This window comes from Sorghum bicolor, chromosome 8 (genome assembly GCF_000003195.3).
Source record: "Sorghum bicolor cultivar BTx623 chromosome 8, Sorghum_bicolor_NCBIv3, whole genome shotgun sequence".
Lineage (NCBI taxonomy): Eukaryota > Viridiplantae > Streptophyta > Magnoliopsida > Poales > Poaceae > Sorghum > Sorghum bicolor.
Window position 1 is genome coordinate 61627681 of NC_012877.2, and position 143386 is coordinate 61771066.

The following is a 143386-nucleotide window of genomic DNA, read 5'->3' on the forward strand; positions in this document are numbered from 1 at the left end:
TTTGGCATTAATCACTTCGCGCCAATTTCCCAATCCCAAGTGTGAACAGGTTTGGCATATATGCCAATCCTTTCTCTCTTTTTGCTAAGTTAACAAAATTGTAAAGTCTAAATGCCAAACCATTGGACAAGTGTTTTTAAGACTTTTTTGCAAATACATGAATGCAAAGCTTATTTGCAAAACGGTTGGGGATGCTCTTAGGCCTTGTTTAGTTCACCCCAAAAACCAAAAAGTTTTCAAGATTTTCTGTCACATCGAATCTTTCGGCACATACATGAAACATTATAAAAACTAATTGCACAGTTTAACTGTAAATCGCGAGATGAATCTTTTGATCCTAGTTAGTCCATAATTGGACAATATTTGCCACAAACAAATGAAAGTGCTACGGTAGCGAAATCCAAAAATTTTCGCATCTAAACAAGGTCTTATCTTGTCCCAGTTGTTTTAGAATGAGTTTGTCCTTGTCCTCGAAAACCAAAAACTTTTCAAGATTCTCCGTCATCGAATCTTGCGGCACATGCATGAAGCAATAAATATAGATGAAAATAAAAAACTAATTGCACAGTTTACCTATAAATCGCGAGATGAATCTTTTAAGTCTAGTTACTCCATAATTGGACAATGTTTGTGAAATAAAAACAAAAATGCTACAGTCCTGCAAACCAAAAAGTTTTCGGAACTAAGACCTAAGATAGAAAGTTAAGAGTTTAATTAGATAAAAAGGAGAATCTATATTCAATAATGATCTCTTGATTTGCTTGCAAGTTAAGTCCTATAAAAACTATAAATACTTAGGAATATATAATCGCATGCATTAATAAAATATTATAGACGAGCGAAAACTCTTTCCCTATCTCTTCCTCTGCTTTCTCCACATGCGTCGCCCCGTCTCTGCTCTAGCAGAACACTGCCCCCGCCCTTGCTCCCCACGTTGCCACCCCTCTGCCCACGCCGCCGGTGACCGGTTGTCTCAAATAAATATGCACTAGTCGAGTGCCCGTTGCTGCGGTATGCATAGAATCTCATAACCTATATCCACATAGGACTGACAATTTATTTTCTCACCAACCAAGCGTCAGCTTATGGGCACTGAAACTTAGGGTAATAAAATCACCAACCAAGCGTCAGCTTGTGTTACACCAAAGGTTATAGATAACGTCTAGGATAAGGTTGCCATGAATTGGATGTCTAAACCTATTTTCTTTGACTCAATGAGGAGGAGCTAATAGTGGTACTTGGTACAGAAATCTGTTGCATTGATTGTGCCATGTTCTGTTTGTTACAAGTTGTCAGGTTGTTCAAGCATCTAGATGTGCCCAAAATTTAATCCACATTGACCAAGACAACACATTAGTCATACAAGATATTGCTTGTTCAATGGGATATACATATAACATATAGTCTGATGGCCTTTCTTGAAAACATGCATGTGTAGGTTCATCAAAAAAAAAAAAAACTACGAGTACCATGGGCACAAAACATATGGAGAAGATGAGTAATTTTCTCAGAAAATTTGCAAAGGTTACAAGAAATTTAATATATGTAGTCAGCAGGTTGATGATGATTGTGTAATATAAAATGTGTGGCTCCAGGACAAGTCCAGGAATCGACGGTCCACCCTATATGCAGACCTAAATCAGCTGGTCACCACACACATGTATGCATCGAAGATAGTATTTTCCGGTTGTCTTTATTTATGTTGAAGGGGCCCCAGGTCCTGATGTGGCCTTTTTTTTTTGTTTTACCAAAAGTTGTTTACTGAAAGATGATGTTATTGCCCTTTTTGAGGATTTTCATAAAGGAGAACTTGATTTATGTCGCCGGAACTTTGTCTTGGTTGCTCTCATCCCAAAAGTTGGGAAGGCAACTAACATGAAGCAGTTCAGACCTATTCCCATTTCTGATAAATAAATATTCTCACCACTAAATTATTAATGTAATTTTGATTAGGAATAAAACTTATTATTTTTGGAATCTAGATCAATGGATAGTCTAATCAAACCCTGAATTAAAATCTTGAGTAGTTTATCAAATTAATCAAAACAAATGTATCTTCAAGTTTGTACGCATGCACAATTTAATCGATAAAGGTTTTGACAACAACTAACTCCTTGCGACTCTAATGAAATATTAGGAATACATATTTTTTTATAGATGCCACGTAGAAGTCAAAGGTCTTCAACAACAACTAGCTCATTGCATATTTTAATCATATATTAAAATTACATATTTTTATGGATCCTAAAGCCAAATAACTTGATATCTAACTCTACTAATATATACATAATATGAAAAATAAAGTTATAAAATATTGACATGTAAAGATTTTTGTGGCTTATAATAGAGGAAAATGATATCAAGGTTGTAGTTTAATTCAATGGAGCAAGGAAACCCACGTTAATGAGATCGCATAAAGGAGCGCTTGTGGCCTCCATACACAAAGCTAAATCTATTTTGGTGGCCGCAGCGAGACGACCAAAAGTTGGTCCACTTGTAGGCCTTTGACTCCGGCTGCGATCATAGAGCACTTTGCACGGAGCAATATCAAACGGGGCTCTCATATTATGGATGCCATAGTGATTATACAATAGATTATAGCTATTAAGTTTCCTACTAAGGATAATAAATAGATATCAAGTATCAAATTCTTTTTTTTATTAAAGTTTGAGAGCTTTTTCCTCTTGTTGCAACGCATGTGCATATTTGCTAGTTAATTTTATTAAAATCATAACAGCAATTCTAAATTTGAACCATTGTTCGCCTAGACGAGCATCTACCTGAAACCATATATTCCAGTGTATATCTTGGCAACAATTGGCCAAGATTATATAGGCCTATTAGTTACAAATTTTTTTACAAAATAGACATTCTAGAATTTTCGTTTGTATTTAACGGATATTGTCCAATCGTAGATTGACTAGGTTTAAAAGATTTGTCTCGCAAATTACAGACAAATTTTGAAATTAGTTATTTTTAATCTATATTTAATGCTCCAACATGTTCGCTCGAGCCATTCAGCAGTGTTTTTCTGTCATAATAAATCAGCCAACAGTACTTTCTGTCATAGTTTATCAACCAACAGTATTTTTATCTATTTTGTTTGAACTGATGAGGAGCTAAGAGTGTACTTGGTAGAGAAATCTGTTGCTTTGATTGCCGTGTTGCGTCTGTTAGAAGTTGTGACACAGATAGTTCATTCATGAATCTAGATGTGCTGAAAATAGTCCAAGTTGACAAGGACAACACACTAGTCAAATACAAGATATTAATTGCTTGTTCAATGGATTTTTTTTTTTTGGCTACGATCTAGAAATCGTAAAGGTTTTATCGTAAATACACGTACATGCAGCATGCATGTCGAATTGTCGATGATTGTGCCATGTTTGTCTACATATTCATACGTCCAAAATAGCCTTGAATTTCCGCACAAAAATGTAAAATTGTGTCCTTGCGGTATAGTGACTGCCGCCAGATTAATTGTGTCCTTGTCCTTGTGCATCCTGAATTATTCCAGAATCTAGATCATGGCGAAATCTTTGGCTCGCAGCCAAGTCGGTCCACGAGTAAGCGATCCACCCTATGCAGACCGAAAGATGGTGCTGGTCACCGCAGATGCATGGATGCATAAAAAAAATGTTTTTCCTCTCTTTTTCCACGACTATAAATATTAATGTTCCAAAGGATATCGATATATAGGAGAGCATGTGTACCTACACATATATCCATCAATCCATCTCAAATGAAAATCTTGACCGTAACAAAAAAACTTGACCGTACCAAAGAGGAAATTTAGATATTTTACGACTCAAATGTTGTTGTAGAAAAAAGAATGATATTTTAGCAATTTTTCCTATACTTCAAGTGTCTGAGTTTTAAGATGATTTTAGGAAACACTCTTTATACTATAATTAGTACAAGTAAATTGTTACTTTCGTAGTTTGTAGTTTGTTGTGTCCTATATGAGTTTGAGAATTGCATGGCGGCGCATGCATGACTTCATGTACCTCTTTTAATTAACGTTTATTTCTTAATTGTATATCGCGTTGATCGTCTTCAACAAATAACGTTCATAAAAATGATTATTTTTTTAACAGTGAACGTATTCTAAAAATATAAAAATATTAAGCACTTAATGGTGGAGAGACAAGCTTTAACAATTTTTTGGTGAATATGGAACTATCGGATGCTGGGTACAGTACTAGTGAAAAAAGCCCCAAATCCACTTATACGGTCGTTCAGCAGATTCATTCAGAGCGAATGATCTAACAACAAACGATAGGGCATAACCCCCTCTCGTGCGTTGACGTCATTGATGATGTCGGGTTGTAAAAAGCAAAACATTTATTTCAAAATGTTATAACTTCTGAATAGTATATCTATTTTTATTTTCGTCTTCATCACTGTGTTCGATGCGACGAGACGAACAAAACTAGACCCCACTTACATATGTTTCGAAGAATTTTATTTTATTAGTAATTTATCTATATCATAGAATAATATATAATTTATAGGCTATAACTTATAAGAATAACTTATAACATATAACTTAGCATATTTCTACTAATTTGTATATTTAAGTTTTGAATATAACTTATACACCTAACTTTACATCTAAGCCATTCATTAAGTTATATAACTTATAAGTTTTAAATATAACTTATATGTCTAACTTTACATAAGTTGTGTTTTATAATTTTTGTGTTTCTAAAATTTGGTTCATTCATTTGTCTGTTAATGACTTTTATGTTTGTAGTTTTGGCACAAGTTAGTTAATTCGTTCCTTTGTGTTTAATAACTTTTATACATAAAAGGTGTTTTATAGCTCTTAAGATTTTAAGTTTTTCGCATAAGTTATATTTTATAACTTTCATGGCATAAGTTATATGATGTAAGTTAATATACATAAATTGGTAGCAGGAAAAATAAATCTTTGAAACATGTGCAAGTGGGATCTAGTTTTGTTCGTCTCGTCGCGTAGAACACATCAGTGTAGACGAAATTCAAAAAAGATACACCGTTCAAAAGTTATAGTATTTTGAAATAAATATTTCTCTTTTTTAATGACGTCAGTCATCCTTAAAAAGCGCGCATGAATATAGAGACACTGTACGGAAGAAGCGTTGTGCATGCACAGTGAGCGGTTACCAAAAAGAGAAAGGAGTGGGATTTTTTTTCCAAATAAGGTATGTCTGAAATTGACCGTTTGCTTTGTTATGGGTGAACGTTCGTAATTTAGTGAGGCCCATTAATTTTGTGCCCGATCACAACAAATTACCACGCAATTCCTTATTTGGATGTTTTACTAGTTAATGTTACAGGAGAAAAAACTATGAAACGCTAAAGTGAAAGGACAATGTGTGGTACATATCCATTTATGTTTTATCCTTTTTATAAAATTCAAAACTATGACCAGAATACAAGTTAATGTTGGAAATAATATGAGAATGCGATATTAAGACCGTATCTGAGTTAAAATACAACATTGGTAGATTTTATTCTCTCATTGCAAAGCACAAAAGTATTTAGATCGACGAATATATTATATCTTTAATATTCATCATGGTTAAATATCAAGCTCCATGTCTTTCTTTGAGGACTCGAATAATACGCAAATCTAATGTCTCATTAAAGTTGCCGAGGAGTTTGATTGTCGACATGTTAAGGATTGGTCGTCTCCACTGATTGATTACGATGGAATTAAATCTCTCGAGATTTGTCACATACTCCCTCCATCCCAGAATAAGTGTCGTTTGCGCTTTCCAAAAAATAACTTTAACTAAATATATAGTAAAAAATATTAATATTTATAGTACATAATTAGTATCATTGAAAAGATCTTTAAGTCTAATTTTTTAACAAATTTATTTAGAGACACAAATATGACACATATTTTCTACAAATCGAGTCAAACTTGTGGCACAAAAACCTAAAATGACACTCTTTTTGGGACGGAGGGAGTATAGTAGAAACTGTCATTAAGAATTGTATGGATATATTAATTATTTGGAATCAGAACAAACTGTTTAAGATTTCAGTTCATAGTTTTATTAGCTAGATCATCGGCTGTCTACATTTACTAAGTATAAATTTTGTTTCTATCCAAAACCACATAAATAATTTGATAGTGTAATCTTTTGTTTTTAGATCCAGGTCAATTATTTATAGATGCCTATAATGCCGTATCTATTATTTGTTTTTTTTTCAATTTATAAGAAAAGAACACTAGTAAAAAAAGCACTACGCTGGCGGTGGAACATAATTTTATAGGCGCTTTCAATTAAAGTTCGCCCGTGGAAAGAAATCGGCTTGTCCGACTAAAAACCCACTTGTGAAAGTATTTCTACAGGCAGTTCTCCTAAGAAACCACCAGTGAAAATAATATTTCTACAGGCGGTTTCTTAAGAAAACAGCCTGTAGAAATAATTTAAAATTGATTTTTTTGAGCTTTTCAAATGACCTTGTTTGAAAAAACCATCAAAATAAAAGTTGTAGATATCGAAAAGTTATGAAACTTTATAGTTGATAATTTTTTCATTTGAAATCATTTTGTCATCGAAAACTATGTTTAAATTTCTCAAAATTGAAATTCAAATTTTGTAAAAGACCTTGGATGGAGATACTACCAATATAAATGTTGTAGATATTGAAAAGTTGTGAAACTTTATAACTGACAACTTTTCCATTGGAATTCATTTAGGACCTCAAATAATTAATGTATGCTCGGTTTAGTATATTATGTGGGGAACTAAACTCTAATATAGACACAACCGAGTGGTAGAGGAGGCTATGCGCGAGGACGAGGTCTCAGGTTTGAATCCAACCAGCCGCGTAGCGTGCGATTTTACGCGAAAAATTCACGACTTGCGACGGAGACAGGCAGGTGATCAGCCAGTGGGTCTTCTCTGGGATTAAAATCTTTTTTTTCATATTTTTAAAAGCCGATTTCGTATTTTTTTAGAAAAATATTTCCACTAGCGGTTAGCATAACTGAACCGCTTGTAAAAATGCATTTCCACAAGCGGTTCTCAGTTACCCGCCTGTGGAAAAATTTATTTCCACAAACCACCAGCGTAAGTGGTTCGCCAAACCGCCTGTAGAAAAAGGTTACCAACCGTCTAAATAGTACCTCTGTGTACTAGTGGAGAACACCATATAGGAATCGAGAAATTGGCAGAACAAAATCATGCTCTTAGAGTCCTTGTGGTATACATATGCCAACAGAATCGGTCTATGTTCATTACTTTCGGGCCGGTTGGCAGCTAATTTTGTCCACATCCATATATATATACTTTGCTAGAGCCTAATATCAGCGACGGAGCCAACGGGGCTGGTGGGGCTCCAGCCCCCTATGGCCTTAGCATGAACCCTTAGTTCTTCCTACAATTAGGCCTTGTTTAGTTCCTGCAGGAAAAATTTTATGACACTGTAGTACTTTTGTTTGTTAGTGGTAATTATTATCCAACTGTGGACTAACTAGCTTAAAAGATTCGTCTCGTAAATTTCAACAAAACTGTGCAATTAGTTTTTATTTTCGTTTATATTTAATACCCCATACATGCGTCTAAATATTTGATGTGACGTGAAATCTTAAAAAATTTTGAATTTTAGGGTGGAAGTAAACAAGGCCTTATTTTGTCATTGATGTACTTTTTTTTAAAAAAAGGTAACACCTCTGTTTTTTAGAAAGCAATGTAACATTAGAGCATCACGACTGGGGTTACCAGTTCAAAACATAGCAGTACAGCGAAAACCAAATACAACTACACGACTAGATTTCCACTACATTAGAAGGATTAACCGAGCTAGTCTTGAAGTCTTTGAGCCAACTTGTGACGGCAGCCCCTTCATCTTGATGATCTACTTCTGATCTTTCTCTTTAAGGTTGGCGCTCCACTTAAGAAGGGGTTAAAATTATCTTAAAGTAGTAAAGTAGTAGAATCTTCTCTAAATATTTTTTTAATTCGTCCTGCCTAATATAACTTTTGTTTGACTCGATCAAACACACGTGTGTCTAGTGGCTGAATCTGTCACCATCGACCCAAAAGGTCGCTTTCTAGTGTAGCCGTATAATATACCTTCACTTTTTTTAATCCCTGCTTTCTAGCATGACATGACAGTGTCTTACTATTATTATATTTTATCATATTATTATACTGCTGGAGTATACTGTAAGTACACACAGTTCCAGGTACATATGCCCGCGTGCACATGCATGCATGCACGCTTGGACATGTACGCTACCACGACACGTCTTATTCACTCTCCTATCCGACATCCCCTGCTAGGTGCCGTATACGTAAATACATGCATGCGATACAGAAGCCATGCATATATATACTTGCTGCCTCATCATCACGGGCAGAAGGTGACCTGGTAGTTGCTGTTGCCGCCGCAGGCATGGGTCTTCCTGTCGGGAGGATTGTGGTATGCGTCAGGGCAGCTCGAGTCCCTGCACACCAGCCCGACGCCGGTGCTGCAGGAGAAGGCCATGCCGATGTTGAAGCCGTCGATGACCGAGATGTCGTAGAAGTCCTGGCTGCCGCCGATCGTGAACTCGGCCAGCGTCAGCGGAGGCTTGCCGGAGAGGGTGCAGGCGAGCGCGCCGCCGCAGTCGCCCGTCTGGCAGCTCCCGCTGTTGCCGTTGAAGGAGCAGCCCGTGCGGCCCCAGACGCGGCCGGAGCTGGTGCCGGCCGGCACGTTGATCGTCCACGTCCCGCCTGAGTTCAGCTGCGTGCCCCCGCCGACTGGGGTCGCCGCCGGCCACACCGTGAACCCGCAGTTGTTCTTGATGGTGAAGGTCGCCGCGTGAGTGCCGCTGGCCATCAAGGTGGCGGCGAGGAAAAGCAGGAGGATCGAGGACGATGAGGCGGCCATATATTGATGCTAATACTATGCGAGCTTCTTTCTTGTGGAAATAGGCGAGCTGCTTGGGAAGTTGGAGGGAAAGTGCGTGTATATTTATAGGTGGAATTACAAATTAATGTCCAGTGGTTAGGAATTATAGAAGCATACTGTCCAGTGGAATTACTACAAAATTGTCCTTCATTGTTGACCGAGAAGGATAGACTGAGATGCTGCCAAATTGCTAACTGGAAGAAAGTGTCTTGGATGCGTGCATGATGTGGATTTTTTTTTGGATAACTCTTTCGATGAGCCACTTCACAACTTGTACGAGTATGAACGCGCATGCAACCCAAAATCCACATCTACCATGACAAGGACACTGGAAATAATGTATAGATCACATGAATGGAGAAATTAGGCTTTGTTTAGTTCCCTTGCGACTTTTCAGGCTACTGTAGCACTTTCGTTTGTTTATGATAATTTTTATCCAATTATAGACTAACTAGGTTCAAAAAATCCATCTTGTAAATTACAGGCAAGCTGTGTAATTTGTTATTTTTATCTATATTAATGCTCTATGCATGTTCCGCAAGATTCGATGTGACGAAGAATCTTAAAAAGTGTTTGGCTTTTTGGAGGAACTAATTAAACAAGGCCTAAGGAGTACTAATTTTATTAAAATCATAATAATTTTTTCCGAACTTGAACTTGTTTTTTGTGTCTAAATCAACACCATCTTAATTAAGTTTCTCACCCAAGTTTGTATCTTGTATATGAAGCCAGCAACACCCCATCAACCACTGTTCACCTAAATGTGCGTGTGTGTCTAGATCGTCTACATGGCCGTGTCTAGAGGAAACCATAAAATCTAGTAGTCTAGTGTTTATCTTGGCAACACAATTGGCGAAAAGCTTATAGTTACAAGTAAGATAGGATGGCTGTCTGTCTAGCACTTGTGCGTCTAGGATAATTAAGGTTGTCATCAATTGTGGAGCCTATTTTCTTTGACTTAAGGGGAGCTAGCTAATAATTGTAGTACGTGGTACAGAAATCTTTTGCATCTATTGCCGTGTTATTACGTCTTGTAGAATTTGTGTTTGATATATATTTCGTGCATCTAGATGTGCTGAAAAAAATAATCCACTTTGACTAAGACAACGTACACGTTGGTCGTACAAGATATTATTGCTTGTTCACGGATATACTTCGTCTTCAAGGACTTCTTTGAAAACGTGTGTAGAAGTAGCACCGTTGGCACAAGCATGCGCATATGCCATTGCCAACCGAACATAAGAGAAGATTGAATTTTTCTGTGAAAATATTCGAAAGGTTATTGCAAATTAAATATATACGTGCATACAACATTCTGAGGATTGTGCTATGCTTGTCAAGATCTATATACATACGACCAAAATAGCCTTCCATTTCCGCACTGCATGCCGCCAAATTGTGTCCTCGTGCATCCTGAATTATTATTCTTAGTCCTGATCATGACGAATCTTTGGCTTGCGGACAAGTCCACGAGTCAACAGTCAACTGTATGCAGACCTAGAGGATGGTGCTGGTCACCTCACATGTGTGCATCAGAAAAGGTTATTCCCATCTTTTTCCACGTACGTATATATGTGTAGAGAGAAAATTGACCCACAAGAAGACACATTGTTAAAACAGATTTACTCGTCTGCGGCTACCAGGAATTATGCATTCCCGTTGGTCGACATGCATGCTCGGGCATCCAATCAAAGATTGATGATCCAGATTTGTTCATCTTCCTCCTACGTTTAGCGACACTGTTCATCTTTGTCCTTAGTTTAGGGTTTAGGGATTTAAATGACGGCGGTGGTGGCTAGGGTTCCTATGCCCCGCGCTGCACTCTTTCTCAACTCTGGCGGGCTTAGAAGAGGGTCAGGAGAGGCTGGCTTATTGTCCTGGTGGCGGTGGAGGTCACCAGACCAGGTCAGGACGGTAGGACACATGGGGCCATGGTCAAAGCTCGCCAAGGAAGGAGGAGAGGATAGGGAAGTAGGCAGTCGTCGCGGGCGCACCAGGGTTCCACTGGACACTGCGGGCATCGCCACAGCTCCGTAGCTCCGGTAAAACATTAATTTTTGCTATGTTCACGCTTGAGGACAAGTCTACGAGTCAGCAGTCCACCCTATGTGACTTGAAGATGGTGCCGACATGTCTGCATAAAAAAACGGTTTTTCCTTTCTTTTTCCATGTATGTATGTACATATCTGTAAAAAATAATTTTTATAGGATATATAGGAGAGCTTGTACATATCCATATATTCATCAACTCAGCTCAACCGAAAAACTTGACCTTAACAAAAATAAAAAAACTTGAGCACACCATAGAGAAAACTTAGAAATTTTACTACTCAAATGATGTTGTAGAAAACTTGATATTCTATCTCTTCAATGCTAGGTTGGCCCTATATGAGTTTGACATGCCACATGAATGACTTATGTATCTCTTTTAATAAGCGGTTCATTTCTTAATTGTATCCCGTTGATCATATTCAACATATAAGATTCACACAGATGATTAATATTTTCAGTGAACATATTCTAAAAATCCTAAAATATTAAGTACCTAATGGTGGAGAGACAAGCTCTAACCATTTTTTGGTTTATATAAAAGTATCAAATGTTCGGTATGGTGAAAAAAGGCAATGGACAACTTTAGTTTTAAAATTTGTGCCCGATCAAAATCAATTACCACTCAATTCTTTATTTATATCTTTTACTAGCAAACTTGCCCATGCGTTACTGTAGGAGAAAAAACTATCAAATCTTCATGTGAAACGACAACATAAATGATACATATCTATTTATGCATATCCAACCCTTAAAGAATTTGTAGCTGATTATGCTTTTCGATCATCTAGCATAGTTGATTAGAGGGCTGTATCTATTAAGCTCTGAGTTGATTTCGCTAAATCACCAAGACAAGCAACATGGTCACAACCATACGATGGATGATATTTGTTCTCCAAGAGTTTCCTAAACTTTTATCTAAAAACTCTATGTTTCCCAAGTCCTAAATGGTTATTGGAAGAAAAAGAGAAGGCCGTCTCCAATAATACTACCTAATATATTCACTTCTAAAAATCAAAATCAGGTCCCAATTGGGTTTTTTCGGAACATTTTTTTTATCTTTGTGATCAATGCTATTTTTGGTGGTCATCTAGCAGTAGCAGTAGCAGTAGCATCTAGCCATCAGCAGCCCGCCATCTAGTAGTAGTAGTAGTGGCATCAGATCAGTGCTTTTGTTATGCACTTGTAGTAGTTCAGTAGAACGCATGCATACAGTACCATGCAGTATACTCTCTCGAATACGTAGGAGAGATATGTATCATTATATTAAGAAGAAAGAATTTATAGTACAACCAACGTGCAACAAGCGCGCTAGGTGGTCAATAGCTAGATCGACCTAGAAAAAGGTTCCGTCGGTCGGTACATAAATGGGTCAACCAAAATGTGCTCAATGTCGCGTCCTATGAGTCCTCCCGGAAGAGCTCGCACGCAACGCTTGTTGAACGCTGGGAATAGCACGTCTAGACCCTCCACCTCGCTCGACGAAAGAGTCCCGGAACACAGAGTGTCGAGAATCCTCCTCGGCGCGGGTGAAACCGCAGCGGTGAGCGATCCCTAGTCGTTTGTTTAGGAGAACTTCGCCCCGCTTGGAGGCTGGAATGTGTGCCAACGTCTTGGCTGGTCGAGCATCTCCCAAGAAGCTTCGCGGGGATCTTTCACAACTGCTGGCGCTGCAACTGGCCAGTGCGAGACATGGTCGATGTGGCAGCTGGCCCCATCTACTGTTGATGTAGTAACTCCCGCCACCCGTCGGCGTCTGAGGCAGAGATCGTCCACAGTGGCGCTGGCGAGCAGTGGTGCCACCCTTCATAGTCCGCACACCAGCTGCGGACGGGTCCGACCACACATCTCCAACAATGACCTCGTTGCTGCCTTTTGGGGTCCGCTCCAGCTCGGCCTAAGCTCGAGGCGGGGCGGGCCGAGGCTACCTTCTCCGTGCAGCGCACGACGTCGAGTTAGCTGAGGTGGTGGCCGTTGACGGAAGGTCCACTGATGTCATCCTCCCACTTGTGACGCATCTGTTGCAGTTTCTGGGGAGGAGGGAACCACGGTGGCGGCGCTGGTGTAGCCTACTAGAGCCGACCGACCACGTTGTGGGTAGCGGGGCCCTAGGGCCACGGTTGTTAGAGCCGGTGGGCATCCTGAGGTGATGAGTGGTGCTACCTCGGGCTAGGCTGTGGTGGTGACGCCACCACCGCCAAAGAGGCCTGTACTGAGAGGGAGGCGGAGCATGGTGGTGCGGGCAAAGAGAAGGCCAACGTAGGCGGAGCTGGCATGGCGACGGCCGAAGCGGGCAGCTCCATGCTAGCGCACGCACGTGCATGGGGAGGAGAGGAGGAGGCAGATCCAGGAGGGGGCGCAGCGGAACCGGCGACTGGCTCCGTTGCTGCTGGTAGCGGGCAGGGGTTAGGGTTGGGGTGGGGGAGGTGGGCAGGTGAGGTAGGTGGAGGAAGGGAGGGAGGCGGAGGTCGAGGCGGCGGCGTGGGATCAGGCAGGGTTGGGTTAGGGTCCTCTTCGCGGCTTTCCTGAAGGTTAGTTTTTCGTACCATGCAGTATACAATTGTAGCAATTCACCAGAAGCAGGCCAAGCAACAAGAAAGCACAGTTAGACGCAATAGGCAGCAGCAGGTAGCCATAAACTAGACATGCCATCAGCATGCAGCAGGCACTAGTCTAGCAAGTAATCCGTCGCGACATGAGTGACGTGCGCGTACCGGTGCTGCTGTGCTAGCCATGCCCATAGCAACGCCCACCAACACCCATGAAACCTGCGGTAATCAACATTAGCATTGCATCCAAGTACTCCCGTGTTGTGGCTAGTACCGTGCTATGCTCACCACCTCTGTTAACACCCATGAAACCCTAACCACCGTGGCAAGCAAAAAGAAAAAGGCAACGCAATGGTTAGATTGATGGGCTACCTCCTGCACACGTCGGTGCCGACGATCAACTCCGCTCCAGTACACGGCGGCAGCGTCCTTCAGTTCGGCGCGATAGGATGTCCGCGCCAAAACACCACACCAAGCCGGGAAATAGTGCAGGATGCTATGATATACGCGAGGTCTACAGCGCATGAAGTTACACGGAATGAGGGAGTTTTCTCTAAGACATAAAAGATTAGGAGCTAGGATGAATTAAGAGTTGTTAGAGAGAGATTTTTTTCTCATCTTAAAAAAATCTAAGGATTAGGAGGAGATTTATTAAGGAACTCTTGGAGATGCTCAGTTTAGATTTTTGATGAGGGGTCAATGGCCTTGACTGTGTGAGTTGGTTTAGGTTAGTTAATTGTCTTTAAAAGTCCAGCATGATTTTGCTAAGGGATGAAATATTTTTTTATTCAGAATACTTGTTTGCTGTGGTTTATTTCGCTATTTGAAAAAACAATGAAAAATAATGATGTACTGGTGTGTGTAGTTTATTGGACAAAAAAAATTCATAATATTATTTACAATGAAAATAATTTTGTTTAAAGAAAATCCATTACGGTTTTGTATTTGTCTTGCCGAAGAGGACCTTCTTACATGCATGTCGTCCAATAGCTACTCGACCCGTCTTGTTTCCGGACAACAGCGTCGATCGTGTTACGTGAAGGAAGACTCCAACTCTCTCCCGGATCATCTCAACATCTCCGGAACGGAAACTATTAATTCCAGATCATTGATCGACTACAAAAATTGACCACGTACTTAAGCCACTATAAATTTCAAAACCATAATTTTGAACCTAAACAAAAACAATTGGATTGATTGATCCAACAAACAACCAAACACATGACAATGGCATGCGCATACGACGACGCAGTTGGGCAGAGTATCTGCCGAGGAGACACTGTCACGCTCCCGAACCCAGCGGCGGAGGCCGCCGACGGCAACCACTGCGGGGTGGTGCTCGGGCAGGGCGGACCAGGGCCTAGCAAGATCCGCGTGCGGCGCCTCGACGGCAGCAAGATAACTGTGAATGCCAGCGACGTACATGTTGTCGACCGGAGCTTCATGGAGCCCGGCATGGTCGTGGCGTCGTCGGCAGACATTGGCGGCCAGCTGGGGATCGTGATGTGCACCGCCACGGAGCTCGACCTGGCACGCTTGCCATCACCGGCAGATGGCAACGGAAACGACGACGAGAACGCGACGGCGCCGGTTGTCGTCGCTAGGGCCGTGTCCCCGGCAGAGGTGCGACGCGTCGGCGGCGAGTTCTGTGTGGGTGACTACGTCGTGTCAACGACCGCCGCCGGGGAAGATGAGGAGGCCGGCGTGTGGCTGGGCTGCGTCGTGGAGGTGTGCCTCGACGTGGACGTGGTGTTCGACGACGGCGCCAAGTGCAGGGTCACGTGGGGGCACACCGGCGAGCTGTGGACAACGGCGAGGACCGTGAACAAGGACGGCTCGAGGAACAAAGATTTGTACCCGGGACAGCGCGTCGGTGGCCCGCCGGGCGTCCTCAGGGCGTCCCGGTGGCTCAAGGGCTACTGGAAACCCAACCATGGCGGCGAGGGCACCGTGTCCAGGGTGGAGACCACCGGCGTGCTCGTCTACTGGCTCGCATCGTCGTCGGAGCTGGACACCGCCACACCACCGAACCTGCAGAGTCCTTGCGACCTCACCTTGTTTCGCGGCAACGTCTCGCGAGAGTACAGATACTGGGGCGTGGGTGACCGGTGCTTCTTTCGCGGCGGCGCGACGGCTGCTAATTTCCCCGGCGTTTCAGACGATCACGATCCGGAGCTATCGTCTGGAGCCGCAGCCTGTGGAGTGACGACGACGACGACAAGAAGGGCTGCGTACCGGGAGTGGCGGCAGCGGCTATGGAGGCAGCGGTCATTAGACGACGACATGGGGCGGCGGCGGCGGCCGTTGGTGGTGGCCAGCACTCGCACGACGGTGGACGTGGAGTGGCAGGACGGCACGCGGCAGCGGGGCCTGCCGTCGACGTCGGTGGTGGACTGTCAGGGTGAGACCGACCACGAGCTTTTCCCGGGGCAGCACGTCGTCAGGAGAACGCCGGCGACGACTACGGAGGCGCCACCGGAGGAGGAGGAGGAGGAGGAGAATGTCGGCGTCGTCAGAGGCTACAGCTACAAGGACAAGACTGTGCGCGTGACGTGGGGTCTGCTGGAGTCCGAAAAGGAGGAGGAGACGTTGAGCGCCTACGATGTTAGCAGCAGGGTCGACGACGACTCTAATATGATTCTCTATGGAGACATCGTCGTCCGGCGGCACCGGCAGCTTCCCTCGCCGTCGTCTACTAGTACTAGTGATGCAAGTGCTGATGACCTTTCATGGGTGGGGCAATACATCTCTAGTGACGAAGCACAGTGCATCAACGTCAAATGGGGTGACGGCAACACGTCCAAGGTAATTTCTCTGTTTTTTAAGGTGTGTTATATTTTGGGTAGGGTTATTCTCCGAGTTGAACTTGTGGAGCTCATCATTTGAAGAAAACAATTTCAGGTGCTGCTTCGTGAGGTAACCATCATCAAGGAGCCATGTATTGATGATCTCCTTGATGAATTAGGTGAGTGGGTAGACGAAGACAGAGATATGAGCAACGCCATTATTGACGACGCACAAGAGAATGTCGTCGCTGATGTATGTGTATTATCTTGATCCACCAATTTCTATATATTTCTGATGCAAATCATTACCCACGCGTTGATCATCATGAAATAATATGAGATAATTGTTTTGATTTCAGGACAACAACACAGGCAGAGATGGAAGTGGTGACGATTCTGGAAGCGAGAGTGATGATAGCCAAGACAATGGTAGTACATCGATGACGAGGATGAATCGGATCCAAGTTATCATCAAGGCAGTGTTCCAGCTAGCTGGTAAAGTGTTTGCACAAGGCAGAATGTATCTGAAAATTGGTTTCAAGGAAGGAGAAGCGTCAAGAACAGAACTTACAGCCACAAAGAGCATCAATAATATGTCCACACACGTGGTCGGCGATGCTGGTGATGTGAAGGAGACCACCACTGCGGAGGCAGGCATCAATGGAGGTGTTGGGGAGCTCGAGGGTGGCGTTGGCTCTACCATGGATGACAAGATGGAGGCAGATGCCACTGTTGGTGATGATAAGCCATTTCGCTTCCCGCAGTTTGAGATTATGCAGCAAAGCCCTTCAGATCACCATTACCTCGACAACACAAAGCAGGTTCTTAATTTATTTTTCTCTTATTCACTTTTAACACAACGCATAACAAATGCTGTTGCATTAGTACAAAGGTCGATCGGTCTATTACTAAAAAAAAAACTTATCCATTGAAACTTTTACCCACAAAAAATAGGTAACTACTAGCTACTTTTACCACTCTATTTGCTATTCATAAATTATATATACTCCGTATCTATATAAGTTTAGGGACAGTTGTCACAGTTTCAAATAATTTATAATATTGCTCGTATCGTCGCTTCCATGCATTGGTTCAATTTTTCAGTGATACATACGTGCTATTATGTTATAGGATTCACTGCTAACTTGTTTTTTGCAAACTGATCGATGTGTTACTACAGGTAACCGGTGGACAAAGGAAGTGGACGAAGAGGGTGCAGAAAGAATGGAAAATTCTTGAGAACAACAACTTGCCAGGTACATACTCCCTCCATATATACCTATAAATAAAGAAAGTTGTTTTGGATAAGTTTTTAGTCAAATATTGAGAATATAAATCATGAATAACTTTTAGATTGTTGAGTTTGAAAATATGAAAACCATATAAATAGATTTGTCTTGAAAATATTTTCATAAAAATATACATATACCACTTTTTGATAAATATTTTTTATAAAAACAAGGAGTCAAATTTGGGCTTTAGAGCCCATGTCATTGTCCTAATAAACGACTCAGAGAGAGTAATAGCAGTAATTAATTATGCAGTGAACTCAGTAATTAACGGATCGATTTGAATTCATGGAAATCATCAAACTGATCACAAATTAACGACTATATATTAATTTGAGCATTATTTACGTTTGTTATCTATATATATCTAATGGTTTAATTGCTCGTCGTACATGCATGCAGACACAATCTACGTTCGGGTGTTCGAGGACCGCATGGATCTTCTTCGAGTGGTAATGGTAGGAGCGAGCGGGACGCCATACCACGACGGGCTATTCTTCTTCGACGTCCAGCTACCGCCGTCATACCCCGCGGAGCCGCCGCTGGTGAGCTACCGGTCTTTCGGCCTGCACGTGAACCCTAACCTCTACCCTTCCGGCACAGTGTGCCTGAGCCTGCTCAACACCTTCGGCGGGCAAGACGTAGCGGAGCTGTGGTCGCCGGAGGCATCCACCGTCCTCCAGGTCGTCGTCTCCATCCAGGGCCTCGTGCTCACTGCCCTGCCCTACTACAACGAGCCTGCCTGGTCTGAGGCCGGCACGACGATGGGCCAACGCAACGAGCTGCCCTACAGTGAGAGCACCTTCCTGCAGAGCCTCCAGACCATGCTCCACCTCCTGCGCCGGCCGCCGGCGGGATTCGAGGAGTTCGTCAGAGACCACTTTCGCCGCCGTGGGCAGTATGTGATCCGGGCGTGCGAGGCGTACCGGCGGGATGGTTGCCTCGTCGGCATGCTCGACGAGGAGGGGAATCCCACGGAGGAGGCCGGTAGTAGTAGCGAGCCACGACCGTGCTGCTGCTCAGCCGGATTCCGCCTTGCGCTGCTCAATGTCTTGCCACGGCTCGTGGACGCGTTTGCAAGTATCGACGCCTAGCTAATAAGGGTGTGCTAGCAGCTCCGGCCTCCGGGTGCCACCTCGTCAAGCTACCTTGGACCACTGGCCTTACATTGGAGACGCGTTTGTAGTGAACGCGCGTCTATAGTGTAATTCTTACTATAGACTTTTGTTCCTGAAGAAGCGTCTGTGGTAGTTAGTATTTTGTACGGACGCGCTTTAATTCAAGCGTCTGTACTGGATCTTAATACTGACACATGTTCGCGGTAGGCATCGTTGTAAAAGATTTAGTACAGACGCATATTACAGACGCATGTTACAAGCGCGTCAGTATTAGGCGTGTCTGTAATAAGTCCTTGCCACAAACTCTGTATTATTGACGCACTCACGCACGCATGTGATGTCAATTAAGGCGCCTCTGTAATGCCCTTTTTTCATATGGTGGAAGGGGGTTGAGTACATAATGCACATTCCAAGGTTGTGGTTCTATAATGACCTTTTTTCACAGTTGTAAAAGTCTAATCATAGTATTCCATCCTAGCATCTGCCCATTCAAAGATTGTGGCTATTCGAATATATTCAATAAACTCTGTAGAGGTGTACAAATTTTCCTACTTGATAGGCACAATTCCTAACCATGCACGGTGGCGAGAACAGGTCTAACGAGACCCCATACCCGAAAGAGCGTTACCTTAGATTTTGATATAACTCTACCACGGCTTCTGAGGGATTGGAAAACAAAATGTAGAAGATCACATAGCATCCACACTAATCAAATCACGGAAGATCATATCGCATCCGTATAAATAAACATAATATGGGTTCAAACGTGGCCAAAACTCTAAATCTTAACGTGGAAGATCACATAGCATCCATGCCAACCGGCAGAAGATCACATAGCATCTGTGCCTGCTCCTGATATTCTGCTGTCAACACTGGCCTCCTAGTATAAATTATACTTTTATCTAATGGGGAGTGAGATCCAGTCTACCCATATAGACATGTGGTTGTACATAATATCTCACTAAGCGAGCCCTTGCTAGACGTTATTGCCAAGGCAATCTATCCCCATATAAATTAACCCCACTCGCCCCCTGTCAGGGTTTAGTCTAGTTTTACCAGTTTTAAGCAGTTACAGAGTTATTATCCTAAGTTCATATAGCTCATATCGTATCAAGGTAACCATTTACCAAATCATCATTAATAACATTATCATATTAGAACTCATGATAAATTATAGTTCCAATTCAAAAGGAGGATTCAAGTATTATAAGTTAGGTTTATCAATCGGCGGAGAGGGAGTATGGTGGAGGCTAGAAAAATGTGGTGGTGGTGGAAAGGAGGTGGTTTAGAGATGGTAATGTATAGCACATTTACTTAGTGTAAAACAAAATTTTGGATTTTTCTTTCGGCCACCATCGAAATTACCAAAATTCGCAACCCTCGCTGTCGCAACATCCTTGGACGCTCCCTTATATATAGTTGATGTTCTCCATGCCTCTCCGCATCTCCCGTGCGGCTACTAGCCCCACATTGCAACGTGAGTCAATCATCACAACCATCTGAGTCCTGGCCTGCCCGCCTCTTTCTTTTCCACCAGCAGCTGCATCGACACCAACCTCTCCGAGCAAGTTGCTCTTCAGGCCGGCACAAACTGAATCAGGAAAGATTATATTAATTGCTACCACAATACAAGCTCGAAGATGGGTGGCTCATGCTAGTTCACACGCCAAACCAACATCGATTATGGGGAAACATTCAGCTCGGTCATCATGACATTGATAATTTGCACCATCTTTAAATTTGCCGTGCTAGTACATCAAATTGGCCAATTTTTTTTTTGAAGAATCTCAAATTGGCCAATTGATCGACTGGATGTCAATCGCTTTCTCTATGGCGAGCTTCTTGAGACATCTTTTCTCAATGATGTTCAGGTTTTGTCCACCAATCATTTCGTTCACACGTTCTTTTTCTTCCCCTTTTTCTATAACTGAGGTGAATCAACCAAAATAATCAATGATTAGCAAATTTGTACTGAGCCTTTTATACAGGCGGTTTTCAATTCTGGCCGTACAAATTTACAACACAGACGCATTATAATTAAAACCGCCTGTGCAAATGTTTTACCCTCGCCGGCTTAGAACCTCTGTGTACTAGTGAAAAGCAGAGGGGTCAAGGATGCCCCTGCCTGAAATGTTGATTCTTCTAAAAATGTTTGTCATTTTTTAAATTGATGCACTGCTTAACAAGTGGGCTTACCGCATGCATGATTAAAGATAATTTAATTAGCTACATTTTAGTTAGCGTAGTTTTCTAGTTTGTCGAAATTGGCCAACTAATCTGCCTTTGGAAATCATTTTCTGAGGCGGTTTCCTTGCCTACTTTTGAAGATCGCCCGTTTTCTTGAGACAATGAGTTAGACGTGGGCTAATTAAAGAAACGACTCTAAAATCCATATCACCCGCCCACCTCTATACGTTATTGTTGTACTGGCATGGCGACAATTATATGTAGAATTAATATTAGCAAAAATGCTAAAAGACCTTGGATGATGTTCTTGCATTGCTCCGATCCATACCCAGTAAGAATCTGCATTGAAGACGTCCAGCAAATAATCCAAATCAATAATCATGGATCGTCTGTCTTTGTCTCTTATAGTATATCTTATACTCTCCTCTGGTCCTCTTTCACCCCACCTCGTCCTCCTCAACCTTTATAGTGGAAAAAAGCAAATGATGTAATGTATATATTAATTGAAAGCATAATCGATCCTTAGATGACTGGCAAGGAATAAAGGGACTGCCTGGCGACACGCAAAGTTTATTCCAGGAACAATTGTAAATAATGCGTCCAAAGTGTGTGTGTGTATTTGTACTCTCAAAAAGCATTTGTTTGTTTCTTTAAAAAAAAAGCATTTGTTTCCTACAAAAGCAGAAACCCATGTCTTCTGCTAATATTGCAGCCTTCAGAAGATAGGATTAGAGCTCTGGTGGCAAGGATCGAGAAGAGGGAACAGAGCTCTGGAGGAACGCCAAGGAAGCTCAAACAACAGAGCCTGGAAAACAGAAGCAACTGAAAATATGGTAAGGATGTGTCACGGACACTAATTTGTCTTTTGAAGTGATTTAACATCATATATATTACTATTTTTATAAGCCACAGGGTCGTTAACTCGATCTGCCATACAATACTTTGTTTGTTCTTGCATCGAAAGTGTAATAAGGGCACTCACAATGCATGACTCTATCGTAGAGTCCATAGCTCATAGACTCCATCTTAAGAAACCATGCTCCCAATGCAAAGTTTGTAATAGTAGTTTCTACCGATAAAAACATTTATTATGCAGCACAAAACAAAGTGATCTGCTGTGTGGCATATCACTGTGTGATCCACCATACACTTAACAATTTCATACGAGAAACACATTCAGCAAGTAACTGGCACTGCAAACATTTGCTTCTAGTATATACTCATATATATCACCAAAACCACATTCGCATATTATCACTGAATCGACAAACATACTATAGAAAACATCGATGAAAGTTTTGATAATAGCCTTAATCATCCATTACAATATATAAAGCAATAGAAACTTAGATACGAATTTAGAAGTAAATTGATAATAATAATATTTAGATAATATTAAGCTATCTATCTATCATCATCCAGTAGAAAGCCACCCTCCAGATAGAGCCATTGACACTTCCATCTTCTGATCATCACCTGTACGGAGATCGGGTTCCACGGCCACCACTGCCTCGCCGAGAACTAGACTTCTTTAATCTGTTCATCCTGATTCGAGATTTGGGTATGGATTTGGGTTAAAGACTGTCGCTGGGAGGAGAGGGATGCTAAGGTCATGGGTGATTGGGGGCGTACCTCAATTCGGACCTGGAATCCTTTTGTACAGCAGGCTGACGAACCTGGCACAGAGATGACTGGGCGTCCTCTTCTCTGTTCCTAGTCCTTCCCTACTGGTGTGGTGTGGAGTCTGGGGGCGGTCGATTTGTATTCCCGTTTGTGATATGGAGAGCAGCGACGGCGATTTGGTGGGGAAGTTGGCTTCCGTGGGAGCTTGCGCGCTTGGCGATTTGGCGGGGAAGCGTCGCGCGGGAGATGGCTCACGCGGGAGTGGTCTGGCGTGCGGGAGGAATTGTAGCGGCGGTGGCGAGCGCATATGGGATCTGAAGACTCGATCTGCCTCCCCATAGCGAGCTCGGAGTGGAGTCGAGTACCTCGAAGCAAACGTCGACTCGGAGTGCTATCTAGACGTCGAGTCTTGATTTTTTACTCTCTTTCCTCATTAAATTGCATGCCATGTCAACAAAGTGTCTACGTGGCACCGTAATTAATAAGGATAGACTCCATGGTGGAGTCTGCACTGTGAGTGCCCTAACTGGACTTGTTTTGGTAGCTTTGGAAAGTGGTATGGGATTATATACATCTCATAGTCATACATAGGATTAAGGAACTACTCCTTTCAAGTTATGTCCGCATAACCCTTAATATAGATTTGGTTCAATTTATTCCCCAAACAAGCAACTTTGGTCGGTCCAATTTGCTACTTCACAAGATTTGGTTTCTTAGATATGCAAGAGGACCAGATATATATTTTGGTGCCTAATGCTTCTCTAGAGTAACGGTCGATTAGTTACTTCTAGATTGGTTTATATATTGCCCCCCCCCCCCCCCCCCCCGTTTCATGAATCTGCTTGTGGTTAAATCGCCATTCAAGTTTTATGACACATGTTATTCTTCCAAAGGAGGTTTATCGCCGAATTGGAAATACAGGTCAACAACACTTGGTAAATAATGCCACATCAACAAGCTTTCTGCATCAGCTTAGAGATCTATGGGAGAGTCCTAGGGGGACAGTGCTCCGAATCGAGGCATTAGCACTAGTGGCCATCCTTCTCTCCTTTTTCCTTGCTGCCTTTGGGACCTGCCGCCGCTGGTCCAATAGTTGGATCATCCAAAAGGGCTTCCTGGCTGCCAATGCATTATTTCTGTCCTTGGGGACATACAGCATTGGCCTAATGCAGTCTTCACAGGTGAAAAGCGAGATGTATCCCATATGGGCAGTATCCTTACTGGCCCTCCTTTGCTGCATCGACTCGGCCCGCATGTCCGGTATTGGTAATGAGGGCCAGATTTGGAAGCTGCTATATCAGCTTTGCCTCTACTTCGGATATGTCGTGCTAATGAGCATCTCAACCATCTCCAGTGATATTGGGAACATCGCCATCTGTGTGTTGTCTGCCGTGACTTTGATCAAGGGATTTCATAGGTCCATGGCGGTGTTCGTGCTGCCGAGCTCTATGCGGAACGCGATCAGAGAGGTTCCAGCACATATCACGGCTAGAAGATGTTCTTTCGGAGATCATGATGAACGAAGTGAGTTGCCAGTGGATATGAAACTTGACATAATGGTTGAGGATGGAGTTGTCCACGAGGTTTCCATGGGTGATATAGCTTCCTTGAGGTTCAGAGATGCAGACTTGAAGCTAGAATCAGACCTCCGTGCCTGCAAGGACGTGTGCTTCTCCTTGTCTCTGTCTCATTTGCTGCGGCGGCGTCTCCTTGGGTTGTCAAGCAGCAGCGCTGAACCAACGGCGACAACAATGAGCAGCACGGAGCCCTTGGTTGAAAGCTACGAGAGGGCCTCCAAGGTGGTCGAGATTGAGTTAGCTTTCATGTACGATATGTTGTACACCAGCAACGTATTCCTCCACTACTACGAAGAGAGAAGCTGTAGCATCTGGGCAGTTGCTTCGGTTCTTGGGATCTGTTTTGTTGGGGCAGTGGCTGTCATGCCCGGGGCAAGGACTACCCGGCATGCTTCTCCTGGCACCATCTCTGTGCATACCACAGTAGCGGACTCGGTGATCACGGGAGTAATACTGGTGTCACTAGTCCTACTGCAGGTGTTGCAGTTGCTACGCTGCTGGACCTCGAACTGGGCGAGGGTCACCTTTGCCTGTGATTTGGTCAGGCATGTTAGGGAGAGGAAATATACTCTAATACTTGGCCCTGGAAGAAGAGTTAGAAGAATCCCAAGACAAGGCTATAGGGTTAGAAGAGCGGATTTGAGCTTGGTACTGAGGCTGAGAGCATCTCTTCTCAAGATCAACTGGTCGGACGACAAGCACTACCTGTGGCAAAAAAAGCTTGGGCAACACTCAGTAGTGGAATCCATCAGGCTGCCCGGCTCTCGCTGCCATCGGCTATTCTGCTGCGGATTCCTGGAGCACGGCGCACCGATGATGTGCGTTGTCGCCCGGAAATGTTGGGCGCTGTTTGGACTGCGGTACATGGGCCGGGTGCTCCAGGAACTGTTTCAGAAGAGCAACACAGGGCGTGCGCTTGAGTTGCATCCTGATGTGACGGCGTCCATTGGTGATTTTGTTGAAAAGATCAGGTGCAACGACGTAAGTGCCTGGGCATCAACCAAGCTTGAAGAAGACAACCTTCGTGGGCAGATCAAACACTTTTACGGTGACGATGCCATGGATGACATTTACGTGCCTTGTATCCTGATGTGGCACATTGCAACGTGCTACTGCCAACTGGTGGCGCAGGTGTGGGAACAAGAAATCGCTGTGGCCGCAGCAGTGGACAACAAGGATCGCCGCGTGGCCATGTCTCTGTCCAAATACTGCGCATACTTGGTGGTTTCGGTGCCGCGCTTGCTCCCTGGGCGGAGCGACGCTACAGCTATGGTGTACGCTGAAGTTCGGGACGCCGCAATCCAGAATGTAGTAAAAGTGTCGTCGTTGTCGTCATCATCGTCGTCATCAGCTGCCGACAAGCTGTTCGATTTGGTTCGTTTTCGAAATTCTTGATATTTCGTAAGTTCGCGTTCGTTTTCGTGTCCGACTTTATCGTTTTCGTTTTCATATTTCAAATGTAAAAGTAGAAAACAATTTAAGAGTTTTTCGACGGTTTTCATCCTTAGCTGCTGGCCATGGAAATGTCTGAGCACCGCTATACTGGTGTGGGATCCTTCGTCTATATGATGGGCGTGAAGCTGGGGAAGGAACTGGTCACAACCATGCCTGCTGCTGATCGGTGGAAGGTGCTGGCGGAATTCTGGGTGAAGGCGCTGGTGTTGGCGGCGCCGTCCGACAACGCGGAGGAGCACCTGCAGCACCTCGCGCAGGGTGGCGAGCTCATCACCCACCTCTGGGCGATGCTCTATCACGCCGGCATCCGCAAGTGGCAGCTTACTCCACCTCCACAGATCAAGATGGGTTGGGATTACATCTTTCGGATTCGCTCCTTGGAAGACCTCTATAGGCCGCCTATAGCTAGCCCCCTTCTTCATTACGAATGAGCAGTGTAATAATGAATTAATATGTGTTCCACTTACCCTTTCCCAGTGTGGTTTCTTTTTTTTCAATCACAGAATAAATATGAACTCCTGATCCATTATGCTCTCATATATATGAACTACAGTGTGTATTTTAATTATGTAAGGGATTTCTATGTATGTAGTGCAACATTATATTGTTGCAAAGGGCAAATTAGCAAACCGTACGTATCATCTATCGTGTGCCCAAGGACTGCTTTACTCTTGCATGCCATGTAAATGATATGATCTCTCTCTATCTCTCACTCTCGTTGGTATGGTTCCAAGAGGCTCCAGCTCCTTTCTACAACACAGAGGAGCCAATATATAGTAACTGGTTCTCAGTTTATTTTAAGACAACACAGAAAAAACAGCCAACAGGAGCTACAAAGTGTGCCCTACCTGCTTCATCTTTATCATGAATCGTGACTAAGCAGCCTAGCTCTCGTGTATTGACGCCCGGCAATCTGTTTTTACTACTGCTGCTCATCACAAAGCATCACAGCTCAAGAGACAATAAAGCGTATATAGTAGGTCCAAAGCTGACAACACCCCATTATTTTTCTTTTTTACAGTGTAGAGGTGCGTGCTTCACCACCAAATAAATTAATACACTCTGATTCACAGACGTTCAGGATTACAAACGCAACATTTGTCAAATGGGTTCCTTTGTTAAATGCATTTCCCAACGGTTTTTAGCCCACAACGGTTAACAAAATACCGTTGTTAAATGCATTTCCCAACGGGTGGAACAACAATCCTCAATTTGATTTAATTACTCTGCCGCATGATGGGCCCACCAACAATTAAGATGGTTAACCATCAACTTGACAACAGTCAACCGTTAACAACATCCGTCAGCCTTTCACTTACCAACTGCATGCTCATTAGCAAAAAGGGGATACCTGACTAAACGTGGCCGACAGGAATAACTTGCCAATGGTATACGCTCGATCGGGTATTGTCTTTGCCAATGGCAAGATACAGTTTAAGAAATGTTGGCTATTCGTATGATACTAGAAGTGCACCCATGTAAATTGATTGGAAATGGCCTTATAATTTGCTACAGAAAGATTTTAAATTCTAACGGATCAGAAATTGAAATTACTCGCTCTCCATCTTAAATTACAGATTCTTTTGGCTTTTCTAGGTGTATATGTGGCTAATTATAAGCTATGTCTGTCCAATAATATGTTTGCAAACCGAGGGAGCATAGTGAAAGTTGACGAGATAGGAAATGATGTAAACACTAGCCACGCAGCGTGGTCACCGTGCTGCGGATCTGTTAACAAAGCAGATTACCTAGGAGATGAGCAAAGAATATAGAAAGGTTGTCAGCAGCCAACAACACGCAAAGGGTATTCCTTCCAGCAGGAACGAAGTGTATATATAAAGCATCCAAATAAAGATGTCTGCCCGACACATATTGTGAAACTTGTATTATTATATTCTCATCATCAAGAGCTAGCTTAGCATTGTTATATACCTATTTTGAACAGGAAGCTCAGCTCTACTTCAAACATTAGCACAGAGAATTTAGCTAGAAGAAGCAGAGGAATGCAATCTGTAGAATGTAATTGATCAACTGGACAACCTTGTATTGATCATGTGTGGTTACATATATAGATTACAGAGAGTGGCCTGTGGCCATGACAGCTATGCGCGAGCGGTCGAGCAGTCTAAGCGGGAGCGCAGACGTCGTAGAGGCCGGGCGCGCATGCAGCGATGGAGCGTGCTCTGCGCAGCCATGGGCGCAGCGAGTGCGCGCCGTGCGTGTTCAGTTGCAGATCCTGAAGACACGGTCAGTCCTTAGCCGTTGGCAATGCTGATCCGCTGACACCCCCCTGCAGTCTCAACGTTGGGTGCTTGGAGGACGGAGAGACTGTCTCTGAAGTCGAAGAACAGCGACGATGGGAGTCCCTTGGTGAAGACGTCGGCATGCTGTTGCGCACTGGGAACGTGAGTGACACGGAGCTCCCCAATGGCAACTTTCTCCCGAACAAAAGTGTATGTCCAGCTCGATGTGTTTGGTGCGCCGGTGATGAACGGGGTTGCGCGCCATGTACACGGAGGAGATGTTGTCGCAGTAAGCAATGGTCGCCGAAGGAACTTTGCAGTGCAGCTCTCCGAGCAGGTGACGAAGCCAGGAGCACTCCGAGACAGCATTGGCGATGGCGTGGTACTCCGCTTCTGCACTTGATCGGGACATCGTGGTTTGTCGCTTGGATGACCACGAGACGAGGGAGTCGCAGAAGAAGACACAGAACCCGGACGTGGAGCGGCGTGTGTCCGGGCAGCCAGCCCAGTCGGTGTCGGAGTATGCGGTGATCGTCGGCGTGGAGGCAGTGCGCAGTTGTACACCCAGCGACATCGTACCCTTGATGTAACTGAGTATGCGCTTCAGCATCGTCTGGTGCACGTCCCGTGGCGCGTGCATATGGAGGCAGACTTGTTGCACGGCATACGCGATGTCGGGGCGTTGTGATCGTCAGGTACTGCAATGCTCCGGCGATGTTGCGGTAGACGGTGATGTCGTGGATCGGCTTGCCGTCGGCAGTCGATGCTTTTGGCTTGGCGTCGGCTGGTGTGTCGACCGGCTTGCAATCAGCCATGCCAGCACGCTCGAGGAGATCCTCAGCATACGACGATTGCGAGAGGAAGAAGCCTGCTGCAGTGCGCTGCACGTTGATGCCGAGGAAGTGCCGCACGGGTCCCATGTCCTTGACAGCGAAGGCATCGTGAAGCCGCGCGATGATGTGTCGGAGAAGCGCAGTAGTGGATGCCGAGATGATCATGTCATCGACATAGAGGAGGAGATACGCCATTGCCCCATGCCTGTTGTAGACGAACAGGGACGTGTCTGCCTTGGACTGGATGAAGCCGAGACTGGTGACATGGCCGACGAATCGATCAAACCATGCACGAGGAGCTTGTCAGAGTCCATAGAGCGATCGTGACAGGAGGCAGACATCATCGGGACGGTGGGGATCGACAAAGCCTGTAGGTTGTTGGCTGTACACCTTTTCCTGCAAAGTGCCATGAAGAAATGCGTTGGAGACGTCAAGCTGGTGCGCCGGCCACTTGTTGGTCGCCACGATCGTCAGGACGGTGCGGATGGTCGCCGGCTTGACCACCGGCGAGAAGGTTTCGCCGAAGTCGACTCCAGGACGTTGATTGAAGCCACAAACGACCCATCGAGCTTTTGTAACGCTCGAGGGTGCCGTCGGGATTCATCTTGTGCTTGAAGACCCATTTGCCACTGATGACGTGAGCACCTGGCGGTCGAGGTACGAGTGTCCACGTCTTGTTGGCGAGCAACGCATCGTACTCCTTCTTCATGGCGGCGTACCAGTGCGGATCCTTGACTGCAGACCGTATGCTCCGTGGAATCGGAGAGAGAGTCTCGGGGACCACCATGGCGTACTTGGGATTTGGTTTATGGATCCCAGCACGTCCGCGGGTGATCATCGGATGTGGAGGCGGTTGATGCAGATCGGCGGCAGCCGTCGGTTCTGGAGAGGTCGGCGGGCTTGGCGCAGTAGGTGGTGGTGATGTTCCGCGGGATGAACCATGTGATGTCGATGCCGAAGAGCTGCCCGAGACGATCGAGTTTGTCGTTGAAGGTGTGGATGGTGGCGGGGAGTCGACGATGTACTGGGGTGGCGTTGAAGGCGGTGAAGGCGATCGTTGGTGTACAGCGTGACGGGCGGCACGGCGAGCCCTGGGAGCATGTACTGGTGGATCATCGTCGACGTCGGAGGCCGGCGCAGCTGGTGTTCTGGTGGTGTCGCGGAAGGGGAACACGGCTTCATCGAACAGAACATGCCGTGAGGTAATCACGCGGCCCGTCGCGGGATCGTAGCAGCGATAACCCCGATGGTCAGCTGGGTAGCCGATGAAGACGCAGGCGATCGATCACGCGGCGAGCTTGTGGGGCGCCGTGGCGATCGTGTTGGGGAAGCACCTGCATCCAATAACGCGAAGCTCGTTGTAGTCGGGCGGCGTGCCGAGCAGCAGCGCGTACGGGGTTGCCATTCCCGTGGCACGGCACGGTCGCCGGTTGATCAGGCAGGTAACCGTGGCGAGGGCCTCGGCCCAGAATGCCGAAGGAGCTGCACTGTGAATCAGTAGAGTACGAACATAGTCGTTAGTGCTTCGGAGTACACGCTCGGCTTTCCCATTCTGCTGAGACGTGTATGGGCACGAGAGGCGAAGCTGAGTGCCGTGAGAAGAGAGCAGGAGGCGCAGTGCTGTATTGTCATACTCGCGGCCATTATCAGTTTGGAAAGCAAGAATGGGTAAACGAAACTGAGTATGAACATAAGCAATAAACGCTCGAATGGTTGGCAAAACATCAGATTTATTGCGAAGAAGGATTGTCCACACGTAATGTGTATAATCATCAAGGAAAGCCACATAGTATTTGTATCCTGAATGACTGTACACCGGTGACGTCCAGACTCCAGACATCAGAATGAATCAATTGAAAAGGGAAAAATGTTTGTGATGCTGAATCATGAAATGGCAGTCGAGAGTGTTTACCCAACCGACAAGAGGAACACGAATGCTCATCTGTTTTATTACAGCTAAAAGAAAAAGACTGAAGAATTTGATTGGTGACTGGAAGGCCTGGATGTCCAAGTCGCTGGTGCCACAGAGACGCCGCTAGTGAAGCATGCAGAGCCTGGTGTTGTGGGAGGCGAAGAGGGTAGAGATCACCGCTGCTATCACATCGGAGCATCTCCGCCCTGGTACGAAGATCCTTGATGGAAAAGCCAGAAGGGTCAAACTTGATTGAAACAGCATTATCACGAGTTAAGCGCCTAACTGAGATTAAGTTCTTAATGAGGGAAGGGGAAATAAGAACATCAGTGAGGTGTAGTGGGGAGGTGGCAGTGGGGATGATTGAGAGTGCTCGATGAGTGGCCGGCATGCGAGCACCATTCCCGACTGTGATGACAGAAGAAGAAGGATGAAGAGAGCTGGGAAGGACGTTACCGAGAGAGGATGACATGTGGGACGTTGCCCCGGTGTCGAAGAACCACTCGGATGTGCCGGGCGACTGCTGTGTTGCGCTGGACGCCTGGAGCGCGGCGTGGAGCGCACTGGGGTTGAAGACGTTGGAGTTGTTGGCGGCGGCAGTGATGGCCTGCTGCGGCTGGAACGGCGGCCGGGGACCCAGAACGTCGCTCCCTGGGGCACGGAACGGCATAGACCATGCCTCTACCATGCCCTGCCAGGGTTGTAGCCGGCAGTCCAAGGCGCGGAGGAGTTGTTGGCGCCGCCGTTGTTGGTGTTGGATCGGTTGACGGCGCCGCCGTTGTTCCAGTTGCCGCCGTTGCCACGTCGGCGATTGAAGCGATTGTTCCGGTTGCCGCCGCCGTTGCCGTTCCCGGCGTTTCCGGAGCCGCCGTTGCGGTTGTTGTTGGTGCGCGCCGCGGAAAACCCGGAGGAGCCGTCCTTGGTGCCGGAGGAGGTGGACGAAGAGCCGCCGTTGGTGGCACCATGGGAGACGGTCAGGGCCTGGCCTGCCTCGACGGTGGCGTCATGTTGGAAGCTGAGCTCTTCCAAGATGAGGAAGGAGCGGGCGCTCTGGAACGTGTGCGGCGGCGACTTGGACGTGATGACGGGCTTGACGTTGCGGAATTGGGGTTGAGGCCGCGGAGGAGATTGAGCACCTGACTCGGCTCAGAGACGGGGTGGCCGATGTCGCGCAGCTGGTCGGCGATCCTCTTGAGCTTGGTGCAGTAATCGTTGATGGAGAGGTCGCCTTGCACCATGGAACGCAGCTCGGCCTCAAGATACACCGCGCGCTGCATCTCATTGTCCTGAAAAATCCCCTCGACTGCATGCCAGAGGGTGAACGCGTCGTGGCGGTCACGACGGATGATGTCAAAGACACCCTTGGATACGGTGGCGAGTATCCAGTTGATGACGCAGGCGTCGACCATGCGCCACTCGCCATCGCGATCGGCGTCGGGCGTCGTCGTGCGGACGTGGCCCTTGATGCCGAACTTGGCAAGAGTGGAATCGAAGAAGTGCCGCCACTGGCCGTAATTGCCTTCGTCGAGGTCGAGGATGACCGAGACATGGTGGCGGATGGAGAGGGTTTGGATTTGAGAGGCAGAGACGGGGACGGCGGCGAGGCCATCATCGGAGGAGTCTGAATGAACAGAGGATGGAGCCATGGGAGCGGAAGCGGAGGAGGAAGCAAAAGGATTTGGGGAGGTCCGAGGAATAGGCTGATACCATGTAGAATGGAATTGATCAACTGGACAACCTTGTATTGATCATGTGTGGTTACATACATAGATTACAGAGAGTGGGCTGTGGCCATGACAGCTATGTGCGATTGGTCGAGCAGTCTAAGCGGGAACGCAGACGTCGTAGGGGCCGGGCGTGCATGCAGCGATGGAGCGTGCTCTGCGCAGCCGTGGGCGCAGCGAGTGCGCGCCGTGCGCGTTCAGTTGCAGATCCTGAAGACGCAGTCAGTCCTTAGCCGTTGGCAATGCTGATCCGCTGACACAATCAACTCCAGAGGCAAGAGTTTAGTTATGCGGCGGTACCTTAAACTCCTAAGTTGCCAGATTACAGACGACATAGCAGTATCCATCTGCCCCAAGATACCAGCTAGCATAGGATATATGAGGCCGTTGCAGCAATATGAGACAACTACATTGTTCGTAGTAAAGGGCAAGAAGGACAAGCAGGGGTAAACACCGGTGATGCTGGTGAAGTTTCTCTGGCAGTAGATTCCTCGTAGAAGAAGCCGGCCACAGTTTGGGGCATCAACTTATGGTTGTCCAAGATGAGACGTTTTTAGGAGCGATATAGACACATTTTGCAGCAGAACAGGGAGCGGGCATGGAGGTGGCGGAGGATCTTGACAAAGACTTTGTCCATGAGGCTAGCGTGCATTCCTCTTGTTGGGGCCAGGGCCTCCTCCATTTCTTTTTGAAACGAACCGGCAGGAGAGCTGCCTGCTATATTAAAAAGAGGAGAGTGCCAAGACAGGCAAAATACAAACACGAAAAAAGCAGCACCCACAGAGGGTGAAAGGAGAAAAAATATACACAGGAGTGCCAATCAAAACTGTAGACGGTGGTGATTCACGAAAAGGTCCAGGTGCTTTGCTCCTGCCATGATCCACACTCTCACCTCCATTTCATCAGTGTGCATGCGGTAAGATGAGAGCTTGCTTAGTAATGATGATATCACTGAGGAGGAAAATAATCCAGTAAAGATCGACCAGTGAAGTCCACAAACTCATACCAAAGTGCAACTTTAACAACCATTAACAATTTTCATGGTACGACCTCATGTAAATTTAGAGTAGCACCACATATGTATAACTCAAACTAGAGTACCAGTTAATGGAGCTGTAACCATTATAATTCTAGCTAAATCAAGTATAATCATCCCACTTATAATCAGTACACGAGCTCGGAGCTTCTTGCATAGAAGACATACAAAGATCATTAAGAGGGACTACAATTACAAAGTTTTGAAGGACAAAGAGGGTGGAGCAGCTACTGGGTTTTGAAGATAGAAGCCATCATCATAGCTAAGGCTAGAATTGAGTTGGTTATTGACTTGAAGGCAGCAATTCCTTCTTCATAGGAGTTTTTAAAACAAGCACCATAAAACCTATGAACTTGTTCTTGGTAGTTAGGCCAGTTGTAGTAAACTCGCACACGGCCATTGAACACAACATATCAGGGACAACTCATCTCAAATCTGCCCAACCCAAACAAGATGCCTCAGTTTTCAGAAATTCAAAATACAATAAGGATTGGTGGCACTAGAGCATACGGAACAAAAAAGTATAATCAAGCAAGCACTGGATAGATAAACTAGTTTAAGGTAGAAGCAATGGGCCTATTTGTTTGCCTAGGTATAATCAAGTAAGCACTTGACAATTATCAAGCCTAGTTGCATAGAACACTGAACATATGTAAAAACCAAGACATCAGCAAAAAACTAACCAGTGCCACCTCCTAGTTCTTTTCATCATCGTCATTGGCCTAATCAGATCTTGAACGCTAGAATGTTTCTTGTATACCTCATGTTCAAGCAATGACCCAAATAGTGAAGTGAATAGGAAAAGACGAGAAAGGAGACCAGCGGATCAGATCTGTCACCTCTGCCATGACACACAATAGACACGAACACCAATGCCACCGTTCTCCACCGGCAAGGCTTGCCGACTAGCTTCCAAAAGGACGCCGGAGCCAACAAAACACACCGGGGATCCTCCTCCTCCGCCGCCACCACCACTAGTCTAATTGGCATGGATTTGTTTACACTTGAAGGGGAAATATCCAATATAGGTCAACCTATAGGGCATCCACATAGAGAATATAATACTATAATGACAACAAATACATGTCAATACAAGGCATCTATCACAATGGTAAAGACCTTGCATTCCTTCATCTAGATCCTAGGTTCGACTCCGAGGCATTGAGGTTTTTTTGAATTTATTAAACCCAGGTAGCACAAAAGATACAAGTGACTTGGAAATTGTTGCGTCCCTGATGGTGGTCACTAGCGACCATTTCCGACCACCAATTATACTCCAAAACATGAGAAACAAACATATTTATGGCACGTATGCGTATACTATTGACCTAGTTCCACTTGTATCTGAGAAAATATGTTTTGTACGAAACATCTCTGGAAACAAGTGGATAAACAAAATCCATTCAAAATGCACAAACGAGAAAGTGTAACGCCAAGGAACCAAGCAAAGGCCCATCCAATCGTCCAAACTGGGAGAAGACCAACGTGGTAGGCATCTAGGCCCAACCAAGAGCCCACTAGAGCAAGGCCGTGGTGATAGGAGGAGCCCATAGTGCAGCCATGCCTAGGGTGTGGCCGCATCGCCCCAAGCTCCCCTCGGGCCCATCTTGCTCTGGCAGTTGCATGCCATCATGCAACATATGTCCACGACGGTTTCCTATTTTACATGCACAAAACCGACCATTAGCTCACCTCACAACACACACTCATTTGGAGCAAAGCACACCACATATCTCTTGCATTCATTTAGTTGTTAGCTTAGTAGTATCTGAGAGCATGGCAAACTACTTGGAGAGCTTGTCTCCTTGGAAGAAAAGAGCTACTTGGTATGAATACTATGAAGAATTCTTCCATATTCAAGTTCTTATATCATTCATATTGTAGTGCATATGAACTATAGTATAGTTGTTATCATGTTATGATCATGATTTATGAACTAGCATATAGTTTTACCTGGCGTAGAGCCATTTCTCAAATTGCCCACAATACCGAGCGGAGGATGTATACGAGGCATCATCATTTTACTCCACAGGGTGGTGCATTCAATTGCCGAGGCAGCAAGCAAGCTAGCAGCCATTTACTCTTTGGCAACCAAGGGAATCACTGCATGCAAATAGTCCCCTTCATACACACATTCTTCAGGAATTTACTCTTTGGCAACCAAACAATGTCACTCCAAACAGACGTGCAAAATTTCAGCGGGAAACGACTCTAGGAATCTTAGCCAAAAATGGTTAAGTAGGACTCATGGCTGGTTGCGTGGTGGTAATCGTCAAGTATAGTTAATGCGATTTGCATGTCCCCCGTATTCTCCTTGGTACCTGTACCCGAGGCTCTCACGCCGGATAAAACAGGTTTGGATGGAGTAATTCATATGACTTGTATGAGTAGAATTAAAGCTAAGTTGAGGTGTGTTGGAGTAAGCCTGACAGATGGGAATCGCTGATGGATGGTCAGGAGCAGCCCAAGCCAGGGAATTCGGAGCTGAATGGTGGTGGCCGTTCGGGGTGGCGTGGTGACCGCGCCCAAGTTCCGGAGCTTTTCTGAACCGTGTGTTTTCAGGGATATGTATCGCGTGTGTTTTCTGTTTTGAGTTTGTTAGACGTGTGCGTTAAGCTCGGGTATAAGAGCTGGGTGTGTGAGGTGTCGAGTATATCTCGTGTAAGCCGGTTAGGCGAATTGTATCTTGGTGAAACAAAGGTGAAAAAAGGCGCTAACCCCGGGGGTCACCTGGGCGTTCCCAAAATCCTGTGTTCATCTGTTCTTCTTTTTCTTCTTCAAATCAATCCACATATAGTGTGTAATCGTGATCCTGGACTAACATCTGGTATCGGAGCGATCGATTGCACGCGGAGTCTCACTTTTGATCGAGTCATGGCGCTTGTTGTCGGAGGAACCGGCAGCGGGAGCGGAGACGGTGCGCGCGGCGGCGGCGAGGCGCGTCAAGTGTACCCGTCTCTGACGAACACGAATTACACCAGTTGGTGTATTCATGTTCAAGCAATCATGGAGGATCGTGACGAGTGGGAGGTCGTGGAACCAGATCCGGCGGCGGCGGCGCCGACGGCGGAAGAGGCGGCGAAGCTGAAGACGAAGGACAAGAAGATCAAAGCACACCTTCTTCAGTGCATCCCCGATGACATCTTGATGCAGGTGGCCAAGAAGAAGACGGGGAAGGAGGTGTGGGATTCATTGAAGGCGAGATTCGTTGGAGCGGAACGGGTCAAGGATGCGTGGCTTCAAACGCTCAAGAGCGAGTTCGACGGTGTCCGGATGAAGGATGACGAACCGCTTGATCAGGTTGTTGCAAAACTGTCGACGCTGTCAGTAAAGGTCAACGGCTTGGGGGGGAGTTTGGACGATGCGGCGTTGGTGAAGAAATTGTTTGACATCGTCCCTGATCACTACCTCACAGTTGTGGCTGGGATCGAACAATTTTATGACCTGAAGACGATTGCTTTCGATGAGGCAGTCGGGTGCCTGAAGGCGTTTGAGGAGCGCACGTCGCGGCGTAGCGGTGGTGGCGCGAAGACCCCGGTCGGGCAAGTACTACTTACCCAGGCGGAGTGGGAGGCCAGGCAGAAATCTGCCGGTGGTGACTCGTCCGGGAAGGTGAAGAAAGGAGAGAGCAGCAGTCGAGGTCGAGGCCGCGGCCGTGGTGGTGGAACAGGCGGTCGCGGTGGGAGAACTGACAGCGGCGATGGCACAGGAAAGCGTGACAAGAGTCACATAAAATGCTTTAAGTGCCATGAACACGGGCACTATGCTAATCGATGCCCGGGAGGCGAGAAGAAGGCTGAGGAAGCAAATCTAGCCAAAATCGACAGAGAGCCGGCGGTGCTGCTGGCAGAAACTGTGTTGTCGGACAGGCTACAGTACTCTAAAGATTTCCAGGTTTAGAAGCTTTACCTAAATGAAGCCAGGGTTGTGCCAGAACTTCATCTCACCGATGGAGGTGATCCATCAGGTAACTTGTGGTACTTAGACAATGGTGCAAGCAACCACATGTCTGGTGATCGTCAGAAATTCAAAGATCTGAATCTAGCAGTAAATGGCAAGGTACGTTTTGGTGATGATTCAACTATTGATATCTGTGGGAAAGGTACAATCGTTTTCCAAGGGAAGGGTGGTGATCAGTGGGTATTGTCAGATGTTTACTATATCCCTAAGCTTAAAAGTAATTTGATTAGTCTGGGTCAACTGACTGAATCTGGTTATAGAATTTTGCTTGATGAGAATTTGCTTGAGATAGTAGATAAACATTCTGACAGACTGGTTATGAAAGTACCTAGAGCTGGAAACAGACTTTATAAGATTGAGTTGAATGTTGTTGTGCCAAGATGTTTGATGGCCAGTATGGATGATAATGCTTGGCTTTGGCATGGGAGATTAGGCCATGTAAATTTCAGGTCTCTGAAACAGTTGGTGGGGAAAAGTATGGCTACTGGTGTTCCTGAGATCAGTCATCCTGATCAAATCTGTGGTGACTGTCTGGTAGCTAAGCAGACAAGAGCAGCTTTTCCTAGAGCATCTCAGTGGCAAGCGGATGAGAAGCTCAAATTGGTTCACATAGATTTATGTGGCCCAATTACACCTGAAACAGCTGGAGGTAACAAGTACTTCATGCTGTTGGTTGATGATCATTCAAGGTGGATGAATGTGCACATGCTGAAAAGCAAGGATCAAGCCCTTGCTGCATTTGTAAAGTACAAAGCACAAGTTGAAAATGAGTCAGACTGCAGAATCAAGATTGTGAGGTCTGATAGAGGAGGTGAGTTTCTGAACGGTGAGTTCACTGGTGTGTGTGATGAGGCTGGCATCAAGAGGCAGTTCACAGCACCATACACTCCTCAACAAAATGGAGTGGTAGAGAGAAGAAACAGAACAGTGATGGAGATGGCAAGGGCTATGCTTAAAAGCATGAAGGTGCCAGGGAGGTACTGTGCAGAGGCTGTCAGGCACTCTGTGTTTCTTCTTAACAGATTGCCAACAAAGGTGTTGGGTAACAAAACTCCTCATGAAGTCAGGACTGGGAGAAAACCAAGTCTGGGACATTTAAAAGTGTTTGGCTGCACTGCATATTCAAAAATTGTGAAGCCTCACTTAAAGAAACTGGATGACAGAAGCAGGAAGCTGGTGTACTTTGGAGTGGAGGAGGGGAGTAAAGCATACAGGTTGTATGACCCTACCACTAACAAAATTGTAGTTAGCAGAGATGCAGTATTTGAAGAGAAGCTTGTGTGGGACTGGGTCAAGCAGTCAGGCAGTGGGAACTCTGTTGAATTCATTGTTGATGGTGAATCAGCCACTGAGGTGTATGGTGGTGGTGAATATGTTGAGGAACAGGAGTGGCAGGAACAGGTAGCACAAGATGAAAATCAAAGTGCAAATCTGAATGAGCCAAATCTGTTTCAGTGGTCAGAAGATGCAGTGATACAGTCTGATATCCCTGAATCTTCACAGGCTGGTTTCTCTACACCTCAACCTGTGCAAGTTGAAATTGATGCAGTAACACCATCTTCTGTGAATGAGAGTGGTGCCATGAAATTCAGAAGCCTGGATGAGATATATGATGAGACCTAAGAAGTTGAGCTCATGGATTCTGATGTGGAGGCATTGCTCGTTGAAACTGGTGAACCAGCTAACTACAGTGAAGCTGCTTGTCATGAGGAATGGAAAAAAGCTATGGATAAGGAAATTGAATCCATAGAACAGAATAAGACCTGGGAACTGGGCAAGATACTGTCAGGGTGTTACTGGCTTATGCTGCAAACAATGGCTAGGGAGTTCATCACTTGGATGTCAAATCAGCATTCTTACATGGGGAATTGGAGGAAGAAGTCTATGTATCTCAACCTAAGGGCTATCAGGTGAGAGGTAGAGAGCAGGAGGTGTACAAACTGAATAAAGCTCTCTATGGACTGAAACAAGCCCCTAGAGCTTGGAATGTGAGATTAGACAAGAGCCTTAAGAAGTTGGGTTTTAGAAGATGCTTGAGTGAACAAGCTGTCTACACAAGGGGAGCAGGAGACAGATCAGTCATTGTAGGTGTGTATGTAGATGACTTGATTGTTACTGGTGGGAATACTGATGAGGTCAAGTTGTTCAAGACACAGATGCTGAAAGAATTTGATATGTATGATCTGGGCTTGCTATCCTACTGCCTTGGGATTGAGGTAGATTAGAAAGAAGATCATTTCACAGTCAAACAGAGTGGATATGCTAAGAAGGTCCTGATGGAGTTTGGGATGATGGAGTGCAATCCAACAAAAGTTCCATTAGATCCTGGATGTAAGCTGAATGCTGACAAGGATGGTCAGAGAGTAGATGCAACTGATTATAGAAGAATGATTGGGTGTCTGAGATATTTGTTGCACTCTAGACCTGACTTGTCATACTCTGTTGGGTTGGCTAGCAGATTTATGGAGAAGCCAACTGTTATGCATGCCAAGGCTGTGAAACAGATTCTGAGATATTTGAGAGGCACCATTGATCTGGGACTTGTCTATGTCAGAGGTGGAAATGCAGACAAGCTAGTGGGGTACACAGATAGTGATCATGGTGGAGACACAGTTGAGAGGAGAAGCACAGGAGGTATGGCTTTCTACCTCAATGAGAATTTGGTGACCTGGTGCTCATAGAAGCAAAAGACAGTGGCCCTGTCTTCCTGTGAGTCTGAGTTTATGGCAGCCACAGCAGCTGCAAAGCAAGCTTTATGGCTGAGGAATTTGCTCAGTGAAATCACTAGAAGAGAAGCAAAGCCTGTCATACTCTATGTGGACAATAACTCTGCAATAGCTCTCATGAAGAACCCTGTTTTCCATGGTAAAAGCAAGCACATTGACTTGAAGTACCACTTCATCAGGGAGTGCATCGAGAGAGGACAGATCATTGTCAAGAGGGTGTGTACAGAAGAGCAGAAAGCTGATGTGTTAACCAAGACCATGACTGCGGTGAAGCTTTCAGTTATGAGGCATTTGATTGGTGTCAGGGAAGTTGGCACTTGTTAGGCTTAGGGGGAGTCTGTTGGAGGAAGCCTGACAGATGGGAATCGCTGATGGATGGTCAGGAGCAGCCCAAGCCAGGGAATTCGGAGCTGAATGGTGGTGGCCGTTCGGGGTGGCGTGGTGATCGCGCCCAAGTTCCGGAGCTTTCTGAACCGTGTGTTTTCAGGGATATGTATCGCGTGTGTTTTCTGTTTTGAGTTTGTTAGACGTGTGCGTTAAGCTCGGGTATAAGAGCTGGGTGTGTGAGGTGTCGAGTATATCTCGTGTAAGCCGGTTAGGCGAATTGTATCTTGGTGAAACAAAGGCGAAAAAGGGCGCTAACCCCGGGGGTCACCTGGGCGTTCCCAAAATCCTGTGTTCATCTGTTCATCATTTTCTTCTTCAAATCAATCCACATACAATGTGTAATCGTGATCCTAGACTAACAAGGTGGCGGTCATCGTGCCTTTGGGTGTGCCCAAGTCCTTTACCTGTATCCATCGGGTTAGGGACTAGCTGGCTTTTCTAGTAGTGGTAATTAATGACTAGCTGGCTTGAAAAAACCGGTTCTGCCAAATCTGGGATCTGACCAGTCCGATTTTCCCAAACAGGGTCCCAAACCGTGCTCGACGTGCCTCCATCCAAAGCTCCATCGGCCCCTGCCTCTTGCACCGTAGGATCTGGCGGATCCCTAGTTTGGGGTGGCCTTGCATGCACGGCTGGGGCGAGCAACTCGAGGGAGCCGACCATACCTCCCGCGTTGAAGCCGCAGCCATGGACGATCCCTGGTGCACCATCTTGCTAACCTCCGGAGCTAGGTGTCTCTGCTGACAACAGCTTATGGAGGACCATCCTGGCTACGCCTTCCAGAGCTTTGGCACCGACCAGGCTAAAGTCCATTACAGTCAAGCCAACACCTGTGTCGATGTCCTCTACCTGGGTCGCTGGCAGTCACAAGATAGTGTGGAGGAGGCTGAAGTTGACAGAAGGCAGCGCTGCAAGGTTACCGGAGGAAAAGAATCAAGGTGCCAAGCAGCTAGCCATCTCTCTGCCTACCAGGTGTTGGAAGCTCGCGGAGTCTTCGCGAGCTTATGCTCACCTGGAGCCTCCGCCTTCACAGTGGTGGCAAACAACAAGGAAGAAGTAGTGGTGGCACAAGGATAGGGAGGATGGCTGTGACAAGTCCAGGCGGGCTATGCAGGACGCTGCCCCGGAGCACACCACGAACGGCTGGGAGCTTTTTAGAAAGCACCTAGCTAGGCGCTGCTTCTAGTGTCTCAGCGCTGACCAACAAGTCACACAATGCAGAGACCCTATTCGCTACCTCAGGTGCATGGGCTTTGGGCACATCTCCCACCACCGTCGCTTCGGTCAGCGACAACCCATCTCAGCCAAGCTCACGCTCCAGGCTCACCTTCCCAGCATCCATAGCCACCTTGTTTTCCCACCACTCTGCCGTGCCAACCATCCCATCTCACCGCCATCTCAGAACACACCAAACAGCTCAACACATCCACCACCAAAAACCAGGGAATACGTGCCTAGCTAGGTTGCCTACCGCCCACCGCTGGGCCGTGTCACCATTGCCATCGTTCCCTTGTGCGGTCAATACCAGGCTCCAGCGGCACCCTTATTGTGCTATGAGCGTGACCAGGATGACGACTTCCAGGGGCCACGGCGACACAAAGAACGACGTCGTCCGCGGTCACCAATACGCAGCACCCCTCACTTCTTGGTGAGTCTAGACCCGCTGACAGACCACGACTTCCTGTCTTCAATCCCAAGGAGCCCTTCTATCAGGTACGGTGACCAAATGTTCTTGGAGGCCCTCCCTCCTTGTGGAGACGGCAGTTGGTCCTCGCTACTCACCTGACTTCGGCGGTGAGCCTCAGATGCCAGGGGCCCAGGATGGATCAACACGGCTGGAGTAGGACCTTGATAAGGAGGTAAGTGCACAACCAGATGGTGGAGAATCTGCTGATGCTGAGGACCAACAATCGGATGGACACACTGTTGTTGAATTTTGTAGCAAAATGTTCAAGGAGCTCCGGGCACCCTTGCTACCGACACCAGAGTTTCCTCGACCCCGAGAGCCCTCCCCCTTGCAGGCAAGCTGAGGAAGAAGAAGGCATTGCAGGTGACATGCTCGAGAGCTAGCGCCAGGCTGCCAAACCATCCATGGTGCCGGTGGCTGAGCGTGCTCAGCGCAAGCTGATGCGCGAGCGTCTGGCACCAGATGTAGCGGTGACTGAATACATTGATTTGTATGGTAAATTCTTTGACATGATTTGAGAATTTAGGACACTATATTATATTTTATCAGTAATCCCATGGTAGATATGTTCTCAATTGTGTTTCTACATACATCTTTAATTTTGTCTGCATTTTCCATTCTGCACCCTCGACAAGCTGCTGCCTCTCGCCCGCTCCTTCTTGCCACCGACCTAATTTTAAATTATATTTTCCCCTTCGTGGAAGACTTCAATATTTTTTTTATTTTTTTAGATAATGGATAAAAATCTGGCCTCTACATCCGAGGATATACATAGCCCATTATTACAAAAAAATTGGAATAAATGCAAAAAAGAAAGCCATAGTCATATAAAATGATCAGGACGCTAGTTCAAACAATATAAATGTTTCCTTCCTTTATTGGAAAACTCTAAAGCAATGACTATTGACTTCTAATTTATTGCTCATGATCGAGAGTGCGTCCTTGGCTTGCTCTTCACGCTGCAATTGGGCCCAAAAGCATAACCAGTACGCTCCCCTGAAAATGACCTGCATAATAGAGTTAGATTTTATTCTATTAAAAACAACATCATTACGGCATCTCCAAATAGCCCAAAGCATAGCAGCCACCCCACCCAAATCAAGTTTCTAATCTTTTTATTTTGATTAGATAGCCAATTACCAAACATGTGGCTGATTGATCTAGGTTGAGTCATATGCATTTCGAAACCTTTAAGTCACTCGCCATGAGCAAGAGGAATGTGAATCAAATTCTCCCTCATCCACACACCACACGTCGGAATAGAGCACCAAGCGAAATCCTCCTCGAATCGAATAAACTAAAGCAAGCAGAATCAGAAGCAGCCATGTGAATCATATTCTCAGAACCAGAATGTTCGTCAGCACTCAGCACCTTGGTGTATGAGATCGATGAGAGACCTACTCTACGCGCCCTACCCGTCAACTGGCACTAGCTTGTCAGTTCACCATGGGCCTCATCAACGCCTTCACGTCGTCGCCGCAGAAGCAGCAGCTCCATGAGCCGCTGCCGGCGAGCGCCGGCTTCCCGGCAAGCTCCAAGAAGCGCGCGCTGCTCGTGGGGATCAGCTACGCCGGCACCAAGTACGAGCTCAGGGGCTCCGTCAACGACGTCAACTGCATGAGCTACATGCTCCGCGAGCGCTTCGGCTTCCCGGCGAGCTGCATCCTCATGCTCACACGTAAATCTAATACAGTCACCTCATCTTTTGACTTATAGCTTCAGAATCTTTTGTAACTTTAGAACATGTTTGATACAGCTCATAACAGTTTTATGAGCTCTTTTTTTTGCCAAACATTTATTTCCAAAACAGCTTTATCGGTAAAGTTGTTTTTTCTCTCCTCTCATAGAGACATGAGTTAGAATGAAACTAAAAAAAGTAGCTTATTGCAGCTTTCTCCTACATTTCTCTCTTAACTATGCATGAAGTAGTTGGTGAAGCTATTTTACCTATCACTTTTTGTAAAACAACTCAGCATCATCTAGAAAGTTGGTCATAAAACTATTTTTAAAAAAACAGCTTTACTAGTGAAGTTGAGCTGTGCCAAACAAGCCCTTAGTTTTTCCTTCTTTTTCTTCTTTTTGTCCTTTCTTTCTCTTTTTGCTTTTCGTTAAACCTTTGTAAGAACCTTTTTGTGCCTGTAGGGGCTTTTAGCGCCTCCAGTAATTTCATCAAAGAAAAAATCTAATACAGTCTTGCTGCAACGCATCGTCGTTGTTTCTCATGTTGTTTTGCTTGGCGTGACCGTGATCATTGTCTATCGATCGGCTGCAGAGGAGGACAGGGACCCTGGGCGGGTGCCGACGCGGGAGAACCTGCTGCGCGCGCTACGGTGGCTGGTGGAGGGCACCAGCGCTGGGGACTCGCTGGTGTTCTACTTCTCCGGCCACGGCGTGCAGAAGCTGTACATGGACGGCCACACGGTGGAGGGCTGCGACGAGGAGCTGTGGCCCGTGGACTTCGATGGTGGCTCCCGCGGCGGCGTCATCCTTGACGACGAGATCAACGCCACCATCGTGCAGCCGCTGCGCAGAGGCGTGAAGCTGCACGCCATTGTGGACACCGGCCATAGCGGGACCATCCTCGAGCTCCCCTACGTCTGCCGCCTGTCCAGAACCGGCGGGAACTGGAATTGGGAGGAACTGCAGAGCCGCCTCTCCGCCGGCAAGACCGCCATGTCCACCAGCGGCGGCCTCGCCATCTCCATCAGCAGCTGCGGCGGCGACAGCCAGACGTCGCAGGACTTGTTGTTGGGATCTGCCTACACCAGCGCCATGACGTACAGCTTAATCAAGGCGGTGGAGTCGGAGCCGGGCACCACCTATGGCCGCCTGCTGACGGCGATGAGGGCTACCATCCGCGACAGCGGCAGGGAGTTCGGTGGCATGGGCCCCATCGGCACCTTCTTCCGCCGGGTAATCACATTCAGCCGTGCGCAGCAGGTACAAAACTCTGAAACGAAAACGTACATCCGTGCACTATTATAGGAGTATAAGTATTGCTGCTGTGGTGTGCCGTTTGATCGTACATTGGATTTTGGTTTGGCAGGAGCCCCAGCTGTCCGCTTCACACACGTTCGACATCTACAAGAAACCCTTTCTATTGTGACTCGGTAAAGTTTATTTCACGCTTGAGTACATGTGCCCTCACTCTCCCATCCATTATATTAGATTTCGCTTTGAGAAGGGTGGAAACACACATCTCAATGCGAAACTGCTTTGAGATGTGTGTTTGCACACTTCTCAAAGTGGGAGAGTGAAGGGATGTGCCCTTAAGAGCAAAAAAAAAAAAAAAAACCCGCCTCCATCGTAACTCCTTCACTTTATATTTGCTAGATTATAGCTTTGCACGGTATATATGCAGACAACGCGAGTGTATCAATATCATTGACACGGTTCGTAGTACTAGTAGGAGGTGTGTCCTTTTGTCTCTTTTAGATATAGGAGTACCTGCAAGTGATGTACTCTGTAAACCATAGGCGTGAAGGAGATATAAGGCATACATGATTTTGATACCATCTGAGTAGAAAATTTTGGAGCTGAGATGTTGGCGATGCCATGTGGGGAACCACAAGCTTCTTGCAGCTGCATGAATGAACTTAGTTATGATGACAAAGGAAGATGGAGACGGTTCACTGATAAAGTTGAGAATGCAGTCCGAGGCATGGCAGACCGGCCGAAAGCACGATTTTTTGGCCTCGCTCAAGCACGGCACGCACTGGTGGGCCTAGGCCGGCACGACTCGGTACACTAGCATGTGCCTGGGCCGCTTCCTAGACACAACACTTCCCGATAAATCTCTGCCGGCCCGGTAGAGGCCCGATATAGATATATATATATATATATATATATATATATATATATATATATATATATATATCCCAAATTTTCCTATTTCTATTTCTTCCTATCGATCTGGCACAACTTTTCTTCGCACCAGTCGATGCTGCAGCTTCCTTCCGAGAAAGTAGCGGCCCACTTCGTCCTTACGCGAGTGTCACCACCTCAACACCTTCGTGCCTTAGCTTGAGCACCGGGCGAGGATGCGCCGCCACCTCTGTGCCCGACGAGAGCACGCCGGCATGCCGCCACCTTTGTGCCCGATGGCCACGGACGCGCCTCCTCCTTCACAGTTCATGGCGCCCAAGCTGCTTGCCCACCGAGAAGGCTGAGCTGCGGGATCCGGTGTCGAGCTGCTTGGGTGGGAGCGCGCCAAGCTTCTCCACGCGGATCTGGTGTCGAGCCCCCTGCCTCCCCTTCCGGGCTTCCCCCCTCCCTTTCTCCATGTGCATGGCATTTTGGGCTTTGGGCTCGGCACAGAAAGCGGCCTGACATGCCTTGCCTGGGCCGTCAGTTAAGCATGGTGAACTGAGGCGGCTTGGCCCAGTAGCATGACGGCCCTACCGTGCCTGCTGGCATGGGCCCGTGCCGAGCCAGGCTAGGCCGGCCCATTGCTCATCTTTATTCACTGAACATAGTCTTTTGACTGAAATTTTGCTGATAAAAATGATGATATATTCCGTGTTGACAAATCGTCCTATCGATCCAAGTACACACACAGAGCAAATGTAAACATACAGGAATAGTAGAAATATAGAGCTCTTTTTTTCTTTCTCTGTAGAACATAATCATCGAATCTGTTTACCGGGCTCCCTTGTGTCTTTTATCTGCCTCCCACATGCTCCAATATCCACGTGTGACTCACACATAATTAACAGGGTGTGTTTTGTTTGACAAATAGATTGGCCCATGATCTTTTCAGCCAGTTTTAAGCTTGGTTTGTAGAATGAAATAATTGACCTACACTGCGTTACCTCATTCCACACAAACTAATATTTAGTACTAGTCTGAGAAATAAAGTCATTTTATCATATTTGATGAATGGACTCAACGTACAATCTCATCTAGAATAGAGTTATTCCTCAAACTAAACACCCTATAAGTGTGTTCAGATGTTTAAATTGTTCTTTCTTTTCTTAGGCATAAATCATTGGACCCTGGGCTTGTTTGGATCAGAGGAATTACAAAGGAATTTCAAAGGAAAGCATTTTTATGGAAAGTTTTTGAAGACTGATATTTGGATTGGAAGAAAGATACATCACCTGAGTTGTCTAGGAGTATGAACGTATAGGAGTATGTTCTAATTTGGAAAGTTTTTGAAGATTGATGTTTGGAATGGAAGAAAGATACATCACCTGCGTGACCGTTGTTTGAAGATTGATGTAGGTGTCCAGCTCTTCGATGACTGTGTCCACCACCTGCGTCGTTGTCTTGGCTGTGTTGTTGAAGCTCCTGCCGTTCCGCTCCATCCAGATGACCCAGGTGACAAGAAGCACAATGGAGTCCAATGCCCGGCGAATGTCCTCCAGTACCGTATTGCGCGTCTCCAGCCACCAATCGGCGAGCATGGAACTGGTGGTGCTGATGGCCCACCATAGCGAGCAGTCATGCCCAAACCTCTCGCATGAACAGGCACGTTGGCTCTATATGCATGTTGGCTCAGCATCGAAGTTATAGAGTCGCCATTTGTGGAGCATATGTCTTGCTTGCGCCGCCAGGACATGTCAGACCTCGGGCGGCCTCCAGTTCGGGGTTGTTAGCTCAGCACCAATGTTGACAATGATGTGGTCTCATGTGGCTGCATCTTGCTTGTGCCATGGGGACAAGTCGGGTATAGTTTTCCAAACGGGTGGCACTAGCACTACATGGCACTAGCACTATCAGGCACGGTGCCCTACCGTGTCATATCATACATGTAGTGCCACCGTGTCCAGACTCTGGCCCAGGCACGACACTAAGGCCAAGAGATAGTACCGTGTCAGTAGCCCAGCGGATTAGTGCCGTGCTTTGGCATTAAAACCATATCACCACTTCAAAAGATCAGACTCAAAAGAACAGTTCAAAAACTAACTTGAAATCTAAAGAAATTGTAATCAGAAAGAAGAAAACACAAGGTAACAGAAATGTCCTTGGAAGCAGCAGTATATGACAACCAAAGAGCTCCTTAGCATCCCTAGTGACATCATCCTCGTCATCTCCAGTCATCCCACAGAGGCGTTGATGGTCATGGAATGACCGATGTCCTCCTGCTCGTCTGACATCTCGCTATCGCGGGCCTTCGGTCCCTCAATGGCTACCAAGAAGAAAGAAGTAGGGTTAGTAACAGATCTAGGGTTAGAGTTCAAGAAGAAGTAGTAGTAGAGTTAGGGTTAGGGTTAGGGCTCACCTCTATGGCCGGAGCTCCAAAGATGCCAGCGACAACAACGACGTTGTCGTCGCACAAATCCGGCACCATAGTACCACAACGAATTCGACTGGAGCCCCAGAGATGCCAAACTCTAGTGAGGTCGATGAGGGAGACGAGATAGAGACGATGAGGGCAAGATGTGTAGGACGAGGCTACATCGCTAGTCAGGGAGGAGGAAGAGTGGTATAGAAGGTTGTGTTGCCGTGGCGGCCGCCAAAAAGCAGGAAGAAGAGAGGACGGTAGGCGAGGAGCTAGGGTTTCCACTGGAGAGCGGAGGAGCTGAGGATCCGCAACAAGTGAGGAGAGAGAGAGGGTGAAGACACGAATGAGCTAGGGTTCTAGGGAGTGGGGAGTGGTGAGTGGCACTAGCTTATATAGCCGTCCCACCCCAATGCTTGATCCAACAGCCAAGATACGAGGGGGCGCTCCATCCAACAGCTCGAAGTCGTGCCGTCGCCATGCCATCGTCGTGCCGCACATTGAAGCGGGTCGTGCCCATGCCGTGCCATCATGCTTACATTGAGGCCCAGGCACGGGCATGGGGTTGTGCTTGGCATGGGCACAGGAGAGGCAGGGCTGGGCCGTTTTCGTGACAGACCAAATAGTGGCTTGCCCGTGCCAGCCCAGCGGGCTTAGCCGGTTTGGAAATCTATAATGTCGGGTGCTCTCCATAGACTCCAACTCGGTGTCGGCCACTCAACATCAAAGTTGGTCAAGTCGCGAACCTACAGGGTCCATGCCTCGCTCGTGCGACCGGGACACCTCAAGCAGGCTCGATGGAGGCATGATGCATGTACCAAGGTGCAGCATCCTTCTGCCGGCTTGATAGAGCTGCCCCGGCGACTAATCAAGGGCTCAACGTTTGAAGTTCCCATTAGGAACTTCTCTGTGCATCCGTCAAGTCGTCGAAGCTGCAGGTAGAAACCAGAAAAGGAAAAAAAACAAAAATGTCCTAAAATATAAGGACCAGCCTAGGGCTATAATTAGGAGCCTCTCACATCAATAGAGGCACAAAATAGCACCATCATGATCAACACTTTAGCATACTGGAGAAGACATGAGGCTGAAGATGACGACCATTCTTGCGCATTAAAGATAGGAGGAGAACCAGGTTTCACCGCGCATGCTAATTTGTTTGGACAGAAAAATATAATATTTCTCCATCCACTATCGGAATCCGGCTTTTTGTCGAGTGCCAAATGGTTTACCGAGTAATTTTTATCGGGCACTCGGCAAATAAGCTCTTTGCCGAGTACCAAATAAAAATACTCGGTAAAAAATACTCAGCAAAGAAGCTCTTTGCTGAGTGCTAAAAAAACGCTTAGCAAAGAAGCTTGTTTGTCCAGTGCAAAAAAAAACACTTGGCAAGAAGCTTGTTTGCCGAGTGTTTCTTTGGGCACTCGACAAAAGACTTTTTATCGAGTGCTAAATAAAAATACTCTGTAAAAAAACACTTAGCGAAGAAGCTTCTTTGCCGAGTGCTTTGTTTGGCACTCGGCAAAGAGCTTCTTTGTCGAATGTACGTTTTTCTTTTGGCACTTGGCAAAGGAAATTTCAAAGTACATTTGAAGTAGTAAATGAATTCAAATGAAAAAGTTTTCAACTACATAGTTGTATAAGTCATCAAGATGTACAATGTTTGTTTTGGTCTTTTCTTCACAGACAAAGTGAAAGTAAATTTGTTCACAAATCTCAAATATCTCTCTTGTACTACAAGAGATATATTTAAGATTTGTAAACAATGTTAGAACCACCATGTCAGATGAACATATGATCAAATAACCAAAATAAACTTTGTAGATCTTGAGAAGTTATGAAACTTTAATTTGTAGTTGACAACTTTTTAATTTGATTTCGTTTAAGACCTGAAACAAGCAATTTACACTTGGTTTAGTTTAATATGTGGGAAACCGAAATGACGTACAAACACATAAGAGTGTGTAGTACAGTGGTTAGAGGAGGGACTTTGACAGAGTCCTGGGGGATCCTTCCCCAAATATTTTTTTGGGTTTTTTTTTTGTTGGTTTGAACTATGCACAAAAAAATACCCACTACGCGAATTTGACGGAATCCGGTGGGCTCCTCGAAATTTTTTGGGTTTGTTTTTGTTTTAACTTTGCTGGGCTTTGTTGGGTGCTCGACAAAAAACAATCGGCAAATAGCTCTTTACCGAAGGTTATTTGGCCGAGTGCTCTTTGGCAAGTGTGTAATATGGCCATAGTGGTAGTAGATCTTCTTCAGTCCATATTTTTGTTCGAAACTACTATATTATATATCGATGCTTCGATGGTGCACGAAATCCGACCCTGATACATAGGAGCATACAAATACATATGAGTGATGCATGCGCGATTTTCAGGATGGTCCTTATTCTCGATCAGCAAGATAATATAGATACTATACCCACTCATGCAATACTCTTACATGGTAACATTATTGCATGAACGGGTTCATGCCATGCCATGCTTTATATATATGTAACGCATGCATGCGTCGTCGACCGAACACACCGGTGTGCTGCCTCATGGTAGCTCATGGGCAGAAGGTGACCTGGTAGTTGCTGTTGCCGGGGCAATGATGGAGCTTGGAGTTGTCATCTGGAAACAAGTACGCCTGAGGGCACTGTGACCCCGTGCACACGATGCGGTCGCCGGCGCTGCAAGCGAAGGCCATGGCCAGGTTATAGCCGTCGATCACCGAGATGTCGTAGAAGTCCTGGTTGCCGCCGCTGGTGCCGAGCGTGAACTCGGCCAGCGTCAGCGGAGGCTGGCCAGAGAGGGTGCAGGAGAGCGCGCCGGCACAGTCGCCGGTCTGGCAGCTCCCGCTGCCGCCGTTGAAGGAGCATCCTGTGCGGCCCCAGACCCGGCCGGAGCTGGTGCCGGCGGGCACGGTGATGGTCCACGTCCCGCCGGGGTTCAGCTGCGTGCCCCCGCCCACTGGGGTGGCCGCCGGCCACACCGTGTACCGGCAGTTGTTTGTGATCGTGAAGGTGGAGGCGCTGGCGCCGGCCACCAAGGCTGCTGCGAGGAGCACCAAGAGGGTCGAGGAGGCCGCCATTGATGATGCTGGGCTAGCTAGCTAGCTCTACTCTCTTGTTGAGCACTCGAGTGGCTAGCAAAGCTGCTTGAGGAAGCTTGGGAGGGAGAATGCGTATATTTATACACTACTACAGTCAGGTACTGCAGGGGCGGCTAAATAAGCTCTGTAAGGGCGGCTGGCCCAGCCGCCCTTATGCAAACGCTCTTACAGTGTAATTCACTGTAAGGGCGGTTCAACACCAGCCGCCCTTACAGAGGCCCACTGTAAGGGCGGTTGGAAACAACAGCCGCCCTTACAGTGGCCTACTGTAAGAGCGGTTGGTGCTTCCAGCCGCCCTTATAGTGAGCCTTAGTAAGGGCGGCTTGTGTCTCAGCCGTCTCTATTGTCTGCATTTGCAAGGGCGGCTCTATCTAGAACCGCCCCTACAGTTATTTTTCAAAAAAAAAAATAAAAATTACAATAATCGAGTTGACAGCACAGCACAGCACCACATACATATATACATATATAATCAGAGACAGAAAACATCACAGATTCACAACATAAATATCCATACATATACACAGCACCACATTTCAAGTCCAAAATGTTTCCATGTCCAAATCCATCCAAAAGAGTCCGAAATTTTTCAGGTACTAATACAAATCGATCACAGTCCATTCCAACAAGTTCACATGTAATCAACGACCTAGACATAGCCTATCCCACTGACGGAGGTGCTGGTAAAGAGGATTGCTACCTAAGTCGGACTGTGGGTTATGGTAATCACCTTTGTAATAAACAACATGGTCCATTATAAAGTTGCAAAGGTCACCGACAATCTCTAAGAGGTCATCATCCCTGTAGACATCCCTTTTTAGTCCTTTTTCTTCTTTCCACTACAAGATCGTAAAAGACAAGTTTAGGTCTAGTGTAAAGAAGAGATTGCAAAGCTAAGTGAGAAATACTATGTTTTCATACTACAACCCACTAAGAGATTCAAACTTACCAATTCAGGGTGTCTCCTGTAGCCTTTTGTGTTACTGATGAAAGCACATACATAGTATCCACAATGCAGACTCCCTGGCCTTTGCTTGGGAAACTTTGTTTCAATTTGCAAATGGAGATGTGTCAAGTATAAGTACTGAAAAAATTAGTAATTTTATGCCAAACTAAGTCGCACTTACCGAACATAGAGATTTGAAACGCAAGTGGCTCCCCAGACCTGGATCATGCCTTCCTTTGTGATTCTTGACATAGGCCCTGAATGCCCTGTTTGAATGAGAATCGATGTGACTTGTAGTATGCAGAAGTCGATATTAAAGTGAATCATATAAGGTTACTAGGATTACAAATTTGCTTACGTAATGAGAATTGACATGAAGTCTTTATATGTGTGGGGGTCAAGATCTGCAGAATCACAAATCCATGCCATGTTCATCCCGACATCGAGACCTATGACTATCCAGTGATTGCTACAACAATTTTAAATAAATACATAAGTACCTTTGCATCAAAATAAGATAAACCGAACAATCGTTAAGTATACAATTAATCGAACTTACTTGAAGTGGTATGGAATCCATATTGTTTCGAAGTGTTGGAGATTCTTTAAACATACGGCAAGCCATGCCGCAACCTTAAGAGACTCTTCTCTTATTTTGGCCGCACGGATCTTTTCTTTCTCCGCCAACGTCCCTCCAGCAGCTAGCTGTGGCGCATCCAATTCCCATCTCGATGGGTAATTAAAATTTATTTGTGCTATAGGCATAGGGTCTACATACCCGGCTTTCGTTGAGCGTGTAGATTTCATAAAGTTTGCTTGCATTCTAAAAATCATGACGTAAGTTAGTTTTAGCAAAATCCAACTAGGTTACTTTCAAATCATATCAAGAGGAAGAGGACTTACAGGCACCAAGTGCGAATCAGATTCATCGACATTGAACTAAGGTGAAAGCATGATTGGATGTCGCTGAAGTCAAAGGCAATACCCGAAGCAGGGCCTCCAAATGTGCGAGCAGGTATTACTGCTTCCAACACATTCAGTTCTGTACGTGAAACATGCAAGTAGTACCAATCATGGAACCTTCTCATTCCATATGGCATCTTACACAAGACCCGGTTTGGTAGGAAACGTTTGCCTTTTACATATTCTTTCGGGCAATCCTTTGACCACTTGATGGTTTCAACATCTGGATACTTTGTTATCGTTGTGTAGTCTGAGGTGTCTGTGGGCATCCTGTAGGCAAATTTGTTCGGGCCTTGGTTCTCAGGCTTGAACTGGTCATGAGCATACCACTTGTACATACCCGAGACATTCATATCCACAAAAGATTTTGACCCTGTCGACCTTATCATGATGGGGATCTTTTCACGAGCTTCACATACTAGAGGGAGTAGTTCTTCATGTGTCGGCGGTGCTTGTTGAAAAGTCTGTGCCATCTCATCATGGCCTTGCTCGGGGCGAGCTGGAGAATGTTGTGGCTTAGGAGGCACATGTGGTGTCTCGTCATGCTCTGACTCGGCACGAGCTGTAGAAGGTTTTGGGCTATGAGGCACATGTGGTGTCTCGTCACGCTTTGGCTCGGCACGAGCTGTAGAAGGTTGCGGACTCTGAGGCACATGTGGCATCTCATGCTCTGGCTCCGCACGAGCTACAGAAGGATCACCTATTTGAGGCTCATGTGGCGTCTCATCATGCCCTGGCTCGACCCCTTGCTCACCAGCGGTTGGAGAAGCCGGTACCCTCTCATGCATCAAGTGGTCCTCATGAGACGGTGAATACACCGCTCCATCCTCAAGGTGGACTCTCTCCAGGTGTACATCACTTGGAGTTGGCGAGGAAACATTCAACACAATATCCTTTTTGTACCATAGGATGAACTGTTTCATGAGTAGTCCAAGCTCACGAATCCCCTCGCTAGTTGGGTGTTCAATCTTATGCTTCGCGTACTCGGGATTCACGGTATGCACCTCAACCTTACTATAGTCGGCCGGGACCGGTTTATGGTGCCAGATGTCGCCTGGAATTGGAGGATGTGCCAGACCCGTTGCCACCTCAGCCATCTCCTGTCCCCTACCGATGGGAATCAACAGGATGCAACGAGTTGGCACCCGTATGTGATCGACTGAGGCGGAGGCTGCATTGGAACCTTGGCTGCTTTGAACATTTGGAGGGCTACCAACTAGAACCAAATCCCTAGGCGGCTCCATTTGTGACCGTCGCTCAGTAGACAGTCCTTGCTCCTGTAGTTCCTTGGCAACTAGGGTCTTCACTAGGGTGGCAAGACTCTCCTCCCGGTTTCTACCATGTTTCTTGTACATCTCCACATCCTCTCGAAATCCTTCCTTCCAGGTCTTATGTTTCCCTAACCCCCTGACACGGCCTGGGTGCTCGGGGTTTCCCAAGCCAAGGCTAAGCTCGTCCTTCTCTCTAGAAGGAGTGAATGAGCCCTTCTCGATGTCTTCAGAATATTTCATTATCCTTGACACTGCCTCCTCGGTCTCTGGCTTGGCAAATTTCAGACTGCTGCCTGATTCTTCAAGATTCCTGGCAAAGAGCCAACGCTTGGTGCGTGGCTTCAATTTCATTACTTTTGTATTCCCAGCAGCTACGGCCTCCTCTTCCATCTTTCTAAACATCTCTTCCTTGCCCTCGTAGCCACCGGGGCCTAGACGAGGGTGGTGGATGTTCTTCTTCGCCTGCAAGCTGTTCTTTTCACTTAAGGCCAAAGATTCTGGTGCAGTCTTCTCAGCCACGAGCAACGCCCAGATAGCAGGAGTGATGTGTCCATACTTATGGTACGGAGTTAACCCCTTTTTGATGTACTCGGTGTTCAGCTCATTCCTCCAACGTCGGAAGGATTCTCCCATCATCTTCATAGCACGTCGTCTTACTAGGGGTAGCTTCTCTGCCGGAATCCTAAAATTAAAATTGACCAACAGATGATTTTTCCATAGGTCATCCTTTATGTCCTCTGGATAGTCGTGCCAATTACGGATTGATGGGTTCAACTTGTCTCTGACTAGGGCCCCAATTGCATTGCGGAATTTTGATTGGAACTCCTTTGGCTTAAGGATCTGCCCTTCTTCCCCAACCTCATCAATCACATAAACCATTTTTGCATTTGGATAGTGGTTTGGCTTTCTGACCCCTCCTTTCCTTTTCACTTTGGTAGTCGAGGCCGAGGTTGTGCCTTCAGGTTGCGGAGCAGAGGCCACAATCGTAGTCTCTGTGCCTGTTGCCTCTGCCCTCCTTTCCCTTGCCCCGTCGTGTCCGGCGAAACGTGTCGGACGCCGACGTGGTCTTTTTGGAGGTTTAGGAGGGACCTGTATAAACAACAGGTCAAAGTGTTAGTAGAGGTAACACAGCCATATCGTTACCAAAATTTATGGTTTACTAAGTGACCTTCATATCCCTACCTCCTCGTTTGGGTCAAAGTCCTTGTCCAACTCATCCGTCGTTGGCTTCCGTCTAGGTTCACATGGGTGTGGATCCTCAGGACTTTCATATCCCGAGGTTGAGTCATCGTCCTTGCTAGATCCTTCATCAGTCTCTCCTCTTCCCGCTTCTCCCCCTTGCTCCTCGCCAGACTCCTCCTGAGTAAGCATAAATGCTACACCATTGCCCACTTCTTCATCAAACTGTTCCTGAGAAAACTGATCATGTATTTCTTGCTCTCTAGGGCTAGGGTGCTCTTCATGTTCGTTGGATCGGGCTGCATTGCTTGTTGTCCGTGTCATTTCGTGATTTGTTCTAACAGATGAAAGGAATAAAGTGTGCTTTAGTAGTAGTAGTAGTAGCAGCAGCAGCAGCATTAGTAGTAGTCGTAGCAGCAGCAGTGCTTTAGTAGTAGTAGTAGTAGGTTGAAGAGAGGAGAAGAGAGAGCAGCAGTGCTTTAGTAGTAGTATTAGTAGTAGTAGTAGTAGTAGTAGTAGTAGTAGTAGTAGTAGTAGTAGTAGTAGTAGTAGTAGTAGTAGTAGTAGTAGTAGTAGTAGTAGTAGTAGTAGTAGTAGTACTAGTAGTAGTAGTAGCAGCAGCAGTAGCTAGGACTAGTAGTAGACTAGTGCAGCAGTGTTGGAGAGAGGATGAGAGTAGAAAATAGAAGAGAGACAGAAAGAGCAGAGAGGAAGGAGAGGTGAGGAGAGGGAAAGGTTTAAAAAAGGCCTTAGAAATATGTCTACCATCATTTGATCAAGAACTTGGAGCATCAAGGCATCAAAACAGAGAAGTAGGTTGAAGAGAGGAGAAGAGAGAGCAGCAGTGCTTTAGTAGTAGTAGCAGCAGCAGCAGATGAGAGGAGAAGATAGGAGAGAGAACACACAAAGGAGACAAATTAGTTTGGTAGTAGTAGTAGAAGAAGAAGAAACTAATGTGCCCTCAAATTAGCGGGTTGCTGCTTTATAGAGCCATCCGCTGCTCTGTGGTGATCATAGATCATAGACTTATATGACAGTCAGTAATAGGTTAAGAGAAAACCCATTTGCACTACAAGACCGAAAACCTCTGGGGGAGGCTAGTATCCAATGGCACTCCATTCGAGACGAGTTTCCCCCAGAAGCTTTCGGTCTAGGAGAAGCTATGGGTATTTGACTGTCATGTTGTCTCACTACACCTTTTGTATCATCGAGCAAGAAATTTTGAAAAAAAAAGTAGTACAAGTAGTAAAGGCCTCAGTACCATGTCAATCATCATTTGATCATGAACTTGGAGCATAAAGGCATCGTAATAGAGAAGATGAGGTCATATAGGGGCCGCTGGTAACGATGCCAAGTTCCTCACAAGTTCCTGATCATCAGCTCATATTCCATACAATGAATGGACTTAGACAATCTCATCATCGGCAAAACAAAGGAGAGAAGAAAAATAGAAGAGGAGAGTAGTAGTAGTAGTATAGAGGAGCACAGTTTATAAAACTGTCATAGAGAGGGTAGTAGGAGAGTTGGGCACAACAGCAGTAGTAGTAGGATTACAGTAAGCCCCAACAGTAGTGTAGTACTAGTAGAGTACTAGAGTAGAGCAGCAGCTAGCACTAGTAGTAGACTAGTGCAGTAGTGTTGGAGAGAGGATGAGAGTAGAGAATAGAAGAGAGATAGAAGGAGCAGAGAGGAAGGAGAGGTGAGGAGAGGGAAAGGTTTAAAAAAGGCCTCAGAAACATGTCTAGCATCATTTGATCAAGAACTTGGAGCATCAAGGCATCAAAACAGAGAACAAGGCACTATAGAGGCGGCTAGTAATGATGCCAAGTTACTCATAAGTTTTGGATCATCAGCTCATATTCTAAAATAATGTATTGAATTAGACAATTTCATCATCGGCAAAACAATAGTAGAGGAGAGAGGGTATAGTAGTAGTATAGAGGGGCACGGTTCAAAAAATGTCACCAATTCAAAATTATGCCAGTAAGCCACCACAACAGTAGAGTAGTAGTAGTAGTAGTAGTAGAGAGGAGTGGCATATAAGCAGCCTGCTATATAAACAACAGTAATTATGCCTCAGTATATAAAACTGTCATAGAGAGAGTAGTAGTACAGTTGTAGTACAAAAGCAGTAGTAGTAGGATTACAGTAAGCCACAAATTAAAATGATAGTAAGCCACCAGAACGTAACCAGTAATAGGTAACCAGTGACTAAACTATGTAACTTGTGGGAGAAATAAGAAACAGATTGACTATCAAATGATAAGCTAATGCAAGGCATAGAAGTCAAAGTAAACAGATTGACTATAAAATGATAATGGAACAAACTAGAAGTCAAAGATCATACAAATAGAGTTCAGAGTCAAACATAAAGATAATAGATGATTGAGGGAACATTTCCTGAATCTATAATAATATTCATGTCAAATATGACTCAGGCAAAAGCATCATTAACCAGAAATTAATTTATAAACTAAAAATTAATAGACCTATTTCAAGTCACAAAGCTATTAGCAGCCAAGGCCCTCCTGAGCTTGGTGTAGCAGCAGTAGCAGCCAACGTTACATCTGCATCGCTAATTACACTGACAATAACTGTGTTCATATATGCAGGCAACATAGCTCTAAAAGACAATTACAGTAGTATGATCGACATCGATTATGACATCAGAGCCCCGGATTATAGCTATCTACTGATAGCAGAAATGAAAGAGACTTCTATTACCAAAAGTTTGATATATTCAGAACGTGCAAAGGTAAAACCATCCAGCTGCTTCAACTACTGCAGCAATGTCTACAAGACTTCAAACACAGAGCTACCAGAATTTCAAACATAGTTACAACCCTCGCAGACACCAGTACAGACAACAAGTATATATACCTTTGTGACTTTGCTAGGCACCTAAAATCTACTGCAGATCATGCATATAGAAACTATGCCATTATAGGCGATCACATACTATTGGTGCAGAGGCAACCTGAGCAGCCTATGAAACTAGATGGTTTCAAAAAATCAAAATCCCACCATTGTACGAGGTATGCCACTATAGTAAAAAGAACAAGCTCCCACTGCTGCCACACGAACTCTGAAAATAATTTGCACCACTTACTCAGAACTAACGTGCACACAAACCACGCAGGTACCAGTTCCGCCATCATATATTACCAGGCTTAAGGTTATCTACGCTGCAGCAACCAAGATGGTACATAAAACAGAGACTACCATTACTACTGCAGAGACATCTACAGGTCAATTCGAAGCCTTTGTGACCATGCAAAACAAGACACATAAATACAATGATGTCCCCTACAAAAATGAAGCCTCAGTGAAAGCAGCAGCTATCTATTACTCACTAAAACAGATGACAAACATTCTTGGATACCAAATTATTGATCTCAACTATCCAATCCTATCACAGCTAGTCACTGCAACAAATGATCTAACCATACACATTGGTCTACTACAGTGATGTGTATCCTATATCACCGCAGACATAGGATTGGATAGCAAAGTGAGCAAACTCACATACCTTTGGAGGAGAAGGAGAGAGTCGCGGACGGGCGGCGCCTAGGGTTCCTAGCAGGCGGAGTGCCCAGGCTCACCGACGGGCGGGCGGCCGCGCGTGGATCTTCGGCCCTCGGCGACGTCTAGGGTTCTGACAGGGCGGAGCGCACGGGCTCGCACATGGACGGAAGCAGGTCGCCGAGCTCGCGGAAGAAGAGCTCGTGGACGCGCCGAAGAAGAGCTCGTGGACGACCGAGGTCCTCGGCCAGACTCGCCGAGCTCGTGGAGGCGCGCGTGGGCGGGCGGCCGTGTGCAGATCTGGCTCCCGGCGGCAGCAGAGTGGTGGCGTGGCACGGGCACCAGCGAAGGGGGAGGGGGAGGAGAGCGCGGGGAGGAGAGTGGTGGCGTTGCACGGCACCGGCGAAGGGGGAGGGGGAGGAGAGTGGTGGCGTGGAATCGGGCGGCGGCGGCTAGGGTTCCGATCGGGGGGGAATCGGGCAGCCTGACGGTGTCCAACTGCGAATGAGAACGCCCTGGCTTAGGCGCTGCGAACGGAAGGGGGTTTTATGGAGGGCAGCCCCACTGTAAGGGCGGTTCAGATGTGAACCGCCCTTATTGTGGTTTTCTTGAAATTTAAAATCATTTTTTTAATTTAGTTAAAGTTCAAAATGTATTTATATAATAATTTTAATTTATTCCATGTATTTTTATATTTAATTTATATATATTATATAATTTCAAACTATTCCAAGTTTTTGTATCTTTAATTTATATACATTATATAATTTCAAACTAAATTGGTTTGGAATTAAAAAATAAATTTGTGTAAACTTAAAAATTCTTTAGTGCCTCACTTGACCTAATATGTAATAATTTTGAATTATTTCATACATTTTTATGATTAGTTTATATATATATATATATATATGCAAAGTTTATTCATTTTTGTCTACTTTGACCAAGTCAAACATTGGATTTTTGACAAAATACACTTTGACCGGACCCGAGATGGTCTCAGAAGCAAAAGTCATGAATACAAAGTTTGTTCCCCTTCTCAAGATACACATTTGGTGTAATGGTCAACTTTTCATATGAGATGGTTTGGACCACTCAAATTTTGAAATTTCAAATTTTTACTGCTACACGCACGTTTTCGGGACCCTAAATGGCCCCAACTCCGAAAGTCATGAATAGCAACTTTGTTCCACTCATCAAGATTTACATTTGATATATAGGACATTTTTGCATTTGACAAAGCGTTAAGAAAGTGCAGTTCTAAATCTACAAGTCCCGCATGTAGTTTCATAAAGTCTATGTGTGATTCAAGACTTTGTGACTAGAGTTTACAAATACTTTCTCAAATGCAAAAATGTCCTATGTATGAAATGTGTATCTTGATGAGCTCTAACTACCTTGTATTCAAAAGTTTTTCATTTGAGGTCATTTACTCACTCGTTTGACCAGGTTTGACCAAGCCACGCTTTGGGTTTTCAAAACATGTGAACTGAGTTTTCTGTAACTTTTCCAAATGCAAAAATGTATTGTGTACCAAAGGTAGACCTTGATGAGATCTAACTATGTTGTATTTAATTTTTTTTCATTTGAGGTCTTTTATTGCCTAGTTTGACCTTGTTTGACCAAGTCAAACATTGGATTTTTGACAAAATACACTTTGACCGGACCCGAGATGGTCTCAGATGCAAAAGTCATGAATACAAAGTTTGTTCCCCTTCTCAAGATACACATTTGGTGTAATGGTCAACTTTTCATATGAGATGGTTTGGACCACTCAAATTTTGAAATTTCAAATTTTTACTGCTACACGCACGTTTTCGGGACCCTAAATGGCCCCAACTCTGAAAGTCATGAATAGCAACTTTGTTCCACTCATCAAGATGTACATTTGATATATAGGACATTTTTGCATTTGACAAAGCGTTAAGAAAGTGCAGTTCTAAATCCACAAGTCCCGCATGTAGTTTCATAAAGTCTATGTGTGATTCAAGACTTTGTGACTAGAGTTTACAAACACTTTCTCAAATGCAAAAATGTCCTATGTATGAAATGTGTATCTTGATGAGCTCTAACTACCTTGTATTCAAAAGTTTTTCATTTGAGGTCATTTACTCACTCGTTTGACCAGGTTTGTCCAAGCCACGCCTTGGGTTTTCAAAACATGTGAACTGAGTTTTCTGTAACTTTTCCAAATGCAAAAATGTATTGTGTACCAAAGGTAGACCTTGATGAGATCTAACTATGTTGTATTCAATTTTTTTTCATTTGAGGTCTTTTATTGCCTAGTTTGACCTAGTTTGACCAAGTCAAACATTGGATTTTTGACAAAATACACTTTGACCGGACCCGAGATGGTCTCAGATGCAAAAGTCATGAATACAAAGTTTGTTCCCCTTCTCAAGATACACATTTGGTGTAATGGTCAACTTTTCATATGAGATGGTTTGGACCACTCAAATTTTGAAATTTCAAATTTTTACTGCTACACGCACGTTTTCGGGACCCTAAATGGCCCCAACTCCGAAAGTCATGAATAGCAACTTTGTTCCACTCATCAAGATGTACATTTGATATATAGGACGTTTTTGCATTTGACAAAGCGTTAAGAAATGTAGTCTCACACACATACATAAATGTAGTCTCACACACATACATAAATGTAGTCTCACATGGATACATAAATAAAGTCTCACACACATACAAATGACTATTTATTAGTATCCGCCGCCGTAACAGTTTTCCACTTCACACCTTTTCGTTCCCATGGCAATACATCTTTGGGTAGGCTTTTTTCCACAACACCGATCTTGTTAATAAAGTCTGTGAATAGCGGCATCTGATCGCACTTATTGTAGGCTTCAACATCATCAACGCCATCAACTCCAATAATGTGCTGTTTTCCAGGGATAACCACATGCTTAGGTTTCTTCTTTGGGGGGACAATGCTGAGCGGGTCGGTCATATAGAAAACCTGTGTAACATGTGAAGCAAGGACCCATGGATCATCCTGGTAGCCTATGCTGTGAAGGTCCACGACCCTCAATCCGATTTCATTGAATTCATGTTGCTTGATCCAGCAACATCGAAATAGGGCCACATTTAGTGCCTCAGTTCCATAGTCAAGTTCCCATATATCTTCAATTATGCCAAAGTAGTCGATCTTTTGTCCCCCTGCGCCGATAGCCACTGCTCGAACACCACTGTTTTGGTTCACACATTTACTATCCTTTGCGTGGGTATAGTATGTGTACCCATTGATCTCATAAGAACTCCAAGATGTCACCTGTCTTGATGGCCCCGCTGCCAACTTACTGATGGTAATAGAATCTATGGTTTCTCCAGGCTGTATGTTTTGGTCCTTCAACCATGAAGTTAGGCGTTGCTTGTGTTGTTTCATGACCCAATCACCTGTACGACCATTTCTCTCTGATTGGATGATCTCCATGTGTTCATCAATATATGGTTCCATCAGTTTTGTGCTCGCCAAGACAGCGTAGTGCGCCCGACTCACTTCAGCGTATTCATTGTCGATGAAGATTTTTCTACCATTTGTGCCCTTCCCGGCCAGCCTACCCTTGTAGTGAGAATCGGGAATACCAATCCCTCTCTGTACTTTTAGGTACTCTTGACAGCACTCGATGACTTCTTCACTACTGTAGCCCTCTATCATAGAGCCCTCTGGGTATGCACGATTATGCACATATCGACTTAGAACCGACATGAACCGCTCATACGACCACATTTCATGCAAGTAGCAAGGGCCCAACGCCTGTATCTGATGAACCATGTGAATCATGAGATGTACCATAGGGTCGAAGAAAGCGGGAGGTAAACACATCTCTAGTTGGTTTTGGGTCTCTACGACAAAATCATGTAGGTCACTCAGCTCTGTCTTGCTAATCTTCTTCTGTGAGATCTTCGACCAGAAGTAGCACATGCGGGTGATAGCCATCTTCAAAAACTCTGGCTTGATAGCCCTTATTGCGATTGGTAGGAACACCGTCAGCATCATATGACAATCGTGAGCCTTGCAGTGTGGAAATGATAGGTCCTTCATCGACACTAGCTTCTTCGGGTTTGCCGAAAACCCAGTCGGGACTTTGATCCCCTTCACAGAAGTGCATAAACCTCTCCTCTCTTCTAGGTCCAGGTTGTAGCTAGCCGCGGGTAGGGTGTATTTTCCAGTTTTTGTCTCAAGTACCGGGTGAAGCTCTGGCATCACATGTAGCTGCTCCATGTCTCTCCTTGCTTTGAGACTATCCTTTGACTTCGGTGTGTCCATCAAGGTAGCGATGAGACTCTCAAAGACATTCTTCTGCACATGCATAGCATCAATGGCATGGGGGACCTCCAATTGTTGCCAATATTCAAGATACTGAAAGAAGATTGACTTTTTCTTAAAAGGCACGCCTTCAATAGGAGGTGTGCTTCTATCTCTAGGTGTTCCATCCATTTTCTTCTTTCCATAGATGACACTTATATTTTTCACCATTTGGAACACATATTGTCCATCATGACGTCTCTCCGGAGGTCGATCTTCATCCTCTGGGATGTTGCCAAAATACTTTAAGTACACTTTGCTGCGGTACTTGTGACCTTGCTTTAAAAAGCGACGATTCCTGATGTAAACAGTCTTCTTAGATCTATCTAGGTACACCCATTTAGTATCATCCAGACAGACTAAGCATCCTGTCTTGCCTTTGATTTGTCCAGACAAGGCAAACAATGCAGGGTGGTCGTTGATAGTCACAAATATTATTGCTCTTAATGTGAAGGTCTCCTTTTGGAAAGCATCATACATCAGCTCCCCTGTCCTCCATAGTTTCTCGAATTCTTCCATCACAGGCTCGAGGAACACGTCCATATCAAAGCCTGGTTGCTGAGGGCCAGAAACATGAACAGTGAGGAAAAGATACTTTCTCTTCTGACACAACCACGTTGGGATGTTGTACATGGTCAAGATCACTGGCCAAGTGCTATGGTTGCTCGTCCTCTCGTTGAAGGGATTCATTCCATCGGTGCTCAAGGCAAACCGTACATTCCTTGGGTCCGAACTGAACAGTGGGTTGTTATTATCGAAGTCCTGCCACTGACTGCCATCGGCCGGGTGTGCAATCACATCGTCATCGACCTTGCGCTCATCGTCCCACCATGTCATGAGCGCGGCTTCCTTAGGGTTCAGGAAAATACGCCTCAAGCGGTCGGTCACTGGCAGATACCACATTACCAAGGCAGGAATTTTTCTCTTCTTTGCGTCGTTGCCTAATGGGGTTTCCTCTGGAGGTCGAGATTCTTGTACCACCTTTTTGGAACCCTTCTTACTCCTCTTGTTCCCGGTGGAGGCTTCTCCACCACTGTAAAGGTCATTGTCCTTGTACCGACTTGCCCCACAACGAGGACATTTATCCAGACCTTCGAACGTTTCACCACGAAAAAGGATACAATGGTTGGGGCATGCATGGATCTTTTCAACACCCATTGTCAATGGACTTATGACCTTCTTAGCATGGTATGTGTTGGAGGGAACTAAGTTCGGCAGTGGCAGCACAGATGACAGAAGATGCAACAGATCGTCAAAACTGCAGTCTGACCAGCCGTACTTAGCCTTCAGGATGAGTAGCTCAAGCACAAAACGGAGCAGTGTCCAATGTGTTGGACAGCCCTTCTCAACACCATACACAGTCTCCTTTGACGCTGTTTTCACCCGCTCTAGATTTTCTAGACCCTTCTTCTGTTGTAGTATTTCTGGTCCAATGGCCCGAAGCATTTCCTCTAAGTTGTCAAAGTTTTCTGCATCCCCCTCACATGCTCCAACATCATTATTGTCAACACCGCCAACATCCCCATCATTATTGTCGACACCACCGACATCATCACCACGTGCTTGTTCATTTGCTGAATCATGTTGCATTTGTGCTTCAAACATGTCTGCGTATTGGGACAACAATTGGCCTTCTTCAGCATCGTCTTCTTGGTCATCATCGTTGCCATCAAGAAACATTACTTCACCATGATGAAGCCATACTGTGTAGTTCGGGACAAATCCTCGCCTAATCAGATGTGATCTGATGATTTCCACATCATAAGTTGCTAAGTGGTTCTTGCAATCTTTACAGGGACAAATAACTGAACAATTATTTCCTGTTGACAACGTCTTTGCATGATTCACTGCGATTGTAATAAATTTGTCCACCTCATCAGCATAGGCTTGTGAGTACCTTGGCAAACCATACATCCAAGTAGCCCTATTCTCCATCTTTACATAAATAAAAAAATTAATTAGTTGAGAATAATTATTAGCAACAATTAATAAGTAACAATTATTATCTACCATTATTAGCAACAATTAGTAGCTATCATTATTAGCAATAATTGTGTTAGAAATGATTATTAGACATAATTAATAGTACCAATTATTATCTACCATTATTAGCAACAATTAATAAGTAACAATTATTATCTACCATTATTAGCAACAATTAATAAGTAACAATTATTATCTACCATTATTAGCAACAAATAATAAGTACCAATTATTATCTACCATTATTAGCAATAATTAATAAGTAACAATTATTATCTACCATTATTAGCAACAATTATTAGCTATCATTATTGGTAATAATTGTGTTAGAAACGATTATTAGACATAATTAATATTACCAAATATTATCTACCATTATTAGCAACAATTAATAAGTAACAATTATTATCTACCATTTTTAGCAACAATTATTATCTATCATTATTAGTAATAATTGTGTTAGAAACGATTATTAGACATAATTAATTTTACCAATTATGATCTACCATTATTAGAAACAATTAATATTAACAACAACTATTAGTTTACCAATAACTATTCATGCCAACCACATTCCAAATTCATGAAACAAAAACAAAAAAAGGAAACCCTAGATCTAGAATGCCTTTTCTCTCCATACATGAAACTACAATTAATCTCCAATAAAATAAAGCTATATCACCTAATTGATGGTGCAAGGTGGTGTCTCTACCTATTCTACACTAATAGCATCATAGATAAGCTCTAATTTGGTCAACACAAAGCTCAAGCTCCATGGAAGAGAGAGAAAACCAAAATGTAAATTGCTCACTAACCAACCAATAAAACATGGATTAGAGGGTGGGAATAGCATTTTCTTACCTTAAACAAGCTCCCCACCAAAGGATTTAAGTTCAAAACCTCCCCCCTTCCTAGAGTGATTTTAAGGAGGTGCCCAAGGCCTCCCAAACCTTTTTTTGCGAGTGGAAGTGAGTGGCTCGGGGAGGAAGAAGAGTGGGCTGGCTACTTATGCTACAGACCTCTGTAGGGGCGGTTGGTGTTACAGCCGCCCCTACAGTGCCTCCCCCACTGTAAGGGCGGCTGGTAACACCAACCGCCCCTACAGAGAACACTGCAAGGGCGGCTGGCTTTGTGCTTGGCTGCCCACCCACTGTAAGGGCGGTTCAAATGTTAACCGCCCCTACAGTGTGGGGAGGGGCGCTCTCTTAGTAAGTTTTTCACGTAGTGATAGGCGGCCGCCCGTGGAAAATGAGATGACGATAGAAAAGTATAAGGGCGCTCCAATGCAGAAACATCGTCGTATCATAGTTTCTATAGATATTAATTGTAGTACCACCTAAGCATTTTGCTGATATGGTAAGATAGTTATTGAAGAAAGAGAGTAAAAATAATAGAAACCAGGTCTAAGAGCAGGTACAATAATAGACTTATAGTCAAGCTAATGCCGATGTGGAGGAGAGAAGACAGAAGAGATATGATAGTTTGTCTCTCATGCAAACATCAAGCAGGGCACAGATGCATAGTGGTGGACTCAAATAGCAGTGTTGTGAGGAGGATTAGAAAAGAGAAGGTGTCTTGAGACAACTTATATTGTATAACTTGACTCTAATTACTTGCACCTTGCTCTAAGTTAGAAACCATATCTACTCGAGATCCAAGACATGAAGTGATCGATTGAAAATGGAGAGAGAATGAATGTGTTTGATAAAAAATTATTCTATAGAAACTATCCATTGGGATTATAGTTTCTATATATATATAGTGTCTATAGAACTTAATAAGTATAGAAACTACATATAATTTCTAGCAGTGAGACTGCCCTAAAGGCCTTTGGAATGACGAAAATGACCTTGATTGTTGGATAGGACAATAACACGAGGGATTCATAGAGAAATGACCGGTGCCAAATTAATGGCCTATGAGAAAGAGTGCCAATATGGATGCACATGATGTAGCTTCCTGAGAAAGCGAGAGATGGAGCCGAGGGATGTGAATGGGGGATAACGGCAGAACCTGCTTATATATGCGAGATTTGCTGCTAGACGAACGTAATCAGTGAGGCAGTTGTTTACGTTAATAGATTTTTAGAGGCGGTTGTCTTCTGAAATGAGATGTCGACCAATGAAAGCTGTTGGCTATATATTTTTGGAGATCATATCCCCAAGATGCAAGCTTATAGTTACAAAAGGCATGGGAGGGCTAGCTGTCTGCCATAGCGTCTAGTAGGATAACACTGCCATCATTAGTTGTGTGTAGATGCCTACTTCATTTGACTTGATGAGGAGCTAATAACACTCGGTAGCAATTTGTTGCATTGATTGCAGTAGTGTTACATTTGTTAGAATTTTTATCAGAAAGATCATCTAGATGTGTTTAAAACTTAATCCAGGTTGACGAGAGGACAATGCATTATTGGTCATACAAGGTATTGCTTGTTCAATTTATAACTTAATTTGTCTTGAAGGCCTTGCTTGAAAACATGTGCAGTGACAAGCATCTGCACATGCCATTATGAAGCGAGTGTGCTTGCATGCAATCGAACGAATCCTTCAAAACCAGCTACATATATTAAAACTGACGGTGGTGGTCGACCCGCGTCTCGTTTCAGCTGCCGTGCCCTATATAGAACTGCCGAAATGAAGAACTGGAGGACAACCTACAAGCTGCCCAGAGGAAGTACATACAGCAGACTGAAGATTGTGCTATGTTTGTCTAGATACACGCTGATCCAAAATAGCCTTCAATTTCCGCACTGCTGCCAAATTCTGTCACTGTGCAACCTGAATTCCTGATGGTCATTGCATGACGAAATCTTTGCATGTACAATATGTGGTTTGCGGGCAAGTCCACGAGTTTGCAGACCTACATAGTCACCGCACATGTATGTATCAAAATTGATTTTTCCTCTCTTTTTCCTCGGACACATATGCAAACATTTTCCATAGGATGTATGTATAGGAGAGCAAGTACTTAGGCACCAATCACATCGACGACGATGACACATATAGACATGCATGTATATTAAAAATGAAGATCTTGGTTATTCTCTAGAAAAAATGACGATCTTGATGGTGCCTAATTACGTTGGTATATAGTAGTCCTTATGTACTCTCACAAAGGAAGCAGTTTATGACAACGACATGATCTCCAAAGTCTAACTTTGACTCCTTTTTCATAAAAATATTAATCAAAAAGTGGTAATATATGTATATTATTATGAGAGTATTTTTCAAGATAAATCTATTAATTTATATGGTTTTCATATTTTCAAACTCAACAAGTTAAAAGTTATTTATGATTTATATTCCTAATGTTTAATACCTATCTTGTCCAAAACAATTTTATTTTTGAGTACGGAGGGATTACACATATATTCAATCCAGCTCCAAGAAAACAACATGACGCTGGAGAAGACACCTTGTTAGAATGTACTCTTCCCATATTAGGAGACATAGATCATGTGGATACGGCAAGCGGGCAAGGGCGATCAAGTCGGTCACCAGAGGACGCAGAGCAAAGCCTGCGGGTGATGGGGCCATGCATTGCGCCGTGCTGCAACGCCAAGAGGCGCTGCATGTGAGTTAGCAAGACCGGAGAGCATGAGGCCAGCATCCAGCGTAGGGGCAGCGGATTCAGAGAGCCAACAGATGTTCATGCTCTTCATATATCTGTGGGAACTTGGTTAATTAGTGGCATATTTCACCGCACCTGACACCTCCCATACCTATACGCATCAGATCGACCACGAAAAGGTTTCCTATCAAATTTCTCCTACTGTGAGCTCAAGATATAGTTTCTGCACTTTCATTGTAGCTAGGAGCAAGCTTACCTTCACTGCTTGAACCCTGGGTCTCATACATATATATCACCTAGGCAAGACTGCCCTGGTCTAGTTGGTGTGCGGCATTATTAAACTCAGCGTGCATGGAAGCGGCACGTGTCTAGGACACTCCATTGATTAGGAGGATAAAGCTGTATGTGCAAAAGAGAGACTCGCACACTTTCATGATTAGGAGGATAAAGTTCTAGTTGTAAAGTTAAAGCGATTTGTTTCTTTGTTTGCATTCCATATAGTGAGAAAACTAACATATGTTCATTTATGGGAGGATAAAATGGCTCAGAAACGCAACCCACGCTACAAGAAAAATACGCGCACTTGTTGATCTGATACAGCCAAACCCAAACATGTCACTATATCAGAAGTCTTTAGCACCTCTCTGCCATACCTCTCATCAAACAGAGATATCACATCGAGTTGGCATACGAGCATGACGTGCTTCACTGGTATCTAAACCAAGTGGGAAATTCTAGGTGAAAACATGTTACCAGGCACCAATTTGCATGCATGTTACTAATACTAACAAAGGTTAGTGCAAGTGGAAGGCCATTGAACATAATGTTTTCTCATGGTAGTACTTGTGTAAAGGAGTTGGTGTTACAAAAGATAATCTAGTCACAACTCACAACTGGTGGGTAGGGTAAATAATTAACATGTTGCCTCTATCACCTAGGGCAGACATTTAGGCATATGCTCTTTACAACATTGTTCCTTCTTGCAGTTTGCGTCATGGCATCATCAAAGATGATGACCACCGTGTGCATCATCAAATAATTTAGTTCTCTCCCATTATTCACCAAGAAATGTTTGGCCCCGCTCTTATGCATTTCTATTGCTGGATAGTTGGGATATTAATTATAAACCATTTATTCTATTATTTTCCCCCACATATTGTTATTTTAGAATCCTTTGTTAGCTAGAACATTACATTGCAAGGGGAAAAAATTCCAAGCTTCGAGGATGGATCATCCCACTACTGTAGAAGTGTAGATAGTTATAAGCTATAGAGGGTAAACACTAGAACAAATTCAGACGACTGTCTTTCATTTTGATTAGCTGAGTCGATCCGGTGATCGACGTAGGCTTGCTGCATAGATCTCTTGTTTCCAATTGAACAACGGAGTTTCCATGTGCCCTAACAATAGCCTAAATCCTGTCAAAAAATTCGTGATGCTTCTCATGCCTATGCACGGTGTCGTGCAATGTGTCTTCGCATTCATCTTATGTGGTTATAAGCTAGCTAGCCTTTTTATTCAAGAATGTGATTGACTGACGAGTTTTGTGCATGCCCAAGCATATATATTTCATGAGTACTTCAAGCCACACGCATGCACTGGAAGCATAGTTCATATATGTGTGATCGATATGATTGGTGCGTAAGTACTTGCTCTCCTATACATACATCCATAGGAAAATGTTTGCAGATGTGTACGTGGAAAAAGAGAGGAAAAAACTGTTTTTTTGATGCATACATGTGCGGTGAGTAGATGACGGTCGTCTGCATATATAGGGTGGTTGGACTGTAGACTTGTGGACTTGCCCGCAAACCACATATTGTACGTGCACAAATTTGGTCATGCATTATCAGGAATTCAGGGTGTGGTGCACAATGACAGAATTTGTCAGAGTGCGGAAATTGAAGGCTGTTTTGGATAAGCGCGTGTATTGTCTATACAGACATGCATAACACAATTATCAGCCTGCTCTATGTACGTATAGTATATTTCCTTTCGGTAACCTTTACGAGTGTTCTGAAAAAATTATCATCTTTCGTATGTTCGGTAATTATAATGGCATACAAGTAACACCGTGCATAACCAATGTGTTATCTTCGTCAACTTGGATTAAGTTATCTTCACATCTAGACGATCTATCTGATATGGTCAAAATTCTAACAAATGTAACACGGTAATGCAACAGATTTTCTACCGAGTGCTATTAGCTGATCCTCGCCAGATGACACTCTCCTAGTAATGGAGGCGTCCAGTAGGCAACTGCTAGCTCTAAAAGCTCTTCTCTACTCCTTTGGGGAATCAACTAGTCTCAAGGTCAACTACAATAAATCTGTTATGGTACCAATCAACATCAGCCCAGAGAAACTGCAACACCTAGCCAGAACATTCAATTGCGACACAGGCTCTCTCCCCTTTACATACCTAGGCCTTCCTCTAAGTATATCAAGGCCCAAAGCAATAGATTTTTCACCACTGGTGACAAAGTGTGAGAGAAGGCTAGCAGCAACCTCAACCTTCCTAAACCAAGCAGGGAGACTTGAGATCACCAATTCAGTGTTGTCTGCAATGCCAATGTTTTGCATGAGTACCTTCTTACTGCAGCAGACAGTAATTGAGAAAATTGACAAGTTCAGAAAGCTATACCTATGGAGAGGTGCTGACATTAATGCTAAACAAAGACCCAAGGTAGCTTGGAAAGTGGTATGCAGGGATAAGAAAGAAGGAGGGCTTGGAATTATTGATATCAAAACTCAGAATGAAGCTCTACTCATTAAACAACTTCATAAGTTCTTTAATAAGGCAGACATATACCATGGGTATACCTCATATGGGAAAAGCATTATGCAAATGGCAGTTTGCCCACCACAAACAAGAAAGGCTCTTTTTGGTGGAGGGATGTTTTAAAGCTTCTGGACAAGTTCAAAGGAATGGCTCAAGTGAACATAGGCTCAGGCAGTACATGCATGCTATGGGAAGACCAGTGGGGACATGGTGCACTTCGTAATGTTTTTCCAGAGCTTTTTTCCTTTGTTAGAGAAAAACAAATCTCCTTTAGGAAAATGAAGGATGCGCAGAATTTTGAATCCATCTTCTTCCTCCCCTTGTCCCAGCAAGCCCATTACCAGTTACAACAGCTGCTACAACTAGTACAAGCAGAGGGTAGCAATGAAGCTCAGGATACCTGGAGATACATCTGGAACAACCAATCTTTTTCAGTTAAAAAAGCCTACAAATAACTCAGTGGTCACTCTACTATTCCCCAAGCATTTAGTTGGCTATGGAAATCTTCCTGTCAAAATAAGCATAAGGTGTTCTTTTGGTTGGTAATAAAGGACAGAATCAGCACCAGACAACTCCTCAGAAGAAAACAGATGCACCTTCCAAGCTACTCCTGTGTTTTATGCAACAATGCAGTGGAGGAATCAGTAATACATCTCCTTCTGGAGTGCCCATTTGCCTCTCAGTGCTGGCAGCTCATCAATGTACAGAGTGACACCAGTAATGAATCCTTCAGAATTCTACAGAGCTTCAAGGTACAATTGGGGGTACCTTTCTTTATGGAAGCCATCATCTTAATGGCGTGGACCATCTGGAAAATGAGAAATGACTTGATCTTCGATCAGAGGAAACAACCCCTCCTTGCAAGCAGCCAAGAACTCATTCTGGGATGAGTGGAAATTGTTCCTGCTCAGAGCAAAAAGAAGCTACTTTCCCTTAATAGAACAATGGACTGCAAATCTTATGTAGCTTGGCTTTCTGCAGTAGCCTCACTGCTCTTCTTCATTTCATTCTTTGTATCCTGATTCCTCTTCCCACCCTTCCCCCATGCTTTTTCTTCTTTCCCTTTTCGTTGTTCGGTATTGAACCCTGTTTTTTTCTTTAATATATTCGTGCTGTAGGGGTGTAAACCCCTCCAGTTTTCCTAAAAAAAAAAAATAGGCAGCACATATACCACAAATGATGGCAAATGTTATCCTACCTACACGCTATGGCAGACAGCAAGCCATCAGATGACTATTGTATTTATAATCTTGGATCATAGCCTAGCTAACGTTGCCATGCATATATGATATATATAAACAAGACATTTTCATTTCCGCTAGTGCCTTGACATCACTACTATATATAAAATCAATTTTTGGAGAAATTGGGCCGCGTTTATATTAACATAAGCATGGAAAAATTGGGCAATCTCCAAAAATTGCCAGCGGCTTTCAGTGCTGGAGCATGGGCCCTAAATTCTTATTAACACCCGCCTCACTAAATACGTCCAAAGGCGAGGAGGCCTGACCAAATTTAATTATATCCCATATAAGCACAACGGGCCCGTTTGGATCCTTAGAATTGAATTCATTCTAATAGTTATAATTTAGACATAGACTAATTAAACTAATATAGTTGTATATATATATATATATATATATTGTTAGGCATACAAGGGACCACTTATACGTTGTATTTATATATTGTAGGGAAGTGAGTTGAAGAATAGATCATTACAACATAGTAATCTATGGAATCCGTTTCGATCTCCCACCCTATAAATTTGAGATAGATTTATTTGTGAGCTTACAAAAATTATGAAATATAATTCAAACCAAATAACATAATTCATTATATATATTTTAATTCCTTTAAAACGAAGGTATCCAAACGGCCCCTTAGGGTTTCTCTATTCTCGCCCTCTCTCGTCCATCAGAGCTCCCTCTCACGCTTTCTCTAGACTCAACACCAAATCTCATGGCCCACTGTTGAATAAAAAAAAATCTCATGGCCCACTGCTCCAAGCCACCGATCGAGGCCATGCACGGCAGTACGCCCCAGCCAAACCCACCTGACACAACTACCTTCTGTCACCCTCTTTCTCGTCAGGAAACCGATCCAAGGGTGTGGCGCATGGTGGAGAAGCCGCGACCCAAGGAATCGAACTAAGCCCTTACAGAGCTTGGTTTCAAATAAATCACACATTACTCTTTGGGCCTCTAATCTGGCCAGGATTGTGCTGGTTTCAGCCTTCTTGAGCCTAAGTTGTTCCTTAATCCTAATACACAACACACCCTGCATTTAGTGTAAAAATATATGCTTAGAATCTTTAAACAGAACACATGAAAATGCTCTTTTAGTTAAGGAATCATGCATGCTTACTGCATAGTGCGCGCATAGTGTCTCTTATCACTGAGCTGAAGAAGCCATATGCACTGCACGATTGTCACATCCCATGCCACAGATAAAGGTTAGGAGCGAAGTTAAGCACCTATATTATGTCCTTCTAGTAAAATTGAAGGGCAGATGATACTTGACAGTGGATGGGTTAGGGATCCAGTGTGGAAAAAAGATATAACAGAGGCATGGCTTTGACCCTGGTGGGCCAGTGTGAAAGAAAGATATAACATGAAGATATCTAGGATCAGTAAGATCTATTTGTAGATAAGATCAAGGCCAGACAGAGATCTAGGTTTAGTCTTAAGTCAAAGTTTCTGGGAAATTAAGGATCTAGTGACAGAAAAGAAGAATGATGCTTTTACTGCACATTTCAATGAGGAAAAAAAAGTTATAGCTGCTATTTTTGGTTCGGTTGTTATCCTGTGGGAGATAATTGGAAGTGAGAGACATATGCAGGTGGGGGCTGTAGGGCGTGGGATCTGTTGAGCAACAGGAGAATGATACCACGTTTAAAGTGCTTTCAGAAAGATAAATGAGAGATCATCCATATTGTTGTAGTAGCATCACATCGACAATTTGACATTTAGCATGCAGCACACACTTGAACAAGCAATCATGTTTTAGTTCTGAACTCTGAAGTCACCTCTTACAAACGGCACTGCAACGTAGCAAGGTACACGAGCTATGACAGACAAAGGGACAACACAATCTGGATCCAGTACTTATAACTCTTATCGTCCCACCAAGCACAATCCACTTATTATCACTCAATAACTACAATAACAACACTCCTATCTGAACCTTTTAAGTGTCTTGAACACAAACACAGGGACACCTTAGCAGAGGCCAGACAGGAGAGCAGCCATGGTGCTACGTGCAGTCTGCACTCTATGTGGTGAGAATGGTCGGGATGTAAATCGTCTTGTTGCCAAGGACACGGGCACGGGTGTCGGGGAAGTTGTCCATCCCCGGCAGTGCAGTAACAGTGCCATCGGCAGTGACACCGATGGGGTAGCTGAGGAGGTGGCCTGGGAGATCCTGCTCGAGGTCATCGCTTGTGTACAGATCCCAATACTTGTCAGCGATCCTGTTCACCTTCTGCACACACTCCATGCTCTCAGGGTGCTGGAAGACATCATCCAGCATTCCCAGGTGCTCGTACCACAGAGACATCCGGAAGCCGTGGATCTGGCCCCGGGCAGGCTGCTTGGTTGCCAGGTGGTACGGCTGGTACGCGCCCATGGCGATTTCAGAGTCCCTGGCACCGTCCATGGACCTCTGGTTGATGTTGGCGGACCCAACGATGATGTACTCGTCATCCACTGAAATCAAACAAAAGATGTTACCATCTTAGTCAACAACAAATGGACACCCTTCAATCAAAGCAAAAGAGCAATTCAAGCAGTAATTCAGATGTTCAACATTTTGCTACCAAGAGTAACTAACTGTATATCTTGACTTATTTTTACTCGTTTGAAAAGTGTGTTAATTCCTTCAAAAAAAGTGGAATTATATGAGCTTATATAGGACAGTTGTTCCCCTAAAAATTTGTTGTTCTATATTGATGCCTTTCCTGTCGAGCATAGTTATGCTTTTAACTAAGAAAACATGTTGATCCAAACATATTCACATCAGAGAGTAAGTTTCACAACAACTTCAACCATACTCCTAATTTTGGTAGATAAAAGATATGTGGTCTATTAGAAAAACTACTGAAATATATAGTGTAATGCATGGCTATATAGATGTTACTATATACCATGAACAGAAAATCTAACACCTCTAAAGCCAAGAGAAGCAGAAAACAATGTAAGCAGGGTGCCCAATGCTTTGCTATCAAGAGAAACTACCCCTTGGTTTCAAGCTAAAAGAGAGAAGAGCATGAGATCTTTCTACAAAGCAGGATTAGGACAATTTCTTCCTGATATACTTTATTTATCCTTTTAAGTTTTTTTGCTGCTCTCTAAAATTGTTATAATTCTAACTTAAAGTGATCCCTTGCTTCCAATACTGGTAAAGCCGAAATAATCCCTTGCTACCAAGAGTAACTAACTGTATATCTTGACTTATTTTTACTCGTTTGAAAAGAGTGTTAATTCCTTCAAAAGAGTGGAATTATATGAGCTGGTATAGGATAATTGTTCCCACTAAAATTTGTTGTTCTATATTGATGCCTTTCCTGTCCAGCATTGATCCAAACATATGCACATCAGAAGAGTAAGTTTCACAACAACATCAACCGTGCTCCTAAATTTTGATAAATAAAAGATATGTGGTCTATTGCAATATATAGTGAAATGCTATGTAGAGGTTACTCTCATGAACAGAAAATCTGACACATCTGAAGCCAAGAGAAGAAAACAATGTAAGCACTAAACAGGGTGCCCAACGCTTTGCTTTCAAGAGAAACTACCCCTTGGTTTCAAAGCTAAAACAGAGAAGAACATGATATCTTTGAACAAAGCAGGATTATAATAACATAGGACAATTTCTTCCAGATATATACTTTATTTGTATCCTTTAATAAGTTTTTTTGCTGGTCTCTAAAATAGTTATAATTCTAACTTAAAGTGATCCCTTGCTTCCAATACCGGTAAAGCCGAAATAATGCATGCTCTGTATCTAAACAAGACATGCTAACTTAGGTGTGTGAACGTATAAAATATATATTCTATATCACTAAACTTTATCGTTAAAAATTTCAGTAAACTGAAAAATGAAATATAGTGCAATACGAGGGCAAAGTACAAGTGATCCATTACCTATCATCATTTTGCTATGAACATAGATCATAAACCTCCTAGACTCTTGAGCACGGATGTAATCAGTATCAGGTTCTGGGTGTTCCTCGGGTTCATATTCTCCCTCCTGCTTCACCTCACGGTTACCTAAGCAGAAGAAAGTGAGATAGTCCTTGGGGTTTGCTTCGATTCCCTTGGCATGGAGAGCTTGTGTGATGTCAGTGTACATCATCTCCATTGTTCTCCTTTGCCAGTCAAGAATTGGCTGAACAGAAAAACTTTCTGGAACACCCTCAGGCCACATTGGCACCACAACATAAACAGTAAAACGTTCCCCAGCTTCAATCTTGCTGACAATCTTCAATGAGAGCTCCTTCGGAATCAAGTGAAGAGCACCAATTTCTTCCGGCTTGATGCCTTGGGGCTTCCAGCCATATGAACTTCCAAGGAAGTACTGATTCTCAATGTAGATGAAGTTCTTCGCCCTCCGGATAGCATTTATGTATGCATCCTGGATACTCCGGTCGATGATTTGATCCTTTCCACTCACAAGACCAGCTCTTGCAGCATCCTCAGGAGTCTCAGGGAAACCAAAAGCAGCACCACCATCAATGGATCTGAAGAGCTGAACATTCCATGTTTCTCTGTCCTCCGGGAACATCACAGGAGATGGGGGAATAATAATGTCAGAAAGATCCCTGAGACGTACAAGGAGGTCCTTGCCACCCTGCTTCCTCCATCTCTGCTCAAAGTTGTAAAGAACATCCCAAGCAATTGGCCCTTCAAGCCTTGAATGAATATCATGCCATGGCTCTCTTGGACCACCTTTCTTGATTGATCCACCCCCAAAGTTTGGCTGGTTGAAGTCATCATGATGGACAGTGTCAAGTGTCCTAAACAAGGAGTGATACTGGGTATCATACCTTCCATCACAAAGGTCAATGCCACCAATGAAGCTGACTATCCTCCTCCGCTGGGAGCCATGGTTTGGCAGCTCATGGTCAACTACTACTATCTTCTGATGGTGCGTGAACATAGTTGATATCTGCAGATCCTGAACCAAGCTTCCAGAATCATCAGGGTTGCGACCGCACAGAACACAGTTGACGTCCGTGCCATGGAAGTAATTTGCAGTCTCCTCATCATGGGTAGCCATATGACCATCCTTCTTAAGCAGGCCGACTGAAGTCCTATCATCCCACACTAACATAAGGACCCGGACACCTTCACTGGCCTTCCTTTTGAGCAACTCCCCAAGAGTAACATCACCTCCTGGTTTTGGCCTGTTGGTGTCCCTAACCAAGGTGATCTCTGTGTACACAGACCAACCAGTGATGTAAATCAAATGCTGGGCCTTGCTTATGGCATCAAAGATATCCTCCCAGCACCTTTGTGGCTCGTAGTTCTTGCCATCAGCAAGAGGGATCCTAGGAACAAAGTTGTCGGGGACATGAGCGTCCTGGTATAGAGTAACCTTACACCCTTGCCTCTGCGAGAAGAAGGTGTAAGGAACACCAGGGTACTTCTTGCTCTGAACACCCCTCGCCCAATTGCAGTCCTTGGAAACATCAAAGTACTGAATCTTCACATGGATCTTGCTGTGTCCAATAGGCTCACGCTTGTCATCACAGATTTCAAGCCACTTGTCAATCTCCTCTCCTACCAGGATGTCTGCCACAGGCATGTAAGCCCTCCCGATGAGTGAGGCCCCAATGGGGTTGTCGATCTTGACAGTGAAGATTACGTTGGCCGCCCTGTGTGCGCAGTAGATGTGGAAGGACTCGTACCAGCGAGGATTGACGGGCTCGTTGGAGATGATACGTGTACGCCCGACGCGGGTCTTCTCCAGATCAATGGTGGCATATATCTTGGTGCTGCCCTTGCCCACACCCACGCTTTCCTCGATCCCTTCCACAAGCTGTCGAAGCAAAATGAAATGAACATGTCGTATTAGCAGAAGAGACGAATATGGTAGACATACTTCGAAATATGATTAAGGGAACTAATGCTTGAGCGTGCTGTCGTTCTTGAGCAAAATTAGAACAGTACCATGCCAGTTAATTATGAAGTGATCAATAGTAGTAGAGAGACTAATAATATGGAGGCAGGCAGGTAGTGCCATCATTTATGAATCATTCGTTGTCTCTGTAGTCTGTACTAACCAAATCACTCATCACGAGTTAGTGAAAGCGGATTTACTCAACGCAATAATCATTAGATCTCATGCATCATTTATAAATAGAATACACGAAGGCATATGGAGAGGCAAGTTAAGAAACAGAAAACAAGGAAACTATCTAAACCGCGCTCCTCCTAAGATGGCACCGGGTACATGCGCCTGCTACTGTATGGTCTGTAGAACACGTGAGGATTAACACACTAACACGCCCCTACAGTTGGAACATCGATATCAGCTAGGATTGGAGACATTCAATTTGGACCAAAATTCCTTAAAAATAAAGGTAGGCAGCTGCGTCGTGGTAGGCACATGAAGAACTCGGAGTGTAAATCGATCTCAACGTGTTTGGTGTGCTTATGCTATACCAGATTTGTTGAGAGATTTACGGCAATGATGTTATCACAAAATACCACAGTGGAACACCTAATAAAACAGAAATGAAGCTCCTGAAATAATTGACGATGTCAAATGACCTCTGTAATATTATTAGCAACTACCCGATATTCGGTCTCTGCACTCGAATGACATACCGCCAGCCAACGCTTTGACGACCAGGAGATCAATTTTTCACCCAAAATTACAACATACCCTGAGGTAGAATGAGTATCCACATAGCCAAGCCAGTCAACATCAGACTTGGTCATAACTCGATGAACAAAGCAGCTGCAGACCATTGTCCAAGGTGCCCTTGATATAGCGGAGAGAGCACACTTGATCAAGGCCAAATGTGGCTCACGGGGATCATACATATGAAGACAGATCTTTTGGATGACATTATACAGATGTCATAGCAGGTGAAATGAGATACTATACACTACTACAAAAAAATCTTTTAAGACATGTTTTAGAATTATTTTTGGAGGCGGGCAGCACTTTCAAGGTGGAGTGGTCATTTTTTATTAACTGAGGTCCTAAAATCAATTAATCAAGGCGGGCAACGTAAAAAAAAACCACCTCGAAATGGGGTATTAATCGAGGTGGTTTTTATAATGCATCCGCCTCAGTTAATACATTAACCAAAGCAGACTTTTACAAGGCCCACCTCTTAAAATGCTGAACCCCTAGTGGCGCAAACAAAGCCTAATACACGAACTTAGGGTTAGCTTCACTCAATCATTCCTCTCCTTAGTAGACCGAGTTTCTCTGCCTCCCTCCCAGCACCCCATCCTGCGAACCTCTCTGTCTCCCTCCTAGCGCCCCTCTCCCTCCCACCATGCTCTCTCCCTCCCACCATACCCCCACTACTACAGTATTTTTAACCATGGTGGGCAAAAGCAGTTAACCGCGATGGGCAGAGCAATCGCCTCAGATGAAAGGTCACGATTAATCGTGGTCTTAACTGAGGTGGTTGGCCAACCACCTCGATTAATATATATTAACAGAGGCGGTTGCCCTAATTTGACCACCTCGGTTAATACCTATTAACCGAGGCAGTTGCTAGGCCGGCAGCCCGCATGATTAACCGAGGCGGGCCACTAGTCCACCCACCTCTGAGGGCCAGAAAAAAGACCACGGTAAAGATTTTGTGTAGTAGTGCCCTCCGCTCTACCTTCCACCACGCCCCCTCCCCTCTCCTCTCCCCTTCCTAGCGTCCTAGGCAAGCAACATGGGTCATGCGGCAGCGGTGGCAAGCTCCTAGTAGTGAAGGCCGCACGTGCCCCTGGTGGTGGAGAAGGCACTCGTGCCCTTGGTGGTGGAGGCCATACGCATGTAGGTCCCTGGCAGTGGAGGGCCCTCCCTCTTTGCACGGAGCATGTGGGGCCTAGTAGCGTGCGCCCTCCCTGTCTACATAGAGCATGGGGGCTAGCGGCATGCATCCTCGCTCCCTCCCCTAGGCGCACCTTGCTCCCCTTCCTCTCCCACGGCACGGTGGCATGATGATGATGGTGGCGCAGTGGAGTAGCTAGCCATGAATCTAGCCTTGGGCACATGAATCTGGTGGATCCGGCCATGGGCCATGCGGATTCGGTGGATCCAGCCTTAGGGCGTGTGGATCTGGCAGTGCTCCTCGTCATCTCATGTCAGGGAGGGAGGAGTTGCCGGTGGTGCTCATCGTCATGCCGGTGGAGGACATGCTCAGATGGATCTAGCGAGCGGTGGCGCGTGGATGGGCTCGTCAAGCCCCTAGATGGGCTCAGTGGGCCTGTCCATGGGTTTTTGTCTATTTTGGTGTTTTATTCTCTTAACCAGGGCAAACAACAAACCACCTCGAAATAGGTCACATTTATCATGACCTTTGCTCCGAGGCGTTTCTCTTGCCCGCCTCAGAAAATGCTTTTTGCCCGCCTCCGAAGTGTTTTCTTGTAGTAGTGGTAGGGGGCCAACAAGAGCATGGTAATCAGTGGTGTTGGTAACAGGAGTCCCATTAGTAGAGAGCTTAACATTTGTGTGTCAATTGGAGTGGAACAAGATTTTAAACCAGTCATACTAGCATGATCCAAGATCTCAAGCATATAGTGACACTGTGACCGGGACATACCATTAGTACTACGAGAGACAAACATCTTAATAAAGTGATGTTGACTCCCAAGATCCTTCATAGAGAACTCCACTATAAGAGAGCCGACAATATTGCATAGTAAATCTCCAGAAGAGGCAGTCAACATAATACCATCAACGTAAAAGAGGCAAGTATGCCATGTTGGACCCATGCCCAAGAACAAAGAGAGATGTATCCGATTTTGCTTCCACAAAACTAATAGATCAAAGAAAGGAAGCAAACTTGTTGTACCAACCTCGAGGCAGGCCGAAGAGGGACTTATTATGATGGCGCACATGGTTAGGCTTGCAGGAATCAAGAAACCATATGGTTCCACACAGTATACGTTGCTCAAGGTGCCAGGAAGAAAATCATTCTTCACATCCACTACACCACAATCCTTAATCAATCTGGTAGTTTTAGTTTGTGGACTTAGTTTGTGGACTCGAACCTAATGGTCGTAATGGTCGTAATGTTGGATCACTTTTGGATGATGACTTAGCAAGATTATACATTCAGTATGTTGGCTTTCTGTCAACAAGCTTAAGCTAGTGACATGATTATATATGTACTCATTTGATATGGATGAATGAGAATATAATTGATCTACCCATTTGTGTATGTCATTCAATATTGTATTTGTTCTGAACGTGGTCTAGTTGTAAATATATGTGGATTATTTTTTTATTTAATTGATCTTGATGGAGTAGCGATTGCTAAAAGTTATTACTGTGATGGACTATCCATTGCTAAAACTACAAACAACCTGTCCGTTGCTAAATTCTAGGGCCATGGACGGTCAGTCGCTAAAGATGAAGTCCATCGCTGTATAACTACAGCGACAGCTTCAACAGCGTCTACTAGGGTCCGTGCTATAACTTTTAGCAGCGACCTTCTATTGTTGTACACCTCTTACAACAACTTCAAGTCAGTCGCTGAATAAAGGTTATGGTGTAGTGATCCAACTAATGTACAGGCCAATTACGAGATAAATAGAACCATGCGGATGATGGCTTCCTTCATAATGGTACTAAAAGTCTCACCAAAATCAATACTAGAGCATTGTTTGAAACCCCAAAGTACCTAGAGAGCTTTGTAGCAATCTAGGGTACCATTAGGAAGCAACATGTTCATGTAGATCCACTTTTCGGTTACAATATAATGTTGGGGCCACGTGGGCAAGGAACAAGAGTGGCTTCCAGGTCAAAGATCACCCCCGAGTTATACAAAAACATGTTTGCCCTGAGTGACTATAACATGGTCATTGATTATAGTCGAAACTAGAACCTCACCTGATGGTAACTGTGTGCCAGAACTAATTGTGTTGGTTTGTTGCAGCAAAGAGGAGATATCCTAAAATGAGGCTGAGGATGGGTTGTTGTGTGAAAATAGCCTAATTCCCAACGGTCCAATCACCGTTGGAGGTCCAATGACCATCGAAGGCCCAACAGATACAAAGGAAATGGGCTCCACAATGATTGGCCCATGGAGGACAGCTATTGAGGCCAAAGTGTCCAGTGTCCCGTTAGTAATAGTCTGAGAAATAGATTCAACCGGGGCAATAGCAGATGGAGCAAGCCCGACATCACCTAGACTTACAATACTAGTACTTGCAACAACTGGTATACTAATAGGGCTAGACACATAGTCAAACTCTGAGAGAAATTCAAGATTGGATAAAAGGGAGGAAGAGGAAAGAAAGATTCATCAAAAGTAACATGTGAAGAAATAGTGTGATTTGTGGCAAGAAATCGTTGGTCGTACGTTGGGAGAGAGACTGAGGAGGAGAGGATGGGACTACATACCTTGCGGATGAACTTGGGGGCGCGTCCGCTGGCGCGTTGCGGGTTGGAGAGCGACGCCGCCTCGAAGATGGTGGCGTGGAGCGTGCCGTGGAGCAAGCTCATCTCAGCCATGGCAGCTAGCAGGTCTCCTTCCCCTGCTGCTGTCCCTCCTCCTCGCTCGACGCTGTGTCAGCCTAGCAAGCAGCAGGACTCCTGCGGAAGCGAAACAACGCACGCCATATATAATCCAAGCACCAGTCACGACGCACGCGTCGTCTCCATTGTTTGTTCCACATGAGACGAGAAGGAGACGGGACAAGTGGCGGCCTAGATGTGGGTTTGCCGCGGCTGCCTAGTTGCATCGCTTGCCCATCAGTGGGCATATGCATGTGGCCGTCGTCCTCCGGATGCGACTTATTCCTACGAGTACGTGCAACCCCGTGGGCCGTGGAGCATGGTAAGTCGTCGAGTCGATCATTTATAAAATTCAATTCCATCGCCCCTTAATTTCATTCTTGTTTAGATCATCAGACTAAAGAAATTAATAAAGGTCGCCTAACAAGGACAAGGCAAACGAAGCTTTCATATATATTTTTACTAATTCATTCATTCAGACGTCTCAAAAAATAATTTTGTTTGGTCTGCAGCGCTCTTCGAGTCTCGGTTTGAGAGCCTCTGACGGCTGGAGACCGCGGCCGGACAGAAACCAGCTACAGAATGAATTATTTTTTTTCCCCCGCACATGGTTCATCTAATATGACTGCCGATTAATTAATTAATCTGCTGCTTCCGCGGAGTTGCGTCTGAGGCTTGAAACGCACGTGCTTTCTGGGTTGACTCTTTCTTAGTAGCCTCGACCACCAATATAATATCACGACCCGACATCCGTTAGAGCATCTTAAAAGATTAGCTAAGAAAAATTAGCCAAATTTAAATATTGGAGTATACTCTAACAGAGTCTATAAAACCAAGAGGCTGAATGGTTAGTAAGATAGACTATCTAAAAGTAGAGAGTGAACAAATAAGGTGAGATGGAGAGCTACTAAATTTAGAGAGTAATTTATAGATTCTGTTGGAGACATTTTTCATATAAATAATAACCAGATTTACCATTAAAAATATAATTTGGCTAATGTCTCAGAGAATCTCTTAAATCTAATGTTGCTGACATGAACACACATGCAATGCTTTATCAAGTTAAAACTATTAACCAATTATCGAAATAAAAATCCAGTTGCACCTTTCAATAAACTATTCAAAACAAGATCCCATATAGATACATTTAGATAAATTTTATTGACAAATATTCATCTCATGATGATATATAGAACATTTCTTTTTATTGAGTACAATGTTCTAGGTCCATGATAGAATATTCCATCGTTGTCAAACAAATATTATAAGTTAAGGAGAATAATATTTCACATTTAGTACAAAACTATATAAGTTCATGCGAATTGTGTTACAATATCTGTGATAACAAAGGAAAAATGAATGAGAAAATATATACAAATAGACAAACGACATAACATATCAAAAATAGGAAAAATAATAAAAGATAGAACAAGGCATAAAGGATATTTCTCCATCAATATTTGTGTCCCTTTATATTTGTACTAATATGTATGGATCTTGTAATCAATATTTAGACTATTAAACAACCTTAAAAGGGAAAATTTTTAAGTACAAAGTTTAGATCTCATCGAGTACTACAACTTTCATATAGAATATTCCTCCATCCAAGGTCATTTTAAAAATTTGAAATGAAAAAATCTGAGACTTAATTTATATATTTGGTACCCTAAATGATCTGAAACTACAAAGTTTTAAATCTCGTCGAGCTCTACAATTTTGATATAAGTTTCGTCTTCATCCGGCTTCATCTAAAAATGCATGAATTTATTTGTACTGTACAAGTTTTTAAGGATGGTTGACTTAGTCAACCACCCCTAAAATTTGATTTTTATAGACGGTTGACTTAATAAAACTCTCTAAAATCACTCATTTTCAGAGACGGTTGACATAAGCATTTGAGATCATTAAGACAACATATAAATAGCATTTGAGATCATTAAGACTACCTATAAATTCACAAAAGGAAAATTCAGTAATATTCATTAAGACAAAATAAGGTGAATCAAGTACTAGTGTTTCTAATATGCTGCAAAATGCAATGACGCATATACAAAATTCGAAGTACCATATATAAATTTGACAAATGAACATATATGGATTTAAAGTAAAATGACAAGTACTACGCTACACTACTAGAACAACAAGCATTGGCGTTGCATAAGTGTAGGCAGACCAATGCACTTTGCAACAATATTTGACTACATATATTTCTCTGTCGAAATTCTGGTTTCCAGTAGTGAATGGATAATTTGACAGGAAAGGTTTAGGTTTTCTTACAGTTCTTGCTCAATGGGGGAAGTTTGATGTTAGGTGCTTTGGTGTTAATGCCCATACATTGGTTTAGCCCCTCCATTTTTAATCTAAAGCCATACTTTGCTCCTATTCTGTGAATTCTTTTTAAAGGTGGTGTTAATATGAGACAGAAAGACAACACTGTCCCTGTGATTTTGCTCCTGTTTTGTTAGTGTTCTTTGTGATTCTAATCCTGTCTTGACATCAAAAGATTTAAACTTTATTTTTACAAACATGCAGGATCCAGGCAATTGAACTTGGCACACTGTACATTAATTTAAAGTTTGAACTAAATTTGAAAAGGAAATCCTAAAAAAATTCTAGGTAGTCAGAGCTGGGGAGGTAGTGTTCCAAGTCATCTTAAGCCAGCCCTTCTCTTGGTTTGCCATACTGTGCCAATATATCTCGCTCCGTGTGCACCACCCTCGCTCCATCTGTAGAAATTCTCAAATTGTTACTTATTTCCCAATACCTACCATGCCTATACTCATGAATCATCTCCATCTATTGAGATCACCAGTTTCTACAAGTTATCCGTGTTCAAGCTCAACCATCAGCATATATCTCCATCTTTAGGCAGCCAATACAAGTTGTCCTTATATACAGCGAAGAGGCCATAGACGAGCGGATCCCTTTGGTTGGCAAAGTGACATTAATATCATTGAAGCTGGATAGCTGCAACTGAACAATTAAATATCCTCATGCCACTGATCGAGTAGCAAATTAAAGCAGCCAACGCACATCTTATTACTTAGGTCTGTCGGGAGTGTAATACAAAAAACCAAAGAGATCATGCGTGATGTTTTATATTAAACTTATTTTCATATAGTGGTTGTAAATCATTTCTTAAATGAAAAACTATCAGGCCTATTAAGAGCCCACTACTATATTGATCTCCGAAAGAGTGGGAGGCTTAAGAGGTCTATTTTTTAAAATGTCTTCCAACCACTGGGGGTCTACCTCAAAAAAATTGATTTACAAAGTCGAACCTCTACCAATTGGGCCCTTAGATGATTAGCACAGTCAGAAATTTAAAGATCCATGAATAAAGTGCCTCTAGCTATGTTAACTAATAATGCCTTCCTATAGCTGGCCCCACTTGCTATCAGTGACTATATATATTCTCAAGCTGTTCGATATTTTGCAATAATACCACCCATCCGATATCAGCATATTCCTTGATACCAAATACCTCCCATACCTAACTATAATGATGACCAGATTTCGAATACTTCTTACTGGGAAACCTTGGTAACATTTAAATTTTCATGGCAGACAAGACCAAACATGGATCCTACGTTGATGCTTGGATCCCTTTATATGCAAGTCTGCATATACAATGTGTATGGAGACTTCATTGCATACTTTTTCTCCTGCGATTGACCAGGATGGCAAACACCATGGGTGACTGGGTAGATTTTTTTTTATTTTTTTTTTATTTTTGCTAACAAGTGTGCGTAGAAATGCCTGTTTCTCATAGTTAGGCCAATTAAGGATGGGCAGTCAAGTCAGCATGGCATAGTGTATTAGTGGTGGCGTGTGGCCTTCACTACTGCAAAAAAAGATTTACTGTGACCATTTGAAAACACCCTCCAAGGCAGGTAGGAATTTCAACCGCCTCGGTTAATGCCTGACATTAATTAAGGCTGTCATTTTCTATTAACCGAGATGATTACAGCAACCGTCTCGCAAAATATATTAACCAAGGTGTGCACCCTTAAAGTGTCTAGTGGGCATTTTACCCATAACCACCTCGATCGGTAAATCATGTTCAACCAAAGCCCAAGCCCACCACCATGTCAGACCCCTACCGGATCCCAGGCCTTTGCCGAGTGCTTGAAGCGCTCGGCAAAGGAGCAATGGCGCTCGGCAAAACAGTTTGCCGAGAGCTGCGCTCGGCAAACAACCGCCGGCAAACAAACGGACGGCAAAGGGATGTTTGCCGATAGTCCCGCTCGGCAAAGAGTTTGCCGAGCTCTCGTACCAGCCCGCTCGGCAAAGGACGGCTCTCGGCAAAGTTTAGTCCAGTAACGGTCGAAACGACCGTTAACGGTTGTCCGTACAGTACCTTTGCCGAGAGCTGCGCTCGGCAAAGAATTTAGTAAACAAAAAAATTAAAAAATCCGGACAAGTGTTTAGTGAAGGTAATCACCTTTGCCGAGAGCTCCTCTCGGCAAACCTTTTTAATTTGATTTTTTCATATTTTAAAACAAATGCCGAGAGTTCTTTGCCGAGAGTACAGCTCTCGGCAAAGGCGTTTGCCGAGCGCTCTGCCTGCCTGGCTCTCGGCAAATAGCAGGCCTTTGCCGAGCGCTGGCCTGTCCTGGCTCTCGGCAAACATCCAGAGAGGTTTTTGTTATTTTTATTTTTTTGTTTCCAGCTCTTATTCACAGATATATATAACAGATATTCACAGATATATATAACAGATATACAGATAACATATATATATATATATATATATATAACATGTCTCATAAACATCCATCATTCACAAGTTCACAAACATCCATCATTCACAAGTTCACAAACATCTCACACACATCCATCAAACATTCATCAATTTCATTCATCACAATCATCCATCAACAATAAATGTCTCAGTGCTGCCAAGTGTCCCACCCCGACCCTCCTGGAGGCTGCTGCGACGGCGGCGGACGTGGTGCATACCAGGATCCACCTGACGGCGGCTGAAGCGGCGGAAGTGACGCTCCTAAGGGCGGCACCTCATTCGAACCCGCCGATTGAACCTGCACAAATGAGAAGAAACATTGTTATGTTTAGTGAAGTCAAAAAATTCTAGAACTAGTCACAAATATGTAATATAAGCCTAGACACATAAAAATTTCGGCAGCACCTCCCCTGTACCTGGAGATTTCCAAAACCTGCAAAAAGACTCGGCACGATGGCCGGCCACCACATTCAACAGCACGATGCCCGAGACACATATATCAATGGCACGAAGGCCTTCCATCACATATGAACGACACGATGGTCGACATATACACTAAAGAAGTTTTTTAGAGAAGTTGAACTCACGTATGGTTGTTGTGCATATGGTGGAGGAGCGAACAACTCTGGTGGCGCTGGACGACCCATCGTGAGGCCAAGGCTTGCCACGTACTGAGCCAAGGCGTCGTACCTCTGTGCCTGGTACTCCCGCTCCTGCCTGGCCTGTTCTTCCATCCTGGCCTTGTCAACTTGGAGCGCTTCCACCTGGGCCTAATATTTTTCACCGTATTGTTACAATCAATTTCAAGTAATGCAAAAACTAATGAATGACAAATAAAATAGAAATAACCTGTAGTGTGGCAACACGATGCGTCGAAGTGTCCACCCTTGGGCGTACGGGCACGCTCTCGCTCCTGCTGTTTGCCCGGACCTGTGCGAGAGTGGGAGTAGTCGCTGGGTCTAGCGTGCTGTTACCGATGATGTACCGCCCACGCTTCTTGCCTCCTCCCACCCTCATGACGAGGTCACCGTCAAGGTCCGCGGTGTGGGGATCGAACGCCTCTCCATGGACCGTCCTTGCCGCCTCGGTGTACTGACTGACGATCTCAGGGATACTGGAGTTGGAGTACGACTCAGCTGGGTCGTTGTCCGGGTTCCAGTCAATGTTTGCCGTCGCCTTGTCCTTGTGGGACAGAACCCATGCCTTGAGCCGTCCACATGGCTGGTTTTGATGTGAAGCCGACTGCAAGAAAAACAATAAGATAGGTTAATAATAGGAAGGAAAGAATAAGCGTCTGAGATAATAAATGAAGATACACCAAGCCACGTACCCATCTACTCGCGTATTCGTCGATGTTAAGGTTGCCCTGGTGGTGGGATGCACCTGGCATCAACAGACGTCGGTCTCTAAGGGCGTTGTGATTATTCGCCCACTGTTCACTTACCCATTTGTCGACCATCCTCTCCCAGGCCACCATTTTATTGGCGCACCAGCTAGGAGGCACCTGCATGACATGAAATATATTGACAGATATAAATACAATTGAAGCCTACCCAATCTTAGAAGAAATCAACACTGATGTATTTTTACCTTCAGGTACTGCTCTCGGGTCAGATGCATAAGTCTAGCATCTTCTTTCTTTACCTTCCGAACCTCGAAGATGGCACAGTAGTCGATGATCGCCTGGATCCTGGCCTCGTAGTGCATGTCTGTGATGCGCTTCTTACATGACTTGGCCAACACCACCAATGCCCTGTTCTCGTAGGCATCCTCTATTCTGAAGTAGTCCTGGATATAAAAAAGATATATCAGTACACTGGATCAAGAAAGCCTAACGAATGCAATGTAGTGAGCAAAGTAGTGCGAGAAATACTTACATAAAACTCATTCATAATCCGCTCCGCCACATTTTCATACCGGTGGCCCCTCTCGTCCTCTCTATCTTCTGCAGCGAGGTAGTGCTCATACAGGGTGGCCGGCACGTCTTGATCGTTGTAGCGAACCATTCCTGGGAAGTGTTCCCTGCAAAGAAGGCCCAGGATGCCATTGGGCAACCTTCTGTGAGCACCTGGGACCACGACCTTCCATGACCTGCAAAGGTGATTAAGAAAAAAGTATTAGTTTCATTGTGAGACTATCATACATAGTAGCAAAAGAAATGTAAAAGTTGCATACGCTTGCCCAACGGGTCGAGCGACCGGGCGTAGAGCCGGCGGGGGCCGATCAGGTAGGCTCGCCGGACCTCGTTGGTACACACCCGAGGAGGATCCGGAACCTCCTGCAGTGTCCTCCTGCTGTTCGTCGTCCTCGTCCGCCTCGGCCTCCCCTTGCAGAGCCCGGGCCTCCTCGTCGTCTGCCGGCTCCTGCGTGTGCGCGTCCTCCTGGTGGGTCTGCGCGTGCTCATCCACCTGGTCCACCTGGTGAGCGTCCTCGTCCACCTGGTCCTCCAGCCTCTCCGAGGGGTCTGGTGGAGGCGGTGGCGCCCTCGACCGCCTCCCACCGCCTGTCCTCCTCCTCGTCGTCCCCTGAGGCGGTGCCGATGTGCTAGCTGCCTGTGAACCGCTCCTCGTGTTGTAGAATTTGCTGAGCGCCCGCAAACCTCTACGGCCCGGGCCCGACATCTTCACACAATCACCTGCAAGACAAACAATAAGATAGGATTAGCGAGATCATTAAAAAAGAAATTATAGTAAAGAGATGCAAAAAAACTAAAGCATAATTACAAAAGTAAAGAAATTATAGTATTACATGTATTAGAAATAATCATCCCCATTGGGATTATCTGGATCATAGCTCTCATCATCACTATCAGCTAGGTCGAGATGTTCAACACTTTCCAAAGACGCAACGATGTCACCACTACCATTGCCACTACTTAATTGTTCAAGTAACTCCAAGTCTTTCGCATTTTCCACCACATCCCCGTCATCCTCATCAACATGGATTTCATTATCTACTTCCATTTCCATAGCTCCAGTTAAGTCAATCTCAAAAGTCCCCTCTAGACCCTCTACTTGATAGAACTCTCCATCATAAGTGCTTGTGTCAAAGTTATAGTCTTCGGCATTTGGGGTAGGTGCTTTACCATGCGGCGATACCTTGTGCACAATATCCCAACCCTGAAGAAGAGGGTCCCTTTGGCACGCGTATGAGAGATAATACACTTGTGTGGCCTGTTGAGCCACAATATAGACATCCTTTCCACCATAGACCGAATCCTGTCGAATTTCTACTAGACCTAAGGAAGGATTTCGTCTCGTTTCTTGAGGATCTAACCAATGACATTTGAATACGACAAGATTAAGAGGTTTGCGACCACGAAACCTTAGTTCGTATATTTCTTCAATTTTGCCATAAAACTCGACCCCATCAAGGCCGCCGGTAAAAACTCCGGAATTAGTGGTCTTTCGATTGGGCCGGCTCTGCTCGTGTCTTGTTGTATGAAATCGGTATCCATTCACATCATAACAAGAAAATGACTTGACCCTATGTTCAAAGCCATTGGAAACCTGTCTCAACTCTGGATTCATAGTCAAATCGGTTTGGCTCTGCAAGGTTAAGGATAGATCGTTAAAGTGGAATGCACAAAGAATTTGGAATGTTAAACTTAGTACGTGCTAAATTGCATAGTACCTTTTGTTTGAACCAAGAAATAAAATCGAGGACTCCATTTCCCCCAGCCTCATGAAGAATGGTGTCACGTTCTTGCGGGGTAGGTTCCCTTGATAGATGCCAGTTCTCATTAATAAACTCCCTGTAAAAACCAAGGAGGTTGGATGCAGAATGTTGACGACATATTAACAAGTTCGTGCAAGAAGCCACTTACTGCATGTATGGCTCCATTTCGGTCAGATTGGTCAAGACATATATCATGATTGTGCGCCACTCTTCATTTTTCAACAACAATGGTGTCCCATAACTTGCACTTCCAAATTGCCCTTGGAAAAGACTGAGTTTTGAATCATTTTCACCAGCATTGTAACGAGGGGGTCGATTATGCACACTAGGAAGCTTGTCACCATAGTATGCTTGTGTGAAGTTAGTAACCTCCTCTATAACGAATGCCTCTGCTATGGAAGCCTCGATTTTGCATTTGTTTCTGCATTTCTTCCGAAGAACCTTTAGACATCTCTCGATTGGATAGCACCAACGGGCCCACACGGGCCCCCACATTCGTGCCTCATACGGGAGGTGCAAAATCAAATGCTGCATCGGATTAAAGAAGCTGGGTGGAAAGATCTTCTCTAACTTACAGAGCAACACAGGTGCCATTTTTTCCAATTCTGCAATCACGCTACGAGATAACTCCTTGGCACAAAGCTGGCGGAAAAAATAGCTCAACTCAGATAGCGTCTTCCACAAGTGCTCAGGGGCATAGCCGCGGAGCATTGCCGGAAGAAGACACTCAATCCATATGTGATAGTCATGACTCTTCAGGCCGTTGATCCGTAAAGTAGATAAGTTGACTCCCCTCCTCAAATTCGCTGCATAACCATCGGGAAACATTATTCTTTTGGTCCATTCTAATACTTCTCTCTTTTCTTCCTGTTTCAGTCTCTAATCGGCCTTAGGCCTTGTCCATCTTTTGCCGCCCTTAGGTTGCATGTGTAGCTTCGGTCTATCACATATCGTTGCCAAGTCCACTCTCGCCTTTACATTGTCCTTCGTCTTATCAGGAATGTCCATGATCGTTGCCCAAAGCGCCTCGGCAACATTCTTCTCGGTGTGCATTACATCAATGTTGTGTGGAAGAAGAAGATCTTTATAATAGGGGAGCATCATCAATGGTGACTTATGAGTCCACATATGCTCCACACCATATCCCAAGAACCTACCATCATTCGCATTGATCTGGAGAGCATCTATCTGATCATAAACCTCAGCACTAGTCATCATCTCTGGTGCGGGGTCTGTAACCTCGACACCTTTAGTAAAGTTCTTAATGTCTCGTCTAAATGGATGGTTGGGCGGGAGAAACTGTCGATGTTTGTCGAACGCAGAATATTTGCCGCCCTTCGGCAGCCAATTGAACTGCGTACCTGTCTTGCACAAGGGGCATGGAAACTTTCCGTGAACACACCAACCGCTGAATATCCCATATGCCAGGAAGTCGTGCATGGAGTATTGATACCAAACATGCATGTTGAAGTTTGTCTTTGTAGCTCGATCGTATGTCCATACACCATGGTCCCAAGCATGGACAAGTTCATCAAACAAAGGCTCCATGAACACACCCATGTTATTCCCTGGGTGTTCTGGAATTATCAATGATAAGAACACATTCTGTCGTTGGAAGGAGACCCCAGGGGGGAGATTGAGGGGGATAACAAACACAGGCCAACAAGTGTATGGGACAGCAGCCATTCCGTAAGGATTGAAACCATCTGTTGCCAGTGCAACACGCACATTACGTGCCTCTGCAGCTTTGTCACGATGAATGTTATCAAAGTGATGCCATGCTTCACCATCAGATGGATGCACCATCTTGTCAGCATGGTATCTTTTCCCATTCTTGTGCCATGTCATCTGCTTCGCGGACTCCTCAGTCATGAATAGCCGTTGGATCCTCGGTATGAATGGAAGGTACCGTAGGATTTTCGTGGGATACGAACTCTGCCTCTTCTCACCCTCACCAGAGTCTACCTCTAGATACCTAGAGGATTTACACTTTGGACAATACTGTGCATCTTTGTGTGCTTTTCTAAAGAGGACGCAGCCATTCGCGCAAACATGTATTTGCTCATACGGCATCTTAAGTGCACGGAGAACCTTCTGCGATTCGTACATGTTCTGTGGCAGAAGGTGACCAGCCGGAAGGATGGAGCCAATAACTGTCAACATTTCATCAAAGTTCTCTCGACTGAGGTTTAACTGTGACTTCAAGGCCATTAAGCGTGAAATGCCATCAAGCTTTGAAACCTGTGTGTGTTCATGAAGGGGTTTCCCTGCCGCAGACAACATATGGTAATACGCCTTTGCGCTTTCCTCTGGATCTTCCTCCACTCCCTCTCCCTCCTGACGTCCTTCAGCGAAGTGTGCTGCGTGATAGTCATCTAACCAAGCTGCTACCCCGGCATCAGCATCAGCAGTAAAATCCTCGATACGTGGTCTCACCACCTCCTCTCTCTCACGATCGTCTTCACCATGGTGGGTCCATCGGGTATAGTTTTTCGTAAATCCATTCCTAGCTAGATGTGAAGTCATCACCTCCTTTGTTTGCCTTTTTCTGTTCTTACAATTGGTGCATGGACAAAAGATGGCACGTGCCCCTGAAGCCCGATCAAATGCTTGCTTGATGAAAGCCTCGGTCTTGTCGACCCATTCTCTAGTAATCTCACGAGAACTCCGACGGCCCGAATACATCCACTCACGGTCATCCATCCTCTAACATATACATGACCAAGTAATAAATATAACTATAGACTTGCATTTACACGTCCTTCCTACCATCTAATAGGTAAGGATAGGTCCTAATCCCACCCAAGGATGTGTAGATGATGTTAGTTTCCATGATCTGCACCGATCTAGGACAAAATTTCGGCAGCACCTCCCCGCTATTCTCCAAATACACGTCCGGATAAGGAGAATGTGTATCCAGAGAACAATAGAGAGGTGCTGCCGAAATTCTGTCCTAAATCGATGCAGACCATGGAAACTAACATCATCTACACATCCTCGGGCTGTCCAAAAAAACGTGGACAATTCGAAACAGATACGGCTATTGATATGCAAAGATCTGCATATTTCTAACCGTATCTATTTCGAACGGGAGACACCTAACTAGGTTACGTGAAGATAAATGGCCAAGACAAGTAAAGAGTGGTTATACCTTAGGTGGCGGTGACGTCAGGCTAGCGGGGCCGTGACGGGTCGGTGCAGTGGCGAGCCGAACTGGTGCGGGCAGCGAGGAGGACGAGGTACTCCGGCTACCCTCCGACAGACTCCTCTGAAAATCAAAAAGATACACGACCATCAAAATTCAAAATTTCAGCAGCACCTCCCCTATAGGGTGAGGTTTCAAAAACCTGCAAGAAACAAACGGCACGATGGCCGGCGAGCATAAATATATAAATGGCACGATGGCTGGCAACCACAGATACAAAACCAACACCACCACCGCCATCATCAACTAAACCCTAACAGTCATCTTTTTCTATATAGTAATGTAACACACTCCTACTTGTGTGTACTTCTAAAAACATGTACTGGGAGTTCATGTGTATGCAAGCACGATCAATTCTACTAAATAATTATTTACAAATTCACGGATACTACGGAAAAGGACACCATTACCTGAAGGCGCGTAGAGGCGGCGGCGCGCAGAGGCGGGCCCGCGAGGGTGGCGCGAGCGTGCGAGCGCACGGGGAGGCGACGGCGCGTGTGGCGGCGCGCAGAGGCGGGCCCGCGAGGGCGGCGCGAGCGTGCGAGCGCACGGGGGTGGGGGCGAGCAGCCGGGCGCGGAGGCGGAGCCGGAGGGCGAGGGGCAGCGGCCGGGCGCGGAGGCGGAGCCGGAGGGCGAGGGGCGGCGGCCGGGCGCGGAGGCGAAGGGGCGGCGGCGCATGCGGCGGCGCGCAGAGGCTGGCCAGCGAGGGCGGCGCGAGCGTGCGAGCGCACGGGGGTGGGGGCGACCGGCCGGGCGCGGAGGCGGAGGGGCGGCGGGCGGGCTGCGCGCGGCGTGCGCTTTGCCGGCGGCGAGGGCAGCGGGCGGGCGCGTGCGTAGCGTGCGGTGCGTGTGTGCGTGTGCGTGACTGAGCCGGAACCTAAGTATGCCTTCTTTGCCGAGCGCCTGATCTATTTGCCGAGCGCAATAGGAGCAAGCGCTCGGCAAAGAGTGCCGTATTTTTTTCACGGACGCGCGCCGTAGTTTTTTTTTAAAAAAAATTAAAACTTCCTTTACCGAGAGCTACGCAGGTAGGCTCTCGGCAAAGGCCTTTGCCAAGCGTTGTTCTCGGCAAACCATTGATTTTTTTAAAAAATGCAATTTTATTTTGTTTCCCTAACTGCGCCTAGAAATCTAACTTTGCCGAGAGCTGACCAGGCAGGCTCTCGGCAAAGGCCTTTGCCGAGCGCTGCGCTCGGCAAACCTCAATTCCTGTAAAAAAAAAGAAATCGCCGCCGAGAGCAAGACCAACAGCTCTCGGCATAGGGTCCTTTGCCGAGAGCATCCTAAGTAAGCTCTCGGCAAACCATTTCAAAAAGATATGAAATTTTGCCGTATTAGAGCTTATATACTCTCTAATGACTATAAAAAAAGTTTGGAACTGCATAATTAATTAGTTTGTAATAGTGTTTTAAAATTCTTATGAATCTATGGAGCTAAGATTCATCAAGAACCAGGGCCGTCTCAATAATTTTAAGGGCCCTTGGGCAAGTAAGATAGTAAGAGTTTAGTAATCTAATTTTTTAATACGGCGATTAAAACATAAGCACTAATAATAATAATTAACTTGTAACATAGGTTTAAGGAAGTCAGGCCTGTCTCTCATTGTGTGCGAACGAGTGGCGTCGCGTGTCGTGGCTTCACAATATCTCGCCACACAAAGCGATATCACCATATTTGGCAATTGGGAGGCGAAACGGTCAACTAATCTGAATTGATGATAAAGTTCCATTTCAGTATTCCAAATATATATTATAAATACTATATATAGACATATATTTATGGGCCCCTCAGTAGAATGGACCCCCGGCCGTCGCACCTGTTGCCCTCCCCTCTAAGACGGCCTTGTCAAGAACATGCAAAGGAAACAATGAACCTAGTGTCTCCCCGTGCAAGGCTGGCTTCACCGGCAGGCGAGGAGGAGGGGTAGGCTGGGGGACAGTTTACATAGCTCTACTACATGAAATGACAGTTTATATAGCTCTACTACATGAAATGACAATCCATCCTTCTTTTCCTCTCTTGTCTGCACGCCACCAGTGAAGTTTCAGCTGCATGAAATGACGGTTTACATACCTCTACTACATGAAATGACGATGTCTTCTTGTCTTCCTCTCTTGTCTGCACGCCACCAATGAAGTTTGAGTTACATGAAATGACGGTTCAAATAGCTCTACTACATGAAATGACAATCCTCCCTTCTCTTCCTCTCTTGTCTGAACGCCACCAATGAAGTTTGAGTTACATGAAATGACGGTTCACATAGCTCTACTACATGAAAGGACGGTTTACATAGCTCTACTACATGAAATGACACCCATAATGTTAGAATTCTCTTTTGCTGGATCCAGCTTCTCCGCTCTAATAATGTTGCACTTTTGAAGCCGATCACTGGTATTTTGATTGTGATGAAATTCATGAATGGTGATGGTGTACAGGAAGGAGGCCAACTTTGGGTACGCGTTCATCAACTTCACCACATCGGCAGCGGCCAAGGAGCTCTACTGCTCGCTGCAGAACTGCGTCTCGAAAGTACACGGCTCCAAGAAGGTGATCAAGATCGACCAGACCACTGCTGGCTAGCTGCCGCTGGGTGCTGGCGGTGGAGTCAAACGACGATGCATGCGGTTATGCGACGGAGTTGGGAGTATGGACGTTGTTGTTTGTGGTGTAGCATCGGACAGTGAGTCTGAAGTCTGTCAGTGTGCCTTCCCCTTCTTCCTCTCCCCGTGCAAGGCTGGCTGCACCGCCACCAGTGAAGTTTCAGCTGCATGAAATGACGGTTTACATACCTCTACTGCATTAAATGACGATGTCTTCTTGTTCCTCTCTTGTCTTTAGGCTACCGGTGAAATTTGAGTTACATGAAATGACGGTTCAAATAGCTCTACTACATGAAATGACAATCCTTCCTTCTCTTCCTCTCTTTTCTGCACGCCAAGAATGAAGTTTGAGTTACATGAAATATTCTGAGTTTAGTTAGTCTATGTTTGCACAAAGTTTGTCAAATAATTAGAGAGAGGAACACAAAGTTTGAGTACAACAGATAGCATGTGTAGAGATAAAAAACTTTGGAGCATATTAAAACAAATAATTAGAGAGAGCAAAGGAGAAGAGGAACACATATGCACAGCAATTTTGCCGAGAGGAGGCACTCGGCAACACGTTTGCCGAGCGTGGCGCTCGGCAAAGCAGTTTGCCGAGAGCCTTAACGGAGGGGCTCTCGGCAAACACGTCACGCCGTCAGCCCAAGTTACGGCGGCAGGATCTTTGCCGAGAGTACATGTTCGCCGAGAGCGCGGCTCACGGCAAAGTCGCTGTTTGCCGTCGGCCTTTGTTGGCCGAGAGTTGCTCTCGGCAAACCGTCCAAGTTCGCCGAGAGGTTTTATTTGCCGACGTTCTGGCCCACGGCCAATCAAGATTTTGCCGACGGCCTGTCTTTGCCGAGAGTAGCGCTCGGCAAACATTACCTTTGCCGAGAGCCCGCGCTTTTGCTCTCGGCAAACACTGAGGCTCTCGGCAAAGGCCTGTTTTCCGGTAGTGGACTATATAAACAACACCTAGACCCTAACTCACTTCATCCACACTCACAAACGCCTCCACACTCCCTCAGCCCTTAGCCATGATGCCGGTGCAGGAGGGCTGCAGCAGTGTGGTACGATAGGGTTGCTGCAGTGTACAGCGAGAGGTCTACAACTGCACAGCGCAGGATTTAGCATGAAAATGTGTGAGGCATATTTTTATGTGTCATCAGATTGTGTTTGCACGCTGGATGCTGGCACAAAAGTTACGCCATGATCGACTTGCCTGAGCAACGTTACTAAAACTGAGACCGGTGGATGTACAATATGTGGTACGCCGGTTGTTGGTCACATGGCCAGTTTTTTAATCTTTTTTGTATTAAAAACGTTACACAGGATTGTACTACCATTTAAGTATATTGCTGATGTGGCAAGGTAGTTATTAAAGAGAGAGAGCAAAAATCATAGAAACCAGGTCTAAGTTAGAAACCATGTCTATACGTGAACCAGGGATGTGATTGGCAGAAAATGGAGAGACAGTGTACGTGATTAGACAAAAAATTCTACAGAAACTATCCATTAAGACGATGATTTGTATATGTAGTGTCTATCAAAACTAATAGCTATATATACAAACTATATGTAATTTCTAGTATTGGGATTTACCTTACCACAACTCTTAATCGGCAACTGATTTGAAGTTGTTGTAAGAGGTGTACAACGATGGACGGTCCGTGGCTAAAAGATATAGTGACGGACTCTAGCCGTTGTTGTTGAAACCGTCGTTGTATGTTTACAGCGACCGAGTTCATTTTTAGCAACAGACCATCCATCGCCTCATCATTTAGCAACAGACAGTCTATTATTAGCAGTTTTAGCAACAAACAATTCATCGCAGTAGTAACTTTTAGCAACTGACAATCCATCGAGATCAATTAAATAGGTAAAAAATCCACATATATTTAAAACCGAACAACATTTAGAACCAATACAATCCTGAATGACATACACAAATGGGCACATTAATCATACTATCAGTCATCCATATCAAATAAGTACATATATAATCATGTGACTAGCTTATTAAGCTTCTTGCCATGAAGCCAACATAAGCATGCGGTCCAAACACCGACACATACTGAATACATAATTTAGCTAAGTCATCATCCAAAAGTGATCCAACATTATGACCATCAGGTTCGAGTCTACAAACTAAAACTACGATATTATAGTCCAAAAGCATTCAAGTTTACTCTCAGCACCCTTCCTGCCAACAAGCTAGCACTGTCTAGCGTCTCTGAGATGATCTTGTAGCACCTTGAGATCGACTGACCTTATTGGACATTATTGGACACCATAAGATGATCTTGCCCAGCTATATATAGAAACTATACGTAATTTCCAAAATTGGGACTGACTTTATTGGACATTTGAGTTTCCAATTCGCTCAGCTGAGTCCTGATCAGCCTTCGTCTTAACCCTATCTCAAATCTTAAGTTGTCCCGAAATTCGTGATGCCTCACATGCCTATCCGGGCTTGTCTTAATAGGAATCCTATAATCACATGAATAAAAGGCTAAAGATCCGGCAGAGAAGGCCGTTTGTGTTTAGAATGCCATGATGTACATAGAGATAGCAGAATCATGTGCCAAGTGTGTATATATACACACAGGGCCGGCGATGCGTTTTTTCCAGCTGTGAGCACTTTAAGCCATGCAACGCTAGTGCAGTGTCCACGTGTAAAATACTATAGAAAAAATAAACCTGTGGTGAATGCTTCTGTAACACCCAAAATTTTGCTCATTTTAAAAATAGGTTAAAAATGATTTATTTATGAACTTTTGTGCTCATGAAACATAGGGGAATAATATTTTTCATTAAATTAAAACTTATCATAGGAGTTTAGCAATATGTTTGAGAATTCATGCCTTTGCATTTGATTTATTGATGTGTGTGTGTTGGACAAAAGTTCAAAGTATTTCAAAAAGATTTAAAAAGGATTTTTGAAATGAGTTTGAAATGGCTTTTGAACTAAAAGAAAAAAAAACAAAAACCTCTCCATCTCTCAGGTTTCGGCCTGAAGGCCTGTTTTCCCCCTCCCTCGCGGCCGCGGCCCATCCGCGGTTCGGCCTAGCCTGACCATTCGGCCCTAGTTGCGCAGCTTCCCCCTTTGAGTCACTGCCAGCCCGGCCCCATCTCCTCTCTCGTTGACCGGTGGAGCCCACGCAGCAGTGCCGTCCCTTCCTTCTTCTTCGCGTGTCCAAGCAGGATACGACACCCGAGCGAACGGGACTCCTTGATATCGAAATCCCGATTCTACCGGGATTGATAGCGTAGGAGATTTTCTCCTAGGCCTTTTTAGCTTCGCGTTCCCCTCCCGCGACTCCGTTTCCATCTTCACGCTCGGGAGCTGCTCCTGGCCGGTTTGGATCTCGCCGAGGAGTGGACAACGGCGCCTGATCGATTCATCGCATTGTCGCGCTTGTGAGCATGTTGCCGAGCTTCGTTTCACTCCTGCGGAGATGCCGAGCCCCTTCTCCATCTTTAACTCGTCTCGGTTCGATTTCTAACCAACGCCGAACCTTTTACAGGAATTCCTGTCCGCCATCTCGCACGGCCCGCGTTATCCGAGGTCTCCCTGGTCGCGTTTAGGGCTCAGGTGAATTCTTCTCCTCCTTCTCGACCCCCTGGTATTTTTTATTTTGTTTTTAGGCGCCCAGAATCGCAAGAACGCCAACTCCGGCGAGGTTCGGCCTTTTCCGGCCATGGAACCGCCGTCCAGGCCACCGGCGTTCAGCTAGGCAGTATCCATCTCTCTCCAATTCGTTGTGAACCGTTCGATCGAGATCTAACGGACCAAGATGGCTGATACCCCTTCACTCGCACTTTTTCTAAAGAGTGCCTGGAAGATTTCATGCTTAACCCGCGGTCCAAAGCGAACAGATGGAATACGCCTTTCAGTTTTGGAAACGTAAAATCCGCTGAGTTGATTCAAAATACGTTTTCTGGAATTTACAAAATTGCCACTGATTTTCTTTTGCCCATAAAATATTCGTTTTAACTCTGTTTTATCCCATTCAAGTTGCGTTAGATTCGTAATCATGAGCTCTACATGTTAGTAACTTTATTTTCCTAGTTTGAAACTTTTTAATTTCGTGATACTATTTAATTAATTACTTTTCTATATAAAATCCTAGAAAATTCATAACTTCTCCGTTTTAATTTCGATTTTCGTGATCTTTACGTTTGTGTGATCATAGCGCTGCGTAGAATATTTTGATAAAATTTTATATTTGTTTTACCACTGTTTGGTGTATTGTTCTAATTATAGCTTGTTTGCTTCGTGTATGATTATCTATATTGGATTGTGTGTTGTTGATTGATGATCGGATATAGACGGTGAGCGATACGTTGGTGATCAAGGTGAAGCTTTTGAAGATCAGCAGCAGGCTCAGGAGAGCTTTGATCAAGGCAAGTATAACTTGGGATCATCCTTGTTACCTACACACAATTAATACAATATATATCATATGCATGTGTCCACCTTGATGACCTTAGCAAAATCATAGATGATTGTTATCCTAAATTCTTTGTTACCTATTTGGATATGCATTTGGGTAGTTTTTGCTAGTGCTTGATTATAATCCATGATCTTGTAACATGAATGTTTGGATATACAATAAACAATAAAATAAGCTTTCTAGCAACTTGAACATAAAGGGTGGAAAGAACTCTAGCTTTTGCTGGATTGATCTTGACTCTCCATAAGGACTTATCCCTTGGCAAAAGCTGGGACAACTCGTACAACCATGAGGGCAATATGGCTCTGGCTTTAGTCAAGTATGAGTAAGCTTTTCTAGCTTGTTAGAGGTTACCCGAAAGGGCGGAGGGGCTGAACCGTTTTGGGTATAGTGCGAGCCCCTATCCTTATGTGTATAGGCTGCGCGTCATTGTGCCATTTGGAAGAGGGGTATCTATATCTGTGCGCAAAGGAAACCTTGCGGCCCTAACTTGTTAGACGAACCTTTGAAAGACTTCATAGTGAACCCTGCCGGCTTTCCTTGGAAGTGAGCTAAGAGGTCGACGGGCCTCGGGCGAAAGGGTAAATCATGACTCATGGGTAAAGATGTACAACCTCTGCAGAGTGTTAAATCTGGTATACTAGTCGTGCCCACGGATACGGGCGGCCCGGAAAACTGACGGAATAGATGGACACTGGTGAACTTGATTAATGATGATAAATGATAGTTTATTATGTTGTTTATATGTGTTATTCTTAATTCTTGTATACATTGATCATGTGGTTACGGGATTAATTATGCTACCTTGATATTTGCTATCCGATGATTAAATATGCTATCTACATATAAAAGCTAAATGCAGTCAAACCAGGGTCAGCTATTTGAGCCTCATGAACCCCTGGTTATACTTGTTGAGTACGATATGTGCTCACTCTTGCAATTTTCCCCACACCTCAGGAGAAGTTTTGGGCTTGTGATCAATCAGTCCGTTGGATCCTGTGGAGAGAAGTTAATACCCAAAGTTTAGAGTTGTCATTCCGCTGTTTGATACTAAAGGTTATCTCTTTTACACTAAGTACGTTATATATTTACGCATTGTCTTTTGATATTACCCCTTATTTGTAGCTATATGTGAGATTTGACTTCTAAAGCTCACATATGGTGCATATCTGGTTTTGTCCTTAAAATCGGGTATTACAGCTTCAGATCTTGTTATTATTGAATATATACATATGCCTGTCGGATGGAATGCTCACTCTAAATTAATATTCTTGTTTCGAAGAAACAAATATTGCTTTAAAATGAAAATTCTAGGAAATATCCAAAATCCCATGTATTTATTAATTTATGATAATTAAGTAACCATTACATGAGAATAACTTTGTATAGAATCCAGATTTTAGTGATGGCGATTAACCATATTGCTTGGACTAATGTAAAAACAGAGAAATAAGGACAAGTATTAACCAGAAAGCGAAACTTGCTTGATATGTCTCTAATTTTTTCTTGAAAAAAAATGTGGAGCAGAGGATCCACGTAAAAAGCTCATCAGAGTATACACCATCTTCTCTCTTTATTACCAAACTTTTATTTAGTATCATTAGCTATCCATCAATTTATTAAATAAAGCCACTTAGTACTTGGATGATTCCATGTTCAAAAAATTATATATGGAATTAAGAAAGGAACATTGATGTTATTAGCCATGCTGCAGGGTTGCATCCATACATTATCCCGTAGCATTATTTCTCTTTATTCAACTATAATGTGAGGTTGCTAGCATCATAGGACTGTCTTGTCGTGCCACCCCAATCTGTCCCCATGTTAGACAGGAACAGGACACAGCCCATCATATATACAATAGGCCAATAAGCAGGGTGACATCGACAATCACTGGATCGAGTGACAACCATGAACTACACCACTGGCGTTGCAAACGGACTTGGTAATTACCGCTCACTTTGCTTCTGGGCGCGCCAGCCAACAAGAGGGTCCACTGGTGTTGCTGAAAGACCCACTTCTAGAGCGAACCTTGGCACTGTTACCCCACAGATCCAATGTGTGACAGGGTGTTGGGCATCCAGTAATGACTTGCACTGTTGTGGGTGGCACAAGCAGCCGGCGCACAGCCAACGTAACCTTGGCACGATGAATGTCGAAGTCGGGAGTTGGCAACAGCATGCCCTGTTGGGGAGTAGCCAGTCATCCAGCCAGATAAATGTTCTGAGCACAGAAAGCCAATAAGCATCGGTTTCTATGCTGCAGCGGCATGAAACCAACAATCCTGATGTATCACACTCCCAAAAAAACTGGATTATTGCTTCTTTCGTGCATCCTTAGAAGATTCTACTAGCTAGACTAGTAGTATATATGCAATGCATGCACCACGCATGTGTATATACATACAGACAAAGACGATGCTAGTAGATCGAGCATTGTTTAAACCCCCTATATATAACTAGGAACGGATAAAGTGCACACTATAATGCAAATTAAAGCAGGGAATCCTGAAATAATATAAATGCCATGTGATTCTGTTCACTACAGGAAAATCATACTTTGCCAAGCGCCGTGGAAGAGGCACTCGGCAAAGACGACCCTTTGCCAAGCGCCACCTCAGACGCTCGGCAAAGACCTCTTTGCCGAGTGCCAAACACAGGCGGTCAGCAAAGAGCCTCTTTGCCGAGCGCCGCGCACTCGGCAAAGTTCCAGTCCACCTAACACCGACGGCCGCCGTCTCCTTTACCGAGAGCCTTCCGTTTGGCATTCGGCAAAGGCAGGTTCTTTGCCGAGTGCCAGCTGGCCTCGGCAAAGCCTTCTTTGCCGAGTGTCTGTCGTGGCACTCGGCAAAGAATTTTTATTTATTTTGTTTTTTGAGCTAAGTTTTTTTGTGATGCTTTATGTCACTATTTGAAACTCTATTTTAATGTTTGGGGCCATTTTGACTTTTTTTGCTATATTTAACTAATTTATTTTGTTTCTTTTTGTTTTTCCGGATAATTTAAATTTGAACTGCAGATACATGAATATATCACAACGCAGTGATTCAAAAAATGATAGTCATGGTATTAGGTGTATTTTGAGTTCGTATGCAGGACCTCACATGAAATCTCGACCATCTCGCTGAGGTAACATGTCAAGTTACGTGCGCGAAAAGTGGATTGAAATTATATAGAATCCAAACGAAGTCCAAAAATCACGAAACTTGGTGACGCGTCGCGTTATCGCATGTGGAAGCTATGGTTAAAATTTGAGAAGATTTGAAGTAAGTTGCAACTCCACATGTGATCACGAGCCGCGCATCTAGTGCGTCATCACCTACAACGCCAACGTCTTTGGCCGGTGGGTGGGCAAGAGCCAGATGATCCTGGAGCCCGACACCGACCTCACCAGGGAGCAGTACATATAAGTAAGTAGGAAACATTACTTCTGATTTCGTCCATGAAAAAAATAAGTACACTATATTTCTTTTGATTCATCTTATGACGTGTCAAATGCAGTTTCCTGCTGAATGGTGCAAGGGCCATCTGGACTGCTGGGAGGCCATTGTAGACTAGTGGAGAAGGCTGGAGGCGTATGCCGAGCGGAGAGCCAAACGGGAGTATCGCCTAAAGATGTCAGGACCGGCCCACCACCAAGGAAGCTGCACCCTCCTCCCAGGGTACATGGACACATGGGTACGCTTCTATTCATTTCATTTGTTCATTCATTATTGTATTCATTCTCATTACGTGTAATCATCCTTGTGTTTTCCTCGCAGTCCCAGTCGCATGGTGGCATAGTCATTAACGAGTACGTGGGGTATGCCCTTGCACACAAGGGCCGAGCACACGATCCGAACAACGTCTACAGCCCCGCGGACGAGGCCGAGGCATACACCAACCCGAGCGCCAATGAGAAGATGGCCGAGTACACCTCACATGCTCGCGCGCGCCACGGGGACGACTTCGACCCTGCCACCGAGCCCCTCGACACAGAGATCCTGATGAGGCGGGAGGAGGGAAGCAGCACGGGCGGTACTATATGGCCCACAACGCCATCGACCCGACCACCGTGCCCACACTCCGCTAGGTGTGACAGGCGAGCAGCACGACCTCCTCCGACGTCCCCATACAAGCTCGGCAGCCGTCTTTCCAGGTAACTATAGTTTTATGGGTCGTTCATAGACTTTACATATGTACCTTTTACATTGTTCAAACATCGCGGGTGTGTTATTACAGTCCCAGCTGTCCGAGTTGCGGGCCAGGCAGGAGTCCGCGGAGGAGGCCTATCGGCAGGAGATAGCGCGCCAGAACGAGGCCCACCGACAGGAGGTAGCGTGCCAGTTCGAGGCGTTTCAGGAGCATCAGCAGTGTCAGATGCAGGACTTCGCCAACTACTTCGACTCCCTTCAGATCCATGGTGTGGTCGCGCCTCCGCTGCCTGCCTCACTGTTCGCTCCACTCCCTCTTCCTGGCACTGTAGTGCCTTCTCTAGTGAGTATATACGAGTGCACATTGCTTTGTCTTCTGCGGACATCATGCAGTTACTAATGACATCACTCTTACTTTGTGCAGGCACAGTCACACGGGTCGAACCCGACTCCTCAAGACAAGGCTTATCTAGGCCATGGGTGGCCGGTTGGGCAGACTCCATAGCAAACGTGGCCAGGTGGCGCTCCTCCTCCGCCTCATACGCACGGGTGGTCGCCGTGGTCAGGAGGCGTGCCTCAGCACCCAGCAGGTTGGCCGCCGCACTACGCGCAGCAGGGGTGGCCAGGTGAGGGCTCTTCTCAGGGACACGGGGACACCGGATCGCAGCCGCACCAGTGATATGAACATGTTATGCTTTGTGGTGGACATGTTATGCGGATTTATAAACTTTGTGTATGCGGATTTGTGACCGGATGAATGTGAACTATTGTGTATGTGGATTTGTGACCATTGATGGATGCATGTGTGGATTTGTGACTATATATATGTTATGTGGGTTCTATTACAAATGTTATGTATGTTGTCGTATTTGTCTAGTGTCTATTCAGTGAAAAAACAGCAAAAAACTGGAAAAAAATAAAATCCTATAGCTTTGCCAAGTGCAGGCACTCGGCAAAGCTAGGCACTGCGTTGCTGTGGTTTCCAGCTTTGCCGAGTGCCAGCCAGGTGGCACTCGGAAAAGAATTTTTTTTAAAAAAAATAAATAATTTTTGCCGAGCGCCACCCTGGCTGGCGCTCGGCAAAGAGCCGTGAAGTAACGCCTCCCGTGAGCCGGCCGTCAGCCTTTGCCGAGCGCCTACCACGTCAGTACTATAAAAAACTTTTTGGGAGATATTTTGGTTTGGGCCACGGAGGCGGGCAGCAGGCGGTCCGCCTTGGTTAACCTAGGCTGGGCTGCCTACCGGGCAACCGCCACAGATAATAGTTTAACCGTGGCGGTCACTGTAACAAAACTGCCACGGTTAAACTCTTATTAACCGTGGCAGTTGGCCTAAGCAAACCGTCATGGTTAATGTGTTAACCTTGGCAGTTGCTTTAGAGGGACCGCCACAGTTAAGGCAACAATTAACCGTGGCCTTTGATCAGTGGCGGTTGCTGTGCCCGCCACGATTAAATATTTCTGTAATAGTGCGTGGCACTCGACAAAGACTGTCTTTGCCGATTAAGAGACTTTGCCGAGCGGCCTTTGCCGAGTGGGCGCTCGGCAAAGCTTTTGCCGAGTGCTGGAGGGCCCTTTGCCGAGTGCTCGGGCGCTTGGCAAAGTCTCATAACCCTGTAGTGTCATGTACTCCAAATAAAATCATATGAGTGTCATTGCTATTTATTTATTGACCAGTGTCCATATATGTTGCCGTATTGTATGTTTTTAATGATATCAATGAGACAAGATAATAAATACCACATGTGGGCTATCAACACCCGCAAAATGGCCTCAAAGCCCTCGAGTACGCTAACGACTTGTGTGAATACTAAAGGCATGTAAAGCGCAACTTTGGAGATCGTGTCGCTATCCTAAACAACTTTCTATAGGTACGGAGGAAGTATATATTAGCCAAGTTAGTTGCCTGGGGACCTGCCTGCGAGAAGGTGCAGAACACATGCGAGTAGAACTCCTTAGGCGAACTGTGGAACTGTGGCATGCGGCATTGAGCAGCCAACCATGGCAGCCGCATCATTGCCCAGGGCATGAGTCTCTGGCCCACTGACATGATTGGTAGGCGCACAGCCAGCATCTCCTTGCCACAACGCACAGCCAAGGCGTTGGTTGGAGGCAGCCGGGGCGTGCATTGCTGGGGAGCAGCCGGTCGTTGCCGTGTGGATGTTTTGGGTATAGAAAAGCAAAGATGGGTGCGATTATACGTTGCAGCAGCATGAAATCAACTATCCTAATGCCTCCCTCTCCCAAAAAAACTCGATTACTGGTCTCAAAGGACGTAAGTACTAGCTAGACTACGTACTAGTGTGCAATGCAAGCACCACACATATGTATCCATGTATATACAGATGAAGACGAAGCTAAGGAAGCAGATTGTTGAGCATTGTTATTCCCTATATATACACCGGGGAGCAGAATGATACAGTATGTGTGTAATGGCAATTAATGGAGTCAAGCCTGAAATTATATATACTCCCTCCATACCCATAAAGGAAGTCGTTTAGGACAACGACACGGTTTCCAAAGTCTAACTTTGACTCCTTGTTTTTATAAAAATATTTATCAAAAAGTGGTATATGTATATATACTTTTATGAATGTATTCTTCAAGACAAATCTATTCATATGGTTTTCACATTTGCAAATTCAACAACTTAAAAGTTATTCATGATTTATATTCCCGATGTTTGATCCAAATCTTGTCCAAAATGACTTTCTTTATGGGTATGAAGGGAGTAAATACCATGTAATTCTGCTCATGGTCTGATGTACTCCAAATAAAATATGATCTTGTGAAATAATATAAATGCCATTGATGCTATTCATGGCCTGATGTACTGCAAACAAATGATGCTCTAAAATGAAAATTCTAGAAAATATCCAAAATCCTTCATGTATTTATTTATGATAATTAGGTAACCATTACATGAGAACAACTTTGTTTGGACTAATGTAAAAACAGATAAATAAAGTATTAACCAGACACGAAACTTGCTTGATAACAACCATGTCTCTCATTTGTTCTTGAAAAAAAACGTGGAGCTGAGGATCCACTCAAATAGCTCATGAATATACAGCATATTGTCTCTTTATTACCAAATTTTTTATTTAGTATCATTAGCTATCCATCAATTTATTAAATAAAGCCACTTAGATACTTGGATGATTCCATGTTGAAAAAAAATTATATATGGAATTAAGACAAGGAACATTGATGTATTAGCCATGCTGCAGGTTGCATCCATACATTCTCCCCTAGCATTATTTCTCTTTATTCAACTAATTAATGTGATGTCTAGCATCATAGGACTGACTTGTTGTGCCACCCAATCTATCCACATGTCAGCCCCATGTCCCATAGGCCAATAGGCAGGGTGGCATCAAGGATCACTGGATCGAGTGGCAACCATGACCTAGACCACTAGCATTGCAAGCGGACTTGATAATTACGGCTCACATTGCTTCTCGGCCAGCCAACAAGTAAGAGGGTCTACTGGTGTTGCTGAAAGACCCGTGCCTCCTACTTCTCGAGCGAACCTTGTCACCCCACAAATCCAATGTGTGATAGGGTGTTGGGCAATCAGTAACGACTTTACTGTTGCAGGTGGCACAAGCAGCCGGCACACAGCCAACATAACCTTGGCACGATGAATCTCGAAGGCGGGAGTTGGCAACAGCATGCCCTGTTGGGGAGTAACCAGTCATCCTGCTTGATCAATGTTCTGAGCACAGAATGCCAATAAGCGTCGGTTTCTATGCTGCAGCGGCATGAAACCAACAATCCTGATGTATCACACTCCCAAAAAAACTGTATTACTGCTCCTTTTTTTTTGTGAACGTATTACTGCTCCTTTCGTGCATCCTTAGAAGATTCTACTAGCTAGACTAGTAGTATGCAATGCATGCACCACGCATGTGTGTACATACAGACAAAGACGATGCAAGTAGATCGAGCATTGTTGAAACCCCCTATATATACCTAGGAACCGGATAAAGTGCACACTGTAATGCAAATTAAAGCAGGGAAGCCTGAAATAATATAAATGCCATGTGATGCTGTTCATGGCCTCATGTACTCCAAATAAAATCTGATCGAGTATCATTAGTATTTATGCATTGAGCAGTGTCCATATATGTTGCCGTATTGTATGTTTTTAATGATATAAATGAGACAAGACAATAAATTTAATGATATCAATGAGACAAGACAATAAATACCACATGTGTGGGCTATCAAGACCCGCAAAATGCCCTAAAAGCCCTCAAGTATATGTACGCTGACGACTTGGTGAATGCTTAGGGGCTAGGGCATGTAAAGCCCACAAACAAAGTGTTATATGTAAGGCCCTGTTTAGTTTGCCATCTAAAATTTTTTCGTCCATCCCATCGAATCTTTGGACACATGCATGGAACATTAAATGTATATAAAAAAATAAACTAATTACACAGTTTGATTGAAAAACATGAGACGAATCTTTTAAGCCTAGTTACTCTATGATTAGTCTTAAGTGCTACAGTAACTCACATGTGCTAATGATAGATTAATTATGCTTAATAGATTTGTCTTGTAGTTTTCTGATGAGCTATGTAATTTGTTTTTTTTATTAGTTTTTAAAAACCCCTCCCGACATCCTTCCGACATATCCGATGTGACACCCAAAAAATTTTCATCACCAATCTAAACAGGGCCTAAGTTGTTGTAAACTACAGACACAGACAACTTGTACACTGGTCATCTATTTGACTATATACAAACTATTTAATACTTAGATATAACCATGATCAAGCATGAACAAGATCTGTGTATAGCTTTTTTGTTGTTTTTTTATAAAAATAAGATGGTTTTTTAATAACGGAACAAAGTCCCATTGTTTACCATCCGAAAGATAGTACTCTCTCCATTTCAAATTGTAAGTCACTCTAAAAATCTTGGAGAGTTAAGCATTTTAAAGTTTGACCAAAATTATAGAGAGAAATACTAAGATTTGTAACATAATGTGAGTATACTATGAAAATATAATTAAGGAAGAATCTAATGATACTTAATTGGTATCATAATAATTATTATTTTATCATATAGATTCTTGGAATGACTTACAATTTGGAATGAAGTACACAATTTGATCATTGGAGAAAGAGCATTGGTGCATCAATGCAATATTTGTTTAACTAAAATCATCAATGTTGGAACTTCCATCCAAACTTTGCAAGGACCTTCATGCAATATTTGTTTAACTAAAATCTTCCATGCTTCTTTCATTCCGCTGCAGCATAGAAACGGTCTCCAAGTTGGTTGCCTGGGGACCTGCCCGTGAGAAGTTGCAGAAGACCTGCGAGTATAACTCCTCGGGGAAACTGTGGAACTGTCGCACACGGCATTGAGCACCCAGCCATGGCAGCCGCATCATTGCCCATGGCATGAGTCTCTTGCCAACTGACATGATTGGTAGGCGCACAGCCAGCATCTCTTTGCCACAACGCACAGCCATGGCGTTGGTAGGAGGCAGCCGAGGCGTGCATTGCTGGGGAGCAGCCGGTCATCGCTGCGTCGATGTTTTGGGTACAGAAAAGCCAAGATGGGTGGGATTATACGTTGCAGCAGCATGAAATCAACTATCCTAATGCCTCCCACTCCCAAAAAACTCGATTTTCCGGTCCTCTCAAGTATTCTTCCCAAAGGACGTAAGTACTAGCTAGACTACTAGTGTGGAATGCAAGCACCACACATGTGTATCCATATATATACAGATGAAGACGAAGCTAAGGAAGCAGATTGTTGAGCATTTTTATTCCCTATATATACACCGGGGAGCAGGATAGATACAGTACGTGTGTGTAATGGCAAATTAAAATGGAGGCAAGCGTGAAATTATAAAAATTATGCTCATGGTCTGATGTACTCCAAATAAAATATAATCGAGTATCATTATATTGGTATTGACTCATGTGAAATAATATAAATGTCATGTGATGCTACTCATGATGGTCTGATGTACTCCAAATCAAATGTGATCGAGTATTATTTGTATTGACTCATTAATTCTTGGGCAGTGTGCACATGACTGCCTGTGTTGTATGTTTTTATTGAATTCTGAAGGATTCATCGATGAGTATCAAAGAGACACACCACAATATGTACCAGCGACAAATGTGTTAGATTCAAGCATATTTTTCTTTGATAGATGATTTCGAAAGAAAACATTACAAACTACCAAGTTGTCTAACTTTTAGAAATCTACAAAATTCACATTGGTTGTTGCTCCATTTGTGGTCTTTTGAAAAAATTAAATTTCATTACGTGAGGACTTATGAATTTTAGTGTGCAGGACTCATTTAGAGGTGCCTCTTAATCGAGCCGCCTATAGTATTTCAATTATAGTGGCTGCTGGATTTAGAGCCGTCGATAAAAATAAGTACACTTGTAGAGATGGCTAAAAATACTAACCATCTTTACAGATGCATTTCTAGAAGCGGCTAGTTTCGAGAACTACTTTTAGAAGCATCTATACACAAATATTTTTTGTAGTAGTGCTTTATGCTACCAATGCAAGCGCATTGGCCAGTGTCTAGCTGTTATTCATTGGATGCCATGTTCTAGTGTGTTGAATGCTCATACAATAATCAAGTTAACAGTTGGGTTCAACAATGTTTCTTGTGTCCGTGGTCCTTGACTAATCTCTGTCCTCATGTTGTTGTGAAATGATTTTTAGAGGTGTCATGGCTTTTTAACTGCCTTCGAGAAAATAATTTACAGAAATATTTTATTGAATATTTAGTAATATATGGAGAAATTCAACTCAATTTGTTTAAGGTCTATTCGAGAAATAGACACTAGCTAGAACTTTGGTATAAGACATGTCTCTATGTGATGTCATTTGAAAAATAAAAACATAAAACTTACACTTGAGCCCATGATATCTTCAAAATTAACTGTATTATTTCTGTTTTCTCTTGCTGTCCACTTAGCAGTGTTCTGGCCTATTATGTTAAATTCTAGCACAAATTCACAAGACTGAGTCTCAAACAAAGTTGAGTCAGGGTCTGAAACGAATGATTGGTGGGACTTCTTTAATCCAGATGGCAGAGACTCATATGCTTTGAGAGTTCAGAAACAAAAGGCATGCATTCAGAAGATCATGAAAGCAGCAAATGAGAATCAGTGGATTTTTTTTCTCATTTTCCACTTTTTTCCCATGTCTTCTAGATTTCAAGGTTTCTGATTGTATAGAAGAGTTTCGTCAGCCTTCATCAATTTAACCATAATATTGGATACTTGAGTTTCCAGTTTGTATATGGCATTACCCAAGTTGTCTAAAAATCCCTGATGCTTCTCATGCCTATTACCACTTGTTTTTGCATGCACCTTAAGGCACGTTCCGTCTTACATGCACGGCCGCATAAAAGGCTACAGATCTAGGTGTGAATCGATGGTGTTGGTGAGCATGTTTTCTAGCGAATGTGACCAACTAGCTGTACGAGATGTAGGGATACCAGAGTTTGGATGCAGCCAAGTATATATATGACGATAGGAGCTAGCTTCTAAAGAAAGGCATACCAAACTGCCCAACAGACCACACTAGCTATATATAGGACGCATTTTCCAGCATTGAGCACTTTCGACCATGCAAGCAAGCGCACTTTCGATGAGGGGTTTGTGTTACAAATAGGATTTAGGATTTACTGGCAGTACGTGTGTGTGTGTGTTGTGTGTGTTTATATTGTGTATGTGTGTGCAAGTACATATAGTTATGTACCATCAAGTTTTTGTAGATGCGAGCAGTGCTCAAGGCCAGTAAATTGAGCAGGTACTATATGTACTTTCCTAAATCTTCTTGATGCCGGTACTAGTCTCCTTTCCTAAATCTTCTTAATTTTTTGTATCAAATGATTTCATAAATAAAAACAAATTAGCAATTTCAAGACTGTGTGAAAAGTTCTATATACGGAGTTAAGGAATGGAACATTATATAATACTGTTTTAGCCATGCTGGTTACAACTTCATTGTGTTAGCAATCTCGCAGTGTGTTCACAACATATACATTCACCAGCTCCGAAATTTCCAATGACAATTTGTTCGGATTTGTAGATAAGTATGGTCAAGAATCAATCAGGAATAGCAAGTACAAATACATGGTCTCCTTTACGGACACTTTGGTGGAGAGAGACAAATATTAGCTCAACCTGCAACACAGAAAATTGTTTTATTATAATTAATCGCAAAAAAAACGTATAAATTTACATAATAGGTAGTAATGGGCTTCTTTGGATCTCACTACGACATGTGTTTTCATGCTATTCTAGCTCTCATTTTTCCCTCATGGATGCCAAATTCAAATTGCTAGGTCTGTACGTAGCCAGATTTGATCTGACATGGATGAACTTGGTGAGATCCTCATTGTCTCAAAAGCTCTAGGGGCGTACATGATCATCAATGCACTCATTTCTTCTTTCTTCTCCATTTTTTCGTAATCTAAACACGCTACTAGCCTGTATCAGCCCGTATGAGGATGATACAAGTGGATGTGTTCAATAAAATTTTGTTTAAAATCTATTGATGTAAATGCCCACCAATAAGTTGGGTTGTCGACATGATAAAAAGCAAGATGTAGCTCATGACATGGTACAATGAAACTGCACTCCTGACCAACTGGGAATTGTGTGACTCCTATTGATCTTGTTGCATATTGCTCTATACCTGATACTTCCCACGCCTAACCATGGATATGACCAAATCTCCCATCTGTTATTACTGGGCAGTTCAGGCCATGTGGAAACTGAAGCAGCCAGAAAGTTACAACTGAAAACAATAGGAAAATAAAAACCTTCGTTGATTACCGACACATGCATGTATGTTTGCTAGAAGTCAAAGAAAATCAGCTCATTGCCACAATAGATTAATAACTGGAATTCATACGTGATGATCCAACACAACTATTGCTTTATTGTCAGCAAGTCAAGTTGGCAAATTCTTGTTTGAACTTCAACTCTTGGATTGGGGTCGTCTATCAATGTGACCTACTAATGTTTCCGTGATGGCTATAAACTAACCTCATCCTGATGCTGTTCATCGGTCATTAGACAGTACTTTTCACAATGAACATGTTTCCATTTCAGCATACAAACCCAATGACTTTTTTTAATTTCCAAGTCATATAGATATGTTGTAACTTGAAGTATATACAGCTGTAATTCTCGACAGTTATCTATGTTACACAGTTAAGTTTTCATGCCCAACGTCGTCATCTTTGTGATCAGTCGTTGGTCCCTTGGTGCCCAGGTCAGTGGTTGTGACTCACCATGAGCCCAACCTTGCTAAGCAACTGCCAATGGAGGATATATATGACCGACTGTAGTTGCCACTGGTCAGGCTGCCTGCTAGAGAGATCAACCCTAAGGTCAAATTAAAAAAATAGTTTAATATAGTTCAAGGTTTTGGACCCCGAAGCTGTGGGCACTGGTTTGTGTAATGCTCCTCAGTGCAAATAGTACACCCCTCTCCTCCTCCTCTCCCGTGAATAAGAGTCGGGGCGCCCGAAGTTAACGATGGCCGGCGACGAGCAGTGGGCCTGGGAGCATGGATCCATGGCCCCCGCCATCGGATCCGCTGATCTCTTGGCCTTGATCCAGTGGTGGGCGCACGCCGCGGCGCGAGGAGCCTCAGCTCCTACCGACCACCGGCCCTGGTGACGATTGGCGGTGGTGGCGTGCTAGCTGGGGGCCTAGGAGTGTGAATCCGAGCCCCCTGTCCCCCGGATCCGGCCCCGGAACGGCGATGCCATGCGACGACGGCGGTATGGCAGGCTCGTCGTGGTTTCCACCTCGCGAGGCCTCCATGACGTGGCTGGGCACGACTCCAGCTGACCGGCCCTCTGCTGCAATGGACGGGGAGGGACCCGGCGTGTGGCTGACCCCCGGATCTAGGCTCGAGGCAGCTGCCCCCCTCCACCGGTCGTTGACGCGCCCCTAACGTGTTGGCCAGCGGGCCCTGCTGCAGCGGCGAATGGCGCGTTTGGGGGTCGCAATTTGGACCCCTGGGCGCTGGCCTCGCTGCCCCCAGGCAGCCCACAAGCCGGCTTCGATGTCCACATCAAAGGACGCCGTGCTCGGATCGCCTACTGTCCACATCAAAGGTTGCCTCGCTGCAGCTGGTGAAGACTCTGCCGATCATCTCCAGCATCTTGTCATCTGCAGGTTCGGCTTGGATGTGCTTTTGGAGGAACTTGGAATACGGGTGAAAACCCTGCCTGGCTGGCTCTGGGCCGGCGGTGATGACGAAATCGGTGTCATATTCCCCATTGGAGGTGTCGCTGTAATTTCCTTCCTTACGAAAGCCTTCCTGAGCCCCTGCACTGCGGCATTTGGAACTCAGTTGCGGCGTGTAGATCAAGCCAAGGACGCCCTCTCATTGATCAAATAGAGGGTAGAAGCATTAATCATTTTGCTGTAATGTCCTAGTCGATATATAAGACTATGACTTTTCTCTCTTTTTGTTTTTTTCACTCTTTTCGTAACTTTTGGCTGTGTACTTCCCTAGATGTAGAGACCGGATATTGATTATGCTTTATAAAAAAAACTGCATGGGTCATCTCCAGTTTCCTAAAAAAAACTGCATGGGTCATTGTTAAATCTATACCAGCTAGTCACATAAGGGAGCGCCAACGAATGGATAGATTCAAATCAGACGACCGGCTGGCCGCCAAGTGAATCTGTTCGTCTTGAATCAAAAAGGAAAAAAAGTCCTCTTGCCTCTCGCCTCTCGCCCCCGTGACGCTCCTCTGTCTCGCGCGGCCGCGGTTTCGGCGTAGCATTTGGAGGCGTTTATCGGAGGTGGAGTGCGTGACGCCAAATCTCGGTAGGCAATGGCTGCCTTACCGCTCACGGCTCTATATACTCGACATCTCCCTTCTCCGGGGATCCCCCACTCGCTGGAGACCTCGGAGAACGGAAGGTCGGGTGATGCGGAACGAAGATGGTTCGAGAGAAATTTCCCAACTATCGCAGAGAGAGGAGCGCGACGTTTCAAGTCAACAAGGGTTGGCTTCCTGATTGCTTCAGATCAGAAGAAATTTGAGAAGATTGCTGGTAACAAGTCGTTTCCCTTTGAAGCAGTGGGATATCACGAGGTGAAGCTTAAGGCTATTCCAATCAGTTTTTGCTGGACCTCCAATGGCAGACTGGAGGAGGAAGGCTTGTCGGAGGGGATGGAAGGTTCGAATCAAAAAAGGCCTCTGATCAAAGGTCCCGTTCGTCAGCGCCCTTGGTTCAGGCCACCTCCCAAGGTGCGGATCGTTCCAGGAATCCTAGGGCGGATGCCAGGTGCTGAGACACGTGTCGAACATCCAAACTGTGGTGAGTTTAAGGTAACCACTGATACCGAGTCTGCTCACCGAACCCCACCCACATCAATCGATCCTGCGGGCAGGCCTTGTGCGCCACCTCAGTTTTTCCCAAATCCATCTCCAAACCCTAGTACTCCACCGAAACCCAAATACAGCATTTCCAAGTTCATTGGTCACCTGTGGAAGGGGTTTCCTACCAAATCCTACGCGTCTACGGTGCGTGTTGTTCCTGCTGACGTTGTGGCGATGAGTTATGGTGGGAACCGCCGCACTTTCTATGGGCAAGGTCGGGGGAGTGGTGGTGGCGGGGGCTATGGTTGGGGGGTGGGGGAAGAGGAGGTTTCGGAAGGGGTGGTGGCTTCGGGGGCGGAAGAGATCAGGACAAAGTGGAATCTGGAAAAGGGAGAGGAAGCCATTTCTGGGAGCGTAGAGAGCAGAAGAATCCTGATGAGAAAGAGGCTGATCATGAGGTTTCTCCAGTGGATGACAAGGGATCTGAGAAGTGGGATAAAGCTGCTGCTAAAGCTATTGATTCTGGTGAGGTTCAGGAAAATCTTCGTGAGAAGGAAGGTAACAGATCCTCCGATTCTGGTGATGCTCTACTAAAACCTCTGGTGACTAGTCAAAACAAAGTTGCTTGCGAGATTTGTGGACTTTTTAACCATGCTACTAGAGATTGTAGAAGGATGTTGTGTGAAATCTGTGGATATAATAATCATACTACATATGATTGTAAGAGGTGTGTGCTTTGGAATACTGGTCCTGAGTTATGTGCTGCTCAAGTTGAAGATCAGAGTTTGTTTTTCATTGAGGAATGTATTGATCCAAGGCTTGCTAAAGAAAAAGAAAACATTGGAGTTATCTCAATTTTGAATGGACATGCTACTGCTAAGCAAATAGAGCAACAGTTTGTCCTGATTGCTGGTTCTGGGTCCTGGAAGTGGAATGCTAGACAGGTTGGAGAAAACAGATTTGTCATGAGATTTCCAAATGCTAAAATGGTGTGGGATTGGATTCAGTTCAAAGGCTTGGCAATGATGACTGCTGATGCTTATATGAAAGTGGAACAATGGTCTCCTAAGATGGGTGCTAAAGGGGTTTTGGAACAGGCTTGGTTCAGAATTAGAGATATTCCTGCTGATCAGAGATCCATCAGAACTATTGCTAAAGTGGGGGGACTAGTTGGAAAGGTGATGGAAATAGATGAAAAAACTAGATTCAGAGCAGATTATGTGAGGGTCAAGATTGCTTGCAGAGATGTTCAAAAGGTGCCTAAAACTACTGAAGCTACTCTTGGGATTCATATTCATGATTTCACCTTTGAGAGAGAGGTCCATGGAGGACAGTTTACAAAAACTCTTTCCAGTGGGATTAAGATATCTGAAAAAGGTCCTGAAAAAGGTCCTGAAGTCAAAAAACTGAAAGCACATCAGGAAAAAAATTTACAAGTGGAAGGCTCTTCAAGCCAAGGAATGAATCAGAATATCACAGCTGGATCTAGTAAGGGGCCTCAACAACAGAGAGCCAACCTTATAATGTATTCAGCTCCTCCTAAATTGGTTGGTAGTGGAACTAATTATGCTTCTGCTGATGAGACAAATCAGAACAGTAAGATCAAATCAAATATAAGTACCTCCAAGGAAATTATTGTGGAAGACCTTAATGAAAATGGGGTTGAGGTTAAAGTTCTGATACCTGAAACTTGTGAGGAATCTGAGGAAAGTGATACTCTTAGTGAGAAGTTGAGAATAATTGATGCTTATAATGAAGAGGTGCATGGGGGTTCTCAAGTAAATGAAAATACCCTAGATCAGCATATCTGGTTTATGGAAGAAAGTGCTAGGGCAATTGCCACTTCTCAGGATATCAACTTGGCGATTCAGCTGCAGAAAAAAGTTGATATGGACACTGAAATCCCTATGACTATGGTCTCTGAGAAAGATCAATGTGAAAAGGAAGGGGGAGAGGGTGATGTCATCAATTCTCAAGAAAGTGTAATTACTGAAGCTGGTCAGACTGGAGTTTTATCGGGTGCTGCAGATGAGAATCAAGAGAAGATGGTTGGGATTGACAGTGAGGGTGCAAATCTCACAAAGATACAAAAAGCTGGACAAGATTTGATAGTTCAAGAAGAGCCTAGAAGGAGCGATCGTCTGAAGAATGTTATCCATCTCACTACATTGGAGAGAAATGAAGCGATGGCAAAAAAGAGAAACTTGGAAGGTAACACCAAAAAACCCCAGAACATTGTTCATAATAAGAGTTCTATGCTGCATGATATTGCTAAAGATATGGGAGTGCTTGTCAATAATGCTGATTTTGCTAGCTTTGATTTGATGAAAGACTTAGGTGTTGCTAAGAATTGTTTATTTAAAAAACAGTTAAAACAATTTGGAAAAAATAATAAGGTAAAAATTGATGAATTTGTCCTGTCTGAAGATCAGGTTACTATACATGTGAGTTCTCATGAAGGTTCTGATTTTTAAGAGATGTTGGTTCAAAAAACAAAGGAAAAAAACAAGAATGGCAAAAAGAAAAGATTTAGTTTCTCCCCAGCGGGGAGGAAGCAAGACCAGGAAGATCCTGGCTTGCATGGTTGCAGGGAAAGTAAAGTCCCTGTTAATCTGAACAAAAGGAAAAAACAGAAAAAAAAAAAAGACTATTCATGGACTAATTTCGAATTGTAGAGGCCTCAAGAAAAAAGGGGTCGCTACTTTCTTAAAAAATCTTATTCTTGAGCATAAGTTTCATTTTATTGGTTTACAAGAGACTATGATAGCTGATTATAGTGATTCTTTGTTAAGAATATTTGATGGAAATAAGGATTATCTTTGGATGTGGAATCCTGCCAAAGGTAAATCTGGGGGGATTTTGGTTGGAATTTTACTTGAAAGATTTGATGTTGGATCTTTTACTCAAGGAGAGTTCATGTTAAAGATGAATTTGTGGGATAAAGAACTAAAGTTGAAATGGAATGTGATAGTGGTTTATGGTGCAGCTCAAGAAGATAAAAAAAATTTCTTTCCTTACTGAATTATCCCGTTTTTGTGCTTCCAATACTGAACCTATGTTGATTGGTGGAGACTTTAATATTATTAGATATCTTAATGAAAAAAACACTATGGAATGGGTACATAGACATACTCCACTGTTCAATTCTTTGATTCATTTCTATGAATTGAGAGAACTTGTTATGACTGGTGGTTTGTTTACTTGGTCCAATAACCAGGAAATTCCTGTTCTTGAGAAACTGGATAGAATTCTAGTTACAAAGGATTGGGAAGACATCTTTCCACAAGCTATTGTGAGCAGGCTACCTAGGGAAGTTTCTGATCATAATCCTCTTTGTGTTTCTTCGGGAAAAACTGATAAAGATGCTCAATTTATCCAGTTCAGATTTGACTTGGGGTGGTTACAAAATCCTGAGTTTTTACCCATTGTTGAAAGGATTTGGATGAAACCATGTAGAGCTAGAACTGTTGTAGACAAGATACAACAGAAGCTCAAATTGTTCAAACAATTTTTTAAAGGATGGGGTTTTAATCTTCAAGGAGAATTAAGAAAAAAAGGAAAGAATTTCACAATGGACTTGTTGAGTTAGAAAAATATGAAGAAGAACATGGATTAAGTGCCTCACAGGTTGACAGGAAGGTTTGGTTATTATGTGAGAATTTGAAAAGCCTGGAGCAAGAAGAGTTATATTGGAATGAAAGAAGTCATGAAAATTGGCTATTACAAGGTGATAATAATACCTCCTATTTTCACAAATGTGCTAATGGTAGGAAGAGGAAAAATCAAATTCTAAGTTTGGAAAGTAATGGTCAAATAATTGAAGGAGATGAAAACTTACTTAGACATGCTTCGGAATACTACTCTGAACTTTTTGGCCCCCCTACTGAATATGAGATTCAAATTGACCCTACTCTATGGGCCGGGTGTGCACAAGTTTCTGATGAAGACAATTCCTTTTTGTGTAGGCCATTTTCTGAAAAAGAGATTAAAGAAGCTTTAGATCAAATGGAAAAACATAAAGCTGTAGGTCCTGATAAAATTCCAATTGAGTTTTACCAATGCTGTTGGAATATTATCAAATTTGACATTGTGCAACTTTTTGATGATTTCTATAACATGAAGATCGATGTTAGCCGATTGAACTATGGCATTATCACTTTGTTACCAAAAATAAAAGAATCAAATAAGATTCAACAATATAGACCGATCTGTCTTTTAAATTGTTTATATAAACTAATTACAAAGACATTGACAATTAGACTTGAAAAAATATCTGAAAAACTGATTCACAGCACTCAAACAGCATTTATGAAGAATAGAAACATTTTATCTGTAATTATGTGCCTACATGAGATCTTACATGAGACTAAAAAAAGAAATGAAATAGGTGTCATTTTGAAGATTGATTTTGAAAAAGCGTATGATAAGGTCAACTGGAATCTGCTCTTCAAATGTCTAGAAATTAGAGGTTTTGGAGAGAGATGGTGTAAATGGATTAAACAGGTGGTTTCTGGAGGTACAGTTTCTGTGAAGATTAATAATCAAATTGGTTCTTATATCAAGAGCTTTAAGGGAGTAAGACAAGGGGATCCTTTATCTCCAATTTTGTTTAATTTTGTTGCTGATTGTCTTACTAGGATGGTTCACAAAGCCCAATTGAATGGGTTATTGACTGTGTTGATTAGTCATATTGTTCCTAATGGTGTGGCAATTCTACAATATGCTGATGACACTATTATTTTCCTCAAACATGATTTTGAAGGTGCTGCTCATATGAAAATCCTCCTTTGCTTGTTTGAAAAGCTTGCTGGTTTAAAGATTAATTTTAATAAAAGTGAGATTTATATGATCAATGATGAAGGGGACTGGGGGCAAGCTTATGCTGACTTGTTCAATTGTCAAATTGGTTGTTTCCCCATCAAATATCTGGGTGTACCAGTTAGCCCAAGTAGATTAAAAGTGAAAGACTGGTTACCCCTAATAGACAAAAGTAATAAGGGGTTGGATGTTTGGAAAGGGGGTACCTTATCTTTAGCTGGTAGAACAGTTCTTATATCTTCAAGTCTTAACAATTCTCCAATATACCATATGTCTGTTTACTTGCTTCCAAAATCAACTGTGAATCAATTGGATAAGATTAGGAGAAAATTTTTTTGGCAAGGGGGAGGTACAAAAAGAAAATATCATTTGGTAAAGTGGGAAATAATATGTAAGAGTAAGAAAAAAGGAGGTTTAGGGATCAAGGATTTAAAACAGTTGAATATTAGCTTACTTTGCAAATGGTGGTGGAAACTTGAGAAAGAAGATGGTTTATGGCAACAAATAGTTAAAGTCAAATATCTGCGAAATTCTTCCATTATAGAGGTTCAACATAAGGTTAGTGACTCACCTATGTGGTCTGACTTGTTGAAGGTTAAAGACATTTATCTACAAGGTATAGGAATGTCACACCCATATTTTAAGAACAAAATAGGATGCATAAAAGACTCATATGTGCCCCAGGAATAGTCGCACACATAAGTAGACAAATCTCAATTGTACCATTGCAGTGTTTATTACATAGCGGAACATAATAAATCACATAGTCTTACACAAAAATGATAATAATATTAAACAACGCTCTCGACGGAAGCTCCACACAGGGACACTGTTGACTGGTTGACTCCAAACCTAGTACTCATAACGATAATCCTCATTCCAGTCACCTTCATTATCATATCCTGAGGTGTTGGGAAATTGCAAGAGTGAGCACATATCGTACTCAACAAGTATAACCAGGGGTTCATGAGGCTCAAATAGCTGACACTGGTTTGACTGCATTTAGCTTTTAATAGTTGATAGCATATTTAATCATTGGATAGCAAATGTCAAGGTAGCATAATTAAATCCCATAACCACATGATCAATGTATACAAGAATTAAGAATAACACATATAAACAACATAATAAACCATCATTTATTATCATTATTCACATTCATCAGTGTCCATCTATTCCGTCAGTTTTCCGGGCCGCCCGTATCCGTGGGCACGGCTAGTATACCAGATTTAACACTCTGCAGAGGTTGTACATCTTTACCCATGAGTCGTGATTTACCCTTTTGCCCGAGGCCCGTCGACCTCTTAGCTCACTTCCAAGGAAAACCGGCAGGGTTCACTATGAAGTCTTTCAAAGGTTCGTCTAACAAGTTAGGGCCGCAAGGTTTCCTTTGCGCGCAGATATAGATACCCCCCTTCCGAATGGCACAATGACGCGCAGCCTATACACATAAGGACAGGGGCTCGCACTATACCCAAAACGGTTCAGCCCCTCCGCCCTTTCGGGTAACCTCTAACAAGCTAGAAAAGCTTACTCATACTTGACTAAAGCCAGAGCCATATAGCCCTCATGGTTGTACGAGTTGTCCCAGCTTTTGCCAAGGGATAAGTCCTTATGGAGGGTCAAGATCAATCCAGCAAAAGCTAGAGTTCTTTCCACCCTTTATATTCAAGTTGCTAGAAAGCTTATTTTATTGTTTATTGTATATTCAAATATTCATGTTACAAGATCATGGATTATTAATCAAGCACTAGCAAGAACTACCCAAATGCATATCCAAATAGGTAACAAGGAATTCAGGATAACAATCATCTATGATTTTGCTACGGTCATCAAGGTGGTAGCATGCATATGATATATATATGTAGTTATAAGTGAATAGGTAACAAGGATGGTCCCAAGTTATACTTGCCTTGCTCAAAGCTCTCCTGAGCCTGCTGGTCCTCAAAAGCTTGGTCTTGATCACCAACGTACAGCTCACCGTCTATTCCCAAACATCAATCAACAACACGCAATCCAATGGAGACAATCATACACAAAGCAAACAAGGTATAATTAGAACATTACACCAAACAGTGGTAAAACAAATATAAAAGTTTATCAAAATATTCTACGCAGCGCTACGATCACACAAACGTAAAGTTCACGAAAATCGGAATTAAAACGTGAAAGATATGAATTTTCTAAGATTTCCTATAGAGAAATAATTAATTAAATAGTACCAGAAAATTAAAAAGTTTCAAAACAGAGAATAAATAGTTCTATCATGTAGAGCATATAATTACGAACCTAACGCAATTTGAATGGACAAAAACAGAGTTAAAATGAATATTTTATAAGCTATCTACGTTCAGTGGCAGTTCTGTAATTAGCTGAAAACATAAACCAAGTTGAACAGACAGGAATACGCTTTCAATCAAAGGAAACGTAATCTGTGCCAGGGCGCCAGGGACCGCGGGGTAATTAACCAATCTTTCCAGGGACTCTTTATGAAAATTCCCTGCGAACAGGTATGTTCTAATCTCGGCCGTTGATCGTCGGTTGGATGGTCACGAGCTGCTCCTGGGGTCCTTGGCGGTGGCCGGCTGGCCTCTCCCTGTCCGATGCGGTGGCCGCCATGGCCGGAGAGCGAAAACTCGCCGGAGCTCCTCGGCTTCTCCTTTCCGAGCACCGTTTTTTGAAAGGAAAATACCGGGAGGGCGAGAAGCTCACCGCGAACGAAGCTGGGGGCTTGGCTCGGGCCGAGAGCTAGCAGCGGGGCGTGTCCACGCGCGGCGGCGGAAAGAGCTCCCGGCGAGATCCAGAACTCGCGAAACAAGGCACGGGGACTCGGTTTTGGCGACCTAGATGCGAAAACATGTCGAGGGAGCGATGCTAGAAGCTTTATAGTGGTCGGATTGCGCGCTTGGCAAGGAAATCGCGGGATCCGCGGATCCGAATCGGTGAGGAATCGTTTCCTGCTCGAGCACGGCAGGGAGGAAGAAGGAAAGGGCGCTGACGTGGGGGCCCCAACCGTCAGCCAAAGAAAGGAGGGAGAGGGAGGGAGTGCGCGCGCTGCTGGCCAGTTTGGGCCTCACGGCCAATTGGCCACCAAGCCGAGTCCGGCTGTTTTTTTTTTCTTTTTTTTTTAATTTTCCAAAGACTTTTAAAATCAAATTTTGAGAGCAAATAAAATCCAACATATACCAGCAGCACAAATAAATAAAGATGCTCCAGCATGAATGCTCAATCAAGGTTGCTAAACCTATACTGAATTTTAATTCCCACACAATTATTTAGTTGCTAGATTTCTATGCCCACAAAAGTACTTAAATAAATTAAATTAAATCCTATTATTTGAAAATCAAATTTTGGGTGTTACAAACTCTACCCCCCTTAAAAGAATCTCGTCCTCGAGATTGAACGGTGCTTACTCGAATAGATATGAGTATGACTTCCTCAGATCATCCTCTCTTTCCCAAGTTGCCTCTGCTTTCGAATGTCGATTCCACTGTACTTTGCACATTCTGATGACCCGACTTCTGGTGACTCTCTCAGCTATCTCCAATATTTTGACCGGATACTCCTCATAAGTGAGATCACCTTTAACAGAAAGTTCTTCCAATGGTAATTGCTCCTCAGGTACACGCAAACACTTCTTGAGCTGTGACACATGGAACACATCGTGCACGCCAGATAAACTTTCAGGCAACTCTAACTGATACGCTACTTCTCCACACCTTTGCAAAACTTTAAACGGACCAACATACCTTGGAGCTAGCTTTCCCTTCATATTAAACCTCTTCACACTCCGCATAGGTGACACCTTTAGATAGACATAGTCACCTTCCTCGAAAGCTAGTTCTCTCCTACGTGTATCTGCATAACTTTTCTGACGAGACTGAGCAACTCTCAGATTATCCCGGATGGTTCGCACTTGTTGTTCTGCATGTCTAAGCACATCCGTACCAAACACCTGAGTTTCTCCTGTCTGATTCCAAAACAAAGGTGTCCTGCACTTCCGACCATATAGTGCCTCGAACGGTGCCATCTTAAGACTTTGTTGATAGCTGTTGTTGTAGGAGAATTCTGCATATGGCAAACTCTTATCCCAACTAGTCCCATACTGCAAGGCACAAGCTCTCAACATATCCTCCAATATCTGATTGATCCTCTCAGTCTGTCCATCTGTCTGTGGATGATACGCGGTGCTGAAATTCAACTTGGTTCCCAATGAGTCATGCACTGCTTTCCAAAAAATAGAGGTAAACTGAGTGCCTCTATCAGATACAATCTTCTTAGGCACTCCATGCAAACAAACTATCCGCTCCATATACAACTCTGCTAGTCGAGCTCCTGAATCAGTGGTTTTGACTGGCAAGAAGTGAGCAACTTTAGTCAATCGATCCACTATTACCCATATTGAATCATATCCCCTCTGTGTACGTGGTAAACCCACTATGAAATCCATGCCTACTTCTTCCCACTTCCACTCAGGAATCTTCATTGGTTGCAACAGTCCAGCTGGCCTCTGGTGTTCAGCCTTCACTCGCTGACAAGTATCACACAAAGCAACATATTCGGCCACATCTCTCTTTAAGCCATACCACCAGTACTTCTGTTTCAGATCTAGATACATCTTAGTACTACCAGGATGAATGGAATATGCTGACTCATGAGCCTCTCTCAGAATCATATCACGAATAGCCTTCACTTCTGGAACACATATCCTTTTTCCAAACCATAGTACACCATTGTCATCTATTCTGAATCCTGGTGCTTTTCCTAGTACCACATTCTGTGCTATCTCCTTCAGTTTCTCATCTTCCAACTGTCCTTTCAATATCTCTTCCTCTAGAGTAGGAGTGACCTCAATCTCCATAGCATTTACTACGATTCCCAAGTTCAAATATGCAAATTCAGCACACAACTCTTCAGATTCAGGTGTCGCCCGAAGCTCATTAGCATGTTTCTTTCTGCTAAGTGCATCGGCTACGACGTTCGCCTTCCCAGGATGATAATGCACTTCCAAATCATAATCCTTTATCAGTTCCAACCATCTTCGTTGCCTCAAGTTCAAGTCGGTCTGGGTGAAGATATACTTCAAACTCTTATGATCAGTATATATGTCACTTTTATGCCCAATCAAATAGTGTCTCCAAATCTTGAGTGCATGAACCACAGCTGCTAACTCCAAATCATGAGTAGGATAATTCAGTTCATGTTTCCTCAACTGTCTGGATGCATAAGCAACAACTCTACCTTCTTGCATAAGAACACAACCCAAACCCAGACGAGAAGCATCACAATAGATAGAGAAACTCTTACTCAGATCTGGCAATACCAACACAGGTGCAGTAGTCAATCTCTTCTTAAACTCCTCAAAACTAGCTTGACACTTATCAGACCATACAAACTTAGCATTCTTCTCTAACAAAGCAGTCATAGGCTTTGCCAGTTTTGAGAACCCTTCAATGAATCTACGATAGTAACCAGCTAGACCAAGAAAACTGCGAATTTCGCTTACATCTGTAGGTGGTTTCCAATTCAACACATCTTTCACCTTACTAGGATCCACTGCAATACCACCATTAGAGACAACATGACCAAGAAAAGAAACTTCCTCCAACCAAAACTCGCATTTACTACGCTTAGCATACAACTTATGTTCTCTAAGTTTTTGTAAGACCAATCTCAGATGTTCAGCATGTTCTTCCTTGGTTTTAGAGAATACTAGAATGTCATCAATAAAGACCACCACAAACTTATCAAGATACTCCATAAATACTTTATTCATCATGTACATAAAGTAAGCTGGTGCATTGGTCAAACCAAAAGACATAACTGTATACTCATATAACCCATACCTTGTTGTGAAAGCTGTCTTTGGTATGTCTGAATTCCGAATCTTCAATTGATGATAACCAGAACGCAGATCAATCTTAGAGAACACACAAGCACCTCTTAGCTGATCAAATAAGTCATCAATCCTAGGCAATGGATATTTATTCTTGATAGTGACCTCATTAAGTGACCGATAATCAACACACATCCTCTGACTACCATCCTTCTTATCAACAAAGATAACTGGTGCACCCCATGGTGATGAACTAGGACGAATGAACCCTTTATCTTGCAATTCCTTAATTTGTTTCTTAAGTTCTTCTAGTTCTTTAACCCCCATTCTATATGGTCTTTTAGCTATGGGTGCAGTACCAGGTAGTAACTCAATAATAAATTCAATGTCTCGGTCAGGTGGCATACCTGGCAATTCATCTGGAAAGACATCCGGAAACTCATCCACTACCAGATTCGGAGGATCAACATCATCAGTCAGTTGGTTCACTTTAGCTGTGAGTGGTGTTTGCATTGTTACATCAACACTGATTCTTTCTCCCTTTGGTGTTGTCAGAGCCACTACTCTCTCTTTGCAATTAATATTTGTCGCATGTTGCTTCATCCAATCCAAACCCAAGATCACATCTATGCCTGAAGTTCTCATAACCATGGGACTGATAGGAAAATCTACCCCCCTTAAAGAAAGACTTGCTGAGGGGCAACATAAAGAAACTGGTATAGTCCCACCCGGTGAATTAACTAGCATAGGAGTTTTCATTGCAACTAGTGGAAGGCTATGAACTCTAACAAATGCTTGTGATATGAATGTATGCGAAGCTCCAGAATCAAATAAAACTGTAGCAGGGATAGAGTTGATGCTGAACGTACCCATCATGATCTCTGGTCCCTCCTGAACTGTCTCTGTAGCCACATTATTCACTGTTGCCGCATAAGCAGCAGTCTTCTGGTTGTTGTTCGGCTTGTTGAGCTTCTCCGGGCAATCATATGACATGTGTCCCTCTTTCCCACAACGGAAACACCTGGTAGGAATGTTAGAAGCACTTCTTTTTGTGGAGTTGGCATTTGAGTTCCCTGAGCGAGGTGTCTGCTGACCATGCTGCTGTTGATTGTAGTTACGTTGTTGGAATGAAGGACGTTGGTTCCCACTCTGCGACTGATTCTGGAAACGCTGGGGTTGCTGGTTACGGTTCCACTGACTAACTGGTCCCTGGAACCTCTGCTGATGGCCTTGATGAGAACTGAAACGCTGACGGTTGTTGCTCCCAGATCCTTGTACCAGCATCCTTCTCTTCTTATCCTGACTCTTCCGCATATTATCAAGCACGATAGCACGATTCACAAGAGCTTGAAAGGTAGGATAAGTGTTTCCTGCCAACTGCAACCTGAGTTCATAGTACAAGCCTTTCATGAACAAGCGCTGCTTATCAGCATCTTCCCTGACTTCATTCGGGGCATAGCGAGCCAACTGTTCAAACGTGTCATGATATTCTGCCACTGTCATGGAGCCCATCCGGAGTGATCTGAATTCTTCCTGTTTGAGCTCCATCATTCCCTCATTTATGTGTCGAGCTCTGAAGTCCCTACAGAATTCCAGCCATGTGACAGGAGGAGCATTGTTGGGACGAGCAGCTTGATACGACTCCCACCATGTCTGAGCTGCACCTTGAAGCTGTCCAGAAGCATACAACACCTTCTCCAAGTCATTGCACTGTGCTATGTTTAGCTGCCTCTCCACAGCACGTAACCAATCATCTGCCTCCATGGGATCAGCTGAGTGTGTAAATACCGGAGGTCTTCCCTTCATAAACTCTCCACGCTTGTCCCTCACATGAACAGGTGGTGGTGTTGGTGGAGGTTGTTGCTGCAGGTGCTGCATGAAAACGTGCATCATCTGATTTTGGGTTTGCATGAGTTCCTCCACGGTGATTGGGGCATTGCCACCATTGCCATTGTCATTGCCATTGCCACGGCCTCTGCCTCTGCCTCTTCCCCTTGCTGCCATCTGCATTCCAAGGTATATAAACACATCTTAGTAATGTCCAACATGACAATTACAAGAGTTAACTGAGTCTGAAATTTTCTGGGTAACATCCAACATCAGCAGATCAGAAAATCAGTAATATCTCGAGTTCCAGAATTCAAAAGGATACATGCTGTACATCGTTGGAAAGATAAAGAAATTGTCTACAACTTTCATTTAGGTCATATTACCAGATTCCAACGTGAGGTTAACCAAAAACTGGGTACAACCGAAACTGTTCCAGAATTCCAGACTGCGCAGAAACCTCAACTTTAAACAGTCATAACTCACAGCTCATAATAGATAATATGGTCATTCTGGCGGCATTGGAAATATATGAAAGTCTACTTTTTCCCAGAAAAATTTGATGAACATTGCACGAGCAGAATTTGATTTATTCCAGAATCATTGCAGACTGCTCCAGAAAACAGCAAAAGACAGAAACAGGATATGACCCCAACCCACTATTTATTCATGTTCTTACTTAAGGTTCTTAACTAGGGAACTTGTGGACATGCCCACAAAGTCCCAGCACTCATTACAAAAATCCAAATCACACATATTCATAATAACAAATCAGCAAGCACACCAAGTTCATGCCACAATAGCAAAAGACTCGAAATACTCGTAAACTACTAACGTTCCTATTACATATGGGTTCTTTTCTATTCCTCGGGTGCAGCATCCTTCAAGATGGGTTCAACATGCAGCCTCTTATGAAGTTTGGGGCGGCCTAACTCCGCTCGAAGGTCATCCGCTTCCCTTTGCTCTTTCTCCAACAGCTTCCTCTCACGGTGTAGTTCATTCTCCAACTCTATCACCTTGAGTGTCAGCTCATAAGTCAACTCCACTTGTGCTTGAAGCTTTGGTTGTGAAGCATCTGCAACTTCTATGGCCCAAGTCATCTTCTCTGGTACAAAGCGAGGATAGTGGTATGTTGCATTATACTGAACATCCTCAAAACGTCTACCACGGTAAAAGACCAAGGCCTGGTAAGCTGCATCTGCCATGCTCTCTCTCATCGTGTCCCGGCTGATTCGAGCGATGTGTTTTGATTCCACCTTTCGAATCCCCTTGGTGGCATCCAGTGTCTTGACTATCAGCTCTGCAACCCAAAGTGATCTCCTCAGCGGGTGTTTGTGCTCAGTGCAGTTATACTCCAGTGTGGCTTGCAAATCCGGGTAATGGTGTTTCAATGTTAACACCAAATTCTCATGGAAGAAGGCCTTGGGATCTGCTTCTGGAATCCACAGCTCAGTAGTCCATCCCATCCTTGCATTAGCAGACTGTGGTGGAGGTAGATCTTGCATCTCCTCATCCTCAGGTCCTTCCTCCTGAGCTTCCACCCTTGATTCCTCATCCTCCAGCTCAGGAACTCCATCCACACGTTGTCCTCCTAGGTTGAACATGGCACGGTACTCCTCAGCAGCCATGCGTGCAGCACTGCGGGTACGAGGCGGCATCTACAAAAAGTTTTTAGACATAGATCAGATGGATGCAATAATTTCACAATAGAGCAAGATAGAGAAGCATAAACTTTTAGCAAATAACAAGACCATAGTGGGAAGCATGAAGTAAGTAAAGTAAGGACCTAAATTTTTGACCCTTTGCTAACTAGGTTTGCGTCCTACAGTCAACAAAGCTTTGATACCAATTTGTCACACCCATATTTTAAGAACAAAATAGGATGCATAAAAGACTCATATGTGCCCCAGGAATAGTCGCACACATAAGTAGACAAATCTCAATTGTACCATTGCAGTGTTTATTACATAGCGGAACATAATAAATCACATAGTCTTACACAAAAATGATAATAATATTAAACAACGCTCTCGACGGAAGCTCCACACAGGGACACTGTTGACTGGTTGACTCCAAACCTAGTACTCATAACGATAATCCTCATTCCAGTCACCTTCATTATCATATCCTGAGGTGTTGGGAAATTGCAAGAGTGAGCACATATCGTACTCAACAAGTATAACCAGGGGTTCATGAGGCTCAAATAGCTGACACTGGTTTGACTGCATTTAGCTTTTAATAGTTGATAGCATATTTAATCATTGGATAGCAAATGTCAAGGTAGCATAATTAAATCCCATAACCACATGATCAATGTATACAAGAATTAAGAATAACACATATAAACAACATAATAAACCATCATTTATTATCATTATTCACATTCATCAGTGTCCATCTATTCCGTCAGTTTTCCGGGCCGCCCGTATCCGTGGGCACGGCTAGTATACCAGATTTAACACTCTGCAGAGGTTGTACATCTTTACCCATGAGTCGTGATTTACCCTTTTGCCCGAGGCCCGTCGACCTCTTAGCTCACTTCCAAGGAAAACCGGCAGGGTTCACTATGAAGTCTTTCAAAGGTTCGTCTAACAAGTTAGGGCCGCAAGGTTTCCTTTGCGCGCAGATATAGATACCCCCCTTCCGAATGGCACAATGACGCGCAGCCTATACACATAAGGACAGGGGCTCGCACTATACCCAAAACGGTTCAGCCCCTCCGCCCTTTCGGGTAACCTCTAACAAGCTAGAAAAGCTTACTCATACTTGACTAAAGCCAGAGCCATATAGCCCTCATGGTTGTACGAGTTGTCCCAGCTTTTGCCAAGGGATAAGTCCTTATGGAGGGTCAAGATCAATCCAGCAAAAGCTAGAGTTCTTTCCACCCTTTATATTCAAGTTGCTAGAAAGCTTATTTTATTGTTTATTGTATATTCAAATATTCATGTTACAAGATCATGGATTATTAATCAAGCACTAGCAAGAACTACCCAAATGCATATCCAAATAGGTAACAAGGAATTCAGGATAACAATCATCTATGATTTTGCTACGGTCATCAAGGTGGTAGCATGCATATGATATATATATGTAGTTATAAGTGAATAGGTAACAAGGATGGTCCCAAGTTATACTTGCCTTGCTCAAAGCTCTCCTGAGCCTGCTGGTCCTCAAAAGCTTGGTCTTGATCACCAACGTACAGCTCACCGTCTATTCCCAAACATCAATCAACAACACGCAATCCAATGGAGACAATCATACACAAAGCAAACAAGGTATAATTAGAACATTACACCAAACAGTGGTAAAACAAATATAAAAGTTTATCAAAATATTCTACGCAGCGCTACGATCACACAAACGTAAAGTTCACGAAAATCGGAATTAAAACGTGAAAGATATGAATTTTCTAAGATTTCCTATAGAGAAATAATTAATTAAATAGTACCAGAAAATTAAAAAGTTTCAAAACAGAGAATAAATAGTTCTATCATGTAGAGCATATAATTACGAACCTAACGCAATTTGAATGGACAAAAACAGAGTTAAAATGAATATTTTATAAGCTATCTACGTTCAGTGGCAGTTCTGTAATTAGCTGAAAACATAAACCAAGTTGAACAGACAGGAATACGCTTTCAATCAAAGGAAACGTAATCTGTGCCAGGGCGCCAGGGACCGCGGGGTAATTAACCAATCTTTCCAGGGACTCTTTATGAAAATTCCCTGCGAACAGGTATGTTCTAATCTCGGCCGTTGATCGTCGGTTGGATGGTCACGAGCTGCTCCTGGGGTCCTTGGCGGTGGCCGGCTGGCCTCTCCCTGTCCGATGCGGTGGCCGCCATGGCCGGAGAGCGAAAACTCGCCGGAGCTCCTCGGCTTCTCCTTTCCGAGCACCGTTTTTTGAAAGGAAAATACCGGGAGGGCGAGAAGCTCACCGCGAACGAAGCTGGGGGCTTGGCTCGGGCCGAGAGCTAGCAGCGGGGCGTGTCCACGCGCGGCGGCGGAAAGAGCTCCCGGCGAGATCCAGAACTCGCGAAACAAGGCACGGGGACTCGGTTTTGGCGACCTAGATGCGAAAACATGTCGAGGGAGCGATGCTAGAAGCTTTATAGTGGTCGGATTGCGCGCTTGGCAAGGAAATCGCGGGATCCGCGGATCCGAATCGGTGAGGAATCGTTTCCTGCTCGAGCACGGCAGGGAGGAAGAAGGAAAGGGCGCTGACGTGGGGGCCCCAACCGTCAGCCAAAGAAAGGAGGGAGAGGGAGGGAGTGCGCGCGCTGCTGGCCAGTTTGGGCCTCACGGCCAATTGGCCACCAAGCCGAGTCCGGCTGTTTTTTTTTTCTTTTTTTTTTAATTTTCCAAAGACTTTTAAAATCAAATTTTGAGAGCAAATAAAATCCAACATATACCAGCAGCACAAATAAATAAAGATGCTCCAGCATGAATGCTCAATCAAGGTTGCTAAACCTATACTGAATTTTAATTCCCACACAATTATTTAGTTGCTAGATTTCTATGCCCACAAAAGTACTTAAATAAATTAAATTAAATCCTATTATTTGAAAATCAAATTTTGGGTGTTACAAGGAATTTCTGCTAAAAACGGGGAGCTAACAAGATTCTGGCAGGATCCATGGATTTATGAGGAACCTTTAAGTTCTCATGCGCCGCTGTTATTTGAGTTGTGTGAAAATAAAAATATAACGGTTGCATGTTCTTTAAAAGGTGACCCAATTCGCTTTAGGAGATGGTTACATAATGAGATTAGAAATGAGTGGGAGAAAATTTAGGAGGATGCTAGTAAGTTTCAGTTAGAGGAGCAGGAGGACATTGTTGTTTGGAATCAGGGAAAAAATAATAAGTTCACGGTTAAATCAGTTTATGATGGACTTACTAAAAATGATTGTGGGTTATCTCATAAAAGAATTTGGAAGGCCAAAATACCAGCAAAAATTAAGATCTTTTTATGGCTTTTGTCTTGTAATGCTTTGATAACCAAGGATAATTTGCAAAAAAGAAAATGGATGGGTGATCCTAGTTGTGCTTTCTGTGATTGTCTTGAATCTACTTCTCACCTGTTTTTTCAGTGTCCTGTGGCCTGTGTGATTTGGGCTATTATTGCTAAGTGTGTTGGTGTAAATAACATTCCAACTAATATAGAACAGTGTTGGCTTTGGTGTGAGAGATGGTTGCCTTTTGGTAATGAGTTTCATGCTTGGGGGATTGGTGCAATCTGTTGGGCTATTTGGAAAAGTCGTAATAAAGCATGTTTTGAGCAAAAAATGTTGAGGAATCCTTTGGAAATTCTATGTCATGCAAATGCACTTATGGTCTTTTGGGCAGGTTTATATAAAGAGATGGATCAAGAAAAGCTGATTGAAGGAGCTAATCTGATGCTTAAAGTGGCTAAGGAAGTGCTTGCTACACAGGCGGCAAGACAGGTGAATCACCTTCTTCTTCAGGATGATCAAGACAACGAAGCAGCAGAAGAGTAAATTTTGGTGGAGAGGAAGGAAGGACATTTGCGTCTTAGCGTGGGCTGTGATAGCTTTCTGATTTGTTTTAGTTAGTTTAAAACTTTACTGCTGCTCAGCTGTTGGTTTCAGCCTTCTGGGTTTCTCCTTTTGGTTCTGCCGGTAGTCTTCTGGTTGTTGAGAGATGCCTTTCGTGGTTTTGGTTGTTTCTAAGGTTGAGGATGTGTTAGTGTTGCCAAACGTTTTGCTGCTCCTTAGTTCTGTCTTCCTGTAATGGTTGAATGCTGTATTTCCGTTTTCGTAATGGAAATGAGATACTTCTCGAGTGGAAAAGAAAAAAAAAGCTAGTCACATAAGTTTCTATGTCCCGAATTAATACTAATCATCTTGAGAAAACTCGATCCGTCATCGTCCGAGTCACAATTGGATCCGTACGTCCAACAAGTTGGAACTATAGTATGTTGTGGTGCAACTCAAGCTTCATTGGTTGCCTAGAAGTGAAGGTGGCTTAATACAATCAATAGATTAGTAGAGTCCAACACCTTGCACGATACCTCCCATGCACACCTACCCATAACCAATTTCTCATTTTGCCAAGTTTCCCATTCTGCCGGATACCCTTCTCAACCTAGAGGCTAGAGCTAAACTGACATAGTTATTTCATCATCTGGATTAAGCCTTGTTTAATTTCCAAAAAAATTCAAGATTCTCCATCACATCGAACTTTGAACACATGCATGAAGTATTAAATATAAATAAAAAATAACTAATTACACAGTTTATCTATAATTTGCAAGACAAATCATTTGAATCTAGTTATTAGTCTATGGTTAGACAATAATTGTCATACAAACAAAAGTGCTACAGTAGCTGAATATAAAAAAATTTACGAACTAAACAAGGCCTAAGGTTTGAGCTAACTTGACCTGATCTACCTTCGCTTGCCATGTTGCCATTAAATTCGTGCACATGGTTGTTCACTAGGTGCATGCATGGCAAAGCACAACGAAGGCCTTTTTCTTCTTGGCCCATCAGGAGGGAATTGGCAAGTTCTCACCCAGCTGTCACAAATTTTTCTCAAATAAAAACTACTCCCTCAGGTTTCACAGAAAAAAAAAGGATGCGACCACTAACACACACAAGCCCCAATCATCGATGGCTCCGTCCAGCCCACATCAATTGGTATGTTTTACGATTTTCATTTAGGAATTCGTCCAATTGGTTCAGGAATCGTGTTCATCCTTTTTACATAAATTATAATGATGTATTTGTAGAGATTCTCTGCTACATGGAACCTACTGAAAAAAGATAATATGATTCCAGTTGATAAATAACTAAAGAGAAATAAAGGAAAAGGCTCAAGTGGATTTGGAGGCTTTGGGTTCCAATGTAAAATCATTTATTAACCTTTTATTATATTCTAAAAATGATCAAATCTGTCATCGTAGGCATGGATAAAATTGTGGCCCGGTGAAACGCATTGGCATATATATCAATGAATATATAAACTAAACTGTCCATTATGCAACCTGCAGATTTTCTACCTTGGTGCGCCCCATCATGCATGAAGTTTCAAGCTGTCCCACCAATAATAGTCCATCCAAGCTAGGCATCTGTATATATCAACCCATCACTTGTCGTTGGTGTGAACTGTGCAGCACACAGGTGCAGAAGCTAGCTAGTGGATATATATGAGCAACTTGAGAGCAGTAGGCAAGCTAAGCGAGCGCTGGGGCATTCTCTCTTGTTATAGCAGAATTCACGATGCCTGATACCAACATCATCCATTCTACTTATGGCTGTTACATTTTTTCTCACTATACTTACTACCACCTCACAACATCTTCCCATTTCCAGGTGGTACTCTAATTTGACCTAGCCATCCTTATGTCTCCTTCATTATATACCGCGCCACCACGATATACGATGTACCTTCGCCATTTAAAGTCGTTCTCATGGATGCCACACGTTGCAATGTTGCATACAGCTGACCAAGAGGACACACAACTAGGTGAAAGTGCAATAATAGTTGCACCCAGCCATACAACATGTTTTAGCTCACCGCGTGTAGATACTATAGGCAGGAATTCTTTTGAGGAGGCCAGCAGGAAGCACAGGATAAATACAGAAGTTAACATATACGAAAGCACTCTCGCTCACTTCTACAAAGAGCCCATGCACAAGCACAACTGCACCTTAATTATATATATGTGCACACATAGTAGGACAAACACGATAAATATATCATGGAATTGATGAGACAGGCCCTCACTTCTCTGCATCTGGGAGAGCTAGGCAGGCATTGCCGGCGGAAGGAGCGAAGGCCGAGGTAGGTGGTGGCCGGCCGCAGAGCTAGCCTAGCACAGGGCAAAGGATCCGACTCCTTTTATTTCATATTGGTTCGTCGCTTTTTATAATATTTGCTCACCGTAGCTGCTGATGTTTGTTGGTCACAATGGCTCACAGGAAATATTGTTATTCAATTACTGCTGACCCATGCATAACTCTGGCAAATTAATATTACCTGGGTGACATACGGGCTTCACCTCCAGGCACAACTGTGGAGCGGTATGTTGATGATCAAAATGAGATCATCTTTTTGGTGTGTTGGACGGACCCTTGAGGCAACAGCTTTGTGCTTCGTTCTTTTGCTACATAATTATGGTTATTTCATCTCACTATTGGGTTCTGCGTTTGGACGTTTGTGTGAAGTGTGGATTTCTTAATTTGAGGAATAGTTGCATTTCATGTAGTAAGTTGTCTGATTTTTCTCAAGAAGGGAACAAACAACTCTGATCAAAACATTTCGTTTTCATCATCTACACGAATTAAAAGGTCCATGTCGTAACCTGCAGATTTTCTTCCTCCCGTAGATAGCTTGGGTGCGCCCCATGACCAAATTTCCCAGCCATTCCACGACAACAATGTGTCACAATCACAACCGATCAATTTGCAGCCGGCAGGTACGAGACATGCAGGGTGCGTGCATTTGTCAACCCATCACTTGGACATCGGTGTGCATGCGCAGCACGGGTGCACAACAAACTAGAGGATACGAGCAAACTGAGAGTAGCAGGAACACTATTAGTCCTGTCGCAGATTTAACGATGCCTGATACCTCCCATAGCTATAGGAACACTATCAGTTCTAGTTTTGGATGCTACCGTTCTATCTATATACTACCATGGCGCCACTCCAACAACCTCTTCTCATTTCCAGGGTAGCCTTGGCCAAGCTTTGATCTAGTAGACTAATGTCTCCTTCATTATATATACAATGCCATGATATATCATGTACTTTCACCAATTAATGTCGTTCTCATGGATGCCACATTGCATTATTGCATGCAGCTGACCAAGAGGACCCACAAATGAGCCATAGTTGCCCCCGGCCCTAGAACATGCTTTAGCTTACTGTGTATTTAATTTGTCAGAAGGTAGGAATTATTTTGAAAGCACACTCACTCTTAGGCCCTCTTTAGATCCAATTTTTTTTGGATTTAGACATTGCAGTATTTTCGTTTGTATTTATATGTGCACATAGGATAAACAAGATACCTAGGCACAGACGAGGTCACCACATACGTGTCATTGTTGATGAGTCGAAGTGGACTATTTGTTCGTGAAAGAGTAGCCAACAAACTCTTGGACATCAAACAAATGTCTACACATGACCAAGTTATTGATGGATTTACAAAGCCCTTGTGTATTATATATGCTACTTGAACAGTTCAAAGACATTCTGAACATGAGCATGTTGTGATTGAGGGGGACAGTTAGTTATGTTCCTCACTTATGTAAAACACCAGGTAGTGTAAACGTAAGCTTCCCATCATGTAATCAATCATCCAAATTAGCATGACAAAGATCCAAGATTGATTGATATAGTCACACATGGTAATTATTCTTTTTACCCATTAGCATAGGCTAATTGTAACAATCAATCTAGGATTTCCTTGCCTTGTATTGACCCGATCATGTAAATATCAAACTAAGAAGGATATTGCAAAAACTTTAGAGCAGCTCCATATTTGGTGAAGCCTGATGCCTCCCCGGCCTATCTACCAACAATGACCATATCACTAAATACTTTTTTGTCTATCTACATCCTAATTTAACTTAGAACAACGTCCTATATATGCCTACTCAAGGCGGCCAATGTTTGATCTAAATGAACCCTGTGTCACTCTCTATATATAAAGCCATTAGCCATGGTATATCGTATATGATGTACCTTCTCACTTTTAGGTGGAGCATGCATTAAACCCGTCCCATCAATAGTTTTTAGGCGGCCCACTATTAGCAAATGGAGGCCTAGCAGCAGCAACACCTCAACATCTGGACAAAAAGGAGACTGTGGTTGGTCGTTAGTCCACCAACCAGTGGACTTGCCGAATTTCAGTCGCTGATCAAAGCGAGAGGAAAGAATTAGATGCAGCTGCCTACCCACCCCCTGCTCCTGCTACTACATACATACGTAATCCTCGCAATCGATCCTTAGCTTTCTCCTCTACCTGGCCAGATTTGTTCCTTTTTTCAACAATATAAACCTTGCATCACCTACAAAAATGTCGCCAATCTACTTCTTCGATATCATCATCAGTCCAGCTTCTGGACGTCCTACCTTCCCACCTTAACAATGGCTGCCAAGCTCGTCCGCTCGTCATCGAGCCTCCTCCTCCTCCTCGCCGTGGCGTTGTGGACGTCGTCCTGCCTGCTGCTTATTCTGCCAGCGGCCATGGCCGATCACACCGTGCCGCAGCCGGCGTCGTCGTCGTCGGCGCAGCCGAGCATACCTGCCACAGGCAAGTACCGTCATCATCTGACACTCGACAATTCTGCCAGTGTTTAGTTCACCCCAAAAATCAATAATTTTTTAATATTTCTCGTCACATATCAAATCTTACGTCACATGCATTAAGCATTAAATATAGTAAAAAAAATTAATTACAAAGTTTGCTTGTAAATCGTGGAATGAATCTTTTGAGCCTAGTTAGTCCATGATCGAATAATAATTGTCAAATAAAAATGAAAGTGTAAAAAAAATTCGGGACTAAACAAAGCATGTATTGCAACCTCGCCGACGACTAATATAAATAAAACGCGCTGCCTGCAGAACCGACGACTACCGGCACGCTACCAACTGCACCATCGACGTCGTCGTCATCCGCCACGGCGGAGCCGGCAGGTATCCCACCAGCGACACCAGCAGCAGCGGCGGCGGCGGCGTCTGAACCCGCAACAACCGGCGCGGCAGCCACCACCACGGCTCCAAAGAAGTTCCCGCTGCCAGGCGCAGGCGCGGGCGCCGGCGGCGAGCCGTACCTGCCGACACCGCAGGGTGGCGGGGAGCCGGGCCTGCCGACACCCCACGGCGGCGGGGAGCCGTACCTGCCCGCAGCGGAGGTGGCGGGAGCACTGCCGGTGCCGACGCCCGACGAGCTGCCCAGCGGTGCCAGCCTCGGGTTCGGCAGCAACGGAGGCCTCGGCTACGGTGGCCCCGGCGACGAGTGCTGCGGCGGCGGAGGATATGGCTGGTTCGGCGGGCCTGGTGGATTTGGACCTGGAACCTACGGATACAGTGGGCCCCTCTACTGGGGAGCGGCGCCGGCGGCGGTAGGGCTTGGGCGCGTCACCAACGTCGTGCTGCCTCTCGTGGTGGCTTATGTTTCTGCAGCCATTTTCGCTTAGCTTTCAAGTACTATTTTCAGTTTTACTACTACTGTAGCTACGTAGTAAATTACTGATATGCTGCATGGTTTCTCACGGAAATTAAAGTTTGTATATGTATATGTGCCGATTAGTATTATATTATACTAGCCGTGCGAAATAAATTTGAACAACATGAGTATTTTGAAGAAGTGCAAGTTGTGTGGAGTGTCACCCAGCTGCTTTACAGATTTAATTTCAGCGGTATGCATGACTATCATCCGTGAGACCGTGACCAACATTTTCATTGCCAAACAAGCAACAAACGTATATAGACGCACGGGCACACTAGCTATGAAAACAAATCAGGCGGAGATGATATATAGATGATTTCAAAAAAAAAAAAAATTAAAATTTGGTATGTCCATAGTGTATTTTTACTATAATGGACCAGTCTAAATTATACTAGATCTCCTAAGTAAAAATGTAAAACGTCCCCCGCTGAGAGCCTCTAACCACTATGCACCTGTAAAAATGCACATACGAGTTTGTCTTTGTTAAAATCAAAATCAAGGGTTAATAACACATCGTCTAAACCAAATCCGATTGGTCATGATTCCATGTTTAATGCAGGCTTCTCACCCCACGCCCCCTTGCCACTTTAACATGTGACACCCCTCTGATCGACGGACGTTCAAAGCCAATCATGATCGAATAAAACAATAAAACAAATAAAAATAAGAAACCATGCATGTTCGAACCCTTCTCCCGGCCACCGCACCGAACCACGTCCTAAACCTTCAGATCACCCACGGCCTCCTAGGTCTCCGCTGATCCGAACGTCGGGAAGGCGAAGGCGTACCTTCATTGCCACTGAGAGGTGTCCGGGAAGGAAAAGACACCGCCGATCGAGCTAGCTAGGCGATGAGTGGACGCCGTCGATGGAGCGATCATTGTACGTCTGGCGCCCAATCCCAGGCCCCCCTATCGCGATCACGACAACCGTTCGCTAGGCCCCTTGCTCCTATATATGGGGCGCTGTCGTTCTATGCGGAGGACGGCGGCGCGCGGGTATATCCCCACGGATGCAGTCGTAACGGGCGCTGATGTGGCTGGCTATAGCAGTGACGGTGGGTCTACCCCGGACGTGATTATGTTTATTTGTCCGTGCACGCCATCACGTACCTCTGCGATGCGATGCCATGCACCGCGCATGGACACTGTCGCCCGACACGACCTCCTCCCCGTGCTCTCCTCTCGGCTGCTAGCTAGCCATCGAGTACCTCGACGTAGCTAAGGTAACCCAAAAGCTCTTACAACTGATCGGCCGATCACGTTCATCTAAGGCGCTTTATGTATCCAACCATATTTTGTTGTGTATACAGTGTTTGCAAGCATTTGAGAAAATATCACGGATCCAAACCTACCCGGTGCTTGCAGGCGGGCATGATCGATCGCATTTCATTGACTTCTTCGATACAAATATTCAAGTTAGAATTAATGTTGAAGAATCACCTTTGAAACTGAGAATTTAATACAATTGCTAATTTAATACAGGAAGCATTGTCTCTTGAGAGGGTCCGAGGAATCAATGCCAAGGCTGCTTGGCCCATGGAGACAAAAATAAAAGAAGATGGTGGACTTGGGGTGCTAGATCTCAAGTCCCAGAATGATGAGGCTACTTCTCAAGAATTTCCACAAATTTTTCAACAGAGCAGACATCCCCTAGGTTCATCTTATTTGGGAAAATGGTAAGCTTCCCAACCATGTTTGGGGAAAAAATATTATGGCGGAAGGATATTCTGAAATTGCAAGATAAGTTTAAGGGTATGGCCCAGTAGTAGATGGTGCTTCTTGTCTTCTCTGGGATGACTGTTGGATGGGGCAAAAATATTGTTTCTCATATGAATATCGTCGGACAAAATATTGTTTTACAGCAGTATTTGGCACAAGGCCTAATAAATATGGTCCATTGGTACTAGAAAAAATGAGTAATGATTTGTGCTTCTTGTTAAGGTATGATTAAAATTCCGAAGTA

At 44.2% G+C, this 143386-nt stretch overlaps 12 protein-coding genes and 2 long non-coding RNA genes across 15 annotated transcripts; 6 read left to right on the forward strand and 8 right to left on the reverse strand.

The window, feature by feature from the left end:
* Positions 8115 to 8941, reverse strand: LOC8071509 (thaumatin-like protein). The gene has a single exon (XM_002443576.2). It carries the CDS (start codon positions 8875 to 8877, stop codon positions 8356 to 8358), a length of 522 nt encoding a protein of 173 aa, XP_002443621.1. The 5' UTR covers positions 8878 to 8941; the 3' UTR covers positions 8115 to 8355.
* Positions 14724 to 18665, forward strand: LOC8081621 (probable ubiquitin-conjugating enzyme E2 23). Its single transcript, XM_021466144.1, has 6 exons — positions 14724 to 15277; positions 15338 to 16301; positions 16398 to 16535; positions 16642 to 17103; positions 17463 to 17538; positions 17974 to 18665. The coding sequence occupies exons 1-6, from the start codon at positions 14724 to 14726 to the stop codon at positions 18663 to 18665; spliced, it is 2886 nt and encodes a 961-aa protein (XP_021321819.1).
* On the forward strand, positions 21554 to 26101 carry LOC8071510. Of its 2 annotated transcripts, none has more exons than XM_002442541.2 (3): positions 21554 to 21709; positions 23393 to 25450; positions 25585 to 26101. In XM_002442541.2, exons 1-3 carry the CDS (start codon positions 21707 to 21709, stop codon positions 25960 to 25962), a joined length of 2439 nt encoding a protein of 812 aa, XP_002442586.2. In that variant the 5' UTR covers positions 21554 to 21706; the 3' UTR covers positions 25963 to 26101. The 2 variants fall into 2 exon arrangements, with proteins under 2 accessions (XP_002442586.2, XP_021302223.1); XM_021446548.1 differs by having other exon boundaries at positions 23393 to 25477; positions 25585 to 25723.
* LOC110437640 (uncharacterized mitochondrial protein AtMg00810-like) lies at positions 27657 to 28802 on the reverse strand. Its single transcript, XM_021466145.1, has 3 exons — positions 28443 to 28802; positions 28025 to 28354; positions 27657 to 27767 (listed from the first exon to the last, which is right to left on the reverse strand). Exons 1-3 carry the CDS (start codon positions 28800 to 28802, stop codon positions 27657 to 27659), a joined length of 801 nt encoding a protein of 266 aa, XP_021321820.1.
* On the reverse strand, positions 29893 to 31189 carry LOC110437641. The gene is made up of 2 exons (XM_021466146.1): positions 30709 to 31189; positions 29893 to 30089 (listed from the first exon to the last, which is right to left on the reverse strand). Exons 1-2 carry the CDS (start codon positions 31187 to 31189, stop codon positions 29893 to 29895), a joined length of 678 nt encoding a protein of 225 aa, XP_021321821.1.
* LOC110437642 (hybrid signal transduction histidine kinase M-like) lies at positions 31201 to 32165 on the reverse strand. Its single transcript, XM_021466147.1, has 2 exons — positions 31656 to 32165; positions 31201 to 31569 (listed from the first exon to the last, which is right to left on the reverse strand). The coding sequence occupies exons 1-2, from the start codon at positions 32163 to 32165 to the stop codon at positions 31201 to 31203; spliced, it is 879 nt and encodes a 292-aa protein (XP_021321822.1).
* On the forward strand, positions 36154 to 37179 carry LOC110437643. The gene has a single exon (XM_021466148.1). It carries the CDS (start codon positions 36154 to 36156, stop codon positions 37177 to 37179), a length of 1026 nt encoding a protein of 341 aa, XP_021321823.1.
* LOC8071511 (metacaspase-2) lies at positions 43406 to 45554 on the forward strand. Its single transcript, XM_002442542.2, has 3 exons — positions 43406 to 43717; positions 44312 to 44979; positions 45086 to 45554. The coding sequence occupies exons 1-3, from the start codon at positions 43486 to 43488 to the stop codon at positions 45143 to 45145; spliced, it is 960 nt and encodes a 319-aa protein (XP_002442587.1). The 5' UTR covers positions 43406 to 43485; the 3' UTR covers positions 45146 to 45554.
* On the reverse strand, positions 50531 to 51407 carry LOC8071512 (thaumatin-like protein). The gene has a single exon (XM_002443577.2). It carries the CDS (start codon positions 51338 to 51340, stop codon positions 50816 to 50818), a length of 525 nt encoding a protein of 174 aa, XP_002443622.1. The 5' UTR covers positions 51341 to 51407; the 3' UTR covers positions 50531 to 50815.
* LOC110437697 lies at positions 51912 to 52351 on the reverse strand. Its single transcript, XR_002455635.1, has 2 exons — positions 52311 to 52351; positions 51912 to 52200 (listed from the first exon to the last, which is right to left on the reverse strand). It is a non-coding gene; the product is annotated as an uncharacterized LOC110437697 (long non-coding RNA).
* On the reverse strand, positions 52662 to 65564 carry LOC8081622. The gene is made up of 4 exons (XM_021466149.1): positions 65132 to 65564; positions 53211 to 55038; positions 52867 to 53130; positions 52662 to 52776 (listed from the first exon to the last, which is right to left on the reverse strand). The coding sequence occupies exons 1-4, from the start codon at positions 65493 to 65495 to the stop codon at positions 52662 to 52664; spliced, it is 2571 nt and encodes an 856-aa protein (XP_021321824.1). The 5' UTR covers positions 65496 to 65564.
* On the reverse strand, positions 74862 to 83758 carry LOC8071513 (phospholipase D alpha 1). The gene is made up of 3 exons (XM_002443580.2): positions 83484 to 83758; positions 77042 to 78938; positions 74862 to 75601 (listed from the first exon to the last, which is right to left on the reverse strand). Exons 1-3 carry the CDS (start codon positions 83592 to 83594, stop codon positions 75168 to 75170), a joined length of 2442 nt encoding a protein of 813 aa, XP_002443625.1. The 5' UTR covers positions 83595 to 83758; the 3' UTR covers positions 74862 to 75167.
* LOC110429584 lies at positions 101078 to 102172 on the forward strand. Its single transcript, XR_002446685.1, has 3 exons — positions 101078 to 101226; positions 101334 to 101401; positions 102139 to 102172. It is a non-coding gene; the product is annotated as an uncharacterized LOC110429584 (long non-coding RNA).
* LOC8064945 (translation initiation factor IF-2) lies at positions 140204 to 141560 on the forward strand. The gene is made up of 2 exons (XM_002442544.2): positions 140204 to 140504; positions 140816 to 141560. The coding sequence occupies exons 1-2, from the start codon at positions 140339 to 140341 to the stop codon at positions 141388 to 141390; spliced, it is 741 nt and encodes a 246-aa protein (XP_002442589.1). The 5' UTR covers positions 140204 to 140338; the 3' UTR covers positions 141391 to 141560.

Bases quoted from the DNA above. Each gene is read 5' to 3' on its own strand.
- LOC110437641 (XM_021466146.1), bottom strand. From the start codon at position 31,189: ATGCCGTTCCGTGCCCCAGGGAGCGACGTTCTGGGTCCCCGGCCGCCG. The intron at 30,090-30,708 runs GTGATAGCAGCG...TTCACAGTGCAG, and splicing joins CAGGGCGGAGATGCTCCGAT to CTCCTTCGGCATTCTGGGCC.
- LOC8071511 (XM_002442542.2), top strand. From the start codon at position 43,486: ATGGGCCTCATCAACGCCTTCACGTCGTCGCCGCAGAAGCAGCAGCTC. The intron at 43,718-44,311 runs GTAAATCTAATA...GATCGGCTGCAG, and splicing joins CTGCATCCTCATGCTCACAC to AGGAGGACAGGGACCCTGGG. The intron at 44,980-45,085 runs GTACAAAACTCT...TTGGTTTGGCAG, and splicing joins CATTCAGCCGTGCGCAGCAG to GAGCCCCAGCTGTCCGCTTC.
- LOC8071510 (XM_002442541.2), top strand. The intron at 25,451-25,584 runs GTTCGTTTTCGA...TTTCATCCTTAG, and splicing joins CCGACAAGCTGTTCGATTTG to CTGCTGGCCATGGAAATGTC.
- LOC8071513 (XM_002443580.2), bottom strand. From the start codon at position 83,594: ATGGCTGAGATGAGCTTGCTCCACGGCACGCTCCACGCCACCATCTTC. The intron at 78,939-83,483 runs GTATGTAGTCCC...TTGCTTCGACAG, and splicing joins CCCCCAAGTTCATCCGCAAG to CTTGTGGAAGGGATCGAGGA. The intron at 75,602-77,041 runs GTAATGGATCAC...GTTTGATTTCAG, and splicing joins TCATAGCAAAATGATGATAG to TGGATGACGAGTACATCATC.
- LOC8064945 (XM_002442544.2), top strand. From the start codon at position 140,339: ATGGCTGCCAAGCTCGTCCGCTCGTCATCGAGCCTCCTCCTCCTCCTC. The intron at 140,505-140,815 runs GCAAGTACCGTC...CGCTGCCTGCAG, and splicing joins GCCGAGCATACCTGCCACAG to AACCGACGACTACCGGCACG.
- LOC110437640 (XM_021466145.1), bottom strand. From the start codon at position 28,802: ATGGCGTATCTCCTCCTCTATGTCGATGACATGATCATCTCGGCATCC. The intron at 28,355-28,442 runs GTATGCCGTGCA...AGTTACATCAAG, and splicing joins TCACAACGCCCCGACATCGC to GGTACGATGTCGCTGGGTGT. The intron at 27,768-28,024 runs GTTCATCACCGG...CCGTGTCTTCAG, and splicing joins TGTACATGGCGCGCAACCCC to GATCTGCAACTGAACACGCA.
- LOC8081621 (XM_021466144.1), top strand. From the start codon at position 14,724: ATGGCATGCGCATACGACGACGCAGTTGGGCAGAGTATCTGCCGAGGA. The intron at 16,302-16,397 runs GTAATTTCTCTG...AAACAATTTCAG, and splicing joins GTGACGGCAACACGTCCAAG to GTGCTGCTTCGTGAGGTAAC. The intron at 17,539-17,973 runs GTACATACTCCC...ACATGCATGCAG, and splicing joins TGAGAACAACAACTTGCCAG to ACACAATCTACGTTCGGGTG.
- LOC8071512 (XM_002443577.2), bottom strand. From the start codon at position 51,340: ATGGCGGCCTCCTCGACCCTCTTGGTGCTCCTCGCAGCAGCCTTGGTG.
- LOC8071509 (XM_002443576.2), bottom strand. From the start codon at position 8,877: ATGGCCGCCTCATCGTCCTCGATCCTCCTGCTTTTCCTCGCCGCCACC.
- LOC110437643 (XM_021466148.1), top strand. From the start codon at position 36,154: ATGGCGCTTGTTGTCGGAGGAACCGGCAGCGGGAGCGGAGACGGTGCG.
- LOC110437642 (XM_021466147.1), bottom strand. From the start codon at position 32,165: ATGGCTCCATCCTCTGTTCATTCAGACTCCTCCGATGATGGCCTCGCC. The intron at 31,570-31,655 runs GTGCTCAATCTC...CACACGTTCCAG, and splicing joins CCGTCTCTGAGCCGAGTCAG to AGCGCCCGCTCCTTCCTCAT.
- LOC8081622 (XM_021466149.1), bottom strand. From the start codon at position 65,495: ATGGAGAATAGGGCTACTTGGATGTATGGTTTGCCAAGGTACTCACAA. The intron at 53,131-53,210 runs GTAAGTCCTCTT...CATGATTTTTAG, and splicing joins CTGATTCGCACTTGGTGCCT to AATGCAAGCAAACTTTATGA. The intron at 52,777-52,866 runs GTAAGTTCGATT...AAATTGTTGTAG, and splicing joins TGGATTCCATACCACTTCAA to CAATCACTGGATAGTCATAG.